Genomic DNA, 140,767 nt, shown 5'->3' with positions numbered 1-140,767 from the left:
TGGAAGGGAATGTGGTACTGTGGTGTTGGTGATGAAGGTGGAGTTGGTGGTTGTGGTAGTGGTGGTGGTGAGGATGGCAGTTGAGGTGGTGGTGGCGGTGGCAGCGTGGTGGTGGTGGTGATGAAGGTGGAGTTGGTAGTTGTGGTAGTTGTGGTGGTGAGGATGGCAGTTGTGGAGGTGGCGGTGGCGGCGGCAGCGTGGTGGTGGTGGTGGTGTTGGTTGTGTAGGTCGTGGTTGTGGTAGTGGTGGCGGTGGCGGTAGCTATGGCGGTGGTTGTGGAGGTGATGAATGTGGTAGTGGAGGTGGTGGAATTGGATGTGGAAGTGAAGTGATGGTGTCATTTTTCAAAATGAATGATGGTATTTTGGGAATTAAAAAAATTAATTAAAGGCTCATCTCTACTTCTTTTGAAAGCAATTTGAAAAGCAATGCATAACCTGTTTAACTTTAAAGTAAAGTAAATTTTTGAAAGGAAAAAAAAAAAAACAATCCTAAATGAAGCATAAGTCGACCGACTTGCCTAAATCGCATTCCTCCAGCCACAACTTTATACTTGCGTCTAGAATTAAGTTAGTACAATATCTTAGTAGGAAAGCTCCATATCATGGGCTTTGTTTACCGACTTGACCATCTCCACAATTACCAACCACATGCATGTGTTGTAGCTTATTTTGTCTTTTTTTGAAACAAAGAACTAAATTACAAAGAAACCCACGTGGGATCTGTAAACCAAATATATCAAAAACACAAACGATTTAGGGCCCGTTTGTTTACATTTTCAAGGGCCATTTGAAAAATAGCTCCAGGCTCCAGGCACCAGACGCTCCAACCCTATAAGTAGCTGCATTGCTGCATCCCAACTGAACCATTAGGCATAAAACTACCACCACTCCAATGGTTCCTGCACTTCCTCTTCCCTGCTCAGACATCTTACAATTCTCAAACCAAAAAAGAGCAGCTCAGCTTTTTGTTTGTGAACCAAAAAAGGGACAACCTAGCTTTATACAGAGGGTTTCAAAAGCTGATTTATATTTTCACCAATAAATAAAAAATTCATTTATTATTATTTTTTACAATTTTTAGCTGCTTGCTTGAAAATGATTGAACGAAGGCAAAGACAAAGTGATGACTTTTGGGACATGGCATCTGCATTATTAATCTGAGGGTCTGAAGAGAAGTGATTGTATATCCAAAAATTAAATCGGACAAAAACGAATGTTAAAAACTTAACGTGTTTACTGCATAAGTACTCACCTACATTTTTTATAAAATAAAATAAAATGATACGCTACTCTAAGGGGAGGGGGCTCAAGCACCAAAGTGCACACATGGGGGTTTCGAACGGGGTGCCATGGGGGAAAGGGGAAGTCACCACCACTGTGGTACCCAGTGGCGTACTCACCTGCATTTTATTTAGCTAGCGAGTGAACGTTTGGTGGGACCATATAAACTTTTTTTTTTCTGTTATTTTATTATTATTTTATATTTATTTTTCCGTTAGAACTTAGGAGCTCAACTTTCTTTTCTTTCTTTCTATTTTGGATTAAGTGTCAATTTACCCCCTAAACTTATAGGCTACTTTCAATTTGCACCATCGACTTCTTTTTTGAAAAATTAAGTACACGAACTAATTTTTATCATCAATTCCCCTACCGTCTAAATCTCAACAGTTCATCCAATTTGCCGTTAAATATGAGAGCAAAATTAGTCATTTATATTTTAAAATAATTAAATACTATAAAATAATATAATATGAATTTTTAAATTTAAAAATAATCAATTTAAATAAAGGGAGAGAGAGAGAGAGGAGGCGGAAGGGGATGAAAGTCTTTTTTTTTTTTTTTGGGAAGAGGGGAGGGAATGTGTATGGGGTAAAAAAAAATAGAAGTGGTAATGGTGATGGTCATGGGAGAGAAGAAAACCAGGGGGTGTTAAAGAGGGAGGGATCTGCGATGGGGATTGGTCTCGGGTGAAGGGGCGGGCTAGGTTTTGGGGTTGAGAGCATTTCCGAAGGCGCCTTGGGGGCAAACCCAAAATGGTGTTTCCAGCAACAAAAATCTGCTAGGGCAAGGTGTGGGCCCCAAAAAAAATGCCTGGGCTAACCCTTGGGAGGTTCGCCCGAGGAGAAAAATTCATTTTGGCGTCGCTGCTTTTAAAATTTTTAACGTTGGCACGTGCGTTGCCGGTAGGTCTATTCCACGTGGCGCTCCCAGGCTATCCGATCCACTTGATTCCAAATCCAACGGCAGCCATTTTTCGCGAATAAAAAAATGAAAAAAAAATCGAAACTCGCACCCAAAGGCTCTCTTCCATGTGGCGATGCTCTGGGCGCTCCAATTCATTTCTTCCATCAATCCAACGGCAATCTGTTATTCGTCCAAAAAACATGAAAAAATCGAAAAAAATTTGAAAAAATACCCAAAAAATACTGATTTTTTTTCTATAAATACCAACCAATACTCTTCACTTTTAACACCAACTCTTCATACATTTTCTTCTCATTCTACCATTATTCACTTTGTAGTCAATATTTTTTTCACTTTGAAGTTGTATTTTTCTAGAAAAATTTATGGGTTCTTCCAGTGAAACCGGAGGGGCATGGAGCGTCATGGAAGATGTTAGCTTGTGTGAGTCTTGGCTCCACATTACTCATTGTCCCGCAACAGGCAATCCGATGAAATTCTGTCATATGTGGAAAAAAAATTCATCATGATTTTTGTAAAAGGGTAATTGGTTCGACCCGTACAGATCAGGCACTATCTAGTAGGTGGAAAATTCTTAACAAAGAGTTGGCGAAATGGAGGGATGCCTTGGCAAAGGCGATGGACAACCACAGAAGTGGGCAAAACCTTACCAGTGAGGTAAATTATTTGTAATTTTTGTTTTATTCATTTATATGTCATATTAAAGTTTATTTAAATATTTCTTGCAATTTATATATTTTCTTAATATTTCTTGTATTTTCAATATTAATATGAATGTTTGTTGCAATATTTAAATTTTATTTTGCATTTCTAATAAATTGTTAAAGTTTCTTGTATTTCCATTATTTTTTTTTATACTTGTTGCATTGCCAATAATTTTTAAAGTTTCTTGCATTTTCATTTTTTTTTAATAGACTATACAGGCACAAATGTTTTTTGGTGCTACTGGGCAAGGAAAAGAAAGTTTCAACCATACCCATTGTTGGGAGGTGTTGAAGAATTGTAAGAAATTCCAAATTATTCCAACAGGTTCCGACAATAGTCTTGAACGAAACGCCACTCCATAAGACACCGGCATTGGATTCACCTATGGATTCCCCGATGAGTCAAGACTCACCTATCAAAAAGAAGTCGAGGCCTATTGGAAGGAAAGCGGCGAAGACGAAGAGAGGGAGTCATTCTACCAAGTCATCATCTAAATTTTTGGAGGAACTTTCAAAGATGCAAGCCATGATAATTGAAATGTACATGAAACAACAAGAGCACGATAGGGCAATTGATGTAAAAAATGCAAAAGAAAGGGAGTATGTACGCCAACAAAGGGAGTATGCACGCTAAGAAAGTGAGTATGCATGCCAAGAAAAGATTGAAAATAAGGATCGGGATACAATGGCCATGGATACAACCCATATGTCCCCTGAAACAAAACAATATTGGAAGCTAGAACGAAGGGATGTTATGAGATGAAGACTTTTTCGTGACGATGGACCTAGCAACACTGATTGGTTAAATGATCAAAACAATTAAGTTAGTTTGCTTGCCTTTCATTTCATTGTACCATTAAATTAGTTTGCTTGCCTTTCATTTCATTGTATTTTTTTTTTTGTTTAAAAAATTAGTGGTAATTCATGTATTTGTATTGATTTTCTTGTAGTGAATGAAGAAAATATTCAACAAAATTCCTTTTTATTCAAAACATTCCATACATAAAAAGCAAACCACAACCAAAGCATAAAAAATAAACAGACCACAACAAAAGCATAAAAAAACAACAAAGCATAACTAAAAATACAACATAAACATAATGCACTAAAAAAACATCTTCACTTGACTTCATTGACCTTCATTGCCTTTCACCGCCCACAAATGCTCCATCAAGTCAACTTAACGGTGTTCATGAATAAACGACGATTGCATCTCCGTGTAGCGCTCAATCATATGATGCATGAAAGTACCGTCTCTAACCAACGGATTATGCTGCATTAGTTCTCCATTTGGCCCCATAGGTTTTTCATAAATTCGTGTTAAGGTCATGTTCATGGGATCTGATTCATACACTTCATCAACATCGTAATCATACTCATTTTCCACAATCATGTTGTGGAGGATGATACATGTCATCATTATACTTCTGAGCACCTCCTCGTCAAATAGACGCACCGCGCCCCTGATAATAGCCCACCGAGCTTGAAGGATACCAAAGCACCTCTCCACATCTTTTCTGTACCCCTCTTGATAGGCAACAAAAAAAATTTCCTTCTGGGATCGGGGATGTGGAATTGATTTCACAAATGTTGTCCATCTCGGGTAGATACCATCAACTAGATAATATCCATTCTGATAGACAGTATTATTGACTTGATATGTGATATTTGGGCATTCACCTCTCAAAATATCATTGAACACCGGGATTGACGCAGGACGTTCAAATCATTTTGAGAGCCGGCAACTCCAAAGAAGGTGTGCCAAACCCAAGTATCAAAACCAGCAACTGCTTCGAGGATGATGCTTTTCTGCTCTTTTCGATTACCATAATCCCCTTGCCAAGCAGATGGACAATTTTTCCATTGCCAGTGCATGCAATCAATACTACTAATCATTCTAGGAAATCCACGAGACTCAGCTTTTTGTAGAAGCCGTTGCAGAGTCCTGGGCGTAGGTCGCATAGGTAGTCCCTGGTGTCAGATTTTCCACTGCATCACAAAATCGAACCAAGCTCTCCAAAATAGTGGACTTCCCATCCGGGCAATCTCATCCACCTGATCAGCAGATGACTCATACGCCAACATTCGTATCACATGTGAACTTTTGCTCGGGAAGTAGCCCCAAATCTCCAGCACAATTTTTCTTTTGAACAAAGTAGTCATCATAATTGCAAATATCATGCATGAATTTATTGAACAAATGGGGTTGCATTCTATATCTTGCTCGAAAATGAACATCAGAGTACAGAGATTGTGGGATAAAATAATCTTCCAGGAGATTATTACCCCGAGAATGTCTATGTCTATCCACATTCGATGCCCGGCCTTCTCGTGAACCACGACAGCTCTGGTTTTCTTCCTCCAACAAAGGAACGGCCACACCAAGTTGCTCATCTAGTTCTCTCTGCGCCCTTTTGCTTGCAGCTCTTCTGCGCATTCTTGCTCGCCTTTCTCGCTCTTACCGATCCAAAACATATTCCATGTCTGACATTGAGAATGGAGAATGAAATCTAAAATCTGATAAATGAAATCTAAAATATGAGAAATGAAGATGTAGAGAAGATATGGTGTGGGAGGTGAAATTGGTACTTAGGTGACAAGGGATAAATTTAAAAGATATTTAACCAAGAATGCATCAAACTTCACACACTCTAGACCTTGACCAAATACTCTTATGACTAGTCAACTATCAGATATGAATTATACCAAACAATAGCATACACAGAGCATACCAAGATGTACCTGCAAGCCTAGAGAATTACTAGTGACAACCTAGACACTCAGAAGGACCCATCAATCTAGGCATCCCCTGTGCTAGCAATAACTATGGTGAAAGTGTGTGAAGACAGCATAATCAAGCAAACACCAAACAGCAGAAAAAGATGACTAGTCAACCGCACAAACCCAGATGACTAGTCAACTATCAAGAACACAAACCTAAAATTTACAGAGATGGAAACCAGAAACTGTTCACCCAGAAACCCACCATTGGGAAAAACTGGGGGTCATCAACCGACCAGGCAATCCACTAAGTAGAAAAAGATTCTTACAAAGGAACACAAGCAAGCTCAAGAAAAACCTAGATCTATTTAGGAAGATGAGCTATACCTCCTTTGTGCAATCTTCTTCTCCAACTTAGCAAAGCTTGAAGCTTAGTTCTTCATGGCAATGGCAGCTCCTTCTCCAACTCATTCATCCCATGGCACCAACTTGCAAGCTCTAACTCAGACAGAAATGAAATTTGGATTCATGGAGAAAATGACCAATTTCTTCAAGAAACCATACTCTTGAAGAAATCAATCTTGAATCTGACCTAGATATATATGATAGAGTGTTTGATCTAGCAAGATGAAGTTTTCATATTTCAAATGCAGTTTTCAAAAAGAAACAATTTGGAAAACTCAAAAATGAAAAATATGAAGGTTACTCTTGAGGAAGAAGAAGCGAAAGTTTGCTATGAAACTTTCCAAAACTTGTCCCCCAAAGTGACGGCTGCAAAATGAGGAATGTCGCTGTTTTTACACCAAAATTCCTAGGTTAGAATCGTACAAGGCAGCAGAGAATTTCATAGACTATGACAAAAACAGTGGGTAGGATCCAGCTGGAAACAGTGACTGGAAAACCTTATTAACGCAGAAGTTGACTAGTCATACGGAGAAAGGATGACTAGTCATAATCTTCAGGAATAGGTTAATGCAATGTAATGCAAAACTTACCTTTGTCAAATTGCTTGAGCCTCCATAGGATAGTTGTCAGTTAAGAACACCTAGATAAGCTATTCTTAATCTAAACTTGAGCTTGATAAAAACAATAAAATCCTATTACAAAATTGTCAAGGGAAGCCAAAAGAAAAACTCAAAATGCATACATTAACAGGAGGTATGAGCTGAGCCTCTAGTTTTATAGAAAAATTTAGACATATAGAAATGACACGTGGCGCAATTTTAGAGGATGAAAATCTTATCTGAAATTTAAAATTGGAAATTTATCTGGAATTTGAATTTCGAAATGTATCTGAAATTCAAATTTTGAATTTATCTGAAATTCAAATTTTGAATTTATCTGAAATTTGAATTTTGAAATGTATCTGAATTTTGAAACCCAAAATCTCACTATTCATGTGAATAGTAACTGCCTTAGGGCTCCCATTGCCATGGCAAGGGGCTAACTGTGGAAATGCTCTGAAAATAATGAAGGGGGAGGTGGGGATTTGTCTAGGAGTGGAGGGTGGTGGTCATAGGGAAATGGGAGGAGAAGAAAGACCCGGGGCAGCTGGGTTTGGGGGTGAAAAAACATAAGAGGGAGGGTCTGTGGGTGTGGGAGTGGGGATCGGACTAGGAGTGGAGGGTGGTGGTCATGGGGTTATGGGAGGAGAAGAAAAACACAAGAGGAAGAAGGGGGAGGGTGGGTTCTGTCTATGGCTAGGATTTTTTTGTTTTCTTTAATATTTTAAAAAGATTATATATTTTTTAATGATTTGACAGACTATTGGATGATATGTCGTTGATTTAGACAGTAAGGGGGAATTGGCAATAAAAATTAGTTCGTGTACTTAATTTTTCAAAAAAAAAAAAAAAAAGTTGAGGGTGCAAATTGAAAGTAGCGTACAAATTCAAAAGGTAAATCAATAGTTAACCCTTTTTTTTTGGTCAAGAGTTTTTTTTTCTTTTGCGTATTCAATTTTGTTGTCAATTACACTTTCAACCTCATGGTTTGGGTTAGAAACAATTTCATCTGTATTTTTTTTCTTGTTATACAAGAAATATTGGAAGAGGGACATTTTAGAATTGACAAAAATAATGTTTAAAGTTATGAATCCTTATAATATATGCTCATTTTTAACTTACATATAGGCCACATCGATCGTGGACAGATGTATGATATACAAACAATAAATAAGAACATTTTTTTTAAGGGAAATTCTTAACCTTCTACATAAATTAAAGGAATCAAAGAGACCTCGTGGCATCAAATTGTTGTCAGTGTAGGTACAAATACATAGTGGCTCATAAAAAAATAGCAGTTACCTTGATAATTTTATTTTTTTAATAGACATTAATAATAATACACTTCAAAAATAGCCCAAATATTATTCCCAAATTTTACTATTAAACAAGTTTTGACTATTTTTATTTTTTGAATATATTTTCCAATTAATCTACCAGAGGCATTCTCGAATCCTAAAAATGTAAATTCATTTTCTCATTTTCATTCTCTAAAAATATTCTAAAAATATTCTCTGAAAAAGTTACTAGACGAGCCCTTAAAATTTTTATGGGATAATTACTCAACCAATGTAAAGAAGAGTGCCCCTTTTTGGCCAAAGTATATGCTCTAACAATATTTTATAAGAGTTAATCGTTTTATTAGTCCCTAAACTTAGACCCAATTTGTATTTGAATAGCTCAATTTCCAAAATGGTTCCCATGGTCCGTCAACTTCAGTTTCGTTAAGACAAATGGTCATGCCATCAGTTTTATTAACTTTTCTGTTAAATGCAGGGGCAAAATGGTATTTTCATATCAAAATTGATTAAAATATGAATAAAAAAAATTAAAAAAATTAAAAAAACTAAAAAATTAAAATTAAACTATTCCTCTCCCCTTCTATCTCGATTTCTACCCCCCCAAGCTTGATTTATCTTTTTTTTTTGTTGGTTTTTTATTTGATTTTCTTTCATTGTTATTTTTTTATTCATTTTTTTTGTTTTTGTGTTTAACATAAAAATACCATTTTGCCTTTGCATTTAACATAGAAAGTTAACAAAATTGACGGTAAGATCATTTGTCCCAACCGCAAGAACTATTTTTGAGATTGAGGTACTCAAATACAAATCGGGTCTAAGTTCAGGAACTAATAAAATAATTAACCCTATTTTATAAATATTCCATGTGGCTCACAAGATGTAGCATGTGCTTAGGCCCATCCATGCTTTTCCACCAATTACAATGACAACTCAAGGGCAATTATTGTTCACATGGGATTAATTTTATTTATATATATGAGATTAATAAATAAAAGTTTGCTAGGTATGTATAAAATAAAATAAAAAGGGTAATTCTTCACAATTTTTTTCGATTTTTTTTCTCTTTACTGACGTCAACGCCCTCAAGTCCCCTGGAACTGCTTTAAGCAACAAACTATTAAGCAAGAATGCACAAGTAGGACCTATACTGCTTCCTTCTGTGTCCACAATCATTAAAGTTTTGGTAGCCTTTGTGGTACGTGTCTTCATTTATAAGATTACATGAATGTGACCAACACAGAAGGGTAGATCCCTGTAGCTGAAAGACCATGAAGAAAAGCCGTTCACACTGTCATTGTTGACAATCCACACAGTATCTCTCTCTCATGTCCACAAACTTTGATGATCTGTCACTTTTCAAAAGTATTTTACCAAATAATAGATATGTAAATCAGAATCAAAGTCTAAAATATTAATGGTAACGAAAATACTGATAGTTCAAAAATACGAAAATATTGATAGAAATATCGGAATATTATTGATATGCAAGATTTAAAGTTACTAGACTTGGTGCCGATTTTAAAAAGATGTCCCTACCCACAAATATTAGCCCACCCCTCCTTACCACAGGTTGTCTCTTAAGGTTGCTTTTTGGTTTTTTAATCTAATAAACCAATCAAATTTTGTTGCTTTTTTGTCTTTTGCCATGTCTGCTTCCCTTCTTCGTCTTTTTCTCTTTTACTTATCTTTTCTTATGTTGCTTTTCTCTTTCTTTCTTTTTTTTTTTTTTTTTGTTTTTTGTTTTTTTGTTTCTCTCCTTCATTTCTCTTTTTTTCTTCTTCTTTGTATTCGGCTTATTTTCTCTTCTACTTCATTCTCTTCCTCTCTCTGTGTGAATCACCGCTTCTCCCCCTCTATCTCTCTCTTCCTCTCACTGCTCCTTCTCTTATTGACTCTCTCAACTATCCCTCTCCCGACCCTCCCTCTCTCTCAACTCTTACAGTCACTCTCTCTCTCTCACACACAGAGAAGCGGAGGCAGAATGAGGAAATGCTTCTCATAGTGATAACATTTAGGTTTTGGTTGTTAAATTTTAATTTTTATCGTTAGGTTTTTAAGATTTAGAGTTTGGTTGTTAAATTTTTGGGATTTTTTTCTTATGCTATTTGAAAGAGAAGTTGCTTCTCTGAGGTTCCACTCAAAACATTATGATGAGGTTTGGAGAGAGAAGGAGAAAGGGTTTGTTTAAGATTATTTGTTTTTGTTTATTAAAAAAGAAGAAGTTATTTTTGGGTTTTTAAATATTTTAAAAGATGTTATAAATTATTATTTTTTACTTGGAGTCCCCAAAGTCAAGAAAAATATTAGTCCAATATGACAAACTTCTTGGGTCTGCTATGGTAGGTACAGCAATATCATAATACAACCTGGGGTTTTATTTTCGTTTGTAGCAAAATTATTGTGAAAATAGGGTACTGTAGATATCCCTAAACTTTGTCCTCAGTTGCAATTGGGTCCGTGAACTATTTTTTTTAGGCAATTACATCCTTTAACTCGACAAGTAGCTCCAATTGTGTCATGTCGTAATAGAATCCTTCTAGTTTCACCGTGTGAATGGCACGTGCTTGTTGTGAGGGGTATATTAGAGGATGGGAGGAGTAGCAAGGACCCTTCTCACTTTCTTTCTCTCTCTCCTCAAACATGTTCTCTCTATCACGCCTCCAAGCAGCCAAACGCTTCTCTCTCATAAAACTGCCAAAAACCACACTACTACAAAAAAGTTAATAGACAACAATTTTTAGCCGTTGTAGAAAGTCTTGTAAAACCGTTGACGTTAGCAGTGTCGTTTTTTTTACATATTTATGACAACGGTCAGGAACCGTTGTAATATGTCACTTTCAACAACGGTTTTCAAGGAAAACCGTTGTCAATTCTCATATATAAAAAAGGTATACAAGAGCGACCATTGTAATATGACCCCTTCAACAACGACTCTCAATGATAACCATTGTAATATGACCCTTTCAACAACGGTTATTCTATAAAACTGTTGTAAGTTAGCACTTTCAACAATGGTTGTCAATGGTAACCGTTGTGATTTATCACCTTCCACAATGGTTCTTACCTTAAACCGTTGTGGTTTAACACCTTCCACAACGGTTGTTATCGAAAACCACTGTACAACATAGATAATGATTGGAAAACCCAAAATTACCAAAATTCCAAAGGAATCATTCACTATGAAAATTAATGGAAATTCACACTAATAATTTATACCACAATAAAAAAATTGTGTTTATGTTGTTCCATAACTTCATCACTTTACATAATGGTCACAAAACATGCTCACTCATGCCTGACTTCGTCCATCTGCTCGTGTGTTGACAAACCTGCTCCCAGCAAGCCTTCAAGAATTTTAAGACTCAAGCTGCTTGAGAATAGATAGGCTGTAGCAGAAATGAAAACCATTAATAGATTATTAGAATAAATATATGTATATATATATATATATATATTGTGGCCAGTTGCTTTTTCTTTCCTCCACTGTTGTCTGTTATAAAAATGGATTATAGAATAGATATATATTTATGTTAGCAATAACTAATAGATGATATAGGATTGTTTTCAAGTGTAAGTGCCCACAAACATGAGTTTAGCTTGTGGACCAGCCAACTTAAGGAAATTCTAACATGAAACTTCCGTTTCTTGAGTTGTGCAGCCACCGTCACTGCTTCAGCTTCTTCCCTCTCCTTCCTGTCAGCTTGAATTCCAGCAAACTTCTTCCTTAAGGACTCCACTTCTTCATCTTTCTGTGTCCAGGTACAAACTTTCACTAAATTAGAATCTACAAATAGGCAAGTGATGCAGCAATCATATCATGCAGGCTAAAGAGTTCAACATTGAAAGACATACCAATTCATTGAAAAACATCTCTGCCTAAATATCAGGGATTACGAACAATTTGACATACCAAGCTAAATAAAAAGAAAATACTACAGACTCTCACCCATTATCAATAATTGATAACCTAAGTAGAAAAATTAGTATCTCCGTCATCCACTTTACTCTCTTTGGGTACTCTGCAGTGGCATCACAGCTTGCCAGCACTGTGCATCCTCTTAGATAAAACTAAAGACAAAAAACATTAACAAAACCAAAGAGAACGATGAAACTTTACCTATTATATATGTGCATGGCAATGATGTTGAGTATCAACATACAAATTGGTTCGGGTGGTGGGATACACGCAACATCTAAATTGGTTGAAGCATGCCACATTTAAATTGGTCCTTTGCTGTCACATAAATGAATATAAGAAAGTATCAACATCCTTATATAAACATAGTTAAAATTTCGAAATGAAACATAAGAAAATCATAGAGAAAATGTTTACTTGACAAAATGAAACATAAGAATGAAAGAGACAGAGAGAAACCAAGACAAAATTAGCCAAAATAGAGAAGATTAAAATTTGGAAATCAAACACCCAAATTCAGAAATCCTAACAAACAATTTAAAACTTGGAAAAGCACGTGTGATGATTTGAAATAATAACCTGGTAAATAGCTTGAACACTATCCCTCATATACGAATTTAAATCTTCTCTCTTTCTGAGTTTGAATACTACCTCCTTTATCTGAGCGCAAACGGTTTTTAGTTATACTAGCACCAAGAAAAAACACATCATAAGAAGAGCAACAAAAATTGGAGGAGACTATATTGAAGTCCAAGCACATGATCCTCATGAAGCTTTTAATTCCTCTACCAAAAGTATTCCTTGAGAAAAGAGGAAAAAAAACAAAAAATCAAAACATAATATTCCTAACAGAAAAGAAATGCAAAAAAAGATGTCAATCTTTTACTGAAAGATGCAACAACAAAAAACAGAAAGATAGGAGAAACTAATACATATCATAAATAAACAGACATGTAAAAGAAAAAAAAATAAGACACTATAGGCAGAGAATCCGATGAAGTGTGCTTGTGTGCTATGTAGACTTGACACTAGGTTTTAGTCTACGAATCAGAATTTGACATGCATCAACATAGTTCTTGGCAACTAAATACCCAAATGTCACAGAAATGTAAAAACCAAAATTTTGCATTATGAACCAACAATATGCAGAAAAACAAATTTCTTGATATGCATTGCACCTATCTATTGGCTAACTATGCAGAAAGTACAACCACAGTAATATGAACATAAAAAATAAGCAAACCACCCCTAAATATCATCAAAAACCAATATATAAACAAAGAGAAAATTCAAAGTGGTTAATTGTTATTAGGCATTTCAACATAAATAAAAACCAACACTGCATTCCAGTCAGAAACACCACAAAAATAATAAGGGGAATTACGAAAGGGTGTTTTGTGGAGAGGAAGCTTAAAAATTAAATGCCAAAGCCCTCTTCTTTGATTTTGTTTTTTTTTCCTTTGTCACCTGCGTCCTCCAGAAAGACAGAAATATAAAGAGGAAATTACTAACCTAAAATTGTATTCTCACAAACACCTAGTGTCAAACACAATCATCATCCCAATGTAAAAAAGAGAGGGTAGTATCTGAATACACTAATTGAACAACCCAATACTTAACCCCTGAAATTGGTAGTTGAACAACGCACTGCCTCATTCTTGAATTTCTTTCCTTGGTCCTTGATATTGCTTGAAGCTGTCATACAATAAATTTGTAAGGATAAGCATCCAGTATGCGAACAATGAAAAAATACAAATATGATTCAAAAGTAGTGATTGACCTATTTTGTGTGAAACTCAGAGCACTATACATCTATACAAAGCCCAAGCAGAATTGAAATAGAAATGGTTATTGAACCACCCAAGCGCAGATACAGAAAAGATTGTACAATAATCGACAAATTCATCAACCAAGAGAAGTAAACTGAACCCTAGAAGAACCTGACCTCAATCTAACAAATTCACACACACAACAAAGAAAACCCAAAATTCATTTATTCTGTGCAAGTAGCAGAGAGATGGTAGAGACTACCTTGACCTGAGAGACCTTCCTGCTTTATTATTGATTTAGTTTTTTTGTTTTTTTTTTAATTTTTAATCTTTTGCATTTATTGAGAAGGTGATAGCTCTTGAACAACCATTCAAATTGAGTTTATAAATTGAACAACCACACAAATTCGCAAACCAAAGAGTTCTTACGAAAGAAAGGGGACTGAGAAAGGGGCCTGAGACTGAGAATCCAGAGTTCTAACCTATCAAAGCTTCAGAGTGAGCGCAACAGCCGTAGAGGGCAAGAGAGATGGAAAAGCTAAGCACCTGTAGGGGAAACAAAGAGAGATGGTTAACGCCCAAATCACAACAGTGTCGAAATAAATTGAAACCCTAAATATTTTTTTTTTCTTTACCTTTGTTGATCGAGGTAGAGTGACCGCAAGCAACACCCAAATGGTTAGATTAAAACTCAAATCAGTAACCCTAAAATTAAAACCCAAATCCCTCTGAACTAGAAGGAGGGAGGAGAGAGAGAGAGAGAGAGAGAGACGCGAGAGACAGAGTCTCGCTGTCCATGACTGTGGCAAAGGCAAGGCGAGGTAGATGCGAGAGACCCAAATTCTCTGAACTAGAAGGTGGGAAGAACAAGACCGTGGAGAGAGGTAGATGCAAGAGACAAAAGATAGAAGAGAGATAAGAGAGAATGAGAACTATCGGGGCTCAAGAAAAAATATTGAGCCACTGTTCACTCCGTGTTTTTTTTTAAAGCTTCAATTACAACGGTTGAAACGAAAACCGTTGTAGAAAGTTGTGAAATAAAATCAGAAAACCAAATACCCTAAACCACAACGCTTAAAAACCCCTTTTAACAACATTTAAGTAATAACCGTTGTGGAAGAAAAAACTACAACGGTTTTGGAACCAACCGTTGTGTATTCAGCGTTGTCTTTTTGAATATTTGTAGTAGTGCCACCAGGGTTTTAACAGGGTTTAGGCCTCTTTGCACCGCCACAACCACAACCATTTCTATCCCCGAGACAGAGTGAGGATGGGTTGAGTAAGCCAGAGAATAAGAAGAAGAGGGAGGTTGAAATTTTGGGGGATTGGGTCTGACTGAGGAAGTCTTGGCGGCTGTGAGAGAGATGGGTCCTGCTTGCTAAGCCATTACAGAGGAGGGAGCCATTACATTAAATATCTCTGAACACCCACAGTAAAAGCATGAAGGCAATCCAACACACCCAGGTTTCAGTACACCAATTTCACTGATTTAGATTTTTTTTTTTTTTTTTTTTTGGCATTTTTACCAACCAAGACACACCAGGATGAAATTGAGGAGGTAGCAGATTAAAGGTTGCTACTGTAGATTCTTTGAGCGAAGAATTGCTGGGAAGGTGGAATTTTTTCTTGATGGGCCTCAAGATTTGAGAAAGAAAGAGAGAGAAAGGCGAATGTGAGAGGGAGGATTGGATCTCGGCGATCATCCATGGTGGACTTGGTTTGGAAGAAGAGGAAGTTGTTTCACAGGTTGGAGACAAGGAGAGAAGGCATCGCTACGGAGGGGGAATGGGTTGTGGGAGAGAGGGAGAGAGAGAGGGAGAGCTGAGAGAGAGAGGGATTTGGATTTGGATTTTTTATTTTCAAGTTTATTTATTTATTTTTTAAGTTTTTTAAGTTTTTATTTTCAATTTTTAAAATTTAAAATATTTTAATTGAAATGGACGGTGTTAGCCCTCAAATTAAAGCCAAATTGACGGAATGACTAAATTGAAACGGATGAGAAAGTTGGATGACTTAATTGCCTCAAAAACAAAGTTCGAGGACCTAATTGCAACTCAAGGTAAAGTTCACGGACCTCCAAAAACCCTATGAAAATATATGACCCCTTCCCTCTCTCATGTCATTTTCATAATAATTAATTCTTCAACTGCATAAGTCGCCATGCATGCGTGTTAAAAGACTAGCTAAGAGCACCCCCTCCCTCCTCGCCTCTGCCATGGCTTCAACTTGAAGCTGTGCAATCTGCTACAAGGTGCAAACAGTTTGTTCATTGATCCTAACTGTTCTCTATAGGCTAATTAACGTCTCAAGTGGTTGCAATATCAAAAATTTACGAACGTCATAAAATTTGATAATTATTCTTCAATTATTGGGGTAGTAATAAGTTACAAAGATGATAATGAACCCAACTTAAAGTGGCACAGGATCAATATAAAGGGAAGTAATAGTATCTTTCATGAGTTTTCCAACATGTGTGAAGTCATCTCCCCTTTTATAAAGCAGATCCACAACTCTTGTTAAATTGAGAACGCAGATGAGGACAGGCCTTGGCATAGCAGTTGGCTTTATAAGGAGCTCCTCGTTTATATCCTTCCACAAATCCACAACTTGTTTGTTGAAAACATCAAGTGTCTCTTCCTCTGAGACCCCATATTGCTTCATGTAGCAATCAATACTAGAAGCAACATGCCCTCTCTCTTTCTCAAACTGCAAAAATGTAGGAGTTCAAAGCATTTAGTAAGTAATCTTATTTAGTTAATCTTATTCAAAGTAATTAGGAATATCGTCTCATACCTTGGACCCAGCAATGTCATCCATGAGCCTAAACATGATATTGGAAGCTCTAAGAATTTTAGGGTTACTGAACAACCACTCAAATACCTCCTTCGTTACAACATCTCCCATGCCAAGTAAAGACATGGTTGTAAGTAAGCGGTTACCAACAGTAGTTGTTGCGACATGCATATACTCCTCCATGCTTGGGATGCATCCTTCGTGTAACCATCTGGCCTCAGCAAAGTAAGCTTGGCATGAAGCTTTCGCCTGCATATTTGACATATGCTAAACGAGTGATCCAAAGTAAACTTGTATGTAGTTAGAACGAAAAACAAAAAAAAAGGTAATGATTTCCTCACTCTAATTTTATCCACTTACACTCCTTGTTTAGTTACAAAATGGAAGTGTAAGTGAATAAAATTAGAGTGGGGAAATCACCACTAAAAAAAAATGTTTAAAACATCAAGCATAGTAATGAATGCGCATACAGCTTCTTTTGCATAGTAAATTCGGTATGAATTGCCTTGCTTCACCATCTCATCCTCAATTTCATTGAAAAGATTCAAAAGTGTGCGATAATATATTTGCATGTAGTCTGGCAGTTCATCCATGCAATTAACATCCCACCTGAAAATTGCATCAACCATAATCATTTTAAGCGTAATTGTAGGAGTTCTACAAAATAAATAGAAGAAAAAAAATATTTAAATAAGAAAAACAAGGAACTTGATTATTTCAAACCTCCTAATTGCTTCTGTAAAGATCTCGAGTTCTTGGAAGGTACCATATGCATCGTATATATCATCCATCACTGTTCCCACGGCAATGATTTTGCTTACAATTATTCTTGCGGCAGAGTAGTGAGGTTCAAAATATACTGCCATTGCCCAAAAGTACAATTCCACTATCCTGTTTCTTGCAAACGGCAGCTTCCTTTCAAAGTCCACTTCTTTCCACCACCTAAACATGTGTATAATTAGTATGAATTTTACACTTTTAAAAGTAGATCTTGTATGCTCACATTTAGAGAATTAATTTAAAACAAACTTACCTAGTAATCTCACTGAGCTCCTTTTTGTGCAAAGACTGAACAAGATTGAAATCTAACTTTGCAAGTTTTAGTAGAGTTTCATTATGTGAAGCTTCATCTTGGTAGATTGACAAGTAATTCCTGGCACCTAACCTCTCTAGACATTTTAGCAGAGGTCTCTCCAAGGCTTGACTTATTTGTGCTGCCAATGAATTCCTTACATGGGTTATTTTGGACTCAAGGTGAGCGGTGGTGAAAACAAGAGCCTCTTCTAGTATATCTTCTCCATGCACCCTTAGATGTATTGCTTCATACAAGCTTAGCATGCCAGACACATTGGCAGTCAAGCTTTCCTTGAAGTTACCGTTTGCATCTTTGAACTGGTTGAATATATCTGCTTGATTGTCAAAAATAAATAAATAAATAAAATTGTGCAAAACACCCATGTACATATATAATTACCTGTTTGATTGTCAAAAAAGTGTTCAAACATATATATATATATATGTATATATGAGATTTTCTATACAAGACATTATGTGTTCTTTTAAGAAATGACGCATTGAGAAAACCTCACTTTTACTCAATTTTCTTCAACTTTTGTGCAATTTATTGACATGGTAAGTTATTGATATAGAAAGACCTTTTAGACAACCCAAAACCTGAGACTTAAACCCACAAATCTAATTTAACCACTCTAGAGTCAAAGTTTAGAATAGTCATTCTACACCCTAAGAAATCAGCCATTTCAATTAGTGGGGTCAAAACAAAAGAAAATTGACCCTAATATTCGCTTGATGCGCCCTTTGTTTCTGTCTAGAGAATAACTTTATATATTTACAAATTATCTATGTAGTGTGGACGAATGCGGTTGTAGAATCTCACTTTTACCACATTTTGAAGTGAGATTTTCTAGAGGAGTCCGTTATGAAACTTAGGTTTTAGGTTTATTTCACTCTCTCCACATGTACATTAATCTTGGGATATACCTACCACATGAAACATTATATCCATGCTGCCTTAGTAGCCGAAAGCCAAGAGCAACACTGTGCAGATCACCATCATGATTGTCATGATAGGTTGTACCATGTATGCGTTCCAGTGCTTCTTCGATTTCTCTTTCAAAATGGTATGCCACGCCAAGACGCTGGATTGCATCAATTAACTTGAGTTGATGTGCAAAACCATCCCCTCCAGCTTTAAGATTTGTGAACACTTCCCTCCTCACTATTTCTTTCAGTTCGTCAACCTGCTTCTGGGAATGAGTTATCTGCCATCATCAACAAGTACTTAATCAAATCATCATCAGCAAAACCATTTGAACATTTTTGGTTTACAAAAACAATAAAAAATCATGAAAATGTCACTACATTGTCATCGGAATACTCATAGTTGATGAACCGATCTCCCCAAATGTTTGGGTGATAGTTTGCCGTGGGCCGAGCAATTTGAGGCGTGGCAATTTGAGGATGACTTACTTCTGGACCAGTTCGGATAGATGATACGGATTGTTTTCTTTTTGGTTTATAGAAACATTGAAGGCTGGGTGGTAGAGGCAAGCTTGGACAAGGGGAGAAAAAGAGTGCAAAGCTAGAGGTGAAGTTTTGCGACATAGTTGAATGTTGGAACCACCCTGTTGGCGTTGATCTTATTATAGAAGTGTTCATCAGACCAAAAAAAAATTGATGACGTCTTCAAAAAATAGTATTCTTTGTACAGAGTAGAGCATCTCCAAGGAAGATGTCAAATACCAAACATCAAATTTAAATTTGATGGCTGATGTGGCAATTTGACATCTTTCACAGTTTTACACTCTACTTGATATATCAAATTAAATTATTATTTTATTACATTTTAGTGTTGATTTATTTTTAATTAAAAAGAAAAGAAAAAATAATAAAATATTCATTTGACATTTTGCTTTTGGGATGTCAAAAATAACATATCAACCTCCAACCTTCATTCCACATCAGTTTTGACACATTGATTGTAATGATATGAGATTTAAGGGAGTTTCACTAAAACACCCAAAATGGGGGTTGAAATTATAAAAAAACCCAAGCACTATTTAAACATATAAACACACCCAAAACCCATCATTACACACACTCAAAACTCATTTATAAACACGCCCAAAAAGTTGACTTTGGGGTTGATTTTGAGTGTGTTTCTATGTTTAAATAGTGCTTGGTTTTTATATAAATACATATCTAGGACGCTTATTTATAAATTTGTAATGTTATTTCTAAATGTTAAACGCTATGTGGCATTTTTGACATATTGATTGAAGATTTACCTATAACATATTTGACATTTTCTTACATAAATAAAGCTTTCATATACAACACGTTTTACATCCTTTTCTCTTTGTTTTTCTCGTCGAGACCATTTAGTGATGTATTAATTTGTAGGTAGATAGACGTTTGAACGCATTAATTACTATTTTTTATTTTTTATTTATTTCAAAGAAAGCGATTTAGTATTTGCTTTTTGGGTGAAAGGACAGGAAAAATTGCGAAAAAAAAAACTACGTTCGATGATCTTTTGGACCTTCGCACACATGCGTACTACTTAATAACAGCCACAAAAACCATGTGCGCTCTCGCAAGATTTGTCTTTTATCGTCACAGTGTCAGTTATCATCCGGCCAGAATTAGGTTTGGCTTTGTTCACCGACTTTACATTTCCACAATTCCTAGGCACATGCATGCATCGTAGGTTTTTTTTGTTTTTTGTTTTTATCAAAATGCACTTATTATCCAAGCCATACTTAGTGAAGGATAAAGGAGCTTTGTTGATGTGGCACAAAACGCATTACATTGCATAATAAACTAAATTTTGGTTTGCCATATGATTCAGAAATCATGCATATATGTGCATGAAGGTTATATTATAAAATAAATTAGTCGAGAATTCGCATGTTCTTCAAATTGGAGTTTGGTCTGGCCCAAATACATTCTCACGTTTGATCTAGAATAAAATGACATTTTCTGTGATTATTCTGTTAACTTGTTTTTTAATGAGGTGCACTCATAATCCACACATATATGAATGATTCGATGTAAGAAAAAGGATTCCCTTTTTCGAAGTTGCAACAACTACCCATTGCAAAGAATTCAGTTCTTACAGATAAATGCTCAATACCCAAGTAGGCTTACAAAATTGATCATGATCAAATGCTTTATGGGTCGTCTTATATCTTGCAATTGGCCTTTAATATTTTAATAATGTCTGCTTGCTTGCTTAATGAAAAAAAAACTATCCTATTTTGTTAAAATTTATGAATTTTAAAAATCCAAATTCCATGGCCCAAAAAAAAAAAAAAAAAAACTATGCTATTTTCTTTGATGCTGTACACAAGGCAATGAATTTCATTGCTGCTGTGTTCTACACAAGGCAATGAATTTTTAACGGCATGACTTGATGTATGTGGCATATATATATATATAAAGATTGAAAAGGCATGGTGTACGTTTAAAGATACAAGTTTCTTTGAGAGAGAGAACATTTTTTTATGTCAAATTTCCATTTTGTTTTATCAGTCAGCCAAAGAGCACATTTTTATTTACTTATTTTCAACGATGTCGTTTGGATGTCAGGAAAAACAAAAACAAAAGAGCGCTGGCCTTTGTGAACGCGTACAGCAAGATTCTCTCCTCTGGCTGTGGGCTGTGGCTACTTCCTTTTTGGGGCATTTCATCAAACACCTTCTGGGCAATTTGTAGAGGTCAAGCTCTTCAACTCCTATGATGAATTTTGAGTTTGCAGGGGTCAATTGACCCCATTGCCCCTATGTGGATCCGCCACTGGCTAGAGGTGAAGTTTGGCGACATAGTTGAATGTTGGAACCACCTTGTTGGCATTGATCTTATTATAGTAGTGTTTCTTATGACCTATAGGTCACGACCCCAAGATGACATCAGACCAAAAAAAATTGATGACGTCTTCAAAAAATAGTATTCTTTGTACAGGGTAAACCTTACCTATAAGAGCACTTCCACCAGTTAACCCTTGCCATGGCAAGGAGCCTAAGGCAGCACTATTCATGAATAGCACAAAAAAAAAAAAGTGTTTCCAGCAGTATAAGGATTGCCATGGCAAATACTATTCATTTTTTTATTTTTTTTCACAACTTTGTTTACTTAAACAATTAATTTGGATAATATTTTCGGATAAACAATTAATTTGGACAACTTTGTTTACTTAAACAATTAATTTGGATAATATTCAGTATTTTTTTGGTATTTTTTTAAATTTTTTTTGATTTTTTTTCATTTTTTTATTGGGCAAAAAATTGTCTACCGTTGGATTGCTGGAAAAAAAGAATCGGAGAGCCCAGAAGCTTCCACGTGGCAGAGAGCCGTTGGGGGTTGCTTTTTCGATTTTTTTATTCGCGGAAAAATGGCTGCCATTTGATATGTTTAAAAAGCTGATCGCATGGCCCAGACGAAGACACGTGGAAGAGAACCGTTGGGCGAGCACTGTAGCAATGCACGCGCAAACGTTAAAAAATTTTAAACTCCTGCGCTGATGTCGTCGTGACGTCAGCGCGATGACATCAGCCTCCCCCTCGGGCCAGCCCAAGTTTGTGGGCCCCACTGCTTGCCATGGCAGCTCCTTATTGCTGGAAACCACATTTTGGGTTTCCCCTCCCCTTGGGCCCTTTGCTGCCAATGCTCTAGCATGTTTGTCATTTTCTTACATAAATAAAGCTTTCATATACGACATGTCTTACGTCCTTTGTCCTCATTCTTTTCGAGACCATTTAGTGATGTATTAATTTTTAGGTAGATAGACGTTTGAAGGCATTAAGTACTATTTTTTTCGAAAGAAAGCGATTAGTATTTGCTTTTTAGGTGAGAGGACAAAGGAAAAAATTGCGGAAAAAAACACTACGCTGATCTTTTGGACGTTCGCACACATGCGTACTACTTAATAGGTCACGAGCCAAAAAAAATTGATGACATCAAACCTATAACATGTTTCACATTAATTACAAATGCGTACTACTTAATACGAGCCACAAAAACCAGGTTGTTGGTTTTTTTTTTGAAAGAAAGCGATTAGTATTTGCTTTTTGGTGAAAGGACTCTGCTGCTTTTTTGGACCTTCGCACGCATGCGTACTACTTAATACCAGCCACAAAAACCAGTTGCACTCTGGCAAGATTTGTCTTTCTCATCACAGTGTCAAAGTTACACCGAAAAAGATGAATGGAAATTCTAAAGTGCTCCCGGTATATCGATACACCTAAATGTAGGACCGTTGGATCACTTTGAATATATGACTATTAGCAGGCTTTGAAAAAGTAAGCTTAAGCTACCTTGGCAACCTCATGGCAAGAATAGCAAGAGAGAGAAACAAAAGGCAACAAAGAAATTATGTTCACACGGGCACATCATAGAGTGGCAATTTTCAACATGATCTGATACACGACTCGAAATTCGTACAGAAAATTAATGTGTAAATTTGCACTATTAAATTTTTGCGTCAACTTATCAACTTGCTAAAATATCTATATAACTCGTTTATTAGACGGGTCAACTCGTCAACCCGCTATAATACCTATGTAACCCATTAACCCGCCAATCCATTTCTTTGTTTCTTCTTCATTTTTTTTCATTTTTTAAATTTCTTTTATTTCTCTCTCTCAATCTTCATACATAGAGAGAGTCAAAATGCAATTACTATTTTATATAAGAAATAAAAAATGGTTACTTGATTAAATTATCAAAATTTAGGATTTTTTTTATATGTTATTTGTTTGCTACCACTTAGAGCGTCAACCCAACACGACCTGAAATCTGCATTGGAAATTAACGAGTCAACCTGTAAATGACACGTTTATTAAACGAGTCGAATTTGGGTTGAGCATTCTTGACATGTATATAATCCTGACACGACATGAATCCCACACAACACGACCCATTGCAAGCTCTATTTTTCATTGCTAGACTAAACCTCCATTCTTGATCACACAAACACCTTCATTTAAACAATATATATGAGAAAGACAAATATATGATGTATATTAATTATCTGGGTCATAATTTCTTTTGACAAAATTTAAATAAAAACATAAAAAAATTTATATTAATAATGTGAAACTAGAGAAACTAATATAATATATGAAGGAAACTTATAAGTTTTTTTCTAATTTATCTTTCTATACAAACTTAAAAAATTTATTCATACTACGTAAAAAATTACTTATAAGCAAAAATTTAAATCCTACTAAAGGAATAAGTAATCTAATAAATAATAAGATGAGGAAATTTTAGAAAATATAAGTAGTGGAGGTTTTTTCTTTTTTGTTGATACAAACGATAGTATACTAATGTGACAGTTTTATATATATATATATATATATATATATAATCATTTGAGGCCTGCTTTGAATTTTATTTATTCACAATAAATAAGAAATTTTCACATGAGTTCATCTATAGTATTATTGTTAAATCTTTATTTTTTTACTACTTTTTGTTAGGTTATTTTCAATTTTAAATATTCATAATAATAAAAAAATGTCTCCCATTCATTGAGAAATTGTTATGCAAAAAATCTTGGACTACAAGCTTGCCAAGCTTAATTTCATTTAAGTTTTGGATTTCCATAATTGCAGTTTTCTTTGCCCTAAACCTAGAAGGAAGAACACGAAGAATTTTCTAAACAAGAAGAAGTTCTTCAATAGGTTGACCAAGACTCATGGCTTCATTTGTGATCATCTCAACTCTCCCATAAAACTCAGAAATAGACTCAATGTTAGACATTCTAAGTTCTTTAAATTGTGCAAACACCATTTGAAGTTTTAGTGTTCTAACTTGGTCATCCCCTTCATGAACAACCCTTAATTTGTCCCAAACTTGTTCATAGCATTAGGAATGTGTTGTATGTGTGAGAACTGTATGCTAGACAAGGCAATAACTAAGGAATTTCTAGCATTCTTGTTGGAATGTGCAACAAATGACTCAGTTTCAGTCCATTCCGACCAAGGTTTGGGCACAACTTTTCCCTCAATAGTCTTGACTGAAGGTATCCACTCTTTTGTGAGATATTCATTTGCATACTCATCAAGAGCATTCATGAATATCTCAAAATTTTCTTTCCATGTAGCATAATTATTTCCATCAAAGAAATGGGGGGAGTTACAAATCCTGCAACTCGTTCCCTTTCCATAGTGAGTACACCTAAACACCAAACAAATCCTAAGATCTCTCTATTTGTGTTAAGAGCTAATGCTTTGATACCAATTGAAATTGGTACTTAGGTGACGATGAGTAAATTTAAATGCTATTCAAACAAACACAACAATCTTCACATACTTTAAACATTGACCAAATGTACTTATGATTAGTCAACTGTTAGTCATATAAAACCATAACCTCTCACACACAGAGCATAACAATCTGTACTTGCAAGCCTAGAAGATTACTAGTGACAACCTAGGCCCTCAAAAGGACTTGTCAATCTAGGCATCCACTGTGCTAGCAATAACTATGGTGAAAGTGTATGAAAACATCATAATCAAAAAACAACAAATAGCAAACATCAGATGATGATGGCTAGTCAATCGCAAGAACACAAACCCAGAAAGGCATGAACATCATGCGATGATTAGTCAACTATCAAGAACACAAACCCAGAAAATAACGAAGCTGCGAACTAGAAATTGTTCACTTATAAACCCACCACTAGGAAAAACTGAGGATCATCAACCGACCAGGCAATCCACTAAGCAAAGAAGATTCTTACAAAGAAACACAAGCAAGCTCAAGAAATCCTAAATCTATTTAGGAAGATAAGCTATCCCTCCTTTGTGCAATCTTTTTCTTCAACTTAGCAATTCTAGCAGCTTAGTCCTTCGTGGCAATAGCAGCTCATTCTTCAGCTCTTTCATCCCATGGCACTAGCTAGCTAGCTCAAACTCATACAAAAATCAAAATTTGGATTCAAGGAAAAATGACCAATTCTTCAAGAAACCATACTCTTGAAGAAACCAATCTTGAATATGACCTAGATGAATATGAGAATTTATTTATTCTAGCTAGATGCAGATTTCATATTTCAAAAGCAATTTTCAAAAAATCAATTTAGAAAACTCATAGATGAAAATGGTGGTTTTCTCTTGAGGAAGAAAGAGAGCAAAAGGAAATGAAAAAACATTTTCAGAAAATTCCCTCAAGAATTGACGACTGCGCTTTTACCCAAAAATTTATAGGTTAGAATAGTACACATGGAAGCTTAAAAAATTCGCAGAATATGACAAAAAGGTTTGTTAGGATCCAGCTGAAAATCCTACAGATGCAAAGGATGACTAGTCATACGAAAACAAGATGACTAGTGATAATCTTAAGAAATCTAATGAATGCAATATGATGCAATGCACAAATTGCCTTTGCCAATATGATTGATCTTTCATAAGATAGCAGCCAGATAAGAACACTTAGAGAAACTATTCTTAATCTAAACTTGAGCTTGAGTATGTATGTCCTATTACAATATTGTCAAGGGAAGCCAAAAGAAAAACTCAAAATACATGCACTTAACACTAAGTCGCTTTCCCTCCAGCCAGAATTAGGTTATCTCCATATCATGGGCTTTGTTCACCAATTTGACCATTTCCACAATTCCTAGCCACATGCATGTGTTGTAGGTTTTTTTAATTTATTTATCAAAATGCACTTATTAGGATTTCTAAGGTGTTGATGAAGTTTAAGTTCTTGGATCATGAATTGGGTCTTATAACTTTAATGTTCATAGCGAAGCCCAACAAGCCCACCACTTATTATCCAGGCCATACTTAGTAAAGGATAAAGGAGCTTTGCTTATAAAACCTATAAAATTTAAATTTTAAAAAAAAAAAGAAAAAAAAAAGAGAGGGGTTTGTTGATGTGGCACAAAACGCATTGCATTTGCTTTCAAATCCAACATTGCATAATAAACTAAATTTTGGTTTGCCATATGATTCAGAAATTATGCATATATGTGCATGAAGGTTATATTATAAAATAAATTAGTCGAGAATTCGCATGTTCTTCAAATTGGAGTTTGGTCTGGCCCAAATACATTCTCGTGTTTTGTACTTGTTTTGATATAGAATAAAATGACATTTTCTGTGATTATTGAGTTAGGAATAAATTACAAAGATCAATAAAAAGGGAAGTCACCGTATCCTTCTTTTGTTTTCCAACATGTGTTGAAGCCTCTCCCCTTTTATAAAGCAGATCCACTACTCTTGTTAAGTTGAGAGTGCGCATGAGGACAGGCCGTGGCACATCAGTTGGTCTTATAAGGAGCTCCTCGTTTATATCCTTCCACAACTTGTTTGTTGAAAACATCATCAAGTGTCTCTTGCTCTGAGACTCCATGTTGCTTCATATAGCAATCAATGCAAGAAGCAACATGCCCACTCTCTTTCTCAAACTGCAAAAGTATAGAATCCAAAGCATTTAGTTAATCTTCAACGTAATTACAAGTATCTTCTTATACCTTGGAGCCTTAAAATGATATTCGAAGCTCTTAGAATTTTCGGGTCATTGGATAACCACTCAAATGCCTCTTTGGTTACAATATCTCCCATGCCAAGTAAAGATATGTTTGAAAGTAAGTTGTTACCAACAGAAGCTGTTGCAGCATGCATATACTCCTCCATGCCTGGGACGCATATCCTTCGTGTAACCATCTGGCCTTATCAAAGTAAGCTTTGCTGTATCTTTCCACTGCATTTGACATATGCTAAACGAGCGATAACAAGTAAACTTCGATATAGTTTGAGAGAAAGAAGTGCAAAATATCATTGATATACAATATATGAAAAGTAAAAGCTAAGCTAACTATGAATGTACTACAGCTTCTTTTGCATAGTAAACTCGGTATATATGCATTTCCTTGCTTCACCATCTCATCCTCAATTTAATTTAAGAGATTCAAAAGTGTTTGATAAAATATGTGCATATAGTATATCTTCTCCATATGCACCCTTAGATGTGTTGCTTCGTACAAGCTTAGCATGCCAGACACATTGGCACTGAAGCTTTTCTATACAGGACATTCCGTGTTCTTTAAAAACATGATGCATTGAGGAAAAACCTCACTTTTACTAATTTTATTGAACTTTTATCTTATTTATTAACATGATTGATTATTTAGGATATAAAAAGTTCTTTTAGACAACCCAAAACCTGAGACTTCAACCCCCATATCTAAGTGATTAACCAGACGAGAAACCTAAAGTCATTCTACATCCTTACAAATCAACCATTTCAATTAGTGGGATCAAAAGTAATTAAAGAAAATTGAGTCAGTGTAATATTTGCTCGACGCGCCCTTTCTTTATGTCCAGAGGACAACTATATATATTTACAAATTCTCTATATAGTGTGAACGAACTTATACTAAATTTTGTACAATTTGGATTCTTTTTAAGTTATATAGATCAAAATTGAACAAATTGAAGTTACAAAATGATCATTTAGAGCTCAAGTTTTTTAGGTTTATGACACTTGAAGAAAATTGAGTTGAAGTGAGATTTTTCAGAAGAGTTCGTTATTTCTTAAAGGAGAAAAAAAAAGTTGTATATATATATATATATATTGTTGATGCCTAAATTTGGTTCAACAAAAAAATGGCCTCTTCGAGATCGAGGTCCGCAATCCTTCCAAATCAACTTGTTATCACCAAGCGGGTCATCCCCTAAAACGAGTTCTAGTGCTTAGGGATTGCACTTGTGAATAGAAATTAAGCAAGAACATTTGATCAAACAACACAAGAGATTATGGGCCATCTGGACATCCTACCGAACGGCAACTGGTGAAACACCGTTCTCCATGGCTTTCGGCTCGGAAGCGGTGGTCCTAGTGGAAATCGGAGAGCCTTCCTACCGAACGGAAGCTTTCACACCAGAGGCGAATGAGGAGGCGCTCGCCTTAAGCCTCGACCTGCTCGAAGAACGCCGAGCACAAGCCAACCTTCGGAACGAAGCTTACAAACAACGCGTCTCTCGGTACTATGACTCGGGTCAGATCCCGCTCTTTCGAATCGAAGACTGGGTCATGCGAAAAGTCTCGCTGGCAACCAAGAATCCTACGGAAGGAACCCTCGGACCATCCTGGGAGGGACCATACGAAATCATCGGTATCCAGCGATCGGGGACTTATCGACTCAGGGACTCCAACGGAAAGACCCTCGGTCATCCTTGGAATGTGGAGCATTTGAAATATTATTTTAAATGAAGTCACCTAGCCTGCGGTAGGATTACAATAGAGTCCCAAAAGCCCTCGGCTTCTCTGTATTCACGGCCTTCGGCAGTGTAAGCGTTCTCTAGCCTACGGCGGGTTTCTAAATTGTAAAATGCACTCCATATTGTATCTTTGCCTTCGGCAGTTTATCAATGAAAAGGGCCTTCGGCCCATATATTCAGAATCTTTGTTGTACCCTTTTAAGCTCTTTTCGTTTAAAAAAAAAAAAGAAGATACGGTAGAGACCCTCGGTCGCATTAAAACTACACAACTTGACATTAGCCTACCGACTGAAGGACAACTTTAGCTCTGAGAATCAACTTTGGGCTTTGATTAGCCTTCTGCATTCTTAGCCGTCGCTAGCCTTCGGCAAGTACGACCGTTGTTCTCCAACTTCTATCTAGCCCTCGGCATTTTTGAAGGGATTGTCCTAAGTGTTTTACCGATTGCAAATCAACTTGCATTAACTTGGGCCCTCAAAATTCGAAAATAAAATATAACAAAAAAGGATGAAACTTTCGATTAAGAAGATGCTCACGTCATCAAGGGTACATTTACAGAAGATGCTCACGGCATCAAGAATACATCGAAATTACATTAAAAATGCCCTCGGCGTTAAATTACATAAGAGATGAGCGAGACTGGAGAAGAAGCTTCGGAGAAGATTGTCGCCCTGCCGTTCGAGATAGGACTATACCTTTGAGTATCATTGCAGGCGTCTGAAACTTTCATCGGCGGCGGCTTCATCGGCCGGCGGCATTCACATCGCCGGCGATACCGGGATCGGCCGGGACCTCCTCTGTGGCGTCCTCCCCTCGTACTCCTCAATCATTTCTTCGGTTATGCCTTCAGGAAGGGGGGGAGGATCGGCAATGAAGTTGAGGTTGAGCTTCTTCCCGGGGTTGTACCGTTTGAAGTGGTAGACCAAGTCCGCCATCTCCCGGCCTACTTCCGAGTCAAGCAAAGTAGAGAACTCAGTTGACCTACGGTACCGCCCGATCGCCTCCTAGACGGCAGCCTCGATCTCGGAAGCCCTGACCCGCTCGGACTCTTCAAAGGCCACCTGGATCGCCTCTTTCGATTCCCGAGCCTCCCTTGCCGATAGTGTGCGACTCCAACGCTGCCGACATCTCACCGAGCTTGGCTTGATAAACTTTGACCTGCCGTTCGGTAGCCTGCATGTCATTCGCCAAGTTCGCCTAGGCTTGGATGGCTTTGCGGCCGGCAACCTTCGCTCTGCCGTCTTCAGTACGCCTTCTTCGCCTTTTCGGCGGCATTAATGGCTCGCTTGACACACAGCCACATATCCATTGAGGCTCGAGCAAAGGAAAACGTTAGCCAAAAAGAAAACAGACGGCAAGAAATTGCTAAAACGGTAGGCACTTAAGGAAGCTGGAAGGCGCTGCCCCTCCTCCCGAAGGAGCTTCTTGAAGGTCCTCAATCTCTGGCAGCTCCATTTGTGAACCGAGGATCATGTGGTTCACAAACCGGACTGTCTTTGAAGGACGAGCAAGGGTGACACTTTGGAAGGCGCCTCCTCATCCTCGGCGAGAAGATGGCCCGAACGGGCTCGGCTTGTCGCCTGCGTTTCAGAGCGGGTCGGCATCAAGGTCTACCGTGACCGGCCTCTTGTCGGTAGCTTTAGTGGAGGTGCCCTCGGCGGCGTACCTCGGTGGGAGACGGACCAGCAGCGGCCGCCGGCATGCGCCGATTCGGCGTTCATCCGACGACGGCGCTCGTTGAGGGTTAGGTCGTCGGGTCCACCCTTCCGGCGGCGGAGGTGCCGTTCCGGCCTGCCGCCCCTTCTTCTTCCCTTGCATGCTGAGCATGAGGCGCCTCTTTGAGGACTCGTTCATCCTCTTTGCCTCGGCAGTTTTCCTCTCTTCGGTCACCGCAAGACGGAAGCGGTCAGATTTCTCATTTACACCATAAACTGTCGAATGGTCAAGTATGCTTACTCTCGGCGGGGTGACGAGCTGGGCTTTGATGAGGTTGGCGGTGAAGAGAAACTCGGATATACCCTCTCCACGAGGACCTTCACCTCACCCTCTCGATCCGGATCTCGATTGAGTAGCGCCCGCTTGATTTACATACAAAAGAAATGAATTAATATAACCAAAGGATAACACAATCAAGGAGTCCTACGAACGGTAGGATGGCCTACCGGCGATTTGGAACGTGGTGGGAATGTGAAACGGACGGGTGTCTCGAGGAGACTCGATCCACCGGACAAAAGCACCCGCCGTTTCCTCCACGTCTTCTAGGAGGTCGGTATGGCATTGACAAATGGCCACGCCGGTAGCCTTCAAGCGATTAGATTGAACCCAGCCCCATGATCGGCGGACTTGACTTCGTGATGTCAGACAGATGGGAGAACTGCCGTCTGAAGGCTCTCCTCGCCACCATGCCGAAGGCTGTGATCACACCCATTAGCGCTACCTGTTGGGATTGAACTGCCGGGATCATAGCCTATCTGCGCTAGGATCCTCTCGAACGGCAGCGAGGGAGCCTCACCCGCGAAATCGTCCGTGAAGAAGATGACTTCGCCATCTTTCGGATTGCTTAGAGATTCGGTAGGACCCGGATCCTCATGCCTACCGAATCGGGATAAGATACTCACCTGAAACCTCACAATCTCCCTCTCGGTGATCTGTTAGGCTCCGGGTAATCTACGCCGAAGACTAGATCCTTCGAACAGCCATCGCACCCTAGGGTTCTTTGGGAAAGACTACCAAACCCTAGGCCGGGAGATGGTTCGCAACCGCTCTCCGCGACCAGTGGAGGCCTCGATCGGGCGATCGGCGCTTGCCTCCCAGGCGCCAGACCCACATGGCGGCCGTCGCTATAGATAATAGACAACGGCATCGGGCGGTCATTAGCCCTTTCCGATGCCATGTGTCGAGGCGAGTGGGCTCTTCGCCGAGTATTTCGACATCGGTATCACTTTCATCCTCGGCATCGAGCCCTGCCGCTTCAACATCAGAGTCAAAGAGACCGTCCGATGACTCCTCATCGAACGCGTTGGGCTCTCGCTCGGAGAATGACTCGCTATCGGACATCTACAAAAACAGGGAAGAAAGGAAACTAAGGCTCATACCGGATGCTATCCTACCGATCCCTACATCACTACCTATGGCGACTAGACTACCGAACGGAACCCTATGGTCAGTCTAGTTCAAACCAAGGAAGGACGTAACTCTAAAGGTATGCAAAGGGAAAAAGGAGATGTCGAACGGTACCTTAGTTTAGCTTCTGGAAAATGAGCGCAAACTGTGCTTCGATCGTCTGGACACAAATCGCCCTTCCTACCGTTTGTGGTGCCGGAAATCGCTGGTTGCCGTTCGCGAACGTCGGAAATCGCCTTGAATATCGGAAGCTATCGTCGGAAATTGCCTCAGCAGAGCTCTCACTTTTCACTAAGTGCAAAGTGAGTCTCCTCCCAGGGTCACTCCTATTTATAGGATGAGGATCCGCAACGGTACACCTCGAGAAACCAACGGCGCATTAATGCGCCGAGCGCCATCATTGCTTCCGCCACGTGTCATTCATCCTATGAGGAACGGCGGCACGCGAGGCGCGAAGTCGGCGCTCAGACGCCCTTCGCTGTCTCCTCGACGCGACCTTCGACTACCCAAACGCGTCGAACGGCGAGAACGAAAGGCTCGAGTTGAGCCCTTCCATTAAATGGATCTACCGAACGGTAGGGCCCCCTTCCGAGAATTCTCGCAAGAGGACTTGGGGGACTCCTGTTTATACCAAAATGAGCAGCCAATAAACATTTGACACGTGGACCAAGCTGGAGCTATGGGAGCCTTCGGCATCTAGCTTCGGCATCAAGTCTACCGATCGCTCTATTAGGGCAACCTTGGCATCTGGGACACGTGGCAATCTCACAATCAATGTCCACAGTCCCACATCGAAATTCTAAACAAAATGCACACCTTCCAATGCCTATAAAAGAGGACAACCATCCCAGCTTGGAGGTAATCAATCAGAACTAACGGCATACTGCCTATTAATCTGTAGTTCAAACTTACTAAATCCGTACTTACTTAAGCATCGGAGAGCCTTCGGCCGGTATCACACCGGTACCTAGGACTTACCGAGCGTTTGCTATCTTACAGATATAACTTACTACCGAGGCCATAGCATACCGAAGGTAACGAAATCACTAAGTTACGCGGGAAAGTGCAGAATCATTTTTCTGCGTCAACAGTTTCTCCGACTTCCGTATCAGTACATCCTAACAAATCAACCATTTCAATTAGTGGGACCAAAAGTAATTAAAGAAAATTGAGTCAGTGTAATATTTGCTCGACGCGCCCTTTCTTTATGTCCAGAGGACAACTATATATATTTACAAATTCTCTATATAGTGTGAACGAATGCGTTGGTAAAGTCTCACTTATACTAAATTTTGTACAATTTGGATTCTTTTTAAGTTATATAGATCAAAATTGAACAAATTGAAGTTACAAAATGATCATTTAGAGCTCAATTTTTTTAGGTTTATGACACTTGAAGAAAATTGAGTTGAAGTGAGACTTTTCAGAAGAGTTTGTTATTTCTTAAAGGAGAAAAAAAAAGTTGTATATATATATATATATATATATATATATATACTGTTGATGTCTAAATTTGGTTCAACAAAAAAATGGCCACTTCGAGATCGAGGTCCGCAATCCTTCCAAATCAACTTAGCATCACCAAGAGGGTCGTCCCCTAGAACGAGTTCTAGTGCTTAGGGCTTGCACTTGTGAATAGAAATTAAGCAAGAACATTTGATCAAACAACACAAGAGATTACGTGGTTCACCCATAATCAGGCTACGTCCACGGGGTGTTGGGTATTTTCACTATTGAATGAAGAAATTCAAAGAGACTCACAAAGATCATATAACTTACATTCTAGAAAGATCATATAATTTCTCGTTGGGTTATGTTTTTGTAGTTGCTAACATGGTCCTGGTTGTTTTTGTGCTCTTTCATTCTTTCTCGTTCGGTTATATTGTTTTTACTGATTTCAATTTTGGTTAGGGTGATTTTATTTTTCTCAATTTAATCACTATGCTAATTGATTTGATAGAACTGAAATTTAAATTTCAAGAAAAAAAAAATCTGTTGTTGTAGAAAAATATTGTTTCTAGAACTAATTTCAATTTTAAAATTTTGTACATGTGTTTATTTGATAGTAAAATTTAATTTCAAAGAATTTTTGACTCAAAATTTGAGATTCCTTTGATTTCTTGATTGGCGGATGAGAAAAATAGTACGATGGAAAAGAGAGGGAGGAGACGGTAGATTAATATGCAACTGTTTTCTCAGGTTCTTTGAATGGGATTGTTTTTAATTGCTGTCTCACGTAAGACAACAATCAGCAAGATTTGTTTGCTTCCTTTGTTTTTGTTTTTTTTAATTCTTTTGGGTCCTTTGAGCAACCTATGAGATATATGCACCTTTCTTTGTGTGGGTCTGAATGAGATATATGCAAGTTCAGGGTGGGAGAAAGATATGCATATGTTAATGTCCACAGTAAACACATTTTTTTTCCATGACTAATTAGAAACTAATTAACTGAGTTTGGTGGAGAAATTACAACTCATGTTATTATATTTATTTAAACACATGTGTTGCAATATGTATTTACAACTGCAATGATTTGATTACAACAGTAAACACGCAAATAATAGAAATATATATTCCTTAAAGTCCATCTCATGAATTCCAGACAATCCAGTGAGTTGATCTATAGTATTATTGTTAAATCTTTATTTTTTACTACTTTTTGTTAGGTTATTTTCAATTTTAAATATTCATAATAATAAAAAATGTCTCCCATTCATTGAGAAATTGTTATGCATAAAATCTTATACGATTGTATTGAAATGTTATATGGCTAAACAAATTTAAAATGTTATGTTTCAAAAATGCATCTTATAAACGGTAGTTTAGATTTACATTCTAACACATAATCAGTCAGTACCTACAAAATTAGCAATTGTTGTGAGACTACCTATCAAATTAACAATTCTTTTAAGTTAATATTATATTTCTGATTAGGATATTGATGATCACCATAATATTCAATTTTTTTTTCTTTTGGATAATATTATGTTTCTAAAGCTTCAACTAACACTGTCATCAAACAATATTACTCGTTCCTGCATAAATTAGTGACTAAACTCTTCACGGTATCTTGCAATTACCGTAAGGAGTTAGTAATCGTGTAGGGAAATTGCTTAACAGAATCCAATTCATCTTTTCCTTTTCAATTTGTATCGTATGGCTTGGCGATTGCAATTTATACATATAGGGTAGAAGACCCCATTTAAGTTGTTCACCTACAGCTTTCAAAACGTAGGACCGCTCCCGAACAATAGACAACAATAGAAGAGGTTGGTTTTTATAACAGAGTGATGTTCTTAGAATTGAGAGAAAGAGTACAGGACTTGGTGTATATAGGACTATAGGCTTTTGACCCAAAAAAAAAAAACATTACTATAGATCATTGGCATTTTCGTCTTGTAGTTCTTGCCTGCTTAGCGTCCGTTTGACATTACTTATTTAGGGTGATAAATGATTTTTCATCTTTCTAACATGGTAATTATAAAAGGACATCTATAGAGTATTATTTATGGGTTACCACCGGAATTGTTGTCGTTTCTCAGTGGCAATTTACCGAATTCGTTTCAGTTTTTCAATGGTAGCGTATTGAATTCTTTATTGAGTTTGTATTTAATATTGTTTTTTGGGTTTTTGTGTCTAGTATGACACAATATATTGTTTTTTGGGTTTTTGTGGAAGCATCAACTGTATTTAATATTGTTTTTTTTATTTCATTTCCACATTCCCACTATATATTCATAATCAACAACATATTACAAAAAGGATGTGACATCCTTAATGGAATCACATTTTACACTCCTATATCGTCAAAATACCCTCGACCAAGGAATGGGCGGAGAGGCTTCTGTAAAAGTTGAAGATGTAAAAGATGTTCTTGACTTGAAGGTGGATTAGTTACTGGCCAAAGGCTTCTTAGGAAATTATTTTCCTTTCGCATAACAAGTGACACTTGAGTTACAGATACATAGGCATAACAAGTGACACTTGAGTACATTATGAACACCAGAAAACTCATATAACTAATATAGTTGTCCTTCGTAAATTAGGCCTAACTCTATCTCAGCACCTTAACATGTTGGTGGCAAGTGGTTTGAGCTCCAACCACTTCGTAATATTAACCAAAATAAAAACCATTCTTCAAAATTGATACTTTCACTTCGTAAATTAGAAAATTAACAATTTTGCTAAAGACGATTTTATGTTTTTCTGCATGAATAAACAGTGCGGACTGAGATGACTGAGATGAAGGTATAATGATCTTCCTCTATTCAAAAAATAACAATCATATCTGTTTTTGCATAGTGATTTTTATTTTGGGTCATTTGAGCATAGAATTTTGCAGGATTTGAGTAGAGTTCTGATAATTCCTTCCGAGACCACAATTGAACTTCATAATTTATTGCGTAATTTTTATAGAAGCAAAAAACACATTATGCTCTAGACAAACTGAGGAGGGACCCAGTATTTTGAAAATGATTAAAGAAGACAGATAAATCAAAACTCAAGAACTGACATTTCTTTATTGAAAATGATTAAATGGTTGTACTTCGTTTGGCCAAGCATATCTATAAGAAGATACACACATTATTCCAAGCATGTCTATAAAAAGACAATCAAATCCACGCTTGTACAAAAGGCCATCTTATCCAACTCACAACGGCACAGGATTAATACATACTGAAGCAACACTATCTTTTGTGACCTTCCCAACACGTGTGAAGCCATCTTCCCCCTTGTAAAGAAGATCAGCCACTCGTGTTAAATTAAGAACCCGCTTAAGCACAGGCATCGGCACAGCAGTTGGTCGGAGAAACTCCTCGTTTATGTCCTTCCACAAATCCATAATCTGTTTCTTAAAAACATCAACTGTCTCTTGCTCTGAGACCCCATATTGCTTCATGTAGCAATCAACACTGGAAGCAGCATGCCCTCTTTCTTTCTCAAACTGAAAAAATAAAATCCAAAATTAATGTCTTTTCGGATCATATGCGTGTACATAATTACTATAATTTATACGTACGCTGGTCGAAACAATGTCATCCATGAGCCTGAAAATGGTGTTTGCAGCTCTGACAATTTTGGGGTCATTGAGCAACCACTCAAATGACTCCTTCGTTACAATATCTCCCATGCCAAGTAAAGAGATGGTTGTAAGGAAGGTGTAACTTATAGAAACCGTTGCAACACTCATATACTCGTCCATGCTTGGAATTCGTCCTTCGTGGAGCCACCGGGCCTCATTGAAATAGGATCGAGCTTGATCTTTCATCTGAGGCATATATACCAGTGAAAAATGATCAATTGCGCAAGAACGAAAGTGTACATTATTCTGAAAGCAAATTAAGTTGTGCGTATATCATGTTTTACATACAGCTTGTATCGCGTAAGGAACTCGGTATGATCTTCCTTCCTTGACCATCTCCTCCTCAATTTCATTGAAAAGATTCAAGAGTGCTTGGTAAAATATTTTCATGTAGTCAGGGAGTTCATTACTGCAATTGAGATCCCACCTGAAACAGATAATTAAAGTAGGAGAGTCTTGAGACAAATTAAATGAATATTCCCTAACAAAAACAGCAAGAATTAATTGTTCGTTTCAAATTATTAACCTGTCAATTGCTTCAGTAAAGATCACTAGTTCTTCAAATGTGCCAAATGCATCGTAGATATCATCCAATATCGTTAGCAAGACACTCACTTTCGTCATAATTTTTCTCCCCACTGAATACTGAGGCTCAAAATACACTCCCACTATCCAAAAGTACAACTCCACCATCCTATCTCTTGCAAATGGCAGCTTCCTTTCAAAGTCTAGTGCTCTCCACCACCTAAACATTTATATGTAAATATATTAATCCCAAATTGAACTTTGCAAAGTAGATCTCTCATGTCATGCACACAGATATAATTAAAAGAGAGACTTCATTATATTACCTAGTAATCTCTTGTAGCTCCTTTTTGTGTAAAGGCTGAACAAGATTGAAATCTAACTTGGCAAGTTTCAACAAGCACTCATTATGTGAAGCTTCGTCTTGGTAGATCGATATGTAACGCCTGGCACCTAATCTCTCTAGACTTTTTCTCAGAGGTCTCTCTAAGGCCTGAGTTATTTGTGCAGCCAATGGATTGCTTACTCGGGTTGTTGCAGACTCAAGGTGAGTGGTGGTGAAAGCAAGAGCCTCTTCTAGTATATCTTCTCCATGCACCCTCAGATGTGTTGCTTCATAAAAGCTTAGCATGCCAGACACGTCAGCAATTAAGCTTTCCTTGAAGCTGCCATTTTCATCTCTGAACTTGTTGAATATATCTGGTTTTGATGGTCAAAAAATGGACAAAAACATAAGAACTAGAATAATAGTAGCCCAAAGTCTCTCACACCACACTCCACAAGTATATCAATTAATTTCTATATAAACGTACCACATGAAACATTATGTCCATGTTGTCTGAGTAGTCGAAAACAAAGAGCAACATTGTATAGATCACCATCATCATCACTATCATGGTCATGAAGTGTATTATGCATGCGTTCCAGTGCTTCTTCTATTTCTCTTTCGAAATGGTATGCCACGCCAAGGCGCTGGATTGCATCGATTAGCTTGAGCTGATGTGAAAGATCACCTGCACTAGTTGTGAATACTTCCCTTCTCACAACTTCTTTTAGTTCGTCAACCTGTCCTTGCTTATGAGCATGAGTTATCTGCAGCAACAAATGAAATGAGTAAAAACATGTCGAAAATGTTTTTATAAAATTGAAATAACCTGCATTTAGTTAATGAGAAAGAGTAATGCTCTCTTGCGAAAGACTTTCGTTGGCAAATTATGAATCTAAACCACACAATCAAACGAACATCATAAATATGTGAATTAGATTCATAGTATTTGTGCCAGAAGAGTTATAAAAAGTAATCTATGATATGTGCATGCATGATATCCATTACATACCATGTCTTGTGAATCATCATAATTGATGAACTGATCTCCCCAAATGCTTGGGTGAAAATTTGCTGTCCTACGAGCAATTTCATCTGGCTTAGCATTTTGTGGTTGAGCTGCTGAACCAACTTGGACAGACATAGTTTGTATGCTTTTTTTTTTCGTAGGGAAGGGGAAGGCTTAGTCGGTGTAGATCACAATGCTTGTACAATCGTGTATATATAGGCAAGGATCGAGACGCGTACCAGAAAGTAGATTAATATATAAAAAATAACGTAATAGTATGGCAACAATTAAGGGGCCAGGCCGCCATGGTGAATCAGCAAGATTTGTTTGCTTCCTTTGCTTTTGTTTTTTTATTCGTTTGGGTCCTTTGAGCAACCTATGAGATATATGCACGTTTTTTTTCTTTTTTTGGGTCTGAATGAGACATATGCAAGTTCAGGGTGGGAGAAAGATATATACGCATTAACACATGCAAATGTTAATGTCCACAGTAAACACACATGTGTTGCATATGTTTTAGTCTTACTTTTGCTCTTCTATTTATGTATAAAAAAATTTAAGCCTTTGAAACATTTTTTTTCCATGACTAATTAGAAACTAATTAACTGAGTTTGGTGGAGAAATTACAACTCATGTTATTATATTTATTTAAACACATGTGTTGCAATATGTATTTACAACTGCAATGATTTGTTTACAACAGTAAACACACACATGTTATTACAACTGAGGATTCTGCTGTAATATGTTATTATATTTATGTTTTAGTCTTACTTTTGCTCTTCTACTTTTTGTATAAAAATATTTAAGCTTTGGAAACATTTTTTCCATGACTAATTAGAAACTAATTAACGAGGGTTTGGTGGAGAAATTTTTTATTTTTATTTTTTGGTGAAAGGAGAAATTATTCAATGTAACTCTCACACTGCCATATGATGTTAAACTCATGTTATTATATGTATTTAATTTATAATATTATATTCTTAAATATAATTTCCCAAAACCTTCCCTGGGCTATGCCACCTGAGCCCTTTATGTGATTCCGCCAGCCGAAAGCTAAGAGCAACATTGTACAAATCATCATCATCATCATCAGTAAGATGGTCATGATCCGCAACATTCCAGTGCTTCTTCGATCTCTCTTTCAAAATGGTATGCCACACGAAGACGCTGGATTGCATCAATTAACTTGAGCTGATGTGCAAAACCATCATCACCTCCAGCATTAAGATTTATGAACACTTCCCTCCTCACCATTTCTTTCAGTTCGTCAACCTGTTTATGGTAATAGGCATGCATGAGTTATCTGTCATCATCAACAAGTACTTAGTTAAATCATCATGAGCAAAACCATGTAAACATTTTTTTGTTAAAAAAACTTTTTTCTTTTTTGTTTATAGAAATTTTTTGGGTTGGGTGGTAGGGGTAAACTCCGACAAAGGGCAAAGCTAGAGTTGAGGTTTGATGACTGAGCTATAATAGAAGTATTAGAAAGGAGAGAGAGTACACGGCTTGGTGGATATAGAACTATAGGCTATTGGCCTTTTCGTCATATTGGGTTTATAAGACGCGATATTGTCCTTCTCATGAATTTATAGGACAACAGTCTAATTGGCCTTTTATAACTCTTGGGCTTCTTGCTTGATTGCTTGCTTTTGTCGATGATTTATTCATATGAGATGAGGCTTGAAGCCTAGTTATAATAGAGGTGGAGGACCCGACTTGCCTAAGTCGCTTTCCTTCAGCCACAACTTTATACTTGTGTCTAGACTTAGGTTAATACAATATCTTAGTGGGAAATCTCCATATCATGGACCGACTTGACCATTTCCACAATTACTAACCACATGCATGTGTTGGAGCTTATTTTGTTTTGTTTTTTTTTTGGAAAAATGAACCTAAATTACAAAGAAGCCTATGTGGGATCTGTAAACTAAATATATTAAAAACACAAACGATTTGGGGCCGGTTCGATTATATTTTCAAGGGCGATTTGAAAAATAGCTCTAGGCTCTAGCCACCAGACTATCTGTTATGGAGTTACAATAGTTAATCCTACTAATGATAGGAAATGGTCAGTTGTCAGTTACGTTGTTATTAGGCCATAACTTCATACTTATGTTTGTGATAATGACTTGTTGTAACTGTAGATTATTCTCTACAGACTTTATATATATTGTATAATGATCATATGAATAATATAAGGGAAAATCAGTTTCTACATGGTATCAGAGCTAATGGCTAACGCCAATTAGCGATCCTTCATTTGCCAACATTGAGAGTCGTTGGCTCTCCTCGCTCGAAAGGATGTTTGCTTATGTATAGTTCTCCATCTTCTCCTCCCTTCTATAATCAGTATTTTTTTTTTATTTCTCTTTGCCGCTGCCACTGCCATTTCCTTTTATTTTTCAACGCTCCCTGTCAAGCTCTCTACTCATTGATGAGCCTTTATCTTTCACTCTCTCTGTGTCTAGCTCTCTATTGATGATTGAGCCATTTCTCCTTCTTATGCTCTCTATTAAAGATTGAGCCTCACTCGCCAAGCCTTATCCTAGTCGGCCTTTGTCTCTATCCTGATGTGCTTCACTGTCGTTAGTCCCTTTGAACTCTCTCTCTCTCTCTCTCTCTCTCTCTCTGTGGTATCGGCCTCTCACGCTCTATCTATGCTCAACCTGTGTTCTTCTCCCCTCTTAAGCCCAATCTATTTCTTTGATTTTACTGTTGGTCTCTGTCTTCTTCAATGTTCTCTTGCACTGCCTTTCTTCTTATTTGTTACAAGGGTATTGTTTTCTTTTCTTTATAATTCTTTTATGTTACTGGGGTATTCTCTTCTCTTCTTTTCAATTGTGTTGTCTCTCTCCCTATCATGGGTTGTCTCTGCCATCTTGAGTTTCCTTTCCTTTTCATGGATTATCTCTTGCCTCTTGTTCTCTCTCCCTCTCTTGCCTACTTTCTCCTTTTGATGGGTGTTACCTTTTCTCATCTCTTTCTTTCTCTTTTTTTTCCATCTTTATTTTGAAAAGATTTTAACTCTATGTGTTTTGCCCACACTCTCTTTTCCTTTCTCTGTCTCACTTGGCAAGTGTTTCTTCTCTTTTTTGTGGTTTTTTTTTCTTCCCCACCCCTTTACTTTTAAAATTGTGTTTCTCTCTCTTTGTGCACGACTTTCTGGCATTTCCCACTTGATGATGGGTTTCACTTCCCCATCCCTTTATTTTCCCGCTTATCGCATGCTTTTTATCCTACCTAGAGGTGATCCCTAGGTAGAGTTATGTTTCTCAGGTGCCTATAGGTACATTTGACTTGTATGTCAGCCCTTCATTTTATTCCCTCCTTCCATGAGCCCATGCGCTCCTTCATTTGCTGCCTCTCACTTGGCATTATTTTTATTTTTCTATTACTTTGTTTCTCTCAAGCCATTGTTGCACCTATGGAGTTCTTCTTTTTTGTTTCCCTTACTAGACTACTACAGACGACTGCTACTGCCATCTCCATCACCATGTGGTTTCTTCATTCAAATCTTGCTATGCGCGCTCGATTTGCGGGGGAGTGTTATGGAGTTACAATAGTTAATCCTACTAATGATAGGAAATGGTCAGTTGTCAGTTACGTTGTTATTAGGCCATAACTCCATATTTATGTTTGTGATAATGACTTGTTGTAACTGTATATTATTCTCTACAGACTTTATATATATTGTATAATGATCATATGAATAATATAAGGGAAAATCAGTTTCTACACTATCCAACCCTACAAGTGGCTGCATTGCTGCATCCCAACTGAACCATTAGCCATAAAACTACCACCACTCCAATGGTTCCTGCACTGCCTCTTCCCTACTCAGCTTCTTGTTTGTGAACCCAAAAAGGCCAACCAAGCTTTATATAGAGGGTTTCAAAAGCTGATTTATATTTTCACCAATAAATAAAAAATTCATTTATTATTATTATTTTACAATTTTGAGCTGCTTGCTTGAAAATGATTGAACGAAGGCAAAGACAAGATGATGACTTTTGGGACATGGCATCAGCTATTTAATCTGAGGGTCTGAAGAGAAGTGATTGTATATCCAAAAATTAAGTACTCACCAGCATTTTATGTAGCTAGCCGTGAACGTTTGGTGGGACCATATAAACTTTTTTTTCTGCTATTTTATTATTATTTTATATTTATTTTTTGGGTAGACCTTAGAAGCTGAACTTTCTTTCTTTTTTTTTTTTTTTTTTTGTTAACTGTTGATTTACTTTCTGAACTTGTACGCCACTTTCAATTTGCATCCTCAACTTTTTTTTTTTTTTTGGGGATCTTAAGTACACAAACTAATTTGTATCGTCAATTCCCTCTTGCCGTCTAAATCTCAACATTTCATCCAATTTGCCATTAAATATGAGGGTAAATTAGTCATTTTATATTTTAACATAATTAAATACTATAAAATATTATAATATGAATTTTAAAATGACAAAAATTAAATTTAAATAGAGAGAGCGAGGAGGCAGAAGGGGAGGACCCCTTTTTTTTCTGTTTTTGTGGGGGTGTGGGGTGAAGAAAAACACAAATGGGTAAAGGAGGAAAAATGTGGAGGGGTTGTGGGCTCCTTTTTATTTTTTAATTCTCACATAAAAGTTAACTGTGGTTAACTATATGATAGATGTGACATTTTATGAGTAATGGTGAACATATATCTTTGGTTAAACTGAAAAATTAATTTTAAGAAATCAAAATCAAAAGAATTAATAAAAAAAAAAAATCATATGGGCTGGGTCCAGGTGGTAGGGGGAGCACATGGAAACTGGAAAAAACATCCGGCGACCAATGGAAGGTTGTGGGAGACCTCTGCGTGCAGACTAGCTGCTCGATACAATGCCGCAATCAAATTGTCACGCTCGTCGGACGAGCACATGCTCGCACTGCTAAATTTTTTTTTCATCACCTGGCCAAAACGATTCGTTTTGATGGTGGTCTTTAACCAAAAAAATAAACAAACATTTTGATGCTGCCCAACTTCCCAGGCCGCCATTTCAGTCCCCCAAAAATATTAAATCCTTATTTATCTTCCCTCCAATTACCATTTCAGTCCCCGAACTTCCCAGGAGTTCATTGAGATTTGGGATTTTGTTGTATGTGGTGAATACACGTAAGACAATTGTTAGATTAACTGATTAGGATTTTGTGTTTTGATTAATTGATTGGGGTTTTGTGTTTTGATTAATTAATTATGAATGAAAGTATTATCGTTCAATTTTTTTTGTGTTATTTTCATATGAATCAAATTTCGTAACTTTTATATCGTGAACCCCAAAACTCAACAATCCTGAATATACCACTAAATAGGGGTTGGGAGATAGTAGATACCGGAGTGGGGTGTTGTGGTTGGGGAGGTTGGGGGACCGTGGAGTGGTGGGTGGTGGATGGGTTTGGTTGTGGTGCTGTTGGCAATGGTGTGGAGAGGTTGGTGTACTGAGTTAGGTTTTTATTTTTTAATTTTTTATATATAAATTTTGTTATGAAACAAATTTCACTATTCAACATTTTAAAGTATTTTTTAAATAGTTGACAGATACTTAAAAAAAAATAATTAAATTTAAAGAGTATTTTTTTCAACTTTCTATGTAGTTGATCCTTATTATTATTGGAACCATTATTTCTTTTGTTGAAAGGGAGAAGTTAGATATTTGTTGTAGCTAGAAAACATTAATTACTATTTTTTGCTTTTTAACATTTAGTACCACAAAAATTCTATGTTTTTTGCCAAATTAGAAACACAAGGGTACCATTGCAGCAGAATCCTCAGTAATGCGATTGATATCTATTAATGCATATATGTCTACCTTCATTGAAAATCTCATAGCTCAAGGGACAAAAGAAGAAAAAGCCTAAACAAAAATAAAAACAAATATGATCATGAGTCACGTTGTTCCCTTAAAAAGACAATCTGTCTTGTTAATAGTTATCTCCTTAAAGAGACAAGACAACAATAAAAATAAATCTGATCATGAGGCACACAGTGCTCTTAAAAAGACAATATGTCTTGTCAATGACCCAATCTTAATACGGGACTTGGGTCTGTATTGACAAGACAGATTGTCTCTTTAAGGGGACAACGTGATTTGTAATAACATGATTTTAATGTAATAGATTTCAACATGATTTGTAATTACATGATTTTTCTTATGATTTTAATAGATTGCAATTATAAGATTTTATTTATAATTTTAATTCACATAGGACTTTTTGGTATTTTCGAAAGTAGATTTGGGCGAAGTGTGGATTGAATTTAGGTTAGCCATCTTCCATCTATTAGTTAAAGGACGCCAAGCCTTTAAAGAAACAAAAAGTTGAAGTTACACCAATCTTAGCTCAAGTTATCATTACTATGTGTCATTCACAACCTTATTGCAAACTATTTCTTTTGCATCATTGACATTATCAATGCAATAGCAATTGTCCCTAGACCTTGCCAAGCTCACAATCTCATTGCCACCTTTTCCAATGATTTTGCAGCCATGCTTGGAGAATCTAACTTCTACTACTCCATCATCACACAGCTAACTCACACTAATGAGATTGGATGTGAGACCCTCAACAAATCTAACATTCTTAAGCTCAGGTAATCCAGGGATACAAATAGTACCTTTTCCAACAACTTGTGACTTGTGACCTCCACCAAAAGTCACAGTGCCTCCATCAAAAGGGCTGAGAAATGAGAAAACACTCTTATCACCAGACATATGTTTGGAACAGCCATCACAAGACATATGCTGTCGTAGTAGTCGAAAACAAAGAGCAACATTGTATAGATCACCATCACTGTCATGGTCATGAAATGTAGTATGCATGCATTCCAGTGCTTCTTCAATTTCTCTTTCGAAATGGTATGCCACGCCAAGGCGCTGGATTGCATCAATTAGCTTGAGCTGATGTGAAAGATCACCTGCACTAGTTATATACTTCCCTTCTCACAACTTCTTTCAGTTCGTCAACCTGTCCTTACTTATAAGCATGAGCTATCTGCAGCAACAAGTTAAATGAGTAAAAACATGTGGAAAAAGTTTTTATAAAATTGAAATAACGTCCATATATTTGGTGAGAAAGAGTGTGTTCTTTTGCGAGAGACTTTTGTTGCCAAACCACACAATCAAACCAACATGATCAATGTAAATCAGATTCATAGTATATAGTCTCACAAAAGAAGATTTTCGTGACAAAAGTGATATATAATATTTAGGCAAATAAAGTGCATGCATTGATATCCATTACAATGTCTTGTGAATCATCATAATTGATGAACTGATCCCCCCAAATTCTTGGGTGAAAATTAGCTATTCTACGAGCAATTTCATCACCCCTAGCATTTTGTGATTCAGCTGACCAACCAACTTGGACAGACATGGTTTGCATGTTTTTTTCTCTTTTATAGGGAAAGCTTAGTCGGTGCAGATCACAATGCTTATACAATCGTGTATACATAGGCAAGGATCGGGATATAGGCTTAGTTATAGCGCAAATAAAAAAATCAATTAAACTGCATGTCAGAAAGTAGATTAATTAATATATAAAAGGATCATGAAATCCTTTTGAAATATCACATCCTTCAAGATTTCTCTTATCATCAGTGTCAAAGTTACAACCGACACATTGGATTGAAAATGATAACAATAATGTGTTTGGTATTATACATTAAGAGGTTGGATTAACTGAAATTTGCTATTACATGACTTAGTATAATCCAATCCAACTTAATCCCAACTTTTTGGTAGGATTCATAATCACATTTGGCCTAGTAGGATTAGACATAATCCAATATTCCATGTTATTTTTAGGAAACCAAATATTTGATTAGGATTATGAATCCTATTCAACCCAACTCACCAAACGGACCCTTCAATTCTACCTCATAATCCAATCCAATGTCAATCACCAAACATGACCAATAATTAATGCCAAAAAAAAAAAAAAAAGGCAAGAAGTTATGGTTTCCATAACCTTTCTAAAGCTGACAAGTCTCTACTCTTTTTTTCTTCAGAGGCTATATTTTATGAGCTTAATTACATCTATTTTCCCTGAAACTTTGGTCAAACCTCACTTTATCCCCAAACTCAAAACGGCCCACCCCTTAACTGAGGCTTGGTAACCCACTTTGTCCTCTGTCATCAACTCCATCCAAAGTTTGTTAACTTTGATGACATGATAGAGGTGTTTTGTAATTTTATACACATGGATCATTACCACCAATTGAGTGGGTGACGTGGAAAGTGGATCCCACCTCCACATAAATAAATAAAATAATTAAAAATTAAAATAAATCATAAACAACCCTGCCCACCCCCTTCCTCAAGTGCACCAATTAATCCTCCTCCACCCACACCCGTCCCTCCTCAGCCGCACCAATCCTCACCCATTGACTCAACCAAACTGGTCAGCCACCCCACCCCGCCGATGACAACCCCTTTCCTCCTTGCCACCAGAAACACCTCATTTTCTCTCAATATCTCTCTCCCCATATGTAAAGAAAGAAAGCCAACCCATAGACGATACAAAATAAAGTTTTTTTACATTAAATTATGGGTTTTGATTTTCCCGCTCTCTTTTTGTCCATTTACACTCCCTTTATTTTTTAATACTTTTTACTATAACATATACAAGAGAGTGTAAGTAGATAAAAGAAGAGTGAGAACATACAATTTCCAACAAAAACGAGTGTAAGTGAACAAAAGAGGAGTGAGAAAATCAGCTAACTAAATTATTTCTCTTCGAATCAAATGACAAAAAAAGAACAAACACAATTCAATTTTTCCCCAAACCAAGGCCTGGCAAACCAATCACATAAACAAAACCCCAACGCACAAACTCAAAGCAACCATGGCCAATCTCCCACCGTCCAATCCAGCCACTCCATTCTTAATTATCACTATCAATCGTCTGATTCCAGCGCAAAGCTAGAGTTAAGCTTGGACAAGGGGAGGGATAAAGTGCAAAGCTAGAGGCGAAGTTTGGCGACATAGTCGAATGTCCAAAGCACCTTGTTGGCATTGATCTTATTGTAAAGGTGTTTATTATGACCGAGGAGGTCACGAACCCATATTCTAATGATGATGGCATCTTCAAAAAAACAAAGTAGGGAACTACAAGTGAATCTTTTTTTTCTTTTTTTTTAAGTCAAAACTACAAGTGAATCTTAATAAGTCATGATACTTCCAGTTTTGTCGAGCCGTGCTTTGATCTCAGTATTCTTTCTACGTAACCTTTCATATATAACATGTTTTACATATTTTTTGGACCTGCATGCCTGCGCCTGCTAGATTACACAGGCGTACTGACCAGCCACACACTTAATTCCAAGTTTTCTCTTATCATCAGATCTGAGTGCCAAAGCTATTTGACCAAAAGAAAAAAATTGTGCCAAAGACCGAAAATATGAACTCATTATTGCATGGTAAAATAAAAACCAAATGGCATCTGAGGATGGGGTGGTCCGCTTCAAATGCACACGTTTTGTTATATCTTTTTTTGGTCTGAATATGTACACATAATCTCAAATAAACTTCGTCAACGGCACAATTAAGTCTCTTTCGTAAAGTCATTCCGCATTTCGTTTTAATGATTTGACCGTCTAATAAACCTCATTTCTTCAAAAAAGTCACTGAAGTCAGGAAATATTCCCCACGTTCAACAATGCAAATATTTTCCTCCTTAACCTCATCCTCAGCTTACTCTCTTTTCTGAGATGTGTCTCTATCTTTTTTTAAGCTTAAACTTTTGTTTGTTATTTGTCCAATTCAAGGGAATGTATGAACATGGTCCCTTTTTTTTTTTTTTATCCCCTCAAAGAAATGGAGGGAGAGATTAGAGGTGTCAAACTGAACGGACCGGCCCAATACAACACGGGCACCACTCATATCTTTAGGTCATGTTGGAACGAAGTAATTAGGTTCAATGGGCCGATTTAGCCCATATCGGCCCGAAATTCAACAAACTTACCCGTTTAAAGCCTATTTATTAAATGATACTTGTTTTAGGGAAAAATAATACATAATATTATTACATTTATATCTTAAATTCGAGTTTTTTTATTATAAAGAATATATATTAAAATTTAATGTCTTCTTTATATATAACAAAATGATTTTGTTTTTCAAGTTTCAAATTTCAAAACTCAAACAATAATCTAGCCATTTTCTATTTAAATGTACTTTATATAAAACTATTGACCACACTCACACTCACATACACTTGAAAATTGAAAACTGAAATCAGTTACCAAACAAGTTTTCAGTTTTCAGTTTTCAGTTTTTGAAAACAATACACATTATTTCAAAGTTCAAACAAACTTGGCGACCCCAAGATCCCCTTTCCTAGAAAACAAATACTAAATCCTTCCCTAAACAAGACAAATTTCAAATCAAACACTTGGACAACAGCACAACAAAGGACCTTACACTCAAGTTCTCATCTTATCCAACTCATAGCGGCACAGGATTGATACACACTGAAGCAACACTATCTCTTGTGACCTTCCCAACATGTGTGAAGCCATCTTCCCCCTTGTAAAGAAGATCAGCCACTCGTGTTAAATTAAGAACCTGCTTAAGCATAGGCATCGGCACAGCAGTTGGTATGAGAAACTCCTCGTTTATGTCCTTCCACAAATCCATAATCTGTTTCTTAAAAACATCAACTGTCTCTGGCTCGGAGACCCCATATTGCTTCATGTAGCAATCAACACTGGAAGCAGCATGCCCCCTTTCTTTCTCAAACTGAAAAAATAAAATCCAAAATTAATGTCTTTTCGGATCATATGCGTGTACATAATTACTATAATTTATACGTACGTTGGTCGAAACAATATCATCCATGAGCCTGAAAATGGTGTTTGCAGCTCTAACAATTTTGGGGTCATTGAGGAACCACTCAAATGACTCCTTTGTTACAATATCTCCCATGCCAAGTAAAGAGATGGTTGTAAGGAAGGTGTAACATGTAGAAACCGTTGCAACACTCATATACTCCTCCATGCTTGGAATTCGTCCTTCGTGGAGCCATCGCGCTTCGTCGAAATAGGATCGAGCTTGATCTTTCATCTGCGCCATATATATATTGAGCAAGAACAAAACTAGTGTATATTTTGAAAGCAAATTAAGTTGTGCGTATGTCATGTTTTACATACAGCTTGTATTGCATAAGGAACTCGATATGATCCTCCTTCCTTGACCATCTCCACCTCAATTTCATTGAAAAGATTCAAGAGTGCATGGTAAAATATTTTCATGTAGTTTGGGAGTTCATTACTGCAATTGAGATCCCACCTGAAAAATATAGTTAAAACAAATTAAATGGGATATTCTCAAAGAAAAAAGCAAGAATTAATTGTTTATTTCAAATTATTCACCTGTCAATTGCTTCAGTAAAGACCACTAGTTCTTCAAATGTGCCAAATGCATCGTAGATATCGTCCATTGTCGTTAGCAAGACACTCACTTTCGTCATAATTTTTCTCCCCACTGAATACTGAGGCTCAAAATACACTCCCACTATCCAAAAGTCCAACTCCACCATCCTATCTCTTGCAAATGGCAGCTTCCTTTCAAAGTCTAGTGCTCTCCACCACCTAAACATTTATGTGTAAATATATTACTCCCAAATTGAACTTCGCAAAGTAGATCCCTCATGTCATGCACACAGATATAATTAAAAGAAAGACTTCATTATATTACCTAGTAATCTCTTGTAGCTCCTTTTTGTGTAAAAGCTGAACAAGATTGAAATCTAACTGTTAGTACGAAATTCGTATTGGCATTTCCTAGACTTTAGTATAGGGTGAAAATTAGTTTGTGAGGAATTGTTATTGAACGCTTTGTCACTACTCTTTCAACCCCACACTTCCGAGGCATGCCCTGACCATATGAGAATCTTGACATCAGGTAAATCATGACATAGTCACGCATTCATTATAGGATTCCTAGTTGGAGTTATTTTCACTCAAGTATTTTTATGTTAATCTTATTTCTAATAAGATTAGATTTTATCTCTTGAGATTACTTTTCTAGTTCAACTCTATTTTAATTGAAGTTAAAATATTATCTTTTCCTATTGTGACTCTGCACGTTGCTTACCTCTTAGTTAATTTGGTTTAAAGAGAGGCGTCATTACTTTGAGTCCAAGGTGAATCAAATCTCTTATTGATGATAGGTTGTGGTGCAATAGGAAGTTTAATATTCGTGGCCTATTGGGTTTCTCTCCCATCCCATGAGAGAGAACAAGTCTTGTATAAAAGATCATGTGCCATTCTTTTATTTGTAGAGCTTTTGAGATATTTGTTTTGAGCATATAGAATTCTAAGAAAAGCTGCTGTGCGTATATTTGAGATAAATCATCAAGTGTTCAATGTTTACTTGGTGATTTATCAAACACTTTAATCATTCATATTGCATTCATATGCATGTCGGTGACTCATACGGTTGAGGGCACCAAGACCGTGGTGGCGGTTTTCCTCCGGTGAGCTTGAAGCAATCGTGGCCAGTATTGCGTTCAACATAAGGAGTGTCGAAGATCATCCCGTGACAGAAGTTGAGTTACGAAGAAGTCGGTAAACATTATCTAGAATGTGTCTAGGATAAGTGTGTGAGTACTTCTTGTAATCATCGTTCTATAGTGGATTTGTGTTGGACTGAGGAGTCCCGTGGATTTTCCCCAGATATGGGGTTTTACCACGTAAAATAATTCTCTGCGTGTTCTTTTATTTTATGCCCAGCACGTTACAGGATTGATAAGCCATATCAATCCTGCTACCGAAGTTTATTTTTATTTATTTGATTAGAATCTTAAATTGGCCTATTCACCCTCCTCTAGGCATTTTGAGTCATCCTGCAGGTATTGTCACTAACTTTGCAAGTTTCAAGAAGCACTCATTATGTGAAGCTTCGTCTTGGTAGATCGACATGTAACGCCTAGCATCTCTCTAGACTTTTTCTAAGAGGTCTCTCCAAGGCCCGAGTTATTTGTGCAGCCAATGGATTGCTTACACGGGTTGTTGCGGACTCAAGTGGTGGTAAAAGGAAGAGCCTCTTCTAGTATATCTTCTCCATGCACCCTCAGATGTGTAATGTGTTGCTTCATAAAAGCTTAGCATGCCAGACACATCAGCAATTAAGCTTTCCTTGAAGCTACCCTTTTCATCTTTGAACTTGTTGAATATATCTGGTTTTGATGGTCAAAAAATGGACAAAAAGATAAGAACTAGAATAATAGTAGCCCAAAGTCTCTCACTCCACACTCCACAAGTATATCAATTAATTTCTATACAAACGTACCACATGAAACATTATGTCCATGTTGTCTGAGTAGTCGAAAACAAAGAGCAACATTGTATAGATCACCATCATCATCGCTGACATGCTCATGAAGTGTAGTATGCATGCGTTCCAGTGCTTCTTCTATTTCTCTTTCGAAATGGTATGCCATGCGTAGGCGCTGGATTGCATCGATTAGCTTGAGCTGATGTAAAAGACCACCTTTACTAGTTGTGAATACTTCCCTCCTCACAAACTTCTTTCAGTTCGTCAACTTGCCCTTGCCTATGAGCGTGAGTTATCTGCAGTAACAAATTAATTAATGACCAAAAACATGTGGAAAAAGTTTTTTTTTTTTTTTTTTTAAATTGAAATAACCTGCATAATTAATGAGAACGAGTAATGTTCTCTTGTGAATCAGATTCAAAGTATATAGTCTCAGAAAAGAAGATTTTCGTGACAAAAGTGATATATAATATTTAGGCAAATAAGGTGCATGCATGATATCCTTTACATACCATGAGTAACCTTATTTCACTGGACATGGTACACATTGTTATATTTATGATTTTATGAAAAATTGAAAAATAATTAAAGATGTAAACCAACTTGATTTGTCATGAAAATTAGGCGCTCTACCATGCTTAAAAAATAACAGTGAATATTGAAAATGAACGAAGAACATAAATAAATTTATCTAAGGAAGAATTGAAATAAAGAAAATGATTATAGAGATTTAAGTGATTAAGCAACAATTTATTTGACAATACCCGCCCCAGAATTTCTCCTGAAACCGAGGCGGACCCCGTCTTGGTGCCGACATCACAGCGATGCCGGGCCCACTACTAAAAATCCAAGACATCCTACCAAAATTTTGGCAAAGTCTCCCCTGAAAAGCTGAAACCCAACAATATTCAACCTGCATAATTTACATAGTAAATATATTCCAACTGCCAGCATGCTTTTAACATACAACAATCCAACATAAAATGGCTTCCGGCCTCAAGTAGCAACCTAACATGGGTGATAACAGAGCATCTACAGAATTCGTTTACAACAAACAGTTGAGTAGAAGGAATTTACACAGACCCTAACAATGAAAAGTTTGGAGCTCAGAACGCTTCCAAAAGCAACTACTGTCTGGGGGGCGCAAAACAGAAATATGTGAGTGGACAAAAATAAAGTTTGGACTTTGAATCAACATAATAACCCCACCATGTAAAAATAATGCTCTAGCATGCAGTTTCACAATTCAGAAACCAAAACTCAAAACACATTATCCCAAAGTCCACAACATCTCCACATCTCAAATCCACAACTCATTTCCCAATGATATACAACTCTCACCAACCCGTAAATACTCATATATAAATATATATATATATATATAACTAGGACTTTAATATAATATATACTTCTCTCCATACTAATGTACCGGGGAAACAATCCAACCGGGGGATTGTTAATGGTACGTAGGATTTCGAACACTAACCCGCGTCCGGGATGAGTAGTCCAACCGGGGGACGGAACTCCATAGCTCACACGCCGGCACTGCCAACGACACGTGTAGCTCACAAATCTCATAACAAGTCCTACGCGCGCAGACAGTATCATCACCCCACCGGCACTGCCAACGACGTGTGTGGGAAGTCTAGTAACTAGGGAATGGTACTCACCTAACATACTCATACATCTCACAACCATCCCTCAAACTCATACCTTTCCACAATCTCACCACAACAACCTCTCATACTCTATACATAGACAATATAGATAGTCATCCCAAAATCCATATCAACATATTCATCATACTCAAATATATATATATATATATATATATATCCATACTCAAAATATTTTGCCAAGATGTATAAGAATATTCAAATCCATCAACCAAATAATTATTAAATCAAAATCACCATTTAAAATATATGCACAAATCTTTCATCAATAAAACCATGCATATGCTTAAAACAAAGTCCACTCACAAATAATCCCAAGCTGCCCGGCCCCGAGAGGGTCCTGCCTGCTGCGAATGGTCAACCGAAGTACCTATTTCGAGATACGAACCCTTGATTAATATAACGTACTTCAAAACGGAAATTCACAAAAGGAAATACTTAAATCCCCAAGTTCCCGGTGCGCTCACGTCCAAAGGAATAGACTAAGGTCCGGTTACAGGTTTGGGAATCGCTTTCGATCGTACGGTAATCGCGATTTCCCTAAACTTCAATTTCTTGAATCGGAACATCCGGGGCTCCGATTCACGATCCGCGAATTCCTATAGGTTTCTAAGAGTACCTAGATCGACATACTTCAATTTGGAAACGATCCAACAGTTAGAACTTATCGAACCCGGATAACGCACAACATGCGAAATCCGTTCGATAGTCAAACGACATCCAAATTGAGATCCGCAAAATCCTACGCACTCGTGACAACCTAAGGATCTCATCAAGATGAAAAGAAACTTCACCAGCCTTGCCCACGAGCCGCCACACGCGCCGGCACCGCGCGGGTGTGTACAGAAATTTTCGGCGACGGAAAATCTCCAAATTACGAACCACCCTTCCAATCCTAGATACTACTCGATGAATGGAGCATCTTTTTCAACTACGGCAACGTCCAATTCGGACGGCAAGTGGCCGGAATTTCACATTGAAAACCGGCCAAAACCTAAGTTCCAAATTCGTGAATTTAAACTGCAAATCGATCAATTCCTATGCCACAGCCAGCTAGAACACAGAAAATGGATGAGAAACCTCACCTTACATCGAAATGGTGGTGGAGGAAAGAGATCGAGCGGTGGAAGTTCTGTCACTTCCGGCTTTTTCGCGCGAGCACGTGGACGGTGATGGCTGAAACTAGTCGGGAAAGGACGAGGAGAGCCGACGGTTCGACGAGACCGGTCTCGAGGCCGGTCGTGGATCGGCGGTGATCTTGGAGGGTGGCGGTGAGAAATGAAGAGGAGAGGGGACGAGAGAGAGAGAGAGAGAGAGAGAGAGAGAGAGAGAGAGAGAGAGAGAGAGAGAGAGAGAGAGAGTGAGGGGTAAAAATAAAAAATCAGATTTTACCCCAAACTCTTTTCAAATTAATTACGATTCCGCCACCGAACGTATTTTGATCGCCAAAACTTCGTTAAATCTCCGATTCAAGCCTACCGCCTGTCTACGGTTTCGTCTCAGTACCACCTACGCAACCAAACCACTCGTGGTCCCAAAATCTTCCCAAATAAGAAATTGACCAAAATTACCCTTAACCCAAGAGTAAATTAATATTTTCTCTTAATTAAATTAAAATAGGAAATAATTGGAGTCGGAGTGTTACATTATTTCACGTTTTTTATTGGACATGGTACTCGTTCTTATATTTATTGTTTATCAAAAATTAAAAAATAATTAAAGATGTAAACCAATTTGATTTTTTATGAAAATTAGGCACTTTACCATGCTTAAAAAAGAATAGTGAAGATTGAAAATTAACTAAGAACATAAATAAATTTATCCAAGGAAGAATTAAATAGTAAATAATGAAAATGATTATAGAGATTTAAGTAATTAAGCAACAATTTGAAGGATTATTTAGTAATGTAAGTACTTATAATGAATAATAAAATAATCAATAACATTAAATGGATTAAATAGAAAAGAAATAAATTATATTAAGTAATTAAGTAACTGATCAACAATATAAAACAATAAGTAATTATGTTAATTAATTTCTATTTTGAAAAATAGCTTCCAAGTATTATATATACTAGATTTCATAGTTTATAAACAAAAAGTTATGACCAGCTTGGTGGTTAAGTGACTGTAAATATTGGGGTGGAGAGGGCTTCGAACCCCCCTATGTGCGAGCGTGAGTGAGTTTTAAGCGAATTGTTTAATTTTTGAAATATAAGCGAAATTATCGATATTTCGTTCACTCACAAAAAATTATGCTATAGAGAAACTGAGGAGGGACCCAGTATTTTGGATGATCTTCTAACCATTCGGGAATAACTGACATTTCTTTATTAAAGTTGAACTTCGTCTGGCCAGACATATCTATAAGAAGATACACACATGCAAAATAAAAGGTAAAAATCTTAGGAGAAAGAAACAATACACACATTATTCCAAACAAACTTGGCGGGCCCAACACCCCCTTCCCGGAAAGAGACTCAAATCCACGCTTGTACAAAAGGCCATCTTATCCAACTCACAGCGGCACAGGATTAATACAGACTGAAGCAACACTATCTTTTGTGACCTTCCCAACACGTGTGAAGCCATCTTCCCCCTTGTAAAGAAGATCAGCCACTCGTGTTAAATTAAGAACCCGCTTAAGCACAGGCATCGGCACATTCCCACTATATATTCATAATCAACAACATATTACAAAAAGGATGTGACATCCTTAATGGAATCACATTTTACACTCCTATATCGTCAAAATACCCTCGACCAAGGAATGGGCGGAGAGGCTTCTGTAAAAGTTGAAGATGTAAAAGATGTTCTTGACTTGAAGGTGGATTAGTTACTGGCCAAAGGCTTCTTAGGAAATTATTTTCCTTTCGCATAACAAGTGACACTTGAGTTACAGATACATAGGCATAACAAGTGACACTTGAGTACATTATGAACACCAGAAAACTCATATAACTAATATAGTTGTCCTTCGTAAATTAGGCCTAACTCTATCTCAGCACCTTAACATGTTGGTGGCAAGTGGTTTGAGCTCCAACCACTTCGTAATATTAACCAAAATAAAAACCATTCTTCAAAATTGATACTTTCACTTCGTAAATTAGAAAATTAACAATTTTGCTAAAGACGATTTTATGTTTTTCTGCATGAATAAACAGTGCGGACTGAGATGACTGAGATGAAGGTATAATGATCTTCCTCTATTCAAAAAATAACAATCATATCTGTTTTTGCATAGTGATTTTTATTTTGGGTCATTTGAGCATAGAATTTTGCAGGATTTGAGTAGAGTTCTGATAATTCCTTCCGAGACCACAATTGAACTTCATAATTTATTGCGTAATTTTTATAGAAGCAAAAAACACATTATGCTCTAGACAAACTGAGGAGGGACCCAGTATTTTGAAAATGATTAAAGAAGACAGATAAATCAAAACTCAAGAACTGACATTTCTTTATTGAAAATGATTAAATGGTTGTACTTCGTTTGGCCAAGCATATCTATAAGAAGATACACACATTATTCCAAGCATGTCTATAAAAAGACAATCAAATCCACGCTTGTACAAAAGGCCATCTTATCCAACTCACAACGGCACAGGATTAATACATACTGAAGCGACACTATCTTTTGTGACCTTCCCAACACGTGTGAAGCCATCTTCCCCCTTGTAAAGAAGATCAGCCACTCGTGTTAAATTAAGAACCCGCTTAAGCACAGGCATCGGCACAGCAGTTGGTCGGAGAAACTCCTCGTTTATGTCCTTCCACAAATCCATAATCTGTTTCTTAAAAACATCAACTGTCTCTTGCTCTGAGACCCCATATTGCTTCATGTAGCAATCAACACTGGAAGCAGCATGCCCTCTTTCTTTCTCAAACTGAAAAAATAAAATCCAAAATTAATGTCTTTTCGGATCATATGCGTGTACATAATTACTATAATTTATACGTACGCTGGTCGAAACAATGTCATCCATGAGCCTGAAAATGGTGTTTGCAGCTCTGACAATTTTGGGGTCATTGAGCAACCACTCAAATGACTCCTTCGTTACAATATCTCCCATGCCAAGTAAAGAGATGGTTGTAAGGAAGGTGTAACTTATAGAAACCGTTGCAACACTCATATACTCGTCCATGCTTGGAATTCGTCCTTCGTGGAGCCACCGGGCCTCATTGAAATAGGATCGAGCTTGATCTTTCATCTGAGGCATATATACCAGTGAAAAATGATCAATTGCGCAAGAACGAAAGTGTACATTATTCTGAAAGCAAATTAAGTTGTGCGTATATCATGTTTTACATACAGCTTGTATCGCGTAAGGAACTCGGTATGATCTTCCTTCCTTGACCATCTCCTCCTCAATTTCATTGAAAAGATTCAAGAGTGCTTGGTAAAATATTTTCATGTAGTCAGGGAGTTCATTACTGCAATTGAGATCCCACCTGAAACAGATAATTAAAGTAGGAGAGTCTTGAGACAAATTAAATGAATATTCCCTAACAAAAACAGCAAGAATTAATTGTTCGTTTCAAATTATTAACCTGTCAATTGCTTCAGTAAAGATCACTAGTTCTTCAAATGTGCCAAATGCATCGTAGATATCATCCAATATCGTTAGCAAGACACTCACTTTCGTCATAATTTTTCTCCCCACTGAATACTGAGGCTCAAAATACACTCCCACTATCCAAAAGTACAACTCCACCATCCTATCTCTTGCAAATGGCAGCTTCCTTTCAAAGTCTAGTGCTCTCCACCACCTAAACATTTATATGTAAATATATTAATCCCAAATTGAACTTTGCAAAGTAGATCTCTCATGTCATGCACACAGATATAATTAAAAGAGAGACTTCATTATATTACCTAGTAATCTCTTGTAGCTCCTTTTTGTGTAAAGGCTGAACAAGATTGAAATCTAACTTGGCAAGTTTCAACAAGCACTCATTATGTGAAGCTTCGTCTTGGTAGATCGATATGTAACGCCTGGCACCTAATCTCTCTAGACTTTTTCTCAGAGGTCTCTCTAAGGCCTGAGTTATTTGTGCAGCCAATGGATTGCTTACTCGGGTTGTTGCAGACTCAAGGTGAGTGGTGGTGAAAGCAAGAGCCTCTTCTAGTATATCTTCTCCATGCACCCTCAGATGTGTTGCTTCATAAAAGCTTAGCATGCCAGACACGTCAGCAATTAAGCTTTCCTTGAAGCTGCCATTTTCATCTCTGAACTTGTTGAATATATCTGGTTTTGATGGTCAAAAAATGGACAAAAACATAAGAACTAGAATAATAGTAGCCCAAAGTCTCTCACACCACACTCCACAAGTATATCAATTAATTTCTATATAAACGTACCACATGAAACATTATGTCCATGTTGTCTGAGTAGTCGAAAACAAAGAGCAACATTGTATAGATCACCATCATCATCACTATCATGGTCATGAAGTGTATTATGCATGCGTTCCAGTGCTTCTTCTATTTCTCTTTCGAAATGGTATGCCACGCCAAGGCGCTGGATTGCATCGATTAGCTTGAGCTGATGTGAAAGATCACCTGCACTAGTTGTGAATACTTCCCTTCTCACAACTTCTTTTAGTTCGTCAACCTGTCCTTGCTTATGAGCATGAGTTATCTGCAGCAACAAATGAAATGAGTAAAAACATGTCGAAAATGTTTTTATAAAATTGAAATAACCTGCATTTAGTTAATGAGAAAGAGTAATGCTCTCTTGCGAAAGACTTTCGTTGGCAAATTATGAATCTAAACCACACAATCAAACGAACATCATAAATATGTGAATTAGATTCATAGTATTTGTGCCAGAAGAGTTATAAAAAGTAATCTATGATATGTGCATGCATGATATCCATTACATACCATGTCTTGTGAATCATCATAATTGATGAACTGATCTCCCCAAATGCTTGGGTGAAAATTTGCTGTCCTACGAGCAATTTCATCTGGCTTAGCATTTTGTGGTTGAGCTGCTGAACCAACTTGGACAGACATAGTTTGTATGCTTTTTTTTTTCGTAGGGAAGGGGAAGGCTTAGTCGGTGTAGATCACAATGCTTGTACAATCGTGTATATATAGGCAAGGATCGAGACGCGTACCAGAAAGTAGATTAATATATAAAAAATAACGTAATAGTATGGCAACAATTAAGGGGCCAGGCCGCCATGGTGAATCAGCAAGATTTGTTTGCTTCCTTTGCTTTTGTTTTTTTATTCGTTTGGGTCCTTTGAGCAACCTATGAGATATATGCACGTTTTTTTTCTTTTTTTGGGTCTGAATGAGACATATGCAAGTTCAGGGTGGGAGAAAGATATATACGCATTAACACATGCAAATGTTAATGTCCACAGTAAACACACATGTGTTGCATATGTTTTAGTCTTACTTTTGCTCTTCTATTTATGTATAAAAAAATTTAAGCCTTTGAAACATTTTTTTTCCATGACTAATTAGAAACTAATTAACTGAGTTTGGTGGAGAAATTACAACTCATGTTATTATATTTATTTAAACACATGTGTTGCAATATGTATTTACAACTGCAATGATTTGTTTACAACAGTAAACACACACATGTTATTACAACTGAGGATTCTGCTGTAATATGTTATTATATTTATGTTTTAGTCTTACTTTTGCTCTTCTACTTTTTGTATAAAAATATTTAAGCTTTGGAAACATTTTTTCCATGACTAATTAGAAACTAATTAACGAGGGTTTGGTGGAGAAATTTTTTATTTTTATTTTTTGGTGAAAGGAGAAATTATTCAATGTAACTCTCACACTGCCATATGATGTTAAACTCATGTTATTATATGTATTTAATTTATAATATTATATTCTTAAATATAATTTCCCAAAACCTTCCCTGGGCTATGCCACCTGAGCCCTTTATGTGATTCCGCCAGCCGAAAGCTAAGAGCAACATTGTACAAATCATCATCATCATCATCAGTAAGATGGTCATGATCCGCAACATTCCAGTGCTTCTTCGATCTCTCTTTCAAAATGGTATGCCACACGAAGACGCTGGATTGCATCAATTAACTTGAGCTGATGTGCAAAACCATCATCACCTCCAGCATTAAGATTTATGAACACTTCCCTCCTCACCATTTCTTTCAGTTCGTCAACCTGTTTATGGTAATAGGCATGCATGAGTTATCTGTCATCATCAACAAGTACTTAGTTAAATCATCATGAGCAAAACCATGTAAACATTTTTTTGTTAAAAAAACTTTTTTCTTTTTTGTTTATAGAAATTTTTTGGGTTGGGTGGTAGGGGTAAACTCCGACAAAGGGCAAAGCTAGAGTTGAGGTTTGATGACTGAGCTATAATAGAAGTATTAGAAAGGAGAGAGAGTACACGGCTTGGTGGATATAGAACTATAGGCTATTGGCCTTTTCGTCATATTGGGTTTATAAGACGCGATATTGTCCTTCTCATGAATTTATAGGACAACAGTCTAATTGGCCTTTTATAACTCTTGGGCTTCTTGCTTGATTGCTTGCTTTTGTCGATGATTTATTCATATGAGATGAGGCTTGAAGCCTAGTTATAATAGAGGTGGAGGACCCGACTTGCCTAAGTCGCTTTCCTTCAGCCACAACTTTATACTTGTGTCTAGACTTAGGTTAATACAATATCTTAGTGGGAAATCTCCATATCATGGACCGACTTGACCATTTCCACAATTACTAACCACATGCATGTGTTGGAGCTTATTTTGTTTTGTTTTTTTTTTGGAAAAATGAACCTAAATTACAAAGAAGCCTATGTGGGATCTGTAAACTAAATATATTAAAAACACAAACGATTTGGGGCCGGTTCGATTATATTTTCAAGGGCGATTTGAAAAATAGCTCTAGGCTCTAGCCACCAGACTATCTGTTATGGAGTTACAATAGTTAATCCTACTAATGATAGGAAATGGTCAGTTGTCAGTTACGTTGTTATTAGGCCATAACTTCATACTTATGTTTGTGATAATGACTTGTTGTAACTGTAGATTATTCTCTACAGACTTTATATATATTGTATAATGATCATATGAATAATATAAGGGAAAATCAGTTTCTACATGGTATCAGAGCTAATGGCTAACGCCAATTAGCGATCCTTCATTTGCCAACATTGAGAGTCGTTGGCTCTCCTCGCTCGAAAGGATGTTTGCTTATGTATAGTTCTCCATCTTCTCCTCCCTTCTATAATCAGTATTTTTTTTTTCTTTCTCTTTGCCGCTGCCACTGCCATTTCCTTTTATTTTTCAACGCTCCCTGTCAAGCTCTCTACTCATTGATGAGCCTTTATCTTTCACTCTCTCTGTGTCTAGCTCTCTATTGATGATTGAGCCATTTCTCCTTCTTATGCTCTCTATTAAAGATTGAGCCTCACTCGCCAAGCCTTATCCTAGTCGGCCTTTGTCTCTATCCTGATGTGCTTCACTGTCGTTAGTCCCTTTGAACTCTCTCTCTCTCTCTCTCTCTCTCTCTCTCTCTCTCTCTCTCTCTGTGGTATCGGCCTCTCACGCTCTATCTATGCTCAACCTGTGTTCTTCTCCCCTCTTAAGCCCAATCTATTTCTTTGATTTTACTGTTGGTCTCTGTCTTCTTCAATGTTCTCTTGCACTGCCTTTCTTCTTATTTGTTACAAGGGTATTGTTTTCTTTTCTTTATAATTCTTTTATGTTACTGGGGTATTCTCTTCTCTTCTTTTCAATTGTGTTGTCTCTCTCCCTATCATGGGTTGTCTCTGCCATCTTGAGTTTCCTTTCCTTTTCATGGATTATCTCTTGCCTCTTGTTCTCTCTCCCTCTCTTGCCTACTTTCTCCTTTTGATGGGTGTTACCTTTTCTCATCTCTTTCTTTCTCTTTTTTTTCCATCTTTATTTTGAAAAGATTTTAACTCTATGTGTTTTGCCCACACTCTCTTTTCCTTTCTCTGTCTCACTTGGCAAGTGTTTCTTCTCTTTTTTGTGGTTTTTTTTTCTTCCCCACCCCTTTACTTTTAAAATTGTGTTTCTCTCTCTTTGTGCACGACTTTCTGGCATTTCCCACTTGATGATGGGTTTCACTTCCCCATCCCTTTATTTTCCCGCTTATCGCATGCTTTTTATCCTACCTAGAGGTGATCCCTAGGTAGAGTTATGTTTCTCAGGTGCCTATAGGTACATTTGACTTGTATGTCAGCCCTTCATTTTATTCCCTCCTTCCATGAGCCCATGCGCTCCTTCATTTGCTGCCTCTCACTTGGCATTATTTTTATTTTTCTATTACTTTGTTTCTCTCAAGCCATTGTTGCACCTATGGAGTTCTTCTTTTTTGTTTCCCTTACTAGACTACTACAGACGACTGCTACTGCCATCTCCATCACCATGTGGTTTCTTCATTCAAATCTTGCTATGCGCGCTCGATTTGCGGGGGAGTGTTATGGAGTTACAATAGTTAATCCTACTAATGATAGGAAATGGTCAGTTGTCAGTTACGTTGTTATTAGGCCATAACTCCATATTTATGTTTGTGATAATGACTTGTTGTAACTGTATATTATTCTCTACAGACTTTATATATATTGTATAATGATCATATGAATAATATAAGGGAAAATCAGTTTCTACACTATCCAACCCTACAAGTGGCTGCATTGCTGCATCCCAACTGAACCATTAGCCATAAAACTACCACCACTCCAATGGTTCCTGCACTGCCTCTTCCCTGCTCAGCTTCTTGTTTGTGAACCCAAAAAGGCCAACCAAGCTTTATATAGAGGGTTTCAAAAGCTGATTTATATTTTCACCAATAAATAAAAAATTCATTTATTATTATTATTTTACAATTTTTAGCTGCTTGCTTGAAAATGATTGAACGAAGGCAAAGACAAGATGATGACTTTTGGGACATGGCATCAGCTATTTAATCTGAGGGTCTGAAGAGAAGTGATTGTATATCCAAACATTAAGTACTCACCTGCATTTTATGTAGCTAGCCGTGAACGTTTGGTGGGACCATATAAACTTTTTCTTCTGCTATTTTATTATTATTTTATATTTATTTTTTGGGTAGACTTTAGAAGCTGAACTTTCTTTTCTTTCTTTTTTTTGGGTTAACTGTTGATTTACTTTCTGAACTTGTATGCCACTTTCAATTTGCATCCTCAACTTTTTTTTTTTTTGGGGAAACTTAAGTACACAAACTAATTTGTATCGTCAATTCCCTCTTGCCGTCTAAATCTCAACATTTCATCCAATTTGCCATTAAATATGAGGGTAAATTAGTCATTTTATATTTTAACATAATTAAATACTATAAAATATTATAATATGAATTTTAAAATTACAAAAATTCAATATAAATAGAGAGAGCGAGGAGGCGGAAGGGGAGGACCCTTTTTTTTTTTTTTTTTTTTGTTGTTTTTTTTGGGGGTGGTTGTGGGGAAGAAAAACACAAATGGGTAAAGGAGGAAAAATGTGGAGGGGTTGTGGGCTCCTTTTTATTTTTTAATTCTCGCATAAAAGTTAACTGTGGTTAACTATATGATAGATGTGACATTTTATGATTAATGGTGAACATATATCTTTGGTTAAACTGAAAATTTAATTTTATGAAATCAAAGTCAAAAGAATTAATAAAATAAAAAATTATATGGGCTGGGTCCAAGTGGTAGGGGGAGCACATGGAAACTGGAAAAAACGGGTTGGAAGCTTATCCGGGGACCAATGGAAGGTTGTGGGAGACCTCTGCGTGCAAACTAGGTGCTCGATACAATGCCGCAATGAAATTGTCAACAATTCTCGTCAGGACCAGCACATGCTGCGCACTGCTAAATTTTTTTTGGGACATTTTGGAAAAACAAAAGGAGAGAGAAAAATTTTAAAAGAAGCAAAAATAGACAAAAATGCCCTTATTTATTTTTAGATTTCCTAAGGAATCCAATACATTTGCATGTCTTTGATTTGAAAGTTGAGTGGTTTTTTTGTCTTTTTTGAAAAAGCTTTGCCTTTTTCCAAAAGTGAAAATTTTTTTATGTCTAAAACCTAAAAAAACCTTCTTTTTTTTCATCACCTGGCCAAAACGATTCGTTTTGAGGGTGGTCTTTAACCAAAAAAATAAACAAACATTTTGAGGATGCCCAACTTCCCAGGCCGCCATTTCAGTCCCCCAAAAATATTAAATCCTTATTTATCTTCCGTCCAATTACCATTTCAGTCCCCAAACTTCCCAGGAGTTCATTGAGATTTGGGATTTTGTTGTATGTGGTGAATACACGTAAGACAATTGTTAGATTAACTGATTAGGACTTTGTGTTTTGATTAATTGATTGGGGTTTTGTGTTTTGATTAATTAATTATAAATGAAAGTATTATCGTTTAATTTTTTTGGTGTTATTTTCATATGAATCAAATTTCATAACTTTTATATCGTGAACCCCAAAACTCAACAATCCTGAATATACCACTAAATAGGGGTTGGAAGATAGTAGATACCGGAGTGGGGTGTTGTGGTTGGGGAGGTTGGGGGATCGTGGAGAGGTGGGTGGGGGATGGGTTTGGTTGTGGTGCTGTTGGCAATGGTGTGGAGAGGTTGGTGTACTGAGTTAGGTTTTTATTTTTTATTTTTTATATATAAATGTTGTTATAAAACAAATTTCACTTTTCAACATTTTAAAGTATTTTTTAAATAGTTGACAGATACTTTAAAAAAAAAAATTTAATTTAGAAAATATTTTTTTCAACTTTCTATGTAGTTGATCCTTATTATTATTGGAACCATTATTTCTTTTGTTGAAAGGGAGAAGTTAGATATTTGTTGTAGCTAGAAAACATTAATTACTATTTTTTGCTTTTTAACATTTAGTACCACAAAAATTCTATGGTTTTTGCCAAATTAGAAACACAAGGGTACCATTGCAGCAGAATCCTCAGTAATGCGATGGATATCTATTAATGCATATATGTATACCTTCATTGAAAATCTCATAGTTCAAGGGACAAAAGAAGAAAAAGCCTAAACAAAAATAAAAACAAATATGATCATGAGTCACGTTGTTCCCTTAAAAAGACAATTTGTCTTGTTAATAGTTATCTCCTTAAAGAGACAAGACAACAATAAAAACAAATCTGATCATGAGGCACACTGTGCTCTTAAAAAGACAATATGTCTTGTCAATGACCCAATCTTAATATGGTACTTGGGTCTGTATTGACAAGACAGATTGTCTCTTTAAGGGGACAACGTGATTTGTAATAACATGATTTTAATGTAATAGATTTCAACATGATTTCTAATTACATGATTTTTCTTATGATTTTAATAGATTGCAATTATAAGATTTTATTTATAATTTTAATTCACATAGGACTTTTTGGTATTTTCGAAAGTAGATTTGGGCGAAGTGTGGATTGAATTTAGGTTAGCCATCTTCCATCTATTAGTTAAAGGACGCCAAGCCTTTAAAGAAACAAAAAGTTGAAGTTACACCAATCTTAGCTCAAGTTATTATTACTATGTGTCATTCACAACCTTATTGCAAACTATTTCTTTTGCATCATTGACATTATCAATGCAATAGCAATTGTCCCTAGACCTTGCCAAGCTCACAATCTCATTGCCACCTTTTTCAATGATTTTGCAGCCATGCTTGGAGAATCTAACTTCTACTACTCCATCATCACACAGCTAACTCACACTAATGAGATTGGATGTGAGACCCTCAACAAATCTAACATTCTTAAGCTCAGGTAATCCAGGGATACAAATAGTACCTTTTCCAACAACTTGTGACTTGTGACCTCCACCAAAAGTCACAGTGCCTCCATCAAAAGGGCTGAGAAATGAGAAAACACTCTTATCACCAGACATATGTTTGGAACAGCCATCACAAGACATATGCTGTCGTAGTAGTCGAAAACAAAGAGCAACATTGTATAGATCACCATCACTGTCATGGTCATGAAATGTAGTATGCATGCATTCCAGTGCTTCTTCAATTTCTCTTTCGAAATGGTATGCCACGCCAAGGCGCTGGATTGCATCAATTAGCTTGAGCTGATGTGAAAGATCACCTGCACTAGTTATATACTTCCCTTCTCACAACTTCTTTCAGTTCGTCAACCTGTCCTTACTTATAAGCATGAGCTATCTGCAGCAACAAGTTAAATGAGTAAAAACATGTGGAAAAAGTTTTTATAAAATTGAAATAACGTCCATATATTTGGTGAGAAAGAGTGTGTTCTTTTGCGAGAGACTTTTGTTGCCAAACCACACAATCAAACCAACATGATCAATGTAAATCAGATTCATAGTATATAGTCTCACAAAAGAAGATTTTCGTGACAAAAGTGATATATAATATTTAGGCAAATAAAGTGCATGCATTGATATCCATTACAATGTCTTGTGAATCATCATAATTGATGAACTGATCCCCCCAAATTCTTGGGTGAAAATTAGCTGTTCTACGAGCAATTTCATCACCCCTAGCATTTTGTGATTCAGCTGACCAACCAACTTGGACAGACATGGTTTGCATGTTTTTTTCTCTTTTATAGGGAAAGCTTAGTCGGTGCAGATCACAATGCTTATACAATCGTGTATACATAGGCAAGGATCGGGATATAGGCTTAGTTATAGCGCAAATAAAAAAATCAATTAAACTGCATGTCAGAAAGTAGATTAATTAATATATAAAAGGATCATGAAATCCTTTTGAAATATCACATCCTTCAAGATTTCTCTTATCATCAGTGTCAAAGTTACAACCGACACATTGGATTGAAAATGATAACAATAATGTGTTTGGTATTATACATTAAGAGGTTGGATTAACTGAAATTTGCTATTACATGACTTAGTATAATCCAATCCAACTTAATCCCAACTTTTTGGTAGGATTCATAATCACATTTGGCCTAGTAGGATTAGACATAATCCAATATTCCATGTTATTTTTAGGAAACCAAATATTTGATTAGGATTATGAATCCTATTCAACCCAACTCACCAAACGGACCCTTCAATTCTACCTCATAATCCAATCCAATGTCAATCACCAAACATGACCAATAATTAATGCCAAAAAAAAAAAAAGGCAAGAAGTTATGGTTTCCATAACCTTTCTAAAGCTGACAAGTCTCTACTCTTTTTTTCTTCAGAGGCTATATTTTATGAGCTTAATTACATCTATTTTCCCTGAAACTTTGGTCAAACCTCACTTTATCCCCCAAACTCAAAACGGCCCACCCCTTAACTGAGGCTTGGTAACCCACTTTGTCCTCTGTCATCAACTCCATCCAAAGTTTGTTAACTTTGATGACATGATAGAGGTGTTTTGTAATTTTATACACATGGATCATTACCACCAATTGAGTGGGTGACGTGGAAAGTGGATCCCACCTCCACATAAATAAATAAAATAATTAAAAATTAAAATAAATCATAAACAACCCTGCCCACCCCCTTCCTCAAGTGCACCAATTAATCCTCCTCCACCCACACCCGTCCCTCCTCAGCCGCACCAATCCTCACCCATTGACTCAACCAAACTGGTCAGCCACCCCACCCCGCCGATGACAACCCCTTTCCTCCTTGCCACCAGAAACACCTCATTTTCTCTCAATATCTCTCTCCCCATATGTAAAGAAAGAAAGCCAACCCATAGACGATACAAAATAAAGTTTTTTTACATTAAATTATGGGTTTTGATTTTCCCGCTCTCTTTTTGTCCATTTACACTCCCTTTATTTTTTAATACTTTTTACTATAACATATACAAGAGAGTGTAAGTAGATAAAAGAAGAGTGAGAACATACAATTTCCAACAAAAACGAGTGTAAGTGAACAAAAGAGGAGTGAGAAAATCAGCTAACTAAATTATTTCTCTTCGAATCAAATGACAAAAAAAGAACAAACACAATTCAATTTTTCCCCAAACCAAGGCCTGGCAAACCAATCACATAAACAAAACCCCAACGCACAAACTCAAAGCAACCATGGCCAATCTCCCACCGTCCAATCCAGCCACTCCATTCTTAATTATCACTATCAATCGTCTGATTCCAGCGCAAAGCTAGAGTTAAGCTTGGACAAGGGGAGGGATAAAGTGCAAAGCTAGAGGCGAAGTTTGGCGACATAGTCGAATGTCCAAAGCACCTTGTTGGCATTGATCTTATTGTAAAGGTGTTTATTATGACCGAGGAGGTCACGAACCCATATTCTAATGATGATGGCATCTTCAAAAAAACAAAGTAGGGAACTACAAGTGAATCTTTTTTTTCTTTTTTTTTAAGTCAAAACTACAAGTGAATCTTAATAAGTCATGATACTTCCAGTTTTGTCGAGCCGTGCTTTGATCTCAGTATTCTTTCTACGTAACCTTTCATATATAACATGTTTTACATATTTTTTGGACCTGCATGCCTGCGCCTGCTAGATTACACAGGCGTACTGACCAGCCACACACTTAATTCCAAGTTTTCTCTTATCATCAGATCTGAGTGCCAAAGCTATTTGACCAAAAGAAAAAAATTGTGCCAAAGACCGAAAATATGAACTCATTATTGCATGGTAAAATAAAAACCAAATGGCATCTGAGGATGGGGTGGTCCGCTTCAAATGCACACGTTTTGTTATATCTTTTTTTGGTCTGAATATGTACACATAATCTCAAATAAACTTCGTCAACGGCACAATTAAGTCTCTTTCGTAAAGTCATTCCGCATTTCGTTTTAATGATTTGACCGTCTAATAAACCTCATTTCTTCAAAAAAGTCACTGAAGTCAGGAAATATTCCCCACGTTCAACAATGCAAATATTTTCCTCCTTAACCTCATCCTCAGCTTACTCTCTTTTCTGAGATGTGTCTCTATCTTTTTTTAAGCTTAAACTTTTGTTTGTTATTTGTCCAATTCAAGGGAATGTATGAACATGGTCCCTTTTTTTTTTTTTTATCCCCTCAAAGAAATGGAGGGAGAGATTAGAGGTGTCAAACTGAACGGACCGGCCCAATACAACACGGGCACCACTCATATCTTTAGGTCATGTTGGAACGAAGTAATTAGGTTCAATGGGCCGATTTAGCCCATATCGGCCCGAAATTCAACAAACTTACCCGTTTAAAGCCTATTTATTAAATGATACTTGGTTTAGAGAAAAATAATACATAATATTATTACATTTATATCTTAAATTCGAGTTTTTTTTTTTATAAAGAATATATATTAAAATTTAATGTCTTCTTTATATATAACAAAATGATTTTGTTTTTCAAGTTTCAAATTTCAAAACTCAAACAATAATCTAGCCATTTTCTATTTAAATGTACTTTATATAAAATTATTGACCACACTCACGCTCACATACACTTGAAAATTGAAAACTGAAATCAGTTACCAAACAAGTTTTCAGTTTTTGAAAACAATACACATTATTTCAAAGTTCAAACAAACTTGGCGACCCCAAGATCCCCTTTCCTAGAAAACAAATACTAAATCCTTCCCTAAACAAGACAAATTTCAAATCAAACACTTGGACAACAGCACAACAAAGGACCTTACACTCAAGTTCTCATCTTATCCAACTCATAGCGGCACAGGATTGATACACACTGAAGCAACACTATCTCTTGTGACCTTCCCAACATGTGTGAAGCCATCTTCCCCCTTGTAAAGAAGATCAGCCACTCGTGTTAAATTAAGAACCTGCTTAAGCATAGGCATCGGCACAGCAGTTGGTATGAGAAACTCCTCGTTTATGTCCTTCCACAAATCCATAATCTGTTTCTTTAAAACATCAACTGTCTCTTGCTCTGAGACCCCATATTGCTTCATGTAGCAATCAACACTGGAAGCAGCATGCCCCCTTTCTTTCTCAAACTGAAAAAATAAAATCCAAAATTAATGTCTTTTCGGATCATATGCGTGTACATAATTACTATAATTTATACGTACGTTGGTCGAAACAATATCATCCATGAGCCTCAAAATGGTGTTTGCAGCTCTAACAATTTTGGGGTCATTGAGCAACCACTCAAATGACTCCTTTGTTACAATATCTCCCATGCCAAGTAAAGAGATGGTTGTAAGGAAGGTGTAACATATAGAAACCGTTGCAACACTCATATACTCCTCCATGCTTGGAATTCGTCCTTCGTGGAGCCATCGCGCCTCGTCGAAATAGGATCGAGCTCGATCTTTCATCTGCGCCATATATATATTGAGCAAGAACAAAACTAGTGTATATTTTGAAAGCAAATTAAGTTGTGCGTATATCATGTTTTACATACAGCTTGTATTGCATAAGGAACTCGGTATGATCCTCCTTCCTTGACCATCTCCACCTCACTTTCATTGAAAAGATTCAAGAATGCATGGTAAAATATTTTCATGTAGTTTGGGGAGTTCATTACTGCAATTGAGATCCCACCTGAAAAATATAGTTAAAACTAATTAACCTGTCAATTGCTTCAGTAAAGACCACTAGTTCTTCAAATGTGCCAAATGCATCGTAGATATCGTCCATTGTCGTTAGCAAGACACTCACTTTCGTCATAATTTTTCTCCCCTCAGAATACTGAGGCTCAAAATACACTCCCACTGTGCAAAAGTCTAGTGCTCTCCACCATCCTATCTCTTGCAAATGGCAGCTTCTTTTCAAAGTCTAGTGCTCTCCACCACCTAAACATTTATTGTAAATATATTAATCCCTAATTGAACTTCGCAAAGTAGACCCCTCATGTCATGCACACAGATATAATTAAAAGAGAGACTTCATTATATTACCTAGTTATCTCTTGTAGCTCCTTTTTGTGTAAAGGCTGAATAAGATTGAAATCTAAATTTGCAAGTTTCAACAAGCACTCATTATGTGAAGCTTCGTCTTGGTAGATCGACATGTAACGCCTGGCACCTAATCTCTCTAAGACTTTTTCTCAGAGGTCTCTCTAAGGCCTGAGTTATTTGTGCAGCCAATGGATTGCTTACACGGATTGTTGCGGACTCAAGGTGAGTGGTGGTGAAAGCAAGAGCCTCTTCTAGTATATCTTCTCCATGCACCCTCAGATGTGTTCCTTCATAAAAGCTTAGCATGCCGGACACATCAGCAATTAAGCTTTCCTTGAAGCTACCATTTTCATCTTTGAACTTGTTGAATATATCTGGTTTTGATGGTCAAAAAATGGACAAAAAGATAAGAACTAGAATAATAGTAGCCCAAAGTCTCTCACACCACAGTCCACAAGTATATCAATTAATTTCTATATAAACCTACCACATGAAACATCATGTCCATGTTGTCGTAGTAGTCAAAAACAAAGAGCAACATTGTATAGATCTAAGATCACCATCACTGTCATGGTCAATGTAGTATGCATGCGTTCCAGTGCTTCTTCGATTTCTCTTTCGAAATGGTATGCCACGCCAAGGTGCTGGATTGCATCGATTAGCTTGAGCTGATGTGAAAGATTACTTTCACTAGTTGTGAATACTTCCCTCCTCACACCTTCTTTCAGTTCGTCAACCTGCCCTTGCTTATGAGCGTGAGTTATCTGCAGCAACAAATTAAATGAGTAAAAACATGTTGAAATTTTTTTTATAAAATTGAAATAACGTCCATATAGTTGGCGAGAGACTTTTGTTGGCAAACTAATCTACACCACACAATCAAACGAACATCATCAATGTGAATCAGATTCATAGTATATAGTCTCACAAAAGAAGATTTCCGTGACAAAAGTGACATATAATATTTAGGCAAATAAATTGCATGCATGATATCCATTACAATGTCTTGTGAATCATCGTAATTGATAAATTGATCCCCCCAATTGCTTGGGTGAAAATTAGTTGTTCTACGAGCAATAAGGGTGGGCATCAGGACCGGAAAACCGGAAGACCAAACTGGATAGGCAAAAAAAATCGGTTGACCAAAAAGTCAACAAACCAGACCGAACAGGACCGAACAAGTTCCAACTAGTTTCGGTTTCAATTTTACACCGCACCAAACCGGACCGGACCGAACCGGACCGGTTGTATTATTTTATTTCAAAATTTTAAAATCCAATGCTATATTTTAAATTTTATAATTAATATTTTTCCAAATTCAACTTCAAAAAATTTCTCATTATATGAATTGGGTCATTTGTTAAATTTTAAGCCAAAAAAATAACTTATTTATTATCATTTTAATTTTAAAAAAATATTATTATTTTTGAAGAAAAATAAAAATAATCAATAATCAATAATCTGGTTCAAAATCGAAACCGATCAGAACCGAACCGCCAATTTTTAAAAAGAATTTACTTAAACTGGTCCGACCTGAATTGGCTAAATAGTACCAATTCCGGTTCCGGTTTGAGGTGAGAATCGGACCATGCCCACCCCTAACGAGCAATTTCACCAACCATAGCATTTTGTGATTCAGCTGACGAACCAACTTGGATAGACATGGTTTGCATGCTTTTTTTTCTTTTGTAGGGAAAGCTTAGTCGGTGTAGATCACAATGCTTATACAATCGTGTATATATAGGCGAGGATCGGCATCTAGATTCAATTATAGCGCAAATAAAAAAATCAATTAAACTGCATTTTAATCAATTTTGACACAAAAATGTCATTTTGCTCTTGCATTTAATAGAAAAGTTAACAAAATTGACGACAGGACCATAAAACGATCAACCCGTTTTGCAATGACAGTTTCTAAATTCAATAATAATAACTGAAATTGAAAATCATTTCATTTTCACTTCCACTTTTTTAAAAAAATTGAAAACATGTCTGATAATTAATTTCAGTTTTCAGATTTAAAAAAAGTGAAAACTCATTTCAAAATCAAGCTTGATCTCGAATCTACCAAAAATATATTTCAAATTTTAGTTTTCACTTTTCACTTTCTTTTTTTTTCACGCTTCACTTTCTTCTTTTTTCACGTGACGCTCTCGCTCTCATCTCCATCTCTGTCACTCGCTGCTCCATCCGTCAATCGCTCTCTTCTTTCTGCCTTCGTCTCCTTCCCTACTCAGATCTACCTCCCTTTAAGGTATGAAAATTTATGTATTCTCTTTGATTTTTATTTTGTTTCTCTTGGATCTCATGGCCTCTCGGATTTTACTGTTTTTTCATCTAGGTTTGGTTTTTTTTTTTTTTTTTGGTATATTTGATTGTAATATTTTGATGAAAATTCAACCTTGTGGAAAATGGCCTTAACTTGCAGACTAAAGGTCTTTGATTCGAATTTCCATAACATCATAATTGTGTGTGAGAGAGAAATCCCCCTCCTATGGTACTAAAAAAAACACATATGACAACTTTTAATAATGTGCTAGTATTAAAGGTGTTCATTGTAAAAAAAATAAAAATTCTGCTATAGAGAAAGTGAGGGGCGACCCTGTATTTTGGATGATCTTCTACCATTCAAGAATAAATTATTGAAAATGATTAAAGAAGACAGATAAATCAAAACTCAAGAACCGACATTTCTTTATTAAAGTTGAACTTCGTCTAGCCAAACATATCTATAAGAAAATACACACATGCAAAATAAAAGGTAAAAATCTTAAGAGAAAGAAACAATACACACACACATTATTCCCTAAAAATGACTCGATCAAATCCAAGCTTGTACAAAAGGCCATCTTATCCAACTCACAGCGGCACAGGATTAATACATACTGAAGCAACACTATCTTTAGTGACCTTCCCAACATGTGTGAAGCCATCTTCCCCCTTGTAAAGAAGATCAGCCACTCGTGTTAAATTAAGAACCCGCTTAAGCACAGGCATCGGCACAGCAGTTGGTCTGAGAAACTCCTCGTTTATGTCCTTCCACAAATCCATAATCTGTTTCTTAAAAACATCAACTGTCTCTTGCTCTGAGACCCCATATTGCTTCATGTAGCAATCAACACTGGAAGCAGCATGCCCCCTTTCTTTCTCAAACTGAAAAAATAAAATCCAAAATTAATGTCTTTTCGGATCATATGCGTGTACATAATTACTATAATTTATACGTACGTTGGTCGAAACAATATCATCCATGAGCCTCAAAATGGTGTTTGCAGCTCTAACAATTTTGGGGTCATTGAGCAACCACTCAAATGACTCCTTTGTTACAATATCTCCCATGCCAAGTAAAGAGATGGTTGTAAGGAAGGTGTAACATATAGAAACCGTTGCAACACTCATATACTCCTCCATGCTTGGAATTCGTCCTTCGTGGAGCCATCGCGCCTCGTCGAAATAGGATCGAGCTTGATCTTTCATCTACGCCATATATATATTGAGCAAGAACAAAACTAGTGTATATTTTGAAAGCAAATGAAGTTGTGCGTATATCATGTTTTACATACAGCTTGTATTGCATAAGGAACTCGGTATGATCCTCCTTCCTTGACCATCTCCACCTCAATTTCATTGAAAAGATTCAAGAGTGCATGGTAAAATATTTTCATGTAGTTTGGGAGTTCATTACTGCAATTGAGATCCCACCTGAAAAATATAGTTAAAACAAATTAAATGGGATATTCTCAAGGAAAAAAGGCAAGAATTAATTGCTTATTTCAAATTATTAACCTGTCAATTGCTTCAGTAAAGACCACTAGTTCTTCAAATGTGCCAAATGCATCGTAGATATCGTCCATTGTCGTTAGCAAGACACTCATTTTCGTCATAATTTTTCTCCCCACAGAATACTGAGGCTCAAAATACACTCCCACTATCCAAAAGTACAACTCCACCATCCTATCTCTTGCAAATGGCAGCTTCCTTTCAAAGTCTAGTGCTCTCCACCACCTAAACATTTATATGTAAATATATTAATCCCAAATTGAACTTTGCAAAGTAGATCCCTCATGTCATGCACACAGATATAATTAAAAGAGAGACTTCATTATATTACCTAGTAATCTCTTGTAGCTCCTTTTTGTGTAAAGGCTGAACAAGATTGAAATCTAACTTGGCAAGTTTCAACAAGCACTCATTATGTGAAGCTTCGTCTTGGTAGATCGATATGTAACGCCTGGCACCTAATCTCTCTAGACTTTTTCTCAGAGGTCTCTCTAAGGCCTGAGTTATTTGTGCAGCCAATGGATTGCTTACTCGGGTTGTTGCGGACTCAAGGTGAGTGGTGGTGAAAGCAAGAGCCTCTTCTAGTATATCTTCTCCATGCACCCTCAGATGTGTTGCTTCATAAAAGCTTAGCATGCCAGACACATCAGCAATTAAGCTTTCCTTGAAGCTACCCTTTTCATCTTTGAACTTGTTGAATATATCTGGTTTTGATGGTCAAAAAATGGACAAAAAGATAAGAACTAGAATAATAGTAGCCCAAAGTCTCTCACACAACAGTCCACAAGTATATCAATTAATTTCTATACAAACGTACCACATGAAACATTATGTCCATGTTGTCTGAGTAGTCGGAAACAAAGGGCAACATTGTATAGATCACCATCATCATCACTGACATGCTCATGAAGTGTAGTATGCATGCGTTCCAATGCTTCTTCTATTTCTCTTTCGAAATGGTATGCCACGCCTAGGCGCTGGATTGCATCGATTAGCTTGAGCTGATGTAAAAGATCACCTTTACTAGTTGTGAATACTTCCCTCCTCACAACTTCTTTCAGTTCGTCAACTTGCCCTTGCCTATCAGCGTGAGTTATCTGCAGTAACAAATTAATTAATGACCAAAAACATGTGGAAAAAGTTTTTTTTTTATAATTGAAATAACCTGCATAATTAATGAGAACGAGTAATGTTCTCATGTGAATCAGATTCAAAGTATATATAGTCTCAGAAAAGAAGATTTTCGTGACAAAAGTGATATATAATATTTAGGCAAATAAGGTGCATGCATGATATCCATTACATACCATGTCTTGTGAATCATCATAATTGATGAACTGATCTCCCCAAATGCTTTTGTGAAAATTTGCTGTCCTACGAGCAATTTCATCTGGCTTAGCATTTTGTGATTCAGCTGACGAACCAACTTGGACAGACATGGTTTGCATGCTTTTTTTCTTTTGTAGGGTAAGCTTAGTCGGTGTAGATCACAATGCTTATACAATCGTGTATATATAGGCAAGGATCGGGATATAGACTCAGTTATAGATTTCTCTTATCATCAGTGTCAAAGTAACAACCGACAGCATCTTGGGACGTTTTGATATTTCCTTTTTTTTTTGTCTGAAAACGTTCTGATTGAAAATGATAACAATAATTCAATAATTCAATAATTCAATTATTTAATAATGTGTGGGGTATTATACATTATTAGGGGGTTGGATTAACTGAAATTTTCTATTACATGACTTAGATAATCCAATCCAACTTAATCCCAACCTTTTGGTAGGATTCATTTGATTAGGATTATGAATCCTATCCAAGTACATAATCCAACTCACTAAACAGACCCTTCAATTCTACCTCATAATCCAATCCAATCCCAGTCACCAAACATGACCAATAATTAATGCAAAAAAAATATAAAAAGGCAAAAAGTTATGGTTTCCATAACCTTTCTAAAGCTAACAAGTCTCTACTCTTTTTTTTTTCCCTTGAGAGGCTATATTTTATAAGCTTAATTACACCAATTTTCCCTGAAACTTCAGTCAAACCCCACTTTGTCCCCCAAACTCAAAATGGCCCATTCCTTGACCGAGATTTGGTGACCCACTTTGTCCTCTGCCATCAACTCCATCTAAAGTTGGTTAACTTTGATGACGTGGCATGAATGTTTTTGTAATTTCATACACATGGATCATTACCACCAATTGAGTAGGTGACGTGGTAAGTGGATCACACCTCCACATAAATAAATAAATTAATTAAAAATTAAAATAAATCATAAAAAAAAACCCTAGCCAACCCCCTCCTCAGCCACTCCAATCCTCACCCATTGACTCAGCCAAAGTGGTTAGCCACCCCACCCCGCCGACGACAACCCCTCTCCTCCTTGCCATCGGAAACACCTCATTTTTTCTCAATACATATGTGTAAAGAAAGAAAGCAAACCATAGATGATACAAAATAAATTTTTTTACATTAAATTATGGGTTCTGATTTTCCCACACTACTTTTGTCCACTTACACTCCTTTTGTTTTTTTAATACTTTTGACTATAACATATACAAGAGAGTGTAAGTAGACAAAAAAAGAGTGGGAACATAGAATTTCCAATAAAGCGAGTGTAAGTGAACAAAAGAGGAGTGGGAAAATCAACTCCCTAAATTATTATTATTTTTTAATCAAATGGCAAAAAAAGAACAAACACAATTCAATTTCCCCCAAAAAGAGGCTTGGCAAACCAATCACATAAACAAAACCCAAACGCACAAACTCAAAACAACCATGGCCAATCTCCCACCATCCAATCCAACGACTCCATTCTTATCACTATCAATCGTCCGATCTGAATCGTCAGATTCCAGCGCAAAGCTAGAGGTAAGCTTGGACAAGGGGAGGGATAAAGTGCAAAGCTAGAGGTGAAGTTTGTTTGGCGACATAGTTGAATGTCCAAAGCACCTTGTTGCCATTGATCTTATTGTAAAAGAGTTTATTATGACCGAGGGGGTCACGAACCCATTTTCTAATGATGATGACATCTTCAAAATAAAAAAATAGGGAACTACAAGTGAATCTTGATACTTTCAATTTTGTCGAGCCGTGCTTTGATCTCAGTATTCTTTCTACATAGTAAACCTTCCATATATAACATGCTTTACATATTCTTACAGACATAAAACTTTCATATAACATGTTTTATGTTCTTTTCTCTCCGTCTCTCTCCTCTTGATCATGCCCTTTGCATGTAGGAATTATTATTATTGTAACCATTTTTTGTTGTTGAAAGGGACAAGTTAGTGATGAGATATAAAATATCAATGATATTATCGTTTTCTTTTTTCTATTACTATTATTTTGCTTTTTGCTTTTTAATTTTTTGAAAGAAAACAATTACTATTTGCTTTTTTGTTGAAAGGACAAAGTTAATAATTGGATAAATATCAATGCTTTCTCCTTTTTGGGACCTGCATGCCTGCCACTGCTAGGTTAGAAACACAGGCATACTGAAAGCTATATGATCTGAGCCACAAAAACCAGCTACACACTTGTCCATCCTAGCAAGTTTTCTCTTATCATCAGATCAGAGTGCCAAAGATTTGACCAAAAGAAAAAAGAGATATTTAGTTATATACAAAAGAGATATTTAGTTATATATTCATTCTTAGCACTAATGATATAGATAAATTTTATATCATTTAATTTCTATAAATAAAAAAAAACCCAAAAAAGACATATCAAAACGTGTGCATTTCAAGTGGATCCATCCTCAAATACTATTTGATTTTGGCTTAATTATGCACATGCTCCCTGTGCTTTCAAAATTATCTCAGATTACCACCTATGTTTGCAAACGTCTCAAAGTACCCCTCAACCTTTTAAAAACCGTCTCACGTTACCCGTTCCGTCAATTTTTTTTACGTTCCGTTAAGTTTTATGTTACTTGTTCGAGAACAGCAGCCCATTCCCATTCAAGAACAACAGCCCCTCTCCTTTGTTATTGTTCATCCAAACAATTTTTGGGCCGCCATCTCCTCCTCTGGCCACCCCAAGCTATGGCATGGGTATCAAAAGAACCAACACGTTGTCCTCTACTAGCCTCACATCTCAGCCGCTGCTAACCGTCGTCTGAATTGCCGTAACAAGCAAGAATTGGCCGGTTTTTACCCAAAATCTCAATCGCTCATTCGGGCGATTCCGAGCACCATTTTCTTCGATCCAGGTATGGTTTTTCAACCTCTCGAGCTGTTCTTGCTGCTAGTTGTGTTGGTTATGAGAAATTTCTGAGTTTTGGACATAAGCGATTGAAAATCTGTCGGTTGGGGAGGGGCTGCTGTGAATGAGAGCGGGAAGGAGGAAAAAATAAGAAAAAGGAAGTAGGGCCCAACGTTAAACGGAACGTCAAAAAGCGACGGACGGGTAACGTGAGACAGTTTTTAAAAGGTTGGGGGTACTTTGAGACGTTTGCAAACACATGTGGTAATCTGAGATAAGTTTGAAAGCACAGGGGGCATGTACATAATTAAGCCTTTGATTTTTATTTTACCATGCAATAATGATGATTTTTTTAATTTAAAAAAAAAAAGGAAAAAAAAAAGACATCTTGCAGTATGTCGGCAAACTGCCTTCAAAATTAATGTGTTATATCCCATCACTAACTTGTTCTTATCAAGAACAAAAAGTTCGTTAATAATTTCTACATTCAAAATTATATCGTCACAAGGAAAAAGACAAAGAAAAAAGGATGTCATCATAATAATCAACTCTTTTACAAGAAGTCCAGTGCCAACAAGGTGGTTTAGACATTCAACTATGTCGGCAAACTGCACCTCTAGCTTTGTACTATATCCCTCCCTTCTCATAGCTTACCTCTACCACCCAACCTTCAATGTTTCTATAAACCAAATAGAAAACAATACGTATCACCTATCCAAGCTGGTCCAGCAGTAGTTCAAAGAGATGGAGGGAGAGATTAGAGGTGTCAAACTGACTGGGCTAGCCCGACACGACACGAGCACGACCTCTATCTTTAGGTCGTGTCGGAACGAGGTAATTAGGTTCAATGGGCCGAGTCAGCCCATATCGGCCCAAAATTCAACAAACTGGCCCGTTTAAAGGTTATTTATTAAATTATACTTGTGTTTAGAGAAAAATAATACATAATATTATTACATTTATATCTTAAATTTGAGTCTATTTTTTTAAAGAATATATATTAAAATTTAATGTTTTCTTTATATATAACATAATTATTTTATTTTTCAAGTTTCAATTTTTAAAACTCAAATAATAATCTAGTCATTTTCTATTTAAATGTACTCTAAATAAAATTATTAACCTCTTTTTCTTAGCAAATAATAAATATTATTAGTATATACATAATTATAAAAGAGATTTAAATGAAGTAGTAAAAAAATTATAAAAAAATACAATACGTAAGTCATATTTGGCTTGGGCCCATATCTGCCCGTTTAGTGGCCCGACACGAGAATGGCCCTAGCTCATATGAGCTCGAACTGTGAACTTAGGCTGAGATTGATGATTTTCCGAAATAGACGAATCCAACAAGACCTATTTATTAAATGAACTGACTCTAAATAGACCAAGATGGCCCAACACGACCCGTTTAACACCTTTGGGAGAGCTGCAGAGGATGGTCCCATGAACCAGGCCCGGCCACTCTACACAATTATTTCATGGTCAGCTTAAGTCCAATTTAAAAGAACTTGGGCTGGCCTAGCATCATGCCACCGACGCTTGAAATAGAGACCCACCCCAAAACAAAAACAAAAAAGAGTCCAAGTTTTTATTCTACTTCTCTTTCGTTATAATTGCAGCCAAAAAATAAATAAAAAAAATAAACACACACACATAAGAAGTTATGGCTTCCTGAACCTTCCTAAAGGTGACGAGCCTCCACTCTCTTTTTCTTGAGAAGTCTATACACTCACAGAGCTGACAAGGTCTTCCACCATTTATAGGAAGCTCTCTGGTCTCAAAAAAAACTTGTATGGAACGGGATGTCATTGTTTTACTATTAATGTGCTATTTTCGATCGATCACAGATTATCACGTGAAAAAATTATCATCCTTACTATTAATGTGTTATTTTCGATCGATCACAGATTATCACGTGAAAAAATTATCATCCTTAATCGGCAGAGATAGCAAAATAATAAGTGTTTCTCCTCTGGTCTGGTATATACATTCAATTTATTCAGTCTCTTTTCTTTCTGGGTCTAATTTGAGACTTCAGTCTAAAGAAAGATACAGGAGGGAAATTAATACGAGAAACAAAGGAGAATTGTGCGTGTGAAATGTCAATTTCATTTCTGTATATGTTTTTCTTTTCACCAATTCAATTGGAACAATAATGATCATCAAAAAGGAAAATACAAAAAGCCCAGAACATAAAATCAGTCTAAGAAAGAAAAACAAAAATCAATAACAATACTTCAACTCCTGTTGAAGAGCTTGCTCGAGCCACAACCGAGATTCATCCATAAGCTCAGGGCTCAGTCTAAACATCAAAACACAGAACTCCATCTGATTAAGAGCCCCATCACCGTCGAAATCGCCTTCCTCCAACATGGACCGTAGATCATCATCGCTCAGATCCTGCAAGCCCAGCAGAGCAGAGTTCCGCTTGAGGCTCTCAAAGGTGATGACCCCCTTGTTAGAATCCATTAACAAATTGAACCCATTACAGAGCTCTCCGATTAAACCATCCCCACCAAGCTTGTCTGCCATGGTGGGCAGCAAATCTTGGAAATTGGATTGTGGGTTCTGCTGAGAAGCCATTGACAATCTGTAAATTGAGAAGAAGGAGAGAGAGAGTGAGGTAGAGAAGGTATGTTTGTTGGTTGGGGAAATAGAGATGGGGAAGAGTATATAAAGGAAGGAAGGGAAGAGAGGGGTTGGGTTTTCCAAGAAAGAGAGGCCAGGGAAGACAACTCAGGGACAGATAAGGGGGAATTCACTCGGTCTGTCCTGCTGAAGCTGCCATTGGGTTTCTGAGAAGGTCGTGAGGGGTATAATCGTCAAAGTATGTTTAAAAGAAAGGATTATTATAAGCGTGGGTAATGAGTGTGTGACCGCGTGATGGCCTTGGAGTTGGAGAATGCTTGGTCAAGAGAAAGATGCTGAGGGGTAAATAATGTCATTTAATAGGAAGGTGTCCTTGCATTTTCTTCCCTTCTTTTGTGGAAAGAAACAGATGGGATTTTAAGACCGGAGGCATTTTCCATTTGGGACAACTTCCATTCTCTTTCTCACGTAATACCGTTGCTATTTGTCGTGTGGACGTTTGCTAGAAGTTTGTGACAAACCGACTAGGCTATTGTGAGCGAGGCAACTCTCCAAAAGCCAAAGATCAATTGTCAATAAGGGAATATTAGCAACTTTCTCTCTAACTTTTTTTTTTTTTATCTTCTCCCTTTTTCTTTTGACATGTGTCCCTCTTTTTATACTTTTTTTTTATACAAGTTTACTTCTACTTTCCAAGTTTACCCTTATTATGAAAAGTAATTTTTTTTTTGGCACAACCTCTCTCTCTCTCTCTCTCTCTCCTCCCCTATCTCTTTTCACGATCAAACTCCCTCTATGTCCTCTAGATCTGAGATCTGCTCCATCCCCCTCATATCTATCTCCTCTTGGATCCTATTTTTCCTTATCTATCACATCTATCTTCGCCTCTATCTATGCTCGCTGCTCTCACCACCATGCTCCCTAGTGAACTGGTCGGATTTTGTCGCTAAGGATGTGCCCAGTGACGGTGGGTGGCTGGTTGTTTGTAATTTGTGATTGGGTGTGGCTGGAATCTCAATCTAGGGTTTAAAAATGTATGAAATTGGATTGTTTGGGGGAAATAAAATTGGGGAGGAAGTGATAAGTCAAAGAGGAACTAATTGTTGATGTAATATCGGCTCTGTTTCTTTGGATTAATTTGTACTTTTTTTTCTTTTGATTTTCTCACAATTTTTCATTTAATCAGATTTTTGTTTCAAATCCTTCTTGTTGAAGCAAACATGGGAGTTTCATCGTGAAAAGAGAGGGGAGGAGAGAGATAGTCTTATCGTGAAAAGAGAGAGAGAGGGAGGGTGTGCACATCGGATTTATTTTTTATTTTTTTATAATAAGGGCAAACTTGGAAAGTAAAAGTCAACTTGTATGATATATTAATGATATTGTTTTAAGTATGAAAAGAGAGACACATGTTAAAAGAGAAAGGGAGAATGTCCAAAAGAGAAGGTTAGAGAGAAGGTTGCTAGTATTCCCCTTGTCAATAATTATAGTCAAGTCAGCATTACTCTTTCAACCATTTGATTTGCATAAAAGATTTTATGTGAAATTATTTTTTATGTATTTTTTCTTTAAAGAATGGAAAATGAAAGATTCTTTTCGTAGTTTTCTCTACAGTACTAGATAACCGAGTGGCCGGAGCCATGTGTGGTAGTGGCTAAAGCCATGTGTGAGAGAGAAAGAGCCGAGACATGAAGGCTATGGTGTTTGTGGAAATGTTTCTAGAGAAATTTATGATGTCTAGAGGTGGGAGGATGAAGGAATAGCTTGGGCTTATGCTTAAGGTGAGGCTTTATAAGGGATATGAAAGATTTCAAGGATGGAAAAGTATGAGAAAGAGTTGTGATGGCTGCTTAGATGCTTGCAACATCCAAATATAGGGTTCTGATCGTTGCTTGGATGCTTGCAACAATCAAAAGAATAGTTGGCTTTGCATGGACCATGACTCCCAATTTATAGAAGGTAAGGGCTCTTTATGATTTCCAATAGGTAAAAGGAAATGTTGGAACCAACCTATTTCTAGTGAGTGGAAGGGAGCATTGAGACATGCTTATTTCTAGCAGGTAAAACTAGGCATCGGAAACTGATTATTTCCAATGGATAAAAGAAAATTCCGGAAACAACTTATTCTAGCGAGTAAAAAGAAGTGTTGGAAACGGCTTATTTCGAGCGATCAATAGGGAGCCGCAGAATTGGCTTGTTTCCAGTGGATAATAGGGATGCACGGGAAAGTATCTCATTTGCTTACCCATATACTAGAACTCCCAGTAATGGGCTTGGACTTTGGTGCTCCCAAGCAACCCAAAGTCTCCATTATCTAATAGGTTCCTTGGGCCTTGTAGACCTCCGTAACCTTCCAAACCATGACCCCTCATGCATGCCCCTTAAACTATATATGACTTGGGTTCATGTGAGCTTGGTAGATGATTTGGTATGGGAAAAATGTATTAGCTTTGCATGGAGTTATTTGGCATGTGTTGCAATGGCTTGGGCTTTTGTGACAGTGAAGCATTCTTGATGGTGACCAAGCTTAGTTAGATATCGGATTTAATGGGATAGGTTTGGCATGAGTTTCATCGCTTAGCATGATATGGATACTATTAGAATTTGTGTAAAAGCTTACGTACATATTTATTTTATTGAATTAATTCCCAAAATATAATTGAAATTAGCACATGATCAATTTATCTCTTTATTTCGTATTTCATATTGGACTTTAAATGCCCTTATGAATTTTTTGGCCTCAACACCATGATAGTCCATTATAGCTCTTCATGACCAAATAACACCCATTACAAATTAAAATGCACCTTTACAAATTGCTAGAAAAAAAAAAAGATAATTGTAATAAATGGGAGAATTATTGAGAAAAGGTTAAACATATATTAATTTTGATCATTGCATAAACGAATCATGGAAGGAGAATGAATTATTTTTTTATTTATTAATTTCTATTATTGTGATATGAGCCATTTTGTCCCATTTGCACCAATGGGCTTAAGAATGACATTTTCAAGGAGTCCATTCTTTGGAACAATGAGGAACTTGTTAAATTGGTCAGAAGAAAATCGATGTAACAATTCCTATAAATAACATGTCTATCCTTTCTTTTAAAGCTATTTTTTGGAAGTTTACTTATTGCAGTATCAATGCACGTCATTACAATTTTCATCAGAAAGATCCCCAGTACATTCAACCAAACCATAAATTGAAATTTTGTTTACTAGTTTTATCGACCCATGCGCATGCAACAATCCACAAGGAACTTTAGAACTTAATCGAGTTAGCAACTGATGAACTTTAAGTCGAACCAATGTGGGATCACCACCGAATTTTGAACCCAACAAATAGATCTCGTTATCCGTATCAATTACATCAATGAAATTCGCATATGAGTATTTTAAGATGGGGGTCTGTGTAGCCAGACATCCTTGCTCATCCTCCGTCTCGCACTCGCCGCAATTGAATCGGCTACACCATTACACTTACGAGGGATCCAACGCCAATTGCAAGAACTGAAGCGAGTGCAACGCCTCCGAATAGCAGTAAGAATAGGATAGATAGACCACACGCTGTTACATGATCCCCCAATGATATTCTGAAGCAGCACTTTCGAATCAGTCTCCACAATTACCTGATGGACACCCAAGTTAGCAGCCAGAGTAACACCCATTAGAGCAGCATGGGCCTCAGCCTCAATCACAGAAGCAAACAACCTATAGTCCCCCGAACCTCCCCTAAAATTACAGCCATCATCACGAATCACGCATCCCAGACCAGACTTAGAGGAAGACTTATCCCAGCTAGCGTCAATATTAATTTTGCACCAGCCATGAGGAGGAGGAGACCAAGATTCATCAATAATATCACTTACCAAATTAGGCAACGGTAGTTGAGAGATTCCAAGGCATGATGCTTGGTGGAAATCACTACTCATTTGCCTAATTCGCACTAAAGTTTGGGTTGGACACACCTTTTTTCCTTCGAAGACCGCATCACACCTGCTTCGCCAAATTCCCCAACAAGTGTACACAAACAAAACCAGCACCCAAGTCTTATCTTGCTTAGTCCGATGCTGATCCCCCAAAGCACCGACCAGCCACTCTTCCATATTTGTAACACCTTGATGATCCACTCTAATAGTGAGAGGGTCCCCAAACCAAACGTATTGCACCCAACCACACAGCAAAAACAGATGCTCCTTAGTCTCCGGCTCATTATTGCACAAAGGGCAAAGCGGGGTTACCCCCAAATGTCTTCAAAACAAAGCATCCATAGTTGGCAAGCAACCGCGAAACATTCTCCACAGAAAGTTCTTAAGTTTTGGAATTAAAGAAGATTTCCAAATAACCTTCCACAGATCCTGCAAACAGCTTCTGGACCCAGAGGGGCGATCACGATGTTGAATGAAGGAGGAACTCCTAATAAGATTATATCCGGATTTCACAGAGTACCCCCCATTTTTATTATGAGGCCAGATGAGTCTGTCACCTTCATTCCCATCACCTAAGGGAAGCGAAAGAATCCTTCGAACATCATGCTCAGATATCATATGCTGAATGTTGTCCAAATTCCAGTCCAAAGAAATTGGATTAATAATAGTGGAGACAGAGGCCTGCAAATCCACAGCATGGCCAGGGGTGGGTCGAAGAATTGAGTCTTGACTACAGGGTAGCCAATTATCAACCCAAAGTTTCACACGGTTTCCGTCAAGAACCTGCCAGCGAGCTCCTTTTAGAATAATCTCCCTCCCATCCAAGATGCTCGACCAAGCCCAAGAAGCACGAGACCCTTTACAAGCTTCAAGAATGGTACAGTGAGGGTAAAACCTACTTTTCAGCAGCCAACCTCCAGAACTGTTTAGCCAACAATGCCTTATTAAACTCATGTAAATTACGAAAGCCCATTCCCCCCTCAGTTTTTGACACCCCTAACTCATTCCAGCTTATCCAGTGAAGCTTCCTGGAGTCTTGATTATGGCCACACCAGAAATTGGAGAGAACACTATCGATTTCCTTGCACAGACCGCATGGGAGTAAGAACACAGCCATTGGATACATAGGGATGGCATGGGCCACTGATTTAATAAGCACTTCTCTTCCAGCCTGAGTAAGTAGACTCTGACGCCATCCTTGCACCTTACTTAGAATTCTCTCTTTGATAAAACCCAAGGCATCCTTCTTAGATCTGCCCCACATGGTCGGGATCCCCAAGTACTTCCCAGGGTCTGACGTGGTATTAACCCCAAAAATAGCTTGCAGATGGGATCTAAGAGGAGTGTTGAGGCTAAAAAACATATTTGACTTCTCAAAATTGACCAGCTGACCAGCAGATCCAGGATGGGAAAGCCAACTGGGCGGAACTTACATACTAAATTTGACGGTACGAGTGAATTTCATTAATAAGCAGAAAAAAATACATCTAGTCATAGGGTCATAATGAGTTTTACCCTCAAATACATCTATACATAAATAAAAACTTAACAACAAAAACAAAAACCACAAGTAATTTCAACAAAATCACAAAATTTTAAATCAATCCCTACATAAATCCTAGAATACTCAATTTTAAATTAAAACTATAATTAAAGATATAGAAAAATTAGATAATTAGAAAATACTTTTTGTTGTAGAAAGTAGAGGAAAATATATTGCCAAGTTGTCCACTGCCCAACCAAGATAACAAGAAGATGCAACAAATAAAAGGGGAAAGAATATGTTGTTGCCGTCAGATTGCCATAGAATAGATGAGATAAACAAGCTGATGTGATGTAGCCAAAAAGAAGAGAGAGAAGATATGAGACCACTTCCTTTTGGATGGGCAACATGTGTATTGGGTTAGCTTTTATTTTTTAAATTTTGGGCTGCCCTTATAACATATGTAGGTTTTAAAAATTGAAAAAAAATTTGGGATGGGCAGGTACCCATCCTGCCCCTGTGCATAGATCCGCCACTGTGACCAGATGCATGGCCGTACTTTTTTGTATAGGTGTATAAAAAAGAAATTAAATTTTAAAACCATTTTATCATAACTTTTCATATAGTTGACGGGTTCAAGTATAAGTATTGCATTTATGACGTAAGAAAAGTCCATGGCTTTTAGTACAGTTTTGGGGTATTGCACCGTGTTTGTTTCTCGAATAGAGTTTTTTTTAATAACAAATTGATCTTATTGTAAATTTAAAATTATTGGACTAAGTTGACTCGATCAAAAGAAAGGACTTCATTGAACTTTCATCAAGATGAATTACAGCTAAAAATTGGTGGGCAGAAAATGATCTCGTTAAAATCTTGCCTGAAACAACTCCGAATGGAGGAAAATTCGGAATAACAAAAAGAGATATTTAGTGATATACCCATTCTTAGCACTAATATTATAAATAAACTCTACACAATTGAATTTCTATAAACAAACCCAAAAAAAATCTAAAAAATGACAGCTGATCTTATTGAATTTAATATTGAATATTAAATTACTTTGACGCCTATTGAGTGTTTTGTGTATTTTTATGAGATTTTGTCGAGCTTGTGTGAGATTTTTACATTCCTCGATTAAAAAAAAATGTAAATTTACAAATATGGGCATTTTGGTCCAATCACTTACGGCAACCATCACAACCACATCCCGGGATGCAACTCGCTAGTTCTGGCGCCTCTGAGATGCAACACCCGCTGGTTTTGGCTGCGCACTAAAACCAAGAAATCTCTTGCAGATTTCAGAGAGATGGGGCACGAAATCTGGGCTGGGGGGTATCTGAGGCTTGGATACCCTCATTGATCTGGTTTGATGGATTTGCAGACTGTTTGGCTTGACCATTGAAGCAAGGTTATGGTCGTGGTGAGATAGAGAGAGAGAGAGAGTGGATGGGTAGCTGGGGCTGCATTTGGGTCAATCTGAGAGAAATGAGAGTTTTTTTTTTTTTTTTCATGTTTTAGTTTTAAACTTTTAATTGATCAATTAATATTTTGATATTATTCGTGTTTTTCAGTTAATTTTTTAAAAAATATTAAGTATTTTAGTCCTTTATATACTGTATATACATACAATATTATAGGATCACTCATGCACCTATAATTTTGCATCTTTTTATATATTCAAAATAATTGATTAAAAGAAATAAAAATAAAATTCAATTCAACAAGCAATTTAATGAAGTAAAAAAATTCTTCTTCTTCTTATTTATTTATTTATTTATTTTAGAAATGGAGTTTATTCATAGAATCAAGATAGCGTACATAGAACAACACGAAGTAGTGGCCTCGTTAAAACCTTCCTGAGGGACAAACCTCATAGTAAGAAAGAGTATCACACATGTCATAAACTAACAAGAGAGTCTAAAAACAGTCACGTAGGACCAAGGCTAGAACAATTAAGGGGAAAACAACAAACCGACACATAGACCTCTAACTAAAACACTACAACACAACCCAACTGTCAAAAGAGTCCTGCTATGAAATCATAGTCCTTTGCACAGTCACAAGATAGTCCTTGAAACAGGCAGAATCAAAGATCAGCAAAGGGGAGAAACGAAGAAGACACCACACAACAATAACAAAACTGACCTCAGCCACTTAATCATGAACACTAGTATCGGACACATGAGCACTCGTCGGATGCCAAGCCCACAAATGCTCAGAGAACATATTAAGAAATGCGTCTAGGAGACTCCACAGGGCCAGTCTCCATAGTTTTGTCAGGAGGGACAACAAGGCACAAACGCTTGGAAGTCATGAAATCTACCCCATAAACAAAGATATCTCCACCAGAACTAGGTGCTACTGGAGTTTTACGCTTAGTATGAATCTTGATGGAGACACAAGGGGAGGCTTTATCGTAAGTAAAAAAACATCTTGTTTAAGTATGTATTTCGCCTGGCTTTATAATAGTAGAGATTATTGCACAAATGAAGCATGGAAATAAGAATAAAGCTTATTTTCTTATTAATATAACTAGTACTTCGAAACACTGGAGTCATGTATGCCCATTTTCTGGAACGATGTTATGAATGATATTTCGAAGAAACCATTCTACATTCTACAGAGTACGGAAAAACCTATCAAATTTGTAAAGATCAAATCTGATGTAACAAGTTTTGTAAATAGCGCTTCCACCACTCATTCCATTAGTAACCTCCAGAAGTTCAACTATTCTAATATCAATGCACTTTTGGCATTCTATATAATAAAGGTCCTCAGTACATTGAACTGCACCATGTAGCAAAGTATCTGATGGGAAGTTAAAACTCAACTTCATGTAGCAAAGTATCTGATGGGAAGTTAAAACTTTGCCATATGTAGCTTTCTGAAGCTGTTTCTGCCATGTCTCTAACAACAAGATTTCCAGTCTCCAAAAGCTGCAAAACAGGATCTTCTGCTACTTGGGAAGAGGTGGAAGACCAAATAGTGTTATTCATTTGGTCTTTAAAAGTACCAGACTTCCATGTGGGAACTCCATAAAACGGCGAGTCTCAAATAAGAGTCGCTTTGGGCGACTTTGAATAGCATTTGTGTGAAAGTTATTATGATGATAATGATGTTGGGACCTTAAAGTATGCCTAATGCTAATTGACTTTTAATCATTTCTTTAAGAACCATAATCGTATGTAAAAGAAAGTGAAGGAAAAATTTCAAGAATGTGTGCTTTGACCAAAAACATATTTCTAGAATGTGGTCCAGTGACTTTGGAGGGGGATGTTTGTGTTTCTAATTTACAAGCCAAAAAAATATTTTTAGTTGTTTCTATCAATCAACTTATCACAAAGATATAACTATTAATTATTTGTTTCTAGAATATTTTCCTGCCTTATAATATATTTTCGTTGACTCATACATCTCCTTCATAATTATATACTTGTCAAACTTGGCCTACGAAATTGAAACTCTCCTCAACCAATAAGTTTGACTGACAAACAGCCATGTCAAAATGTATGTGTGAACTATCTAGCCACCACCGTTGAAATAGTAATTGTTTCTCCGGTGTGGCTTCTTCCGTTGCTGATTAGGTTATCGTTACCCGTGGAACTTCTTTCTGTGAAGAAACCAGGCTCCTTTGGTTGAGGCAATATTGCTCCCTCGTTGCCTAACATGAACACCACGGATGACATTGCTGGTCTGTCCAAGGATAGCTTTTGAACGCATAATAGACCAATTTGAATGCATCTTAGCACATCAAACTTCACATATGAGTTATCCAAACATGAATCCATTAGTTCCAAACCTTTGTTTTTGTTCCACAGTAGCCATGCCTGGAACAAGTGCAAAGTTATATGCCTTTAGTCAAACATATGGAAAACTAGAGGTACAATATTAGTAGGCACAAATAACCATATATAATGCAACACGTACATGTCCCAGAAGAGTGTGATGGTGATCTGGATGATGAAACCCTCTGTTCTTTCTGCCACTTACTATCTCTAACAAAAGCACTCCAAAACTGAAGACATCCGATTTCATTGAAAACTTCCCATCAATTGCATACTCAGGAGACATATATCCGCTACATGAAAACAACCAAACTTAAGTACTTGTTCATAATTGGAAATGAAGACATTCATAATAAATGCTGCTAGAACTCACTATGTCCCAATGACTCGTTTTGTTTTTGCTTCAGTTTGATTGCGTCCAAAAATCCTAGCTATGCCAAAGTCAGATATTTTGGGGTTCAGCTCATCATCAAGTAAGATGTTGCTGCTCTTCAGGTCCCTGTGAATGATTCTTAATCTGGAGTCTTCATGGAGGTAGAGAAGTCCTCGTGCAATTCCCATGATGATGTCAAATCGCTTTCGCCAATCAAGCAATGCCTTTCTACTTTGATCTGCACTTGAAACAATTTTGGTTCAGATTTCCTACTCTGTAACATAAACGGAGCTGCACAAGATGCTGTTTAATAGTATACATTGCACTAGAAAGTAGAAATTAAGATGAAGGATAAAAATCAGACCGAAGATAAAGCAGTCTAAGCTTTTGTTGGGCATGTACTCATAGATAAGCATCCTTTCTTCTCCTTGGATGCAACAGCCCAAAAGTTTAACAAGATTCCAGTGTTGAAGTTTTGCTATCATTGTAACTTCATTCTTAAACTCTTCAATACCTTGCCCAGAATCTTTTGAGAGTCTCTTTACGGCTATGAATTCTTCTCGGGTTAGGTTGGCCTGAAAATTAAGTATAAATATGTTAGCTCATAAGTTCATGCACATTAACGTCAACTATAGCTCTGTTACCTTGTAAACTGGACCGAAACCTCCCTCTCCTAGTTTGTTTGTGTGAGAGAAGTTATTGGTGGCGGTTGCAATTGTATCAAAATCAAACAGTGGCAACTCCAAGTCCTCCTTACTGTCTCTTGATGCTGTAAATTGAAGAGAACAATGAGGAAAGGAAAATATGGGCAAAGACAATGACATTAATGCAATGTAATTGTCTTAATTTGATTTTATATCAACTCTTCTTGCAAACTTAATTCAGAATGCAAAAGCAAACATAGATATATATATATATATATATATATATATTTCAAAGACAGTGTCTTCGTCAATGCATAAGATTTCCTCAAGCATATATACAGGTGTCCACAAATATATTAGCAAGGTGCATATGCATGCTTACCTCTTTTCTTTCGTCTCTTCTTCAGAATTATATACCAGCAAGAAAAACTCAAAAAAATAAGCAAAGAAACTGCGGACAGAACTGAGATGAGTACTACCCCTTTACCCTTCCGACTGCTCTTACCTGAAGATCATATACAAGACAACATTAACAAGGTGAACCACACTGTACGGAGTATTTTCTTCTGTTATGGTGTATTGCCAATTCAGAAGTTGTTCATGCATTTAGGACTACCTCAATTAAAGCATAAACAAAGTTTCCAAATTTTGAGCCTTGCAACATACAATTTTAAAGCAATAAGTCTATGCAACTGTTATTCCTAAGCCCTTATGTACAGAATCTTTAGGATTAAGCGCACGGCTTCACAAGATCAGGGGCTAACTTTACTAAAGCAAAATACTCACTTAGCAGTCTTACCTAGTTCTGAAAATGGCATCCGAATATATATATCTTGCTCACTATCATCTTCATCGAACTCTCGCATATCAATTAAGGAGCCAGACCACATCAGACAGCCACTAGTACTACCTCCCTTACTGATATCTGATTTAGCATAAGCTACACAAGAACAATTCTTCAAGCACTCTGCCTTGCATTCATCGATGCTAGTGCTCGGGATCACCCTAAAATCCAACTGGTCAGGCAGTTTCACATTTCGAATTCTCAGAAAGTCTTCTCCCTTCTGGCAATTCAGTGGTGTTCCCCTCCTGCACCCACTTGTCCAATTATTCACCCCCCATTCGTTCCATGATTCTGGGACAAACCCATGCAAGCACTCACAAACAGGTGATTTGTTAATTTTACAAATGCTATTTGCTCCACACACTCCATAATTATCACACTGATTATTCTGCAAAGTATACATAACAGCCCATGTAGTGCTTCCTTGTCTGACCACTAGCCGCTGGATACCCGATTCACTCAGCTTCAATCTTGTGACAATGGATTTATCAACAAGCTCGTATGAATAGTATAGATCAGTAGTATTATACACAAAAATTGGGTGCACAACTTTGTAGGAAACTGATGAAACAGGAGTACCCGTAAATCGAAGACCGTTCCATGGTCCTGTACGAAACTGTTTCTTTGATCCTTTGGCAATAACAAGCTGAGGCAACGGAACATTATCCATCCCATAAGTATATTGTCCAGGAGATGGATCACTAACATTTTTCCAAGAAGTCAAGAATCTGTTGTGGCCTGTCCTGAAGTTCCACCCCAACTTCATGTCTTGCAGCAGAGTGTCTGATGGGAAATCGAAACTTTCCCATATGTAGATTTCTGAAGCTGTGGCAGCCTTGTCTCTGACAACCAGGTTTCCAGTCTCCAAAAGCTCTGCAACAGGATCTTCTGCTACTTGGGAAGAAGTGGAAGACCAAACAGAGTTGTTCATTTGATCCAAAAGGACCAGAGTTCCATTTTTTGAGAGTGTCAAGGATCCATATGAATCTGCAAGTGGGTTTTCTCTGTTGGCTACCCAGACAACAACATCTGGAAAATTATTGTACCATATTCCCAAATACCAAGAAGAATTACCAGCAGAGAAGAGCCCTAATTCAAAGCTCTGCCCAGATGAAACCAAGGTATCAGAGCCTATGATGGGTTTTGATGGGGATATCGTATCAGTTGCTGTGGCCAATTGTAAGACTAAGAACTGGAGCAGAGAGGTGAAGAAGATGAAAGGAAGGCCCTTCATCTCTGTTCTCTCTGTCCAAAATGGTTTTTTTGGACTCTGTCCAGAACGGTTTTTTTGGACCTTAATGTTTGGACTTTGCAGCCGCCATATGACTAGTAAAATTAGCATAATGGTTGTTGGACTTTTTGATTTGCTATGCCACTTCGAAAGAATTCTTTGACCAAGTTTTTGTGGTAATAATTATATGTAGGCTTATTTATGCATATGTTCTTTGTACTTTCAAATTTATCTCAAATTACCACTTGTACTTAGAAATGTCTCAAAATACCCTCACACTTTTAAAAAAGGTCTCACATTACCCGTTTCGTTAATATTATAGACGTTCCGTTATGTGTTTTGAGCCCCACTTCGTTTTAATATTTAACCTTTGGAAAAAATGATTTTTCAGTTTTAAGAAAGGGGGAAATAGGTTATTTGGGCCCCTCCAGATTTCTTCCTTCTCCTACATTTGATCAAGTTCTATCTGCATTTGTTAAAGAAATTGGTGATAGAGGTGTTGTTAGGCCCATCCCTGCCGTGATTGATGATAGGCAGCCTGTGGATTTGTTCAAATTGTTCTGTTTGGTGAGAGATAGAGGTGGGTATGATTGAGTTTCGAAGAACAGTTTGTGGTCTTTTGTGGCCAAAGAGTTGGGTTTGGATGGTGGAGCAACTGCTTCTGTGAAATTGATTTACTTCAAATATTTGAATAAGCTGGAGAAATGGTTTAGGATACATCTTAGCCTAACCTCATCATCATCCTCATCACTTTCAACATCATCTCTTACATCAATATCACTACCAATGCAACTACCATTTTTCTGATATGCATCATTAGTTTCGACGCAATCTAAAACAGACCCAGGTGTTAAAGACGACCATCCTGCCATGAACTTAGATTTGACTCTTGAAAAACCAATAAGACTATCTATTTTCAAAGATCAAATACACAAATAAATAACAGAGGAGGCCAAACAAAATGGTATCTAATTCATTTCAATTTAGGGCATGGGGTATGAGACCCTTTGCCCTGTTTTCTCCGTAGAGCGTTTCAGAAATGTTGTTATTTACTGAACATTTTTGGGAACTGCTTTCTTTTTGGTTTTGCCTTGCAAAGCTACCAACTTGGTAATTTACAAAGCTGCAAAGGCGACAAAGGTTAAGCCCTTTCTTAAAATTGAAAAACTCTTATTCCCAAAGGTTAAAGATTGAAACGAAGTGGGGCCTAAAGCATATGACAGAATGTCTATAATATTGATGGAACGGGTAATGTGAGACCGTTTTTAAAAGTATGTGGGGTATTTTGAGACGTTTCCAAGCACATGCAGTAATCGAGACATGTTTGAAAGCACAGTGGGCATGTACATAAATAAACCTTATATATAACAAGACCCTTCTATCAAATTGAGCACGGGTTGAGACAGACAGTGCTCCCCCTTGGCTTAGCATACCCTCTAGATAAGGATAGACTGTTGGAGTAGAGTCTTGTATGTTTTATTTGAGGTGCGGTGGTACTCTTTTTTCTTGACCGGATTTTCCTCCTTTGGGTTTTTAATGGCAAGGTTTTAACGCCGCCATAATTACGCCGTCCGTTCTAAAGGTCCACCTTGAGCAACTACATGTACCTGTCATATCACTCTGGAAATAATAATTTGATACAATTCTCAATTCACCTCTCATGCATTGAGGCCAACCTCTTTCTTTGCCTGTTACTTTGCAAATACATCAATCTATCTGGCTTCCACCGCGGTAATGGTGATTGTGGTTCCAGTGTGGCTTCTAACTTCACTAAGTAAGGTATCAATGTTGGCGAAGCTTCTTTCTATGAAGAAACCAGGCTCCTTTGATTGAGGCAATGTTGCTCCCTCGTTACCCAACATGAACACCACCGATGACATTGCTGGTCTGTCTGCCGGCATCTTTTGAACACATAATAGACCCACTTGAATGCATCTTTGTACCTCAAACTCAACATATGAGTCCTCTAAGCATTCATCCATTAGTTCCAACTCCTTGTTTTTGTTCCACAATAGCCATGCCTGGAAATTATGTGTCTTTTGGTCATTTTCATGGAAAACTATGGTCTAACATTAGCAAACACCAATAAAAAATACCTACATGTCCCAGAAGACAGAAGACTATGATGGTGATCTGGATGATGAAACCCCTTGTTCTTTCTGCCACTTACTAGCTCTAACAAAAGCACTCCAAAACTAAAAACATCGGATTTTACCGAAAACTTCCCATCAATTGCATACTCAGGAGACATATATCCACTGCAAGTAAAAAAACATAATTTACGTACTAGATAATAACTGAATATGAAGGCATTGGTGAAATGTTTATACAACTCACTATGTCCCGATTACTCGTTTTGTTTTTGCTTCAGCTTGATTGCGCCCGAAAATCCTTGCTATGCCAAAGTCAGATATTTTGGGGTTCAGCTCATCATCAAGTAAGATGTTGCTGCTCTTAAGGTCTCTGTGAATGATTCTTAATCTGGAGTCCAGGTGGAGGTAGAGAAGTCCTCGAGCAATTCCCATGATAATGTCCAATCGCTTTGGCCAATTCAGCAACACCTTTCTGTTTTCATCTGCACAAGTTAGCCATCACATGAGTTCGTTTGGTTCAATTTTCCTCCCTTGTCACATAAACAGAGCTGCAAAGGACTCTGTTTAATTACATAAATTTCACTGGAAAGTAGTGAAATAAAATTTAGGTTACGTAATTAATCCAGAACATGAAGGAAAAAATCTCCTACCGAAAATAAAGCAGTCCAAGCTTTTGTTGGGCATGTATGTTTGTGCAAATAATCTCACGGGAGAATATTCGCTTCTAGATCCTTCAACCTTCGATCTTCCTTCTATCTCTTCCTCGATTCCTGTAAAACAGATTGGAGTAAATAGACCACACCCGGGGGGTGTTGGCCAAAGGCCCTCCGATGCCTAAGTTAGTTCGAGTGTTTGTAGAAAAACAATAGCTAAGCAAAGGGTACGGAGTAGTGTTTATGTAGGGTGTGAACCGGGCGGCCGGAGCCGTGTGTGGTGGCCGGAGCCGTGTGGAGAAAATATGGAGAGTGGAGAGAGAGAAAGAGCTTCGGGTATTTTCTCGGGTATAAGGAGTAGGTTTAGATGTACCTTGAATGATGAATGAAGTCATCTATTTATAGGAGCCTCGGGGCTAGGGTTTCGTAGAGAATATGCTGAGTTTATTCTCTACCCAAATTCGTAGGGATCAAGTTGGACTGAGATAATATCTAATTAAATGATATTATCTCTTTTTATGGAGATAATATATGAGATAATGACATTATCTTCTCTTTATTAGGATAATATCTTAATTAATGATATTATCTTATTAAATAAAGATAATATCATGTTAATTAAGATATTTATCTCAATTAATTAATTGGCCAGATAAACTGGTTCAATTAATTAATTAAAAGAGATAATCTTCTTTTCCACGTGGCGAGCTGTGATTGGAGACGAAAATATCTGCTCCCACAAATGCCCCCCTTCTGCGTGACACCTGTGTGGCATGTAGGAGATGAAATTATTTTTTTCGCTCTCCAACCGAGTTTGGGCTTTCTTCTGTGAGTTGGACTCCTTTTGCATATCGGATTCTCAATTGGTGTAGGCTTCTGACTGTTGTTGGAGTTGGATTCCCAGTAGGAAAGAGCTTGAGATTCCTTCTTGACCCGGGTTGTCCAACTTGTATAAATACAGGGCTTCTCTTCACTCTTTCTTACATCGCAACTTAACTTCTCTACTTTCTAGCTTGAGAAAGATCTTGGAGAATTTTGTACTGCTTGTCGAAGAGAGGAGTTGCCGTGCATCCCAAAGTAAGTCGAGCACGTAAATTTTTCTTCGTCTTCTCTTTTTCAAGGAGAGGACCAGTTGGGTGGGACCAGGCTGGTTGTCGCGTGATCGGCGCCAAAGACGATTGAGCGGTGGTGGCCGGCGTCTGTGAGCGACAATCGGGAGGAAGTTGGTGGACTGCCCCTGCTAAGGATGTCGATAGATGGAAGCAGGATGGTCCGAGCCTTGATGATTTGCCTGCTGGCCATGAGGAGTGTTTTGCTAAACTCCCCTAAAAGAGGAAGGCTGATGTCAGTCTTCGAGAGCTCAAGCCTAATGAGTTTGGAGATCGTGATATGCTCCGTAAAGTAGTCCGTGCGCGATCTAGCTCACTTGTTGAGAGGCAAAGAGATTCGAATGCTCCTTTCCGAAATTTGAGTCGTTTGTACCAGTCGAAGATTGGAAGTCGATCCGGGCAGTCTGCTCATCCATCCAACCATCATGTTTCAACTGTTGAGTTACGAGCAGTCAAACATGGAGTGGATTCATCGTCGCCAATTCCTTTGGAAGTGAGGTTGACAGAGGCTAAGAAAGCAAGAGAGTCATTTGCCTGGGCGAAGGGCTCTTCTGCAACGTCAGCAGCTGATCCCAAGGTGGATAAGTCCACCCTTGCAGAGGATGCAGACGTGTCTAATCTGCTCAAGATGAACTTTCACAAGTCCATCCACTTGTGCTGAGCTGGTTCATCAAATCCGTCAAGTGGCGATCTTGGTACTTTCCCAAGTCTTTCCTTGGAAAAACAAAAGGAAACAACATTTCTTCTCCTTCAAAAAGGAGGTGGGGGCAGACGTGGAGGATCAGCGGTGGAGCTGCTGAGAGTGTGGTGATCGACAGACGAAGTGGCTGCAGATCGTGGATCTCCGCTGGCGTCTCGAGTAGATGAAGACATCGAGATGCTCTATCCGGACTTGCCCTTGCGAAAAGTGAGGAGGCTAATCTGTGAATACCGAAGGAGCTGACGAGCAGGTGGCTAAAGAGGCGGTAACAAAGGAAGATGGAGCAGAGGAGGATGCAGCCGATGAGGTGGTGGCGACGTCATAGATCAACCATGTGGAGCTGCAAAGCGTGGCTGATCAGGACGAAGAGGTCAGATCGTGGATCTCTGGGTGTTTGAGTAGACGAAGACTCCTTTATTTCTTTTCAGCTTTTGTAGTCTACTTTCGTTTCGAATAATTGGTCTTGTTTGACCATCTTCTTTTGTTTGAACTTGGCCGGTTGGTCGCTTTGCTATGAAAATCTCAGTCTTTATTTTTCAACTTCAATTTGCATATTGTCTTGATTGCACATCTCCTTTTGGAGATTCATGAGTGTCAGGGTTCCTCTTGAAGGACTTCGGACGTGTTCTGCATATCTCTTAGGATGGCTCCCCTTAGGAAGTTGGCGAATGCCAGGGCCCCCCTTAAGAGGCTCCGGGCGTGTTCTTCATATCCCTTAGGATGGCTTAGTCGTCGCCCTGCGTCTCCGAAGGACGCTGCTATGGGAAATCGTGTGACTATCCCGCCTCCCTTAGGAAACGGATAGGAACCGGATACTTCGCAGGAGGCATGGAGACCTCCTTTAAGAAATTCCCGGCGCACCTGCGTCTCCCTTAGGAAGCTTTTTAGTGGGCTGCGTCTCCAAGCGGACGCTTTAGTCGTCGCCTGCGTCTCCCGGACGCCGCTATGGGCAATCGTGACTATCCCGCCTCCCTTAGGAAACGGATAGGAACTTGGATACTTCCGCAGAGACATGGAGACCTCTTTTAAGAAATTCCTGGCGCACCGCGTCTCCCTTAGGACGCTTTTTTAGTGGGCTGCGCTCCAAACGGACGCTTTTAGTCGCCGCCTCGCGTCTCCGGCGACGCCGCTTATGGGCAATCGTGTGACTATCCCGCCTCCCTTAGGAAACGGATAGGAACTCGGATACTTCCGCAGGAGGCATGGAGACCTCCTTTAAGAAATTCTGGCGCACCGCGTCTCCCTTAGGACGCTTTTTATGGGCTGCGCTCCCGAATGACGCTCGTCGTTGCCGTGGTATTTCCTTCCCATCCATGGTGTCTAGCGTGTAACTTCCTCTGCCCCCGGACCGGCTGATCACATAAGGGCCTTCCCAATTGGGTTTCATTTTCTTAGACCCTTGTCTTTGTGCCGTGATGAAGGCCTTTCTTAGCACAAGGTCGCCAGGTTGAAACTGTCTGATCTTAGCTCTTTTGTCGTAGTAGGACTTCAACCGCTGTTGATAGGAGGCGACTCGGATAATGGCCTTCTCGCGCTCGCCTTCAAGTAAGTCAAGGTTGAGTCTCATCTGCTCGGAGTTCTGCTCTATACTGCCGACTTCAATGCCTATAGAAGGGACAGTGACGTGAGGAGGAATGATCGCTTCAGTTCCATAGGCAAGGGAAAATGGGGTTTCGCCAATCGACCTTCGTTTGGTGGTGCGATAAGCCCATAGCACTCCGGGGAGTTCGTCCACCCATTTCCCTTCGGCGCCTTCTAGCCTTTTCTTCAAGCAGTCTAATATGACTTTGTTGGATGCCTCGGCCTGCCCATTTCCTTGTGGATACCTTGGAGTGGACAGGTGTTGCTTGATCTTGTATTTCGCAAAGAAGGCGGTGATCTGCTTGCCAATGAACTGTGAGCCATTGTCAGTGACCAACGATTGTGGGCAGCCGAACCGGCAGATGATATTTCTCCAGATGAATCGCTCCACATTGGCTTCTTTAGTAGAGGATAGAGCTTCGACCTCGATTCATTTAGTAAAGTAGTCGGTGGCGACGATCATCATTTCTATCTTGGCGGGCGCCGGTGGCAAGGGACCCACTAAGTCGATGGCCCATTGCATGAATGGCCATGGACTGTTTTGCGGATGATAAACTTCGGCAGGTAGATTAGGGATCGGCTTGTATCGTTAGCAACGATCACATTTTTTGACATATTCAGAGTCGTGGCGCATGGTAGGCCGAAATAGCCTACGTTCAGAGTTTTCGGGCAAGTGACCTGCCCCCTGAGTGGTTGCCACACTCGCCGTCGTGAATTTTGCATAGGACTTCAAGTGTTTGAGGGTACTTTATGCAGGTGAGATGAGGGCCGGAGTATGATCTACGGATGAGCTTGCTGCCGTGCATATAGTATCTCGCGGCCTTCTGCTGGACCTTCCTAGCTTCGAACTTATCCATTGGCAGGTTTCCATTCACTAAGTAGTCGATGATAGGGTTTTGCCAGCTGGGGTCCTCATCAATCTGCATTGAGTCGATCGGCTCTATTTCTTCGATGCTTGGCCGGTCAAGGTGTTCAACTGGGATGGAGCGTCTGAACTGGGTGTCCAGTGCTGATCCTAGGCTCGCCAATGCATCTGCATGAGTGTTCTCTGCCCGTGGAACTTGTTGGATGGTGAAAGTAGGGAATTCTTTCAAAAGTCCTTGGACTTTGTCGAGGTACTGGACCATTCTTGGATGCTTTGCCATGTACTCTCCTGAGGCTTGATTCGTGATCAGTTGGGAGTCTGAGTAGATGGCCAGTCTCTTGATCGACAGTTCTTTCGCTAGGCGTATTCCTGCAAGCAGTGCCTCATATTCTGCCTCGTTATTTGAAGCAGAAAAGCCTAGTGTGATAGCTTGTTCCAACAAGGTTCCGTCTGGGGTGATTATGACGACCCTGCTCCCGCTCCTTTGTGATTTGATGCTCCGTCTACATGCAACTGCCACATGTCGTTAGGTAGGTTCGAATCGGTAGGGGAGGTGTCGTCCTCTTTTTCCTTGTTTTTCGTGACCATCTTCTTTTCTTCGGCTATCGGAGTAAACTCTACAACAAAATCTGCTAAAGCTTGGGCTTTTATAGCAGTCTTCGGCCGGTAGAGGAGGTCGTATTGACTGAGTTCGATAGCCCATTTCATGAGTCGCTGAGAAGCGTCGGGGCTGTGAAGGATCGATCTCAAAGGAAATTCTGTTATGATAACTATCCGGTGTGCTTGATAGTAGGGCCTTAACTTTCTCGCAGAGACCACAAGCGAAAAAATGAGCTTCTCCATTTTCGGATAGCGAGTCTCTGCATCGAGGAGAGCTTTTGAAGTGTAGAATACCGGATGTTGTGCCCCCAGCTCTTCTCGGATGAGAGCTGAGCTGACAGCTTGAGTGGGACACCGCTAGGTAGATGTACAAGTCCTCGCCTGGTATCGGTTTTGAGAGCAATGGAGGTGAAGTGAGGTAAGTTTTCAAGTTTTGAAAAGCTACTTCACACTCGTCATCCCACTTGTCTTTGTGTCCCTTCTTCAAGGCTTTGAAAAATGGCCTGCATTTGTCGGTAGATCTAGAGAGGAATCGGTTGAGAGCTGCCGCCCTACCCGTTAGACTTTGTATCTCCTTTGTTGTGGCAGGTGACTTCATGTTGAGTATAGCCTTGATTTGATTTGGATGTGCCTCAATTCCTCTTTGGGTGACTAAGTATCCAAGGAATCGGCCGGACGAGACTCCAAATGTGCATTTGCTTGGGTTCAACTTCATATTGTATTTTCGGAGTAGGCTGAATGCCTCGGCAAGATTCTTGATGTGGTCTGCTCGCTCAGGAGCTTTGACTAGCATGTCGTCTACGTAGACCTCCATAGTCTTGCCGATTTGCTCCTTGAAAATTTTGTTCACCAGCCTTTGGTAGGTTGCCCCAGCGTTCTTCAGCCCAAAGGGCATGACCTTGTAGCAGTAGGTACCTCTTTCGATGATGAAAGAGGTCTTTGCCTTGTCGTCTTCATGCATCATGATCTAGTTGTAACCGGAGTAGGCGTCCATGAAGCTTAGCAGTTGATTGCCGGAAGTTAAATCAACGAGCTGGTCAATTCTCGGCAGTGGAAAGTTATCTTTAGGACATGCCTTGTTGAGGTCGTATAGTCGGCGCACACTCTCCACGTGCTTTTATCTTTCTTTGCTACTAGAACAACGTCACACCATTCTGCGTATGAGACTTCTTCAATGAAACCGGCAGCTAGAAGCTTGTCGATCTCGGCTTCAATGATGGTGACCCGCCGGGCGGTTGCGTCTCTTCTGCGCTACAGCTTGATGGTCGGGTTGACGCGTGTAGGCGGGCGGCGTATGATCCGGGATCGATGCGTGCATGTCGATGGTGACCATGCAAATACGTCTTTGTTGTTCGAGGAAGGCTACAAGCTCGCCTTTTCCTCCGGCTTAGGCGCGAGCCGATCCGCGCTGTTCTCTCCGCTTGTCGATCAAGGGGTACTAGCTCAACGCCCTCCTCGGGCTTCCATCCTTCTTCGTGATAGACCTCCGGACGGATTCCCGACTTGGTCCCGATTCTTTGATTGCTATTGGGAGTAGTCATTCCTTTCCTTTTGGCCCGCTCCGTAAACGGATCTGCTTGTTCTACTCCCTTTAGATCTGCTTGATTCACAGGGAGGAACTGTGTTTGCTTGCCTTTCTTCAGCCCTTGAGCTGAGCATTTCCTCGCCATTGCCTGATCGCTGTTGATTTGGCCGATCTCACCCCAAGGAATGGGGTAGCGAATCTTCTGATGCGTGGCGGAGGTGATGGCGTTGATCTTGCTGATCCATGGTCTGCCTAGAATGCCATTGTAGGGTGAGACTTCATTAATGACCATGAACGCTTTGCGCCGACTACAGGTGGGGCGTAGACGTCGAGCTCTATCGTGCCTACGAATCGCTGTTGCTCCATTGAAGCCAATGACTTGGCTGATTTATTGATCTTTGCCTCTAAGCCCATCCGTTGGATAATCAATTGTAGGATGTTGGCTGCACTGCCCTCGTCTGCATGGATTCGGTCGACCATGGCCTGAGCGATTTGAATGCTGATGACAAGAGCGTCATTGTATGGTAGATCAAGGCCAATTAGATCTTTCTTTTGGAAGCCGATTACAGGATCGTCTTCTGCTAGCGGAAGGTCGGTTGAGACTTGGAAGATCATAGTGGCTTGTTTGATCTTCCTTTTTTTTTCTTGCTGGTCAACTCAGATTCCTCGGAGTCGGCTAGGATTGTGTTAATCATTATGACCTTTTGGGGCGGCTCCTTGGCGGTGTCGCGGTCCTCTATCTGTTGGATGGCCTGCTTAGCGATGAATTCTATGCAGTGACCTTCCCTCACGAGTTATTCGAGGTGTGCTTTCCAAGCGAAGCAGTTGTTCGTAGTGTGTCCATGCGTCCCATGGAACGCACAGTATTTGCTAGTATCCCTCCTGTCTGGATCTCCTTTCAAAGGTGGCGGTCTTCTTACCCAAGGTTTGTTTTTCACTTGAGCTAGGATTTGATGTATAGGGATAGTGAACTTAGTGTAGTTCTCTCCTGCCTTAGCGTCCTCTTGTGGGTGTGACCTGCGCTTGTCCTTATTCTTGTTGCTAAATCCATCGCTTTTTGGCTCGCCCGCTTGGTCCGCCGATCTCCCTGCTCGGTGGACTTCTTCGCGGCAATTCGATCATCATCCCGAGCGCGAGCGCTCGCGTCGCAAGACCTCTGCTAAAGTCTGGCCGGGAGTGATAGTCACCGCGGTATAACTCGTGTTCTGCTGGAAGACCTTTCTTGAAGGCCGATGATGCGATTTGGTCGTCGCACCCTATGATGTTGGCCTTTTCTGCTTTGAACCTCTTGATGTAATCTCGAATGGATTCGTTGGGCTTCTTGCGTAGGTTGAACAGATGATTTGGGTTCTTCTTGATCGTCCGATAAGAAGTGTATTCTTTAGTGAAGACATAGGCAAGTTCCTTGAAACTGTTGATCGACCCAGACGGCAGGGTGTGGAACCAGCCTGAGCCTCGCAAGGTCATTGCGAACGCCTTGCACATCAGTGCGTCGTCGGCCTTGTGGAGGATCATGACACTTTTGAAGTATTTTAGGTGGCTCTCGGGATCGGAATCTCCCTTGAAATGCGTAAACGAAGGCGTTGAGAATCGCCGGGAGCAGCCGCTCGATTTCGGGGTGAAAGGAGTAGAGATCGCCTGGTCCATCTCCTTACGTAGTGCATCCTCGAGGTTCCCGCCAGTCTTCAAGTCTCGAAGTCGGTCATTCACAAGTTTCTCAACGTCTTCCGCGCGCATTGCTGGTCCATCTCGTTGGCGACTTTTGCGATTCAGGCGACGCTGATTGACCTCCTCGTTAGTCCGCGAGGGTCGGTCCTCTCGTCCGCGCTGCCTAGGAGACGTGTTGGTGGATCGCGCTTGCGAGGGATTTTCTGCAGCTTGACGGCCAGCATTGGTTCTCCGAGAGCGGGCAGTGGAGTACCTCTCTTCACGATCCTCATTGCGAGGGTTACCGGGTTGACCTCCCTAGGGGCCTAGCCTTTCGTGAATATTTCTCACGAGTGGGCAGCGGAGCGCCTCTCTTCACGATCCTCATTGCGGTGATTGTCGCTTGATCTCCCCGGGAGCTTAGCCTTTGAAGTACATTTCCTTGCGGGCCCAGGCGAGCACGGACGTCAAGTCGTGGGCCGAGCCTTTCTCGCACGTGGCTTTGTGTGTGGCTTGCAAATGCTTGCGACACGTCGGCAAGCTGATCACGTGGTTGTGCATCCCCTTGTCCGCCGCTCCCGCCGACCCGCTTGGTGCCCGCTGAGCTGCCCACCGGTGCGCTCGTCTATTCTTCTCTCTTCGCCTGGTTGTCCAAGGCTAGGATTTTGAGCCACGCTTATTTGACTAATAAGCTGCCTCATAAGAGCATTTTGGTCGTCCATTCTCTGAGCTAGCTGGTCGACTCTTAGGTTGAGATCTGCTTGACTTTGTGGATCGGGAGGAGAGAAGCGTGTGGAGCCCAATTGCACACGGGCTAGGGTTTCATTGGACGCGCACCAAAGCGCAGCGTCAAGCGTGGCGGCAATGGAGGGAACGCCTGAAGTTTCTCCAAGACCGGGCCTAAGTCGGTGGTGGTAACGAGCCCACCTTGATGGGAGGGTCCACCATGTTTGGCGGCAGTGCCACGGAGGTTGCTAGATCCGGCCGCGGGTCCGGTAGGTAGCACGGTGGCGAGAGGTGGTGTTGCCACCATGTCGATCGCGGGATCGTGGGTGGAGTGGCTTTGGGCCATCTCGGATTGAGCCGCGGCGGTTTTGCTCCTAGTGCGTTTGCTTCCAACCATGGTTGTTTGGAAGGCTTCGGTGATTGGAAAATAGGAGGAACGGATTCCTTGAGCACGCGTTGAGTATAACTCGTGCTCTCAATGAAAGCACCAAATGTTTGTGCAAATAATCTCACGGGAGAATATTCGCTTCTAGATCCTTCAACCTTCGATCTTCCTTCTCTCTCTTCCTCGATTCCTGTAAAACAGATTGAGTAAATAGACCACACCCGGGGGGTGTTGGCCAAAGGCCCTCCGATGCCTAAGTTAGTTCGAGTGTTTGTAGAAAAACAATAGCTAAGCAAAGGGTACGGAGTCTTGTTTATGTAGGGTGTGAACCGGGCGGCGGAGCCGTGTGTGGTGGCCGGAGCCGTGTGGAGAAAATATGGAGAGTGGAGAGAGAGAAAGAGCTTCGGGTATTTTCTCGGGTATAAGGAGTAGGTTTAGATGTACCTTGAATGATGAATGAAGTCATCTATTTATAGGAGCCTCGGGGCTAGGGTTTCGTAGAGAATATGCTGAGTTTATTCTCTACCCAAATTCGTAGGGATCAAGTTGGACTGAGATAATATCTAATTAAATGATATTATCTCTTTTTATGGAGATAATATATGAGATAATGACATTATCTTCTCTTTATTAGGATAATATCTTAATTAATGACATTATCTTATTAAATAAAGATAATATCATGTTAATTAAGATATTTATCCCAATTAATTAATTGGCCAGATAAACTGGTTCAATTAATTAATTAAAAGAGATAATCTTCTTTTCCACGTGGCGAGCTGTGATTGGAGACGAAAATATCTGCTCCCACAATGTACTCATAGATCAGCATCCTTTCTTCTCCTTGGATGCAGCAGCCCAAAAGTTTAACAAGATTCCAGTGTTGAAGATTTGCTATCATTGCAACTTCATTCTTCAACTCTTTAATACCTTGGCCAGAATCTTTTGAGAGTCTCTTTACTGCTATGAATTCTTCTCGGGTTAGCTTGGCCTGAAATTTTAGTATAAATATGTCAGCTCATAAGTTCATGCACAACAACGTCAACTATCGGTCTGTTACCTTGTAAACTGGACCAAAACCTCCCTCTCCAAGTTTATTTGTGTGGGAGAAGTTATTGGTGGCGGCTGCAATTGTATCAAAATCAAACAGTGGCAACTCCAAGTCCTCCTTAGTGCCTCTTGAAGCTGTAAAATGACAATACAAAAAGAAAATTTATGACAAAGACAGAGAAATTAAAATGAATTAATATATTACTCATCTTGGAAACTTAGCAAGGTCACCATATGCACGCTTACCTCTTCTCTTTCCTCTCTTCTTCAGAATTATATAGCAGCAAGACAAACCCAGGAAAAGAAACGAAGAAACTGCAGATATGACCAAGATTACTACTCTTTTATCCTTCCTACCGGTCTTCCCTGAAGATCATATACAATAAAACATTAATAAGCTAAACCACAATATTTAGTATTCGGATTTCTTTGGTAAATTTTACACACAACATTCTTCTGGTATGATGTCTTTCCACGTTATATTGAAACATACACAAAGTACACTACTTTTGACCTTTTCAATTTGAGCCTTTCAACATAAAATTGAAAGCACGAAATCTATATATTTGATGACCTGAACATTCCTAGTGCATCCTAAAACCTTATGTACTGCATCTTCAGGATTAAGGATTTGGCTTTATAAGATCAGGAGCTAACATTACTAAAGCAAAATACTCAATTACCTAGTTCTGAATGTGGCAGCCGAATGTAAATATCTTGCTGACTATCTTCTTCAACGAATTCTCGCAGATCAACTAGGTCGCCAAACCACATCAAACAGCTGCTGCCTCCATTAATGATAACTGTATTAGCATAAGCTACACAAGAACAATTCTTTAAGCACTCTGCTTCACATCCGTTGTTACTACTGCTATTGTTGACCAAAAAATTCAACTGGTCTGGCAGCTTCACATTTCGAACTTTCAAATGCCATTTGCTCCACACTGTCCATAACTATTACACTCATCATTCTGCAAAGTATACATAACAGCCCATTCAGCGCTTCCTTGGGTGACCACTAGCCGCTGGATCGAACCCGATTCACTCAGCTTCAATCTTGTGATGGTAGAATTATTAAAAGACTCATATGAATAGTACAACTCATTGGTATTATACACAAAAATTGGTTTCACGACAGATCTGTATGTAGCTGCTAAACCAGGAGTACCAGTAAACCAAAGACCTTTCCATGGTCCGGTTCGGCACATTTTCTTTGATCCTTTGGCAATAACAAGCTGAGGCAACAGAACATTATCCATCCCATAGGTATATTCTCCAGGAGAAGGGTCGCTAGCATTTTTCCAATAAGTCAAGAATCTGTTAAGGCCTGTCCTGAAGTTCCACCCCAACTTCATTTCTGGTAGCAGAGCGTCTGATGGGAAATTGAAACTTTCCCATATGTAGCTTTCTGAATCTGTTGTAGCCTTTTCTCTGACAACCAGGTTTCCATTCTCCAAAAGTTGTGCGACAGGGTCTTCTGCTACTTGGGAAGAAGTGGAAGACCAAATAGTATTGTTCATTTGGTCTAAAAGGACAAGACTTCCATTTTTGGATAATTTCAAGGATCCATGTGAATCTGCAACTGGATTTTCTCTGTTGGCAACCCATACAACAATATTTGGAAAATTCTTGTACCATATTCCTAAATACCAGGCCTCTGAATTGCCCGCGGAGAAGATTCCTAATTCGAAGCTTTGGCCGGAAGAAACCAAGGTATTAGTGCTGGTGATGGATTGTGCTGCAGAGATTGTATCAGCTGCTCTGGACAATTGTAAGACTAAAAATTGTAGAGAGGTAGAGAGGATTAATGCAAGGCCTTTCATTCGTGTTCCTTGTCAAGAAATGGGAAGGTGACTGGAACTTTGGACTTTGAAGCCAGCCCTTCTCAATGTTACAATTATTATATCGCTATTTTGACCACCGCATTTTCTATGCTAAGTTACCAGCTGACTTTCAATCTTATAGGCTTGAAACGTTTGACCAAAAAAGAGAGAGCAAAATTGAGGGAGTAAATGTCAACTTCTTTGTCCAGAACAATCTTAACAGATAACCTCTAAATCCCTGAACTTGCTATGGTACTACCATGTGAGCATATAGGAGAACAATCCTTTTATGACTTGTTATTCTTTTGTATCACTCACAAACTCACCTAGTCACAATTTTACAATGTACTTCTTTCGCATTTGATGAATGAACTACGAAATCATTGCTTACGGGCAACCATGCCAAACTTCAGGGTCCATTGTGTGGTTAAACCTTTCATGAACCTAGTAAACAAGTAATTTTTCGGTGTGACCGTAATACCATCATGTAAAGGGCTTAGGCTACTGTGCACAAGTGAGCCCTCCCGAGCACAAGTGAGCCCTCCCGAGTTTAAGCCCACTACCACTATAAGTTAACATTTCCCCATTGAATTGAACTCCTCTGTTCCCTTTATTTCATAGCTTTTTTAATGCTGAGCTGATCATACAGTGAAGAGACACCTTCAACAGACAGCGACTATATCTGCTGTGAACTGGCACTGATTTCTTCATAAATACTTGGACAAATATCTGGATTTTATGGATCATTTGTGAATTTTTTATTGAGGGTTGGATGGCATTACTATTATTAGGGAAAATGATGCAGATTGGGTTGACTGTTCTTGGGTGTGGTTACGATTGCGATAAACAAAAATTCAGCACCTCCTGCTTAAATTCAGATATTCTTCTCGGAAGGAAAGGAACCATAGTTGCATAAAATATTCAGCAGGAACATATAATTCACAAACAGTACTTTAGTTATTTTGATCAATTGAATACAATTCTATAGCCACTCCCATATTCAATCTCGTGGCGGCCGGTCTCTTACAATGCAATACTACATGTTTATGATGCTTGTGCCTTACTCTGTAAACAGTAGTTAGTCCAGATTTACCTTTTACTTTTCTGAATCAACCTCCCATTGAGGTTATGCCTTTCTGTCTGTTTGCAAGCAAATTCATCAGCATCCATCTCAAAATGCGTTAAATCCTAATTATGAGTCCAAGTTGCCATGTGTCAGTTATCTAGCTTCCACTGTCGAAATGGTAATACTGCTTCCTGTCTGGTTACTTCTACCTTGGTCGATCATGGTATCGTCCAGGGAACTTCTTCCAGTAAAGAATCCTGGCTCCTTTGGTTGAGGTAATGTTACTCCTTCATTGCTTAACATGACAACCACTGATGACATTACTGGTCTGTCTTTTGGAAGCGCTTGAACACACAATAGACCTACCTGAATGCACCTCAGCACCTCAAACTCAACATATGAGTACCCCAAGCAAGGATCTATTAGCTCCAAACCCTTATTTTCATTCCACAGTAACCATGCCTGGAACAATTCAAAATTATATGGCTTTAGTCATACCCATAGAAAAACCAGAGGATCAAAATTAGCACACGCATATAAGCATTAAATACCTACATGTCCCAGCAGACTGTGATGGTGATCTGGATGATGAAACCCTCTGTTCTTTCTGCCACTTACTATCTCTAACAAAAGCACTCCAAAACTGAACACATCGGATTTCTCTGAAAACTTCCCATCAATTGCATACTCAGGAGACATATATCCACTGCATGCAAAAATACACAACTTAAGTACTTAATTAGTTACTGTTATAGAAATGACGATTCCTTTCATGGTCTAGGTTAGTGTAACTCACTATGTCCCAATTACTCGTTTTGTTTTTGCTTCCGTTTGATTGCGTCCAAAAATCCTTGCTATGCCAAAGTCAGATATTTTGGGGTTCAGCTCATCATCAAGTAAGATGTTGCTACTCTTAAGGTCTCTATGAATGATTCTTAATCTGGAGTCTTGGTGGAGGTAGAGAAGTCCTCGAGCAATTCCCATGATAATGTTCAATCGCTTTTGCCAATTCACCAAAACCTTTCTATTTTGATCTGCACAAGTTATCCATCACATCAGTTCATTTGGTTCAGTTTTCCTCCTTTGTGACATAAACAGAGCTAAATAGGACTCTGTTTAATTGCATAAATTTCACTGAAAAGTAGCAAATGAACATTTAGGTTACGTAATTAATACGAAACATGAAGGACATAATCTTATACCGAAAATAAAGCAGTCCAAGCTTTTGTTGGGCATGTACTCGTAGATAAGCATCCTTTCTTCTCTTTCAATGCAGCAACCCAAAAGTTTAACAAGATTCCAGTGTTGGAGGTTGGCTATCATTGTAACTTCATTCTTAAACTCTTCAATACCTTGCCCAGAGTCTTTTGAGAGTCTCTTTACAGCTATGAATTCTTCTCGGGTTAGGTTGGCCTGAAAATTAAGTATAAATATGTTAGCTCATAAGTTCATGCACGCTAACGTCAACTGTAGCTTTGTTACCTTGTAAACAGGACCAAAACCTCCCTCTCCTAGTTTGTTTGTGTGAGAGAAATTATTGGTGGCGGTTGCAATTGTCTTAAAATCAAACAGTGGCAACTCCCAGTCCTCCTTAATTGATCTTGAGCCTGTAACATGAAAAAGAGAAAAAGAACAAAGGAAAAACATTATTATCCAATGACAATGGCTTTAATACATAAGATTTCCTCCAGGGTGCAAAGGTTTAGATTCCTGCAAATGCAAGCTTACCTGTGGATGTGGATACATTCCTTCCTCTCTTCTTCAGAAGTATACACCAGCATAACAAAGCCAGAAGAGGAAGCACAGAAACTGCTGATATGACCGAGATAAGTATAACCCTTTTGTCCTTCTTGCCGGTACCACCTAAAGATTATGTTATGTAATGGATAACATTTACGCATGCCAAAATTCCTCTAATCTTATGTACTGCATGTTAATGATTAAGGGCTTAAATTAACAGGATCAGGATCTAATACATTATAAAAGCAAAACAGTGACTTACCTAGTTCCGAAAATGGCATCCTAATGTGTATATCTTGCTCAACATCTTCTTCAAGGAACTCTTGCATATCAATTAGGTCGCCAAACCACATCAGACAGCCACTTCCTCCATTAGGGATATCTGAACTAGCATAAGCTACGCAAGAACAATTCCTCAAGCACTCTGCCTCACATTCCTGCACACTCATTTTCGTGTTCGCCCAAAACTCCGACAGGTCTGGCAATTTCACGTTTCGAACTTTCAAAAACCCTGCTTCCTTCTGGCAATCCAGTGGTGTCTGCCTAATGCACCCACTTTCCCAGTTAAGCACATCCCATTCGTTTTGCGCTTTTGGAACAAACCCCTGCAGGCACTCACAACTTGGAGACTTGGAAGTTCTGCAAATTCCATTTGCTCCACACTCCCTGTAATTGTCACACCGGTCATTCAGCAAAGTATACATAACAGCCCATTCAGTGCTTCCTTCATTCAGCACTAGCCGCTGGGCCAAACCAGTTTCAGAAAGCTTCACTCTTGTTAGAATAGAACTCTCAGCAACCTCATACATATAATAGAACTCATTGGTATCATACACATAGATTGGTTTCACAACTCGTTTGTTCCCAGAATCAGGAGTACCAGAAAATTGAACACCATTCCAAGGCCCGGTACGGAACAATTTCTTTGATCCTTTGGCAACAACAAGCTGAGGCAACGTCAGATTATCAATCCCATAGGTATATTCTCCAAGAGATGGGTCACTAGCATTTTTCCAAGAAGTCAAGAATCTGTTCAGGCCTGTTCTGAAGTCCCGTCCAACCTTCATTTCTGGTAGCAGAGTGTCTGATGGGAAATTGAAACTTTCCCATATGTAGCTTTCTGAATCTGTTTTATCCTTTTCTCTGACAACCAGGTTTCCATTCTCCAAAAGTTGTGCAACAGGGTCTTCTGCTACTTGGGAAGAAGTGGAAGACCAAATAGTATTGTTCATTTGGTCTAAAAGGACAAGACTTCCATTTTTGGATAATTTCAAGGATCCATGTGAATCTGCAACTGGATTTTCTCTGTTGGCAACCCATACAACAATAGTTGGAAAATTCTTGTACCATATTCCTAAATACCAGGCCTCTGAATTGCCCGCGGAGAAGAGTCCTAATTCGAAGCTTTGGCCGGAAGAAACCAAGGTATTAGTGCTGGTGATGGATTGTGCTGCAGAGATTGTATCAGCTGCTCTGGACAATTGTAAGACTGAAAAATAGAGTAGAGAGGTAGAGAGGATTAATGCAAGGACTTTCATTTGTGTTCCTTTCCAGAAACGGGAAGGACTTTGAAGCCAGCCCTTCTCAATGTTACAATTATTATAATGCTATTTTGACCACCTTATTTGCTATGCTAAGTTGCCAGCCGACCTTCAATTTTCTACGCTTGAAACTTTTGACCCAGAAAGAGAGCAAAATAGAGGGACACATGCCACTTTCATTCCTCTCCAACACTTTGTGATTATGTGCTATACTATTTGATATTTATAATATTTCTACAAGTTGTTTTTTAAAGAAGTAGAATTTCTCTCCTCTTTTTTTTTTTTTTTTCGTTTCCTTCTGTCTCTTTTTTTCTTTCTTTTCTTTCTTTCTTTACGGAGTTGAAATTACGGAGACGTGTCTCTTACAAACCCCAAGCGGCCCCCGCAAATTAGACCAGAAATTCATGTCGTTTTTTCAGTTTTCATGTCTACCCGCTTTTCTTAATGGATTAACGTGACATGACATGATAAGAAAACTGGTTGAAAATGTAATACCCCAAAAAATTAAAAGTGGACTTTTGTATTTCAGTGAAAAAGAAAAAACAATATTATGGTGAAAAATAATTATGGGTATTTTATCAAGTGATTTTGGATTAAGACTATTGAATTAAGAGTGTTTAATTGCAAGTTGGACAAAAATGCCCTTACGTAACATTTTGTGAATTTTTCGAAGGACATTTAAGACATTCAAGTGAGACCATTATAATTGGTAGGTAGTACGATACTAGTTGACTCAATGAACATATAGGAAATAGTTTCTGAATTTTGGGTAAAAATGACCAAAATACCCCTATGTGTGAAAATTACCAAATACCCTTGTAGGTTAAAAACAAAAGACAGAATTTGAAACGTGGAGAGCATCAACCCACCCACCTCCCATTCTTCCCCCCTTGCCTACCATTATGAAAGGATGACTCACCTACCCTAAATCCTATGTGTGAAAATTACCAAAATATCCTTGTAGGCCAAAAACCAAAAACAGAATCTGAAACACGGAGAGCATCAACCCACCCTCCTATGGGCTTAGGCTGTTGCGCACAAGTGAGCCCTCCCGAGTTTAAGCCCACTACCACTATAAGTTAACATAGCCCCCTTGAATTGAACTCCTCTGTTCTCTTTATTTTATAGCTTTTTTAATGTTGAGCTGATCATGCAAGTGAAGAGACACCTTCAACAAACAGTGACTGTATCTGCTGTGAACTGGCACTGATTTCTTCACAAATACTTGGTCAAATATCTGGATTTAATGGATCCTTTGTGAATTTTTTATTGAGGGTTGGATGGCGCTACTGCTCATCTCCTAGGTGAAAATTATGACAAGAATCAACAGAAAAACGTGCATGTCTTTCATTATTGGTGACAACACTCTGCAATCAAACACTCAAAATGACTGTTAATTAATTCGATTTTCCATGCACGTCGAGATTGACTAGCATTTCAGTTTTCATAAAGGTGGAAGATTCACTATTATACCCAATATAGGAGCACAAATTATAAAAAAAAAACATATATAAAATGGACTTTAGAAACACACCTAAAGCTCATTCACAACATAACAAAAAGGCTTTTAACTTCTTTTAAATTACAAAAATGACATTGATTTCTTAAAACAAACCCAACCTCAAAACTTCATAATAATAAAAACTCAAAACATTCAATAGGGCATCATAGTAATTTAATAATCAAAATTAAATTCAATAGGATCATGTATCATTTTTTGGGTTTTTTTTCGTTTGTTTATAGAAATTAAATAGTATAAGGTTTATCTATAATATTAGTGTTTCTTGGAAGAAAAGGAACCACAGCTGCATAAAATATTCAACTAAGGATACAATTCTCGTGGCAGCCGGTCTCTTACAATCCAATACTACATGTTTATGATGCTTGTGCATTACTCTGTAAACAGTAGTTAGTCTAGATTTGCATTTTACTTTTCTGAATAAACCTCCCATTGAGGTTATATGCCTTTCTGTCTGTTTGCAAGAAAATTCATCAGCATCCATGTCAAAATGCTTTAAATCCAAATTATGAGTCCAATTTGCCATGTGTCAGTTACCTAGCTTCCACTGTTGAAATGGTAATACTGCTTCCTGTCTGGCTACTTCTACCTTCGTCAATTATGGTATCGTCCATGGAACTTCGTTCTGTAAAGAATCCTGGCTCCTTTGGTTGGGGTAATATTACTCCTTCATTGCTTAACATGACAACCACTGATGACATTACTGGTCTGTCTTTTGGAAGCGCTTGAACACACAATAGACCTACCTGAATGCATCTCAGCACCTCAAACTCAATATATGAGTACCCCAAGCAAGGATCTATTAGCTCCAAACCCTTATTTTCATTCCACAGTAACCATGCCTGGAACAAGTCAAAATTATATGGCTTTAGTCATACACACGGAAAAACTAGAGGATCAAAATTAGCACACACATATCAGCATTAAATACCTACATGTCCCAGAAGACTGTGATGGTGATTTGGATGATGAAACCCTCTGTTCTTTCTGCCACTTACTATCTCTAACAGAAGCACTCCAAAACTGAACACATCGGATTTCACCGAAAACTTCCCATCAATTGCATACTCAGGGGACATATATCCACTGCATGCAAAAAAACACAACTTAAGTACTTAATTACTGTTACAGAAATGAAGATTCCTTTCATGGTCTAGGTTAGTGAAACTCACTATGTCCCAATTACTCGTTTTGTTTTTGCTTCGGTTTGATTGCGCCCAAAAATCCTTGCTATGCCAAAGTCAGATATTTTGGGGTTCAGCTCATCATCAAGTAAGATGTTGCTACTCTTAAGGTCTCTATGAATGATTCTTAATCTGGAGTCTTGGTGGAGGTAGAGAAGTCCTCGAGCAATTCCCATGATAATGTTCAATCGCTTTTGCCAATTCAACAACACCTTTCTATTTTGATCTGTACAAGTTATCCATCACATCAGTTCATTTGGTTCAGTTTTCCTCCTTTGTGACATAAACAGAGCTAAATAGGACTCTGTTTAATTGCATAAATTTCACTGAAAAGTAGCAAATGAACATTTAGGTTACGTAATTAATACGAAACAAGAAGGACATAATCTTATACCGAAAATAAAGCAGTCCAAGCTTTTGTTGGGCATGTACTCATAGATAAGCATCCTTTCTTCTCCTTCAATGCAGCAGCCCATAAGTTTAACAAGATTCCAGTGTTGGAGGTTGGCTATCATTGTAACTTCATTCTTAAACTCTTCAATACCTTGCCCAGAATCTTTTGAGAGTCTCTTTACAGCTATGAATTCTTCTCGGGTTAGGTTGGCCTGAAAATTTAGTATAAATATGTGAACTCATAAGTTCATACACTCTAACGTCAACTATCGCTCTGTTACCTTGTAAACTTGACCGAAACCTCCCTCTCCTAGTTTGTTTGTGTGGGAGAAGTTATTGGTGGCGGTTGCAATTGTATCAAAATCAAACAGTGGCAACTCCCAGTCCTCTTTAATTGATCTTGAGCCTGTAACATGAAAATGAGAAAATGAACAGAAGGAAAAGCATTATTACCAAATGACAATGCCTTTGTCAATACACAAGATCTCTCCAGGATACAAAGGTTTAGATTCCTTCAAATGCAAGCTTACCTGCGGATGTGGATACATTCCTTCCTCTCTTCTTCAGAAGTATACACCAGAATAACAAAGCTAGAAGTGGAAGCACAGAAACTGCTGATATGACCAAGATAAGTATAATCCTTTTATCCTTCTTGCCGGTACCGCCTAAAGATTATGTTATGTAATAGATGACGTTGAGAAATTAAATCACAGATTTTTGTGTTTGATTTCTTTAAGTAAATCTCACAAATTACTATTTATTTAGTTCGGTGTATTCACACTTTTATTATTGCCATTTCAGCAACTGCTTATGCTAATGTACTGCATGTTAATGATTTAGGGCTTCAATTAACAGGATCAGGATCTAATACATTATAAAAGCAAAACAATGACTTACCAAGTTCCGAAAGTGGCATCTTAATGTGTATATCTTGCTCACTATCTTCTTCAACGAACTCTCGCATATCAATTAGGTCGCCAAACCACATCAGACAACCACTTCCTCCATTACGGATATCTGTATTAGCATAAGCTACACAAGAACAATTCCTCAAGCACTCTGCCTCACATTCCTCCAGACTCATTTTCATGTTCACCCAAAACTCCAACAGGTCTGGCAATTTCACATTTCGAACTTTCAAAAACCCTGCTTCCTTCTGGCAATCCAGTGGTGTCTGCCTAATGCACCCACTTTCCCAGTTAAGCACATCCCATTCGTTCTGCGATTTCGGAACAAACCCCTGCAGGCACTCACAACTTGGAGAATTGGAAGTTTTGCAAATTCCATTTGCTCCACACTCCCTGTAATAGTCACACCTGTCATTCTGCAAAGTATACATAACATCCCATTCAGTGGTTCCTTTCTTCAGCACCAGCCGCTGGGACAAACCAGTTTCAGACAGCTTCACTCTTGTTAGAATAGAACTATCAGTAGCCTCATACATATAATATAACTCATTTGTATCATACACATAGATTGGTTTCACAACTCGTTTGTTCCCAGCATCAGGAGTACCAGTAAATCGAATACCATTCCAAGGCCCGGTGCGGAACAATTTCTTGGATCCTTCGGCAACAACAAGCTGAGGCAACATCAGATTATCAATCGCATAGGTATATTCTCCAAGAGATGGGTCACTAGCATTTTTCCAAGAAGTCAAGAATCTGTTGAGGCCTGTTCTGAAGTCCCATCCAACCTTCATGTCTGGTAATAGAGTATCTGATGGGAAATTGAAGCTTTGCCATATATAGTTTTCTGAACCTGTATCAGCCTTGTCTCTGACAACAAGGTTTCCAGTCTCCAAAAGCTGTGCAACAGGATTTTCTACTATTTGGGAAGAAATGGTAGACCAAATGGTGTTGTTCATTTGGTCTAGAAGGACCAAACTTCCATTTTTGGTTAATGTCAAGGCTCCATTTGATCCTGCAAGTGGGTTCTCTCTGTTTGCAACCCATACAACAGTATTTGGAAAGTTTTTGTACCATAATCCTAGATGCCAGGTTTTCGAATTGCCCGTGGAAAAGAGTCCTAATTCAAAGGTTTGGCCGGAAGAAACCAAGGTGTCTGAGCCCATGATGGACTCTAATGCAGATATGGTATCAGCTGCAGTGGAGAAATTCAAGACTGAAAATTGGATTAGAGACGCAAAGAAGATGAGAGTAATAAGGCTCTTCATGTGGGACATTTTCTTTTTGAAGAAATGGGAAAGTGCTAGCTTAGCCTTGAAAAAACCAAATTGGAAGGAGACAAGTATTTTGTACCTTGCAGGGCTTGTAGCAGCCCTTCCATTGTTGCTTGGTCTAAAATTATTGAAGTTTGTTACAATGGTGTCCATAATTCCAATAGTTTTTTCTTATCACAAATTACTTTCAAACTGATATAGCTAAAGAAAGAAAATCAAAGAGATAAACTATTTAATAAATATAATATGATTAACCAAGTTTGAGTTTTGTGTTGTTTTCTTCTTAACCAATTTGCTTGTCAGCCGCTTCTTCTTTTTTAAATCGTTTTTTCTTTGAATTGATGTTTACACAATTGCAAGATTTCTCGTTGACTTTGAGAAACTACATAACAAGGCATTGCTTTCTGTGTAAGTTAGCGTCTCTATCTGTTTGAATCTTTCTAAACCTCAGCTCACTAAGAAAATATATTTGACCATTTGTTCCAAAAATCTTTTATTAAGATGGTGTTTGTTTGCATATGTGACTATTTAAATACATGAGATGTGTATCAATGTGTATACAAGTTGTGCATAATATATTATCATCATGGAGTGTAAAATAGAAGGCTTGACCTAGTCGAGGAGGTCCATACTCCAATTATCTAGCTTCAACGGCTGTAATGGGAATTGAGTTTCCAGTGAGGCTTCTTCCTTCACCTATTACTCGTCAACCTTTCCGTTGTTTGTTGGTATTTTAGTACTATTATAAAATTAATTTTAAAAGGGTAAAACGAAACAGTTGGACGAATTCAAGACAAAATATTGGAGCAGAGAGACAAGGAAGATGAAAGAAAAGCCCTTCATCTGATGTAGAAAGGGGACCAAACACCCAAAGCAAAGCAACTACTAACACACACTTCTAATCTCATCATTGACTGTATCAACAAAGGAGCTTCGGTCCCTTGGCTTGTGCAAGATATAAGGCTGCTGAGTTCTTACTGTGAAGAGGTTTCTTTCCAGCATGTCTTTCGGGAAGCTAACTTCACTGCTGATGCTATCGCTGGTTTAGGTTATAGTCTTAATCCTTCCCATCTTTGGGAGCATGGACTTCCTTTATGTTGCTCTGTTCCATTTTATTTTGATTTAGTTGGGCATGCGTGCCCTCGTGGTTTCCGGTTGTAAGCTTTCACATTTTCCCATCAAAAAACAAAAAAACAAAACTAACACACAGGTTTTAAACAGACAGACAGGCAAAGCAACTAACATACTCTCAGAACATCACACCTTCTCCACCGAGGAAACCATCTTCTTCCAGCCCACCAAACCCTCTGAACACAAGGATATATAAAATGATAATTGAGTTATACAATTGAACAAGACTTTGAACATTCAGATCATGTTTTATGCACTGAATAACAATATAGGTTCTTCATTAGTCCTCTTTTCCTATTGGCATTACAACTAGATCCTATAACAAACAAGATAACATAAAAACTGGTAGTATCACAGAAAGATCAAGTTTTATCGACCTTCCATCGATGTGGTTATTTCATTTTCTGTATAAAATTGTTCCCTTCTTGTCCTTGCCTCCAAATCAATGGAGCATCTTTCCAGAAAGAAAGCAGGTTGTTTAGGCCTAGCCAAACTTACTCCCCAGTTCGCCAACATGAAAACTGCAGATGACATTCCTGGCCTGTCTGCTGGGAATTTCTGAACACATAATAAACCCACATGAATGCATCTAAGTGCTTGAGATTCAATGCAGTATTCTTTCAAGCATTTGCCCAGCAGTTCCAAGTATTTGTCTTCATTCCATAGCAACCATGCCTAATCAGTTGCAAAGCAACCTCTCCGCAGTGGGCCTCTTGTTCGGGTCCTGATCAAGGCAACAACCCACCAAGTCTTTAAAGGCCTTAGAGAACTTCTTGCTCTTGTAATTATTGTCGTGATGATTTCATAATCCGAAAAATATTAAACGAAAAAAATATTAGACTAAGAGGTAGTGAGTCTCAACTTGAACTCAATGGTTGAAGCTTTTTCTCTTCTCTTGCCATAAGAGAGATTTTAAAAGGGCACTCAACATGAGAGAGAGGTCCAGAAGTATTATGGGCATCGTCATGGAGAGGCATCCAATATTGTTACTGTAATGTTGCTGTCCAGCCGAAACATATTGGGCTTAAATTATGTTGAGTTTAGGCTAGGCTAGGTTCAACCCAAACTTGTTGGGCTTAGCTCTAGTCATTATCAAACACAATAATTGGTGAAATTTCTTCCATATTATGGCTTCACTCTGTAGACAGTAGAACGCCTAATTTGAAAGAAAACAGTAGAATTCTCTAATGAATAAAACAAAAGGGCATTGATTTGCAGACTAGTGGTCGCATGTTTGAATCTCTATGATATCATAGTAGTGTGTGTGAGAAACTCTCCCTCTTCTGTAGTTTAGACTATCGCTTGTACTCGAAAAAGAAAAGAAAATGACCTTGACTTGTAGAGCAATGGTCTTAAGTTTGAACCATCTTGACACCTTAGTAGTGTGTGTGAGAGAAACCCCCTTCCCCTTGTAGTTGAATATTGCTTATATTAAAAAATAATAATAATAACAATAAAAGCATACAAACCATATTATTAACTCAGAAAAATGGAAATATCATGGACACCGGCCATGGCTCTATTGGCCTTGCTACATGAAAATAATAGAACCCAAAAAATAGAAAATCAAGGAAACTATGGCAGAGAGTAATGTGACTGATGGTGGAATGCGACCCCTGTCTTTCCTTATCAGCATCCCTTCAATGATAGGGTAGTTCATCAAAATGACATAAAAGGGTATGAATACTTGTATGAAAAATTTGTCCAACTCTCCCAAAAATATGACTCTAGAAATCCCAACAGCAAAGGAAGCCATGTTCAAGATCACCAGAGCAGCCATTGGAGCAAGAAATAATATTGATGTTTGGAAATCAAACACCCCCATATTGTAACGCTTGAGTTGCTCAACATCGTCAACTTTGTTGGTTGGGAAGAAACTAGCTTCTCTCATGCCAATTTTCTTCATGAAGGCATCCCAACTGCCATATAGGTGAGATGTAACTGACTTCATCATCCATATCCTTTGCTCATTTATCCAATGTCGAAATGTAAATCCCGTTGAGAGAACCTCGTATAAATGTTTCAAAATCGACGATAGGAATACGAACGAAAATACGATGAAGTATGAATTTGAGACCTGCAAATCCAAGAAAAAGACCAAAATATATTAGGATATTGCATGACACTAAATCAAAGGACGGTAGAATAGAATGGATGACTATAAGATAAATATTTATATTGTCAGATTATCAAACTGTATATGTGATCCACACACTCAATCAAGAATAAACCAACTCCCACTAGTAAAAATGACCTCAATATTCATGGATGTTTAATGTTTATTGTCCCCTAAATGAGCATAGATATAGTTAGTATAGGAACCCGTATATGTGCCCAATTAGGGTCCAATAACAACTAAACATCCATAACTATTGAGGCTTTTAACTGATGTCAAAATTTCAGATTCACAGTCTTTGTTGTCAGATAGTGTGACAAAAGATAGATTTGTTTTATTATATACAAGGATTTCCTTAAAGATAAGTACTCTTTATCTCGAATCATTTGCGCAAAAGATATTTGATAGGAAGAAACATTTTAAAAAATTTAAAAAAAAACTTTAATTACCTCTGGGTACAAAGGAATACCATTGAGTAGGCAGAGCTGAGGTATGGTAGCAAAGCACCACAATGGCAAGAAATAGAAAATGGGGAAAAGGGCAAGATCTGCATAACACATGCTTTGAACGAAAGTGTACGTTTTCAAAGGGCCATATACAAGAGGACAAAACTTGGAGATAGCTACATCAACCAACCCAGAGGTCCATCTAGTCAATTGGACTAAAAAGTCATCCAAATTGGTGGTGCCACTGCCCAAAAACTGTGGCCTTGGTGGATTACAATACACTGAAATCCAACCTTTGCAATGCAAACGAAACCCTGTGAAGTAATCTTCCAGCACAGACCCATACATGAAACCAACCTGCCATAATTGAAAGAAATACCATAACTATTATTATTATTATCATTATTATTAAGTTGAATGATTCAATGGGTATGGTTTTAATAGTATTTGTACTTGCCTCTTTCCCCCATTCGGTGCCATTTTCGAAGGCACAAGAGGCTAGAAGTTGGGCTTCATTTAGCAATGCTTTCTTTCTGTGGATGAGCATATCAGGCTTTTTGTTTTGGTGGAGGGATTTGATGAACTCATTGGATGGACCAAAAGATTGTCTGAGTTTCATGGGATCCCCATCTTGAAATTCAATAGTGAAACTAGTAGTTAGCTATAGAAACTTGTGTTTAATTATAACATACAAGAAAGATAGATGTACATGGATGATTACAAATACGTGCTTATATAATGTCTAAGAATATATACTATTAATAGATAAGGGGTTCGTAACTCAAATAGTTAAGAACAAAACATTTACCTCTGCCCCGATGTCATAGGATAAACTTGTCAAGATAATAACATTTTAATTTTTATGGGTGATTGCAGATTGGTGTTTTCTTTTTCAAACCATGGCTTTCCTTGAAGCAAAGATTAATACAATCAAACTGAAATGATTGGTGTTGATGAGTTGACATAAACTGGGTGACTGTTTGGTATTTATTAAGTGTGACCCGCAGTTGTACAACAAAGAATGACACATATGAATGATATGATGCTAGCCAGCTGCAATTACCAAGTCGATCCAAGTAAAAGTACATATACAAAAACACACATGACGAATGCAAAACACACCTTCATGTATGGAGTTTGAACATAAGGACAACCTCTTGATGTAATAGCCAGAACCAGACACACATGGCCCTCCAACCCCATCAAAACCTTGCCATAGCAGCTTTGAAAGTAGAGTCAAGACCAACAAGTCAAAAAATTGTCTGACATATTGCACATAAAATTTATGATTTTCTTTAATTATATTTAGGGGATAATTTGTAATTAAATATATTAATTCATGTATAACTAAAGTGAAGTTTTGTCCTTGAATCCATACCCAAAATGTCGACCTCAGCTGACTGTCATAGATATCATTATTACTGATGTTGTGAAATTTTTGAGGGAATTGAACAAGTGCTAGGGAGGGTGATATCTTTGGGTCAAGATGGAAACACATTGCTTGCCGAGCCGAACTTGGGTCATGGCAATGCATGTCACAATCTAGCCCTAATATGTAAGGAGAATTGCTTATCACACCAGAGACCCGTAGCTGAAAAACAATAAATGCACAATATATTAAGTTACACCTAAATAAATAAATAAATACCTAGATACGTAGAAAAATTGTACACTTGTCAAATAGTCAAGCATGTATAAGTTATGTCAGACTGTCACTTTGGATCGATAATGAAATGAATTATTTGTTTGAATATGTGGTGCTAGATTCATAGCTTTGGTAATACTTAACATAAATAGAGGAAGACAGCGAAAGATCAAAAGAAAGAGAAACATACAAGAACATTGAGCGCTCCAGCCTTAAAATGGTGAGGATGAGAAGGTCTTTTCTCACGAGAAACATAAACAATGAGAGGCATACTTTTGGTTTCATTTTCTTGAATTGCATCATCACTGGATGTTTCTTGTATAACCTGCCAAATTTCCAGATATGGGTTATGATCATGAATTTATGTTAGGGGTGGGGATATATTTTCTCTTTTTTTTTTTTCTTTTTTTTTTGGGTGTGTGTGGGTATGGAATGCTGTCTATCTAGCTAACTGCGTGTTATATATATATCCATTAGTAAAGGACAAAATAGGAAAATGCACGCTTGTAGGTTTGCAAACCTGAGAAGAACTTGGAAACTTGGCAAACCCAAAAACTCATTGATATTTATTTAGAAGGTGTAAGAGTAAAAGATTTCTGTTACATTGATGATAATATATATCAAAACCAAATTAGTCAACAAACAATTCCAAACGATAACATATACCTCAATCACTGCAGGGTGATCTCGACCCAGTCTGCTCCTTGTGTCCCCAACCGTTGCATTTTCTCTTACTCTTTTCTTGAATACCTCATATTTCTCCTGCACCCAAATCTCCCCCATCAACTCTGGTAGCTAGAAACACCATTAATATAATATATAATGTATTGTTACACATGAGTACTGTTTTCTTGTGTCCTATCAACTTGTCAATTTGTATATCATCTCTCTAATAAATCGGTCACATACAGCTAACTCAACTTTAATGAGAAAAATCGAACACTAGATGATTATATAGCTCGTATACATGTCCCATGGGCAGCTTTGTAAGTAATAAAATGTTGTGTTGGTTAGTATGCAAAAATTTCAACTCTCATTCACCTTAATATCTTCTCTCTCTTGAATGAACTCGCTGCCGCCAAAATCAGCCTCCTCTTCTGCAGAGAAATAAGCCTCCGGAGCCCTGCACTTGATCCCATACCTCCTACAAAATGGAAGCCACCACTTTGCAAACCTCCATGCCTCTCTCATACCCTTCAAAGTCACAGCAGCACCACCATCATCGGACAGATACACATGAAGTTTCTCTGGCGGATAGTCCATTGCCATGGCAGATAACACAGTGTTCATCACCCCCACAGTCGGTTCCTTCTCCGGATCCGCAGTGCATATGAACACATCAACAGCTGGGAGCTTATCATCACCAGGCAGCCTCTCCGGGAACGCGGTTCGTGAAACGGGACGCCATCGAAAAGACTGGCTGAGGAGCCACTCGAAGGATAGGAAGATTTCCGAGACAAACACAAGAAGCCATGCTAAGGTGCTTGCTTTGGTTTTGGTAGTGTCTTGGAAGAAGAAGAAAGAAGCTCTGTAGTAAAGCAAGAAGACTAAAGCTATAGAGTGGAAGAATATATGTGTCCGGTTGATGAAGATTGAAAGCTTGTGGACATGGCAGAGATGAAGGGGGAGCTTAGAAGAACTCTCCATATCTTCTTCTATTGTGGCAAGCTTTGTGCTTGGTAAGTGCGTTCTCTCAACACACACAAGTATGAACTACCTACACCCTCCACCTCCTTTTAAAGGACCACAACACTGTTTAATTAAATAATTAAAAATAAAAATGTAGAGGAATTGAGTGGTGATTGATATATGCCTGAACTATATGTATTCAAGAGAGAAGATATGGTTATGTGGTTACAAGGGTCCAAAAATTTAATGGTTCTGTGGGCTGTGGGGCTAACAGTTATTATTATTATTATTTTTTAAAGGAGCTGATTTCCCTATTCTCCTTTTGTCTACTTACACTCCTTTTTGCTTTATAATACTTTTTAATTAATTTTGTTCTTTCTCTTTCCTATTCTATCTTTACCCTACATTAATTTCTTTTTTACTTCACTTTTATATTATTTCTTTTTCTTTATACTTAATGTTTCAACCTTCACTCCATTTTCAGTATTAAAGGGGAAAAAAAAACTTAATTTCTTACTCGATTAAAGGAAAAAAAAATACTGAAAATAGAGTGCAAGTTGGGAAATTATGTATAAAGAAAAAGAACTAATATAAAAGTGAAGTAAAAATGAAATTAATGTAGGGTAAGGGTAGAATAGGAAAGAGAAAGAACAAAATTGATTAAAAAGTATAAAAAAGTAAAAGGGAGTGTAAGTGGAGAAAATGAGAGTAGGGAAATCATATCCCTTTTTATGCAAATGATAATCTAAAATAGTTTCTCACACACATTATCAAAGTGTCATAAAAGTTTGAATATGACAATCATTAGTCTGCAAATCAAAACCTTTTTTACTAAGTTAGACCCCGATGGCGGCACAAACAATTATTTTATGACCAATCGACATAGTGTTGACTCATAAATTAAGGTAAAACTAAGTTTTATGAAAATTTAAAAACAAAAATATGTTGAAAATTGTTTTCAGTTTTCTTGATCAGCAAGACATCATGGCCGTCACCGGCTGACTTGTGTGACTATGTATTTCAATGAGGACGACTAATTACTCTCTCTACGTGCATTGCAATAATATGAGAGAGAGAGAGAGAGAGAGAGAGAGAGAGAGAGAGAGATACCATTGACATCTCCCCAACTAATTTGTTTCTAATTGCAAACGACCACTAGTGTAGTGGTCCTCAAAAAATTAATTTCTAATTATATCGTTAACTTGTGACTCTCACACTTGTTATATGTTTGGATATTAATCAAGTTTACGTCCCAAAATTGGCCACAGATCGTCCAAGTCACTGAAGCTTTTGGCACAATCAGCAAAAGATATATTCTTCTTGTTTTTCATTGGCAAAAAGGCGACGCCGTGGGGGAATCCTCTTGGTGATTTCCAACTCATGTTTCCACTCTATTTTCACTGCGAAGATGTATCACGTCACACCATCAAAGAGTGTCACAATTTGCGATGACATGAATGACTAAAATAGTATCAATTGGAACGAAGTTAAGGCATACCTGAAAGCCGCCAATGTCACTGAAGCTAGTAAATATGGGGATCTAATGGCAATCAATCTGGAGGCGCAAGAATAAAAAATATCAGCCCTCGAAAGAAAAGAACAAGGTGGTGCGTGCGTGGTGGCCAAGCCCCAAACATTATAATTATTTTCTTAGAAAATAACACAAATTCGAATCTCATTTTAGATAGTTTTAAGTACAAGCTCTAAGCAAAAATGGGTTATGTCAGCCATTTAATGTAGTGTGTCACGCCTCTTGTTTTCGAGTTTAATTCCAATCAAGTAAATTAATTTAAAGTAATTTAGATTACTATTTGTATTTTTAAAACAGTACATTTTTCAAAATAATATTTTCCTTGAAGAACCCGAAATATAATATTAAGAAGCATATGCAGTTGTGAGGGATTTGTAGCTCAAGTGGTTATGAGATTTACTCCTATACTAGAGATCCTAAGTTCGATTCCCCCCTCCTTCAATATTACTTTTATGAAAAAGAAGTATATGCAGTTGCTCCAATAAACTATACTTTTCTTTATAAAAAAAAATACCACAAATTCGAATCTCCTTTCACATTAAAAAAACATTTACTTTCTTCTGAAAACTCAAATATATATTTTTAGCTACTACAGAGATTTCATGCAGCCAGGAGAAGACTATTCCTTTGGAGGGGTTGGACCGAATAAAGCTCATTTGTTAGACCAAGTAAAAACACATTTTTTGGACCAAAGTTTATGGTAGAGTAGTAGCAGGCAAGCAGGCACCCTCCCTTCACGGGTCCTGATTGCATGCCATGACCTCTCATTTTGACTGGTCTCCACCACAACCACGTTTTGTTAATGTTTTCAACTTTCTTTAGTTTCTGACATGACTAATAGTGATTGAGATGATGGATGAGGGCAAATGAAAACTATCGATGAGGGGGAAACGCTCCAAAGTATGAAGGTGAGAATCTTTTAAAGAATCCAAAAGCAAAGTGTTCAGTATTCTTTTGTCGGCACGTGCACATGTGTGGTTTTGCTTTGTGTTGAGAATCTTTTGCATCTGTGATGAGGATTTCAACCTGTGCTGTGGCTATGCTTTGAGTGTGGACCATATTTGACTAGTTTGTCTCATATTCAAATATGGGGTTTGTTCATTGTTTTGTTGCTTTGGTACTTTAGTTGTTGTTAGTGTGTGGTTATTAGGGTTTGTCATATATGATTTCTTTAGTTACATGTATATGCGATTGATGTATGTATGTATTATAGAAAGGCTTTGAAATAGGTATTGTTGGCTTGTCTTATGTATGTTGTTAGGGTTTGAAATAGGTAATGAATCAATTGTTGGGATTGATTAGGTGTTTGTTTCTAGTTCAATTTGCTCATGTTCTTCCCTTCTATTTTCAGGGCTTGTTTTTCGTTCAGAGTAAGACATTCTTCTAGAATGTGAAAATGGAACTGTAGCTTTAGTTGCACCCTAAACACAAAAATCCATATATAAATCTCTTCTTGCCCACCAATTCCAACAAGAAAGGAAGCGAAATGGTTTCAAATTGGCGGCAAATGGGTCTGAGGCGTTGAGGAGGTCATAGGGGATTGGTCTGACGATATATCCCTAATAAAATGGGCACATGATCTCAACTAACGAGATTTAACAATTTTCTTGACGAAAAGTCACGATAGAGACTATTTAAGAGCACCCATATTAAAGCTAGGGACAATGAGTGATAGAAAAAAACTTTAAGGACTTAATATGATAGTTTCACGAACGTCAGAGACGTTTTGTGATAAAAAGCCAAAAAAAATATAGAACTGATTCCTCCGATCAAGAACTGAAACCATTGAAAGCATTGCATAGATAAATAGATGAAAGAGGTATTATTCAATCAATTATAGAATCATGGAAAAGAAATAATAACGAAAAGGAAATGATAAAAGAAAATTGCTCAATACCCTGTGCATGAGTCAAGAGTATCCCCAGCACTAGCAGAAACCATTTCCAATTGCAGGTAAAACCTCTTTGAAGATTACATAAACACAACCAAATTACATGTGACAGATATGGACATATATAAGCATATACACCAAACCTATAAAACAAAATCTCCAAAATCCCACAATCCAAAATTCAGCAATTCCAAAACCAACTAAAACAATATCTAACCATAATAAAAACAAGGGCTTGTCCAATATAGATCTAACCATAATAAAAACAAGGGCTTGTCCAATATAGATCCCTACATTTTCTATTTCCTAGACATATATCCATCACTCTATAAATCTCCGTGTAAAACCCAATTTCAAATTTAAATGACTAGTAGGATATAAGAGGTCGTAATATTTCTATATTTTTACATCATTGCCACTAAACTTCATATTTATTTATAATTTATTTCAAGCATTTCATTAACTGCCATAATTGTAATTAATATACTCCTTATTAATAGCATATCAATCATCCCATTTCTTTTAGTTGTCATTCCCTCTCACATCTCGCCCCTTAAAATTACAAACAAACAAAAAATCTGTAAATTACATATCCAATAATGTACCTATGAAAAATATAATATAAATATATACATATAAAATATAGGTATATTATTTACCCAAAAAAAAACAAAGTCAATTACTTTGTAATTGCGTATATTTTTCATAATTAAAAATAGGTACACAATAATTTATATAAAATATAGGTACATTATTTACCCACAAGTAAATTATTTTACAATATACCTGTAAATGTGTATAGGTACATTATTTGGAATAGATAATTATGTACACTTTTCATACTAGGTAAATTATGTTTTTCATAAAACAAACAAGTAATAGTTACATTATTTTTTCAACATAATTAGCATGTACAGTTTTATTCATAAACAATTATAAAGTGGATTATTAGTCATGTATAATTCATAAAAAGAAAATAACATAAACATTTTATTAAACAAACCGATTACCTAAATTTGAATTTATTGTTAAATTTTTTAAAAAATGTTTCAAAATTAATTCCTACATCCATTACAACCATTTGGAGATCTTTCCAAATTCAACATCTGTCATTATATACAATCTAATTAAAAACTGTTTCCATATTGATTCCTACATTAATATACAAAATGCAATAATGGCTTAGTTGAGGGTATTTTTGGAATCTGAAAAGTACAATAAATTAGATTTTATGCTTAATTAGGTAACTTGATGAGTTGGATCCTAGTCATGGGTTTTTACTTATACAAATTGGGTATTATTTATAGGAACAAAAAGTGAAGGGTTTTAGGTATGGCAAATTGAATTTAAAGGGTGTAAGCCAAATTTACTATAAAAACAAACACTAACAGACCAAACAATTTTTTGTCTTCATATTTCCAACTATATATCTCCGGTAGTCTTTTTATTTTTTGGTCATTGAAGCTTCATTAAAGCATCAGCTAAAGACACCAAAGGCCAGCAAAACAACAGAGAATGACAAACACAAAAATAAATATAAACTCAAAGCACCCTGAGAACACGAGCAGGTTAAGTAACAGCCCACCAAAAAATTGGAATTTCAATCTAAAATTGCATACCAAGTGGATCATGAGAGTTAATTCAACTAAAAACATGCAGCATAACATAAAATCTAGAAAATATTAGGCTCAACAAGAAATACAAGGGAGTAAAAAAATCAAAAAATTAAAATCAAGGAAAATGATCATTGCTAGAGGGTGAGGCTTTGAGTGGATATTAAATCTGTAATGAGATGGGGTCCAAGATATGAATATACAGTAGTAACACATTATACATGGGCTGAGATGAGATAGAAGATGGCGCGCGCAGTTTGCATCAAGCCGTCTCACAATCGAGAGAGAGAAGAAAGCTGAGCAATCTGTACATGGGAGGAAGACTCAGTCACTGTCGTCAAGAAATAGAGGAGTTGACAGTTGAGATGGGTGATTTTTGGTCGTTGTGGAGAGAGTGATAAAAATGGGCACATCGGTGCACCGGGTGCACCATAGACGTTGCCTGGGAATGAAATGATTAGTTTGAAACGTTTGCTATGAAAAAACAAAACCATGAATTTCAGTCCAAGAGGGCACCTCAAACTAGAATTCAAACTAAATTTCTTCAAAATCCTACTATAACTCTTTATTATTATAAAAAATCATAATAGTAATGCTGATTAAGCTTCATCTCATGGCCATGATTAATCCATTCAATCTCGACAATTAAAAAAAACACATCCAACGGCTAATATGTAAATTTGAGGGCTAAATATTTAATATCAATCAATCTAAATTAAGTCCAAACCCAAAGTCTATAAAATGTATGTTTGTGGCTATGTTATGAAATAAAATGTATAGTCTACAAGAAAACAGTAGGAGCTTTGAAGAGCTGCTCAGAATGAACTAAATCTTAAATGAGATTAAGAATGAAAAGGATAAGGAAAAAAGTAGGAGTGTTGAAGAAAAATGTGAACCTCCCAACATAATTTCACCACCATTAATTAAATAATAGAGTTTTATTATTTTAGGTTTAACCCATTCGAGACGTGGTGTCTCTTAATTAGAATCTCTTGCTTTAAGGGAACATCCTTTGATTTCATCATAAAGAAACAAAACGTGTGTGTTTGGTTTTGTGGCTGCTCTTAAGTTAAATCTTAGGGTGTCTATGTATCCCTTGCGGGAATCAAGCCACTCGTTGTTCAAAGAATCGCAATGAATAAATGACTCATTGCTAGGAAAATTTGATTTGAATTGTATTGAGCTTAAAAGAACCAGGGATTCAATTTTGAATTGTGTTTTGGGGCACATTTGGTTAAGAAATCAAGGATTCCGTTTGACTTGTATTTGACAGCAGTTGCATAGATTGAGCCTAGATTACCTACGTACAATTTTGAATGGATCAAACAAACGTAGTTCAGAAGTTTGGAAAAGTTTTTGGGCCAATTTAGTTAAGATAAATCAAATATTCAAATTTGGTTGCGGTTGTGTCTATTGGGATGGTAGACTGCACACCAAAACTAAAGACATTCGATTTTACAGAAAATTTCCCATCAACTGCGTACTCTTGACCATATAGCCGCTGCATCAAGATATTCATATATAAGTTTATTTGACTAATAAATACTAGCCTCTCCGCACGCGCTTCAGCGCCTGAGAGGCTTTTTTTTTTTTAAATAAAATTTATTTTAGAATTAAAAAAGATAATGGGTAGTTGTGTTCCATAAAAATATGATTCATTATCTTATTTTTCTTTTAATTTTAATTTTTTTAATATAAAAAGTGTGAATTTACCATATTATCCTCATTTAATTAATAATTTTAAGGGAGTTTCACTAAAACACCCAAAATGGGGGCTGAAATTATAAAAAAACCCAACACCCAAAACACTTTATAAACACACCCAAAACCCATCATTATACACACTCAAAACCCATTTATAAACACACCCAAAAAATATACAATTGTTGATTTTGGGTGTATTTCTATGTTTAAATAGTGATTGAATTTTTTTATAAATACATGTCTAGGATTGGATATTTATAAATTTGTGTAATTTTAATTCTTAATGTTTGGATTAACTAAGGGCATTTTTTGGTATTTTGAATGTTTCACCATTCTCTGCCTTTTGCTTTATATATATAGATGAATGCGCATCAGCTGAAGATATATATTTAATGAACTTACTACTTTCTTTGTTTTTCCTTCGTTCTCATCACCACCAAAAACTCTGGCTAAGCCGAAGTCTGAAATTTTAGGAGTCATGTTGCTGTCCAACAAAATATTGCTTGCTTTGAGATCCCTGTGAATAATTTTGAGTTTAGAATCTTCGTGCGAATAAAGAAGGCCTCTTGCAATTCCCATAATAACGTTAAAGCGCGCCTCCCATCTTAATAAAGCACTTCTTCTATGATCTACACATCAATTTAGCCCTTGTAAATCAAATTGCACCAGATGTTAAGAGGACAGTTTTCTCTCATCTTCGAAACTATATACGAAAGATTAAACCCGGATTCATGGAGGAATTTAATAGAAATTTTAAAAAATCTAAGTAACTGGATGCCAAAAGACTCAAGAGGCTCAAACCAAAGAAAAAGAAATCCAAGCTTCTGTTGGACATATACTCATAGATTAATCCGTTCATCTCCATGAATACAGCAGCCTAAAAGTGAAACTAGATTCCGGTGTTGAAGTTTTGCAATCAAAACTACTTGATTCTTGAACTCTTGTAGACCCTGACCGGAGTACTTTGACAGACTGCTATTTCTTGTCCTGCAGAAAAGCTGCCCTATATGTGAACGTATTGAGCATGCACTTTTTGTTATAATCAGATGAGCAAGATGGACAGTGAAAGCATATCCCTTCTTGTTTTCTGTACGTACGAAATGGTTACCTTCTTGTTTTCTCGTCCATCTTATGTTTTCTAGAAATTCTTCTCTTCCATATTATGCACCAGATTTTAAGCGCGCCAAGATAAAGAAGCCAGAAAAGATTGAAACGGCTATGACAATTGTCCATCTCTTCCTCCTTTTTGAACCATGTCTTGATTCTAGAACAATCAACATCAAATCATTCAATCATTGTCAAGAAGTATTATGTTTCTCTGCTATGAATACTAGGCACCCATGCATAAATGCTTGCTACATTCGTTTTCTATAACGAATGCACCCACAAGCGTACGTTGTTAAGGAATGGGCCAACAAAATATATAAAGCAAGCAGTTTCTAGCTTAAATATAAATCGGATTAAAAAAGGAGAACAAGATTCAATTGCCAGTCAGTTCATAAATTTTCTAAATGTGCTTAACCCTGAAAAGAGTTCACCTTTTATATGGGTTCTATCTGATCCATTCTGTACACTAAAACAAATACGACATTTTTTTCTGTATAAAATATATATACATATATATATATATATATATATATATATATAGGGGGGCGGGCGCATCCTAATTCACCACGCAGCTAATACAATTATGAATGACCTCTAAAATTGCTTTTAATTAAACAAAGATAACGGTATAACACCTGGTTCTGAAGGTGGCAATTTTATATAGCTATCCTGTTCACTATCTTCATCTATGAACTCTGTGATATCAACTAGATCCCCGAACCACATATGCAACCACTGGCTACTCCACTAATATCTGAATTAGCATAAGCTGTGCAAGAACAGTTCAAGCACTTCAACCTACATTCCTCAAGATTCATACTCTTGTTCAGTGAAAATTCTAACATGTCAGGCAATTTCACCCCTTGAAGCTGTGAAAATCCCTCTCCACCGTGGCAAACCAACAGCGTCCTCCTCACGCATCCACCAGTTGTATTAAACACTTCCCATTCTTCTTGAGACCTTGGAGTAAACCCTTGCAAACACATACAAATGGGATGACTGTTTCTACAAATACTATTAGCACCACACAGTATCCATAATTGTCACATGGATCATTTGGTAATGAATACATAATAGCCCATTCAGTACTCTCAGCATTCAATACAAGCCGCTGCACAGAACCTGACTGATTCATCACTAATTATGAGGCAGCCACATTCTTATTAGGCTCAAACTCGTAATACCACTCATCTTCTTTAAATCCCATAATTTGATGGAAAGCAGAGTTGGCTGGCCTGGGAAGACCATTGAATCGAACTCCATTCCATGGCTCTGTACGGAACTTTATGATTGATCCCATGACAACAACTAATTGTGGAAACCCTTTCATATTAGTTTTATAAGAGAAGTTGCCAGTAGATGGATCATCAGTGCTTATACCGTTCTGAACAGGTGTTTATGTTCCAGCTTATCTTCATGTCTGGTAACAATGTATCAGATGGATAATCAAAGCTCTGCCATAAGTAACTTCCAGAACTTGTGCTAACATTGTCCTTTAGAACAAGATTTCCAGAGTCCAAGAGCTGTACAACTGAACTTTTTGGGATTCTTGATATATTTGAAGACCAAATGCTGCTCCCATTTCGATTGAGAAGAACAAAGTTTCCGTCGTTGCTGATAGTCAGATTCCCATATAAACCAGTAAGTGGATTGTTTCTGTTTGCAACCCACACAACTTTGCTTGGTGTACTCTTGTACCATATCTGTTAGAATACATAGACTATTATCTTGTATTTTAATTCTTAGATGAGAAAATGAGAGCTAAAAGAAAATGAGAGAGAGAGCTTAGGGAAGAAGAAGAGCTAGCTGGATACTAGCTCAGCTCCAAACAATTCATGAGTATATTGCCTTCTGACAAAACCGTTAGGAATAGAACATTCCTCTTACATCATTCAAATCTTAGTCATTCATTCACTACCCTATGAGATAGAGACATGTGGCATACACTATTACATCCTAGCTGCACAGTTGGACTGTTATCCAACAGCTACATTTTCAAACTAGAATAAAAAGCCTATCTCAGCAGCTGCACTTATAAACTAACACTCCCTTCTAAGTGTTGTGCTGAGATAACACCTAAAGCCTTCCTTAGATACTCAAACCAATCCCTTGCTAATGGCTTGGTGAATATATCAGCAACCTGTTCTTCAGTTTTGCAATAAAGCAAATCGATCTCACCATTCTGAAGAGCATCTCGAATGAAATGAAACCTGCGATTGATGTGTCTGGTTTTGTGGTGATGAACCGGATTCTTTGATATAGCAATAGCCGAAGTGTTGTCACACAGCAACTGAGTTGGTTCTACCTGTTCCTCTCCAAAATCTGATAGCACAAATCTAAGCCAAACAGCTTGTGTAGTTGCTTCTGCTGCACTTATGTATTCTGCCTCTGCAGTGGAGAGAGCTACACTGCTCTGCTTAATTGAGGCCCAAGAAAACACTCCTGACCCTAAGTTAAATGCGTAACCTGATGTGCTTCTCATATCATCTTCACTTCCACTCCAATCACTGTCACAATAGCCAATTAACACAGCTCCTTTTCCTTTCTCATAAGCAATGCCATATCATAGTACCTTGTATATATCTTAGCACCCTTTTTGCTGTTCCCATGTGCTTCTTGGTAGGATTGTGCATGAATCTGGCCAAAAGACTAGCTGCAAACATAATATCCGGTCTTGTTGCAGTTAAATAGAGCAAGCTTCCTACCATTTGTCTATACAAAGTCTCATCTGCTAAATCACTCCCATCCACTTGTACCAAGCTCTTGGAGCTTGCTTCAAACCATACAAAGCCTTCTTAAGCCTATACACCTTATCTTCACTTCCTTGTATCACAAAGCCGGATGGTTGATCCACATACACCTCTTCACTTAGTACTCCATTGAGAAAAGCTGATTTCACATCTAATTGGAAAAGCTTCCAATTCTTCTGTGCAGCCAATGATACCAAAGCTTTCACAGTGTCAAGCCGAGCCACTGGTGCAAAGGTCTCATTGAAGTCTATTCCAGGCTTCTGAGAATATCCCTTTGCAACCAGCCGAGCCTTATTCTTCTGCACAGATCCATGTAGGTTCAATTTAGTCTTATAGACCCATTTGACTCCAATAATTGGTTTATCAAATGGTCTAGCCACAAACTCCCATGTATTGTTCTTTTCAATCATGGTGATTTCATCTTCCATTGCTTTCTTTCAAGAGTCATCCTTTGCTGCCTCTTCAAAACTTTCTGGTTCTATAATGCACATATTGCATTTTTCATAAATTTCTGCAATGCTCTTGTATTTGATAGGAGTATGATCAACATCCTGTGGACCTATGACCCTTTCTTGATCACTGTTTTCAGTGTTTAAGCTAGGCACCTCATTCACTTCCAATTGTTCTTCAAATTCACTATAACTCCCTTCTTCTCCTTGTTCTTCTTCTCGGATTCCAGTGAGCTGAATGTTAACACCAGTTTCCTTCTTTGCATTCCAATCCCAACACACGTTCTCACTAAATATTACATCTCTTGAAACAATCACCTTCCCAGTTTCAATATTATACAGCATGTATCCTTTCTCCCATACCCCAGGAAGATACACATCTTGCTTGCCAGATCTCGTTTTTGTCTTTTCTGTTTTGGTACATTAGCATAACATAGTGAGCCAAATACCTTTAGATGCTTTACTCCTAGTTTCCTTCTACTATAAGCTTCGAATGGTGTCTTTTTGCTCACGGCTTTAGTTGGACACCTATTCAAGATATACACAGATATGTTGACTGCCTCAGCCCAAAAATCAAATGGAATTTTCTTCTCCAACATCAAACACTTGGCCATTTCTACTATAGTTCTATTTTTTCTCTCTGCCACACCATTTTGTTGTGGTGTGTATGGGGTTGTAAGCTGTCTTTCAATGCCTACATCTTCATAGAAACTGTCAAACTCCACTGAAGTGTATTCTCCCCCTCTATCACTTCTCAATTTTTTCAGTTTATAACCACTTTGCAATTCCACAGTGGCTTTGAATTTCTTAAACACATTTAGAGCTTCAGACTTGTGCCTTAAGAAATAGACCCAACACATCCTTGTGCAATCGTCTATGAAAGTGAGAAAAAAACCGATTTCCAGCTTTGGTAACTATCTGCATAGGACCACAGATGTCACTGTGAATGAGTTCTAATGGAGTTAGTGCTCTAGTGGTAGCCTCTCTTGGAAATGCTTCTCTACACTGCTTGCCTAGAACATAACCTCACACACCTCTTTAATCCCTTTAATTTCTGGTAGTCCTACTACCATATCTTGTTCTTTCAACAGTTTCAGACTGCTCATATTGAGATGTCCAAACCTTCTATGCCAAAGTTCAGTAGAATGATCTACACTTGCTCTATAAGCTAAGTGCATTTCAGCCTGCAGTTTCATGGGAAAACTTCTATTACCTCTCATTTGTACCTTTGCAACCAGATTTGAATAAGAGCTGTCATTGTAGATTTCCACCTTGTGATCTCCAAATACCAAATAGTAGCCGTGCTCTATCATCTGACCCACACTAAGTAAGTTCTCTTTCAGCCCAGGTACCAGCATTATTTCTTTGATATATCTCTTGCCTACTTTGGTTTCAACCACAAGAGTGCCTTTGCCAGTTACTTCTACACGCTGTCCAGTTCCCATTTCAACCTTTGCAGTCACATTGCTGTCAATATCCACCAGAAGATCCTCTTTTCCTGTCATGTGATTACTACACCCACTGTCCAAATACCAAACTTCTTCATCCCTTGTTATACCAATACCAATTGCATTGCTAGCATAGAACATAGTTGGTGCAGCTTCCACTTGGGTAGCATAGTTAACATGCTGTGTTGTTTTCTTGCTATAGCAGTCTTTTGCAATGTGGCCGAACTTATCACAGTTATAACACTTTGGCTTGCCCTTGAATCGACACTCACCTAAATGTAACTTACCACAGTGCTTGCAGGGAGTTTTAGTGCCTTCACTTGTCTTGTTATCCCACTTCTTGCCTTTTGACTTCCAATTCTTATGCTGCTTATTGTTCTGATCTCCAGTTTTAACCGGTTTAGCATCTACACTAAGGCTAGCAAATGCCTTCTCTAATCTGTTTTCAGAATGTCTATCTAACCTCAACTCAAAACTCTTTAGTGAGGCTACTACCTCCTACACCTCAATTTCATTCAGGTCTCTCGAGTGTTCAATAACTGAGCAGATAGAGTCATAAGCAGATGGTAAGCTAATTAACAATTTATGTACCACTCTTTCTTTAGACAGTACCTCTCCATAGCTACTCATTTGGTTAATCACACCAAACAATTTGGTAATGTAGGCAGACAAAGATTCATCATCTCTCATTCTAGTATACTCAAACTCCCTACGCAGACTTTGTAATTTGACATTTCTTACCTGTTTGTCACCTCGAAATTTCTGCCTCAAGAGATCCCAAGCTCCTTTAGAAGTTTCTTCATGAGAAATCCGGGGAAAAATCTCATCAGATACTGCCCCTTGAATCAGCCCCAATGCCTTTGCATCTTTCATCAGCTTCTCTGTTTCATAACCACTCGAAACATCCATTTTCATCTTCTGCTCACCAGATTCACCAGCTCTCTTCGATTCTTCCTTTTCCTTCTTCTTTTCAATGATTCATCAGCTCCTTTCGAATCTGACCACTCTAATCCCTTTTCAACCAGATCCCATAATCCATGAGACCTGAAGATGGTTCTCATCTTTATGCTCCAAAACTCATAATTATCGCATTGAAGATTGGCGCTCTCACCTCCCCTCTAGATCCAGATCCAGCCATGTTAGACGCAGACCTTCACACACTAGCTTCAAAACGCAGTTTCTTCACAGAATCGAACGCCCAGTGCAATTGATCAAACTGGCTCTGAGGCCATGTTAGAATACATAAACTATTATCTTGTATTTTAATTCTTAGATGAGAAAATGATAGTTAAAAGAAAATGAGAGAGAGAGAGAGAGAGCTTAGGGAAGAAGAAGAGCTAGTTGGATACTAGCTTAGCTCCAAACAATTCATGCGTATATTGCCTTCTGACAAAACCGTTAGGAATAGAACATTCCTCTTACATCATTCAAATCTTAGCCATTCATTCACTACTCTATGAGATAGAGACACGTGGCATACACTATTACATCCTAGCTGCACAGTTGGACTGTTATCCAACGGCTACATTTTCAAACTAGAATAAAAAGCCTATCTCAGCAGCTGCACTTATAAACTAACAATATCACCAAGTACTTGTTCTTGGAGTTGGGCGGAGAAAAAAAGCCTAGTTTAAATCTTTCACCCATACAAGTTAAAGTCCCAGCATAAGTACTGAGGGACTGGTTTAAAGTTATGTTGTCAGCTGCAGTATAACATTAAGAAAGAAACCAAAGAGGACAAGATCAACAAGGAAGGAAGCAAGCCCATCAACAAATGATCTCACTTACCTTGATATTTTCTGAATAAGGTAACCCCAAAAAAGGCTTTCATTAACAAACCACAGTGATTTTGGTGAAAGGTTTTCAATATTCTTGATGATCTTCATTGAACAATCGTGTGATAATTATATACAATGCTTTGCTTGGTGTCTACACAAAGGATTTCTTATTCCATACAAGAATCAAGTCCTTGAGAGACAAGGAATATATATACAGCAAATCTATGAAATAAATACAAATAAAACATGAAACTAAATCACGTTTCATTACACCCCCGCAAGCTGATGGGGCGAGGGAGCACATGCAGCTTGGACTGAAGGAAAGAAAACCAAACAGGAGATAGACCTTTAGTGAAGATATCAGCAATTTGATCAACGGTAGAGCAATAAGCAACAAGCAACTCATTGTGCACCACATTTTCACGAACAAAATGATAATCAACCTCAACATGGTGAGTGCGAGAGTAAAACACTGGATTCGAGGCAAGAGAAAGAGCACTAATATTGTCGCACCAAAGCTTAAGTAGGGCAAGGAACTGAAAGATGAAGATCAAGAAACAAAGCCCGTAACCACGACAAAGTGGCGGTAGTGTAGGCAAGTTGACAGTACTCCAACTCAGTACTGGAGCGGAAGACACCAAGTTGCTTTTTGGAGCTCTAAGAGATTAAGTTAGTACCCAAATAAATGCAATAGCTACCAGTGGAGCGACGTTGGTCGAGATCCTCAACATAATAGGCATCAGAATAAACACTGAGATGAAGGGTGC

The 140,767-nt window shown here is 37.9% G+C and overlaps 13 protein-coding genes and 4 pseudogenes across 26 annotated transcripts; all 17 read right to left on the bottom strand.

Annotated features, from left to right (window-relative positions):
• Positions 1–11,084: 11,084 nt before the first annotated feature.
• Positions 11,085–15,459, bottom strand: LOC148918831 (uncharacterized). Of its 10 annotated transcripts, none has more exons than XR_016125712.1 (7): positions 14,255–15,434; positions 14,102–14,165; positions 12,430–13,545; positions 12,095–12,168; positions 11,881–12,002; positions 11,564–11,683; positions 11,085–11,320 (listed from the first exon to the last, which is right to left on the bottom strand). XR_016125712.1 is itself a non-coding variant. In XM_089049485.1 (6 exons), exons 3-6 carry the CDS (start codon positions 13,504–13,506, stop codon positions 11,290–11,292), a joined length of 315 nt encoding a protein of 104 aa, XP_088905611.1. In that variant the 5' UTR covers positions 13,507–13,545; positions 14,102–14,165; positions 14,255–15,459; the 3' UTR covers positions 11,085–11,289. The 10 variants fall into 10 exon arrangements, 4 of the variants coding, with proteins under 4 accessions (XP_088905611.1, XP_088905610.1, XP_088905609.1 ...); XR_016125711.1 differs by having other exon boundaries at positions 11,881–11,980; positions 12,052–12,168; positions 14,255–15,433; XR_016125713.1 differs by lacking the exon at positions 11,881–12,002 and having other exon boundaries at positions 12,052–12,168; positions 12,430–12,510; positions 13,471–13,545; positions 14,255–15,433.
• A 457-nt stretch (positions 15,460–15,916) lies between these two features.
• Positions 15,917–19,065, bottom strand: LOC148918830 ((-)-alpha-pinene synthase-like). The gene is made up of 7 exons (XM_089048332.1): positions 18,795–19,065; positions 18,418–18,694; positions 17,446–17,818; positions 17,136–17,354; positions 16,883–17,021; positions 16,413–16,661; positions 15,917–16,325 (listed from the first exon to the last, which is right to left on the bottom strand). Exons 1-7 carry the CDS (start codon positions 19,035–19,037, stop codon positions 16,029–16,031), a joined length of 1,797 nt encoding a protein of 598 aa, XP_088904458.1. The 5' UTR covers positions 19,038–19,065; the 3' UTR covers positions 15,917–16,028.
• Positions 19,066–26,546: 7,481 nt separating this feature from the next.
• On the bottom strand, positions 26,547–29,601 carry LOC148918829 ((-)-alpha-pinene synthase-like; annotated as a pseudogene).
• Positions 29,602–36,279: 6,678 nt separating this feature from the next.
• LOC103343924 ((-)-alpha-pinene synthase-like) lies at positions 36,280–38,912 on the bottom strand. The gene is made up of 7 exons (XM_089049292.1): positions 38,735–38,912; positions 38,210–38,489; positions 37,724–38,096; positions 37,399–37,617; positions 37,161–37,299; positions 36,810–37,058; positions 36,280–36,734 (listed from the first exon to the last, which is right to left on the bottom strand). Exons 1-7 carry the CDS (start codon positions 38,864–38,866, stop codon positions 36,441–36,443), a joined length of 1,686 nt encoding a protein of 561 aa, XP_088905418.1. The 5' UTR covers positions 38,867–38,912; the 3' UTR covers positions 36,280–36,440.
• Positions 38,913–49,037: 10,125 nt separating this feature from the next.
• Positions 49,038–50,504, bottom strand: LOC148918828 ((-)-alpha-pinene synthase-like). The gene is made up of 5 exons (XM_089048513.1): positions 50,449–50,504; positions 50,124–50,342; positions 49,902–50,040; positions 49,567–49,815; positions 49,038–49,491 (listed from the first exon to the last, which is right to left on the bottom strand). Exons 2-5 carry the CDS (start codon positions 50,288–50,290, stop codon positions 49,198–49,200), a joined length of 849 nt encoding a protein of 282 aa, XP_088904639.1. The 5' UTR covers positions 50,291–50,342; positions 50,449–50,504; the 3' UTR covers positions 49,038–49,197.
• A 6,633-nt stretch (positions 50,505–57,137) lies between these two features.
• On the bottom strand, positions 57,138–59,770 carry LOC148918827 ((-)-alpha-pinene synthase-like). Its single transcript, XM_089049351.1, has 7 exons — positions 59,593–59,770; positions 59,068–59,347; positions 58,582–58,954; positions 58,257–58,475; positions 58,019–58,157; positions 57,668–57,916; positions 57,138–57,592 (listed from the first exon to the last, which is right to left on the bottom strand). The coding sequence occupies exons 1-7, from the start codon at positions 59,722–59,724 to the stop codon at positions 57,299–57,301; spliced, it is 1,686 nt and encodes a 561-aa protein (XP_088905477.1). The 5' UTR covers positions 59,725–59,770; the 3' UTR covers positions 57,138–57,298.
• Positions 59,771–70,073: 10,303 nt separating this feature from the next.
• On the bottom strand, positions 70,074–72,092 carry LOC148918826 ((-)-alpha-pinene synthase-like; annotated as a pseudogene). Its single transcript, XR_016125261.1, has 5 exons — positions 71,993–72,092; positions 71,506–71,879; positions 71,010–71,400; positions 70,675–70,923; positions 70,074–70,599 (listed from the first exon to the last, which is right to left on the bottom strand). The product of XR_016125261.1 is annotated as a (-)-alpha-pinene synthase-like (transcript).
• Positions 72,093–74,171: 2,079 nt separating this feature from the next.
• On the bottom strand, positions 74,172–76,774 carry LOC148918825 ((-)-alpha-pinene synthase-like). The gene is made up of 7 exons (XM_089048398.1): positions 76,593–76,774; positions 76,103–76,382; positions 75,617–75,989; positions 75,292–75,510; positions 75,069–75,207; positions 74,734–74,982; positions 74,172–74,658 (listed from the first exon to the last, which is right to left on the bottom strand). Exons 1-7 carry the CDS (start codon positions 76,731–76,733, stop codon positions 74,365–74,367), a joined length of 1,695 nt encoding a protein of 564 aa, XP_088904524.1. The 5' UTR covers positions 76,734–76,774; the 3' UTR covers positions 74,172–74,364.
• Positions 76,775–81,589: 4,815 nt separating this feature from the next.
• LOC103326301 (calcium-binding protein KRP1-like) lies at positions 81,590–82,288 on the bottom strand. The gene has a single exon (XM_008228514.2). The coding sequence runs from the start codon at positions 82,084–82,086 to the stop codon at positions 81,727–81,729; it is 360 nt and encodes a 119-aa protein (XP_008226736.2). The 5' UTR covers positions 82,087–82,288; the 3' UTR covers positions 81,590–81,726.
• Positions 82,289–85,486: 3,198 nt separating this feature from the next.
• Positions 85,487–86,197, bottom strand: LOC148918824 (uncharacterized). The gene has a single exon (XM_089048717.1). It carries the CDS (start codon positions 86,195–86,197, stop codon positions 85,487–85,489), a length of 711 nt encoding a protein of 236 aa, XP_088904843.1.
• A 4,595-nt stretch (positions 86,198–90,792) lies between these two features.
• Positions 90,793–94,443, bottom strand: LOC103326351 (G-type lectin S-receptor-like serine/threonine-protein kinase At4g27290). The gene is made up of 7 exons (XM_089049349.1): positions 93,105–94,443; positions 92,688–92,810; positions 92,306–92,430; positions 92,026–92,236; positions 91,662–91,899; positions 91,431–91,581; positions 90,793–91,330 (listed from the first exon to the last, which is right to left on the bottom strand). The coding sequence occupies exons 1-7, from the start codon at positions 94,381–94,383 to the stop codon at positions 91,022–91,024; spliced, it is 2,436 nt and encodes an 811-aa protein (XP_088905475.1). The 5' UTR covers positions 94,384–94,443; the 3' UTR covers positions 90,793–91,021.
• Positions 94,444–95,639: 1,196 nt separating this feature from the next.
• On the bottom strand, positions 95,640–97,871 carry LOC107880129 (G-type lectin S-receptor-like serine/threonine-protein kinase SD1-1; annotated as a pseudogene). The gene is made up of 4 exons (XR_016125635.1): positions 97,124–97,871; positions 96,718–96,955; positions 96,481–96,638; positions 95,640–96,401 (listed from the first exon to the last, which is right to left on the bottom strand). The product of XR_016125635.1 is annotated as a G-type lectin S-receptor-like serine/threonine-protein kinase SD1-1 (transcript).
• An 8,747-nt stretch (positions 97,872–106,618) lies between these two features.
• LOC148918822 (G-type lectin S-receptor-like serine/threonine-protein kinase SD1-1) lies at positions 106,619–109,183 on the bottom strand. Its single transcript, XM_089049350.1, has 4 exons — positions 107,998–109,183; positions 107,561–107,680; positions 107,325–107,449; positions 106,619–107,255 (listed from the first exon to the last, which is right to left on the bottom strand). The coding sequence occupies exons 1-4, from the start codon at positions 108,086–108,088 to the stop codon at positions 107,010–107,012; spliced, it is 582 nt and encodes a 193-aa protein (XP_088905476.1). The 5' UTR covers positions 108,089–109,183; the 3' UTR covers positions 106,619–107,009.
• LOC148918823 (S-locus-specific glycoprotein S13 pseudogene) lies at positions 108,238–109,137 on the bottom strand (annotated as a pseudogene).
• An 819-nt stretch (positions 109,184–110,002) lies between the features above and the next one.
• Positions 110,003–113,697, bottom strand: LOC107880096 (G-type lectin S-receptor-like serine/threonine-protein kinase At4g27290). 2 transcript variants are annotated; one of them, XR_001677561.2, is made up of 7 exons: positions 112,206–113,697; positions 111,932–112,066; positions 111,686–111,810; positions 111,406–111,616; positions 111,000–111,237; positions 110,759–110,929; positions 110,003–110,665 (listed from the first exon to the last, which is right to left on the bottom strand). XR_001677561.2 is itself a non-coding variant. In XM_016793151.2 (7 exons), the coding sequence occupies exons 1-7, from the start codon at positions 113,479–113,481 to the stop codon at positions 110,357–110,359; spliced, it is 2,445 nt and encodes an 814-aa protein (XP_016648637.2). In that variant the 5' UTR covers positions 113,482–113,688; the 3' UTR covers positions 110,003–110,356. The 2 variants fall into 2 exon arrangements, 1 of the variants encoding a protein (XP_016648637.2); XM_016793151.2 differs by having other exon boundaries at positions 110,759–110,909; positions 112,206–113,688.
• A 1,538-nt stretch (positions 113,698–115,235) lies between these two features.
• LOC103326298 (G-type lectin S-receptor-like serine/threonine-protein kinase At4g27290) lies at positions 115,236–118,868 on the bottom strand. Of its 2 annotated transcripts, none has more exons than XM_016793150.2 (7): positions 117,478–118,868; positions 117,111–117,245; positions 116,862–116,986; positions 116,582–116,792; positions 116,176–116,413; positions 115,939–116,089; positions 115,236–115,845 (listed from the first exon to the last, which is right to left on the bottom strand). In XM_016793150.2, exons 1-7 carry the CDS (start codon positions 118,763–118,765, stop codon positions 115,537–115,539), a joined length of 2,457 nt encoding a protein of 818 aa, XP_016648636.2. In that variant the 5' UTR covers positions 118,766–118,868; the 3' UTR covers positions 115,236–115,536. The 2 variants fall into 2 exon arrangements, with proteins under 2 accessions (XP_016648636.2, XP_088905474.1); XM_089049348.1 differs by having other exon boundaries at positions 115,678–115,845; positions 115,935–116,089.
• A 2,474-nt stretch (positions 118,869–121,342) lies between these two features.
• LOC103326297 (quillaic acid 3-O-glycosyltransferase CSL1-like) lies at positions 121,343–125,904 on the bottom strand. Its single transcript, XM_008228509.2, has 8 exons — positions 125,142–125,904; positions 124,767–124,862; positions 124,291–124,425; positions 123,834–124,046; positions 123,578–123,677; positions 122,913–123,085; positions 122,459–122,812; positions 121,343–121,970 (listed from the first exon to the last, which is right to left on the bottom strand). The coding sequence occupies exons 1-8, from the start codon at positions 125,745–125,747 to the stop codon at positions 121,425–121,427; spliced, it is 2,223 nt and encodes a 740-aa protein (XP_008226731.2). The 5' UTR covers positions 125,748–125,904; the 3' UTR covers positions 121,343–121,424.
• Positions 125,905–140,767: the final 14,863 nt, after the last annotated feature.

The sequence above is a fragment of the Prunus mume genome, linkage group LG3, assembly GCF_029339155.1.
Source record: "Prunus mume cultivar Tortuosa linkage group LG3, ASM2933915v1, whole genome shotgun sequence".
Lineage (NCBI taxonomy): Eukaryota > Viridiplantae > Streptophyta > Magnoliopsida > Rosales > Rosaceae > Prunus > Prunus mume.
This window is presented reverse-complemented; position numbering and strand designations above follow the sequence as displayed.

What these genes read in the sequence shown, in the direction of transcription:
- LOC148918831 (XM_089049484.1), bottom strand. Translation starts at nt 13,506, where the DNA reads ATGAGGCAGTGCGTTGTTCAACTACCAATTTCAGGG. An exon ending in TTCAACTACCAATTTCAGGG is followed by an intron (nt 12,511 to 13,470) that starts GTTAAGTATTGG and finishes GTTTGCGCTCAG; the next exon opens with ATAAAGGAGGTAGTATTCAA. An exon ending in GGTCCACAAGCTAAACTCAT is followed by an intron (nt 11,321 to 11,520) that starts GTTTGTGGGCAC and finishes TTTCTGCTACAG; the next exon opens with CCTATCTATTCTCAAGCAGC.
- LOC148918830 (XM_089048332.1), bottom strand. Translation starts at nt 19,037, where the DNA reads ATGTCGCAAAACTTCACCTCTAGCTTTGCACTCTTTTTCTCCCCTTGT. An exon ending in TTTACAGAAGCAATTAGGAG is followed by an intron (nt 17,022 to 17,135) that starts GTTTGAAATAAT and finishes TGCAATTTTCAG; the next exon opens with GTGGGATGTTAATTGCATGG. An exon ending in TTTACTATGCAAAAGAAGCT is followed by an intron (nt 16,662 to 16,882) that starts GTATGCGCATTC and finishes TCAAATATGCAG; the next exon opens with GCGAAAGCTTCATGCCAAGC.
- LOC103343924 (XM_089049292.1), bottom strand. Translation starts at nt 38,866, where the DNA reads ATGTCTGTCCAAGTTGGTTCAGCAGCTCAACCACAAAATGCTAAGCCA. An exon ending in TTTACTGAAGCAATTGACAG is followed by an intron (nt 37,300 to 37,398) that starts GTTAATAATTTG and finishes TATCTGTTTCAG; the next exon opens with GTGGGATCTCAATTGCAGTA. An exon ending in TTCCTTACGCGATACAAGCT is followed by an intron (nt 37,059 to 37,160) that starts GTATGTAAAACA and finishes TATATGCCTCAG; the next exon opens with ATGAAAGATCAAGCTCGATC.
- LOC148918828 (XM_089048513.1), bottom strand. Translation starts at nt 50,290, where the DNA reads ATGGTGGAGTTGGACTTTTGGATAGTGGGAGTGTATTTTGAGCCTCAG. An exon ending in TTTACTGAAGCAATTGACAG is followed by an intron (nt 50,041 to 50,123) that starts GTGAATAATTTG and finishes TATATTTTTCAG; the next exon opens with GTGGGATCTCAATTGCAGTA. An exon ending in ATGATATTGTTTCGACCAAC is followed by an intron (nt 49,492 to 49,566) that starts GTACGTATAAAT and finishes TTATTTTTTCAG; the next exon opens with TTTGAGAAAGAAAGGGGGCA.
- LOC148918827 (XM_089049351.1), bottom strand. Translation starts at nt 59,724, where the DNA reads ATGTCTGTCCAAGTTGGTTCAGCAGCTCAACCACAAAATGCTAAGCCA. An exon ending in TTTACTGAAGCAATTGACAG is followed by an intron (nt 58,158 to 58,256) that starts GTTAATAATTTG and finishes TATCTGTTTCAG; the next exon opens with GTGGGATCTCAATTGCAGTA. An exon ending in ATGACATTGTTTCGACCAGC is followed by an intron (nt 57,593 to 57,667) that starts GTACGTATAAAT and finishes TTATTTTTTCAG; the next exon opens with TTTGAGAAAGAAAGAGGGCA.
- LOC148918825 (XM_089048398.1), bottom strand. Translation starts at nt 76,733, where the DNA reads ATGCAAACCATGTCTGTCCAAGTTGGTTCGTCAGCTGAATCACAAAAT. An exon ending in TTTACTGAAGCAATTGACAG is followed by an intron (nt 75,208 to 75,291) that starts GTTAATAATTTG and finishes TATATTTTTCAG; the next exon opens with GTGGGATCTCAATTGCAGTA. An exon ending in TTCCTTATGCAATACAAGCT is followed by an intron (nt 74,983 to 75,068) that starts GTATGTAAAACA and finishes TATATGGCGTAG; the next exon opens with ATGAAAGATCAAGCTCGATC.
- LOC103326301 (XM_008228514.2), bottom strand. Translation starts at nt 82,086, where the DNA reads ATGGCTTCTCAGCAGAACCCACAATCCAATTTCCAAGATTTGCTGCCC.
- LOC148918824 (XM_089048717.1), bottom strand. Translation starts at nt 86,197, where the DNA reads ATGGAAGAGTGGCTGGTCGGTGCTTTGGGGGATCAGCATCGGACTAAG.
- LOC103326351 (XM_089049349.1), bottom strand. Translation starts at nt 94,383, where the DNA reads ATGAAGGGCCTTCCTTTCATCTTCTTCACCTCTCTGCTCCAGTTCTTA. An exon ending in GTTTCGGTCCAGTTTACAAG is followed by an intron (nt 92,237 to 92,305) that starts GTAACAGAGCTA and finishes CTTAATTTTCAG; the next exon opens with GCCAACCTAACCCGAGAAGA. An exon ending in AAACGAGTCATTGGGACATA is followed by an intron (nt 91,582 to 91,661) that starts GTGAGTTCTAGC and finishes GTTTTCATGTAG; the next exon opens with CGGATATATGTCTCCTGAGT.
- LOC148918822 (XM_089049350.1), bottom strand. Translation starts at nt 108,088, where the DNA reads ATGTGGTTTGGCGACCTAGTTGATCTGCGAGAATTCGTTGAAGAAGAT. An exon ending in GCTGCCACATTCAGAACTAG is followed by an intron (nt 107,681 to 107,997) that starts GTAATTGAGTAT and finishes TATGATCTTCAG; the next exon opens with GGAAGACCGGTAGGAAGGAT. An exon ending in GTTTTGGTCCAGTTTACAAG is followed by an intron (nt 107,256 to 107,324) that starts GTAACAGACCGA and finishes CTAAAATTTCAG; the next exon opens with GCCAAGCTAACCCGAGAAGA.
- LOC107880096 (XM_016793151.2), bottom strand. Translation starts at nt 113,481, where the DNA reads ATGAAAGTCCTTGCATTAATCCTCTCTACCTCTCTACTCTATTTTTCA. An exon ending in CTTGGACTGCTTTATTTTCG is followed by an intron (nt 111,238 to 111,405) that starts GTATAAGATTAT and finishes TAACTTGTGCAG; the next exon opens with ATCAAAATAGAAAGGTTTTG. An exon ending in ATCACAGTCTGCTGGGACAT is followed by an intron (nt 110,666 to 110,758) that starts GTAGGTATTTAA and finishes GAATTGTTCCAG; the next exon opens with GCATGGTTACTGTGGAATGA.
- LOC103326298 (XM_016793150.2), bottom strand. Translation starts at nt 118,765, where the DNA reads ATGTCCCACATGAAGAGCCTTATTACTCTCATCTTCTTTGCGTCTCTA. An exon ending in GATGCCACTTTCGGAACTTG is followed by an intron (nt 117,246 to 117,477) that starts GTAAGTCATTGT and finishes CATAATCTTTAG; the next exon opens with GCGGTACCGGCAAGAAGGAT. An exon ending in AAACGAGTAATTGGGACATA is followed by an intron (nt 116,090 to 116,175) that starts GTGAGTTTCACT and finishes TTTTGCATGCAG; the next exon opens with TGGATATATGTCCCCTGAGT.
- LOC103326297 (XM_008228509.2), bottom strand. Translation starts at nt 125,747, where the DNA reads ATGGAGAGTTCTTCTAAGCTCCCCCTTCATCTCTGCCATGTCCACAAG. An exon ending in CTGGAGCGCTCAATGTTCTT is followed by an intron (nt 124,047 to 124,290) that starts GTATGTTTCTCT and finishes ATTGTTTTTCAG; the next exon opens with CTACGGGTCTCTGGTGTGAT. An exon ending in TTCAAACTCCATACATGAAG is followed by an intron (nt 123,086 to 123,577) that starts GTGTGTTTTGCA and finishes TTGAATTTCAAG; the next exon opens with ATGGGGATCCCATGAAACTC.